The 144,179-nt window shown below is 39.0% G+C and overlaps 1 protein-coding gene and 1 long non-coding RNA gene across 4 annotated transcripts; both read left to right on the forward strand.

Annotated features, from left to right (window-relative positions):
- The first annotated feature begins 1,286 nt into the window (after positions 1 to 1,286).
- On the forward strand, positions 1,287 to 5,279 carry LOC130151996 (uncharacterized). Its single transcript, XR_008822837.1, has 3 exons — positions 1,287 to 1,543; positions 2,903 to 3,595; positions 4,492 to 5,279. It is a non-coding gene; the product is annotated as an uncharacterized LOC130151996 (long non-coding RNA).
- A 502-nt stretch (positions 5,280 to 5,781) lies between these two features.
- On the forward strand, positions 5,782 to 59,694 carry HACE1 (HECT domain and ankyrin repeat containing E3 ubiquitin protein ligase 1). 3 transcript variants are annotated; one of them, XM_056343090.1, is made up of 24 exons: positions 5,782 to 5,983; positions 10,509 to 10,563; positions 11,715 to 11,804; positions 13,599 to 13,703; positions 14,989 to 15,064; positions 15,334 to 15,465; positions 16,646 to 16,728; positions 19,139 to 19,235; positions 21,664 to 21,765; positions 24,177 to 24,283; positions 28,050 to 28,296; positions 34,599 to 34,936; positions 37,828 to 37,896; positions 38,593 to 38,680; positions 40,387 to 40,498; positions 40,590 to 40,687; positions 40,881 to 40,968; positions 42,082 to 42,231; positions 47,051 to 47,247; positions 51,931 to 52,062; positions 52,783 to 52,881; positions 53,169 to 53,239; positions 58,232 to 58,345; positions 58,777 to 59,694. In XM_056343090.1, the coding sequence occupies exons 1-24, from the start codon at positions 5,908 to 5,910 to the stop codon at positions 58,877 to 58,879; spliced, it is 2,829 nt and encodes a 942-aa protein (XP_056199065.1). In that variant the 5' UTR covers positions 5,782 to 5,907; the 3' UTR covers positions 58,880 to 59,694. The 3 variants fall into 3 exon arrangements, with proteins under 3 accessions (XP_056199065.1, XP_056199066.1, XP_056199067.1); XM_056343091.1 differs by having other exon boundaries at positions 28,050 to 28,200; XM_056343092.1 differs by lacking the exon at positions 5,782 to 5,983 and having other exon boundaries at positions 11,715 to 11,872.
- The last annotated feature ends 84,485 nt before the right edge of the window (positions 59,695 to 144,179 follow it).

The raw sequence follows: 144,179 nt of genomic DNA on the forward strand, positions 1-144,179 counted from the left end.
TACAGAAGACCAAGGAGGGGAGAATTACATTATACTGCTTATTTTAATTAAATAGAAGTTACAAATAATTTTTCTAAGGAACACTTAAGTATGGAGACATTCTGTAGCTGGTCCTTTTTCTTTCTTAATACCAATGAAATAAGAAAGAGAAAAAGACAGCTATAGAATATTTTGGACCAGTAGAGGTAGACTGTGACACGGGATGGATTTCAAAACCATGAATAATGTGATGACACCTCATTATCTGATTGCTTGTTCCATTATCTGCCAGAACACGTAATAAACTCAAATTTGGCTAACATTCTTGTTGTAAGGGCTCCTCTGCTCCATCAAGCATTTGCAGCAAAATAAATCACATTTTTCACATAGTATTTTAAAAAGTATTTAATTTTTATGCTCTAAAAGGTGTGTATAGGACCCATTTTTCATCTTACACCCAAGCCTCCACACTTAGACAAAGTGTCCTGTACAAGTGCTGCCGGTAAATATTGTCCTGGCAACAATATCATGCTGGTCTGGAAAGGAAGGAAGAAAATGTGGCAAGATCCAGGTAGCAGAACCCTGTGAACAAGGGAAGGAGAAAGCATTGTTTTGGTGACACAGGGATAGGCACATTTGCTCTTCTGTGGAGATCAGCAAAGGCATCTGCATGGATTTAAAAATGCCAGGACAGAGCACATGCTGTTCCAGGTAAGAACTGTCATACCACATAAGGCCAGTCTGGCTTCTTGTGTCTGACCATGATGGGTGATGAATACGTCCTCTTACATCTCTTGGATACTTAAGAGTTTACAGAACAAAGTGTGCACAGTGTGATTCTTTACCTGGTTTCCACACCTGGTTGTGGAAGTCTGAAGTTCAGCAACTGCGTCATGTTGCACCTACACCCATCATGCTTAAAATCTGCTGATGACCCAGTGCTCCATGAACTGTTTAATTTGCATTGGAACATATCTTGCACCCTGGCCTCCGGCAACACATTTATTCTAAGCTTGTTGCCTGTTAAGTTCATTTCCTAGTCACCTTCTCCATATTCATAATATTTTAAGATTTTATAAATCTTTATAATGTCCACTTGTATCCACCCTTTTCATATGCAAGAGTCCTAGTCTTGTCTCATTATCTCACAGACAAGCCATTCCACATCATTGACCATTGTTCTTGCTTCTCTTTGTAACTTTTTGGAGGTAATAAAACCTTATTGACCAGATGTGTGCCCATCATATTCAAATTTTTTTTTCTGCTTTTAATTCGTTTTATGTGTTACAGAGCTATAAAACCAACAGCTGTAAATAACTGTAATTTTTCGAGGAATGAAGCTGGGTTAATTAGCATTGATAATATACAGCTGTGGGCTGGCTTCAGAGGCAGAGGGTTGGCTGATGTAGATAAGGTGCAGGTGTGGCTGGTTCTGTGAAGTGGTTGAGAGCCAGTGAAGAGAGAGCAGCTGAGGAAGAAGCAGGGAGAGGAAGAAGCAAGAGAAGAGAGAGTGGGCCTTGGATGAGGAGAAGGCAGCAGAGGGACTGGCATGAAGAGTATGTTGGTATGTGGTGGTAAAAGACCTTGTTGCAGCTTGATAGTTTGGAGAGTGCTGCAACAGTCATTCATAATTAAAACTAAATAATACTCTTCAATCACTAATCAAACAAAAGCTTGAGAAGACAGAAGGACTTTGCAAAGTTCTTGAAAGTTGCTATTTAGGGTATCGGATCAATGGAGACAATGAATTCCAGTGCCAAAGGTCCTCCACTGTGTATGGCCTCTCAGCATTCTCCAGATATTTTAATTGACTGACTTGTAGATGGAATATCTCAACCGCTATCATCGACCATGGGACTTCAGGCTGTCATCTGAGTACCTAGGAGCTTTCTGAAGATCAGGCAGTTTTATTATATGGTTGTGTTTGTTGTTTTTTGTTTTTTTTTTTTTAAAAATGATATGTAGGCAGGTTAGCAACTGTTTTCCTCCTCTGAACCTCCCTTTGATTTCTGTTCTTCTTTTTCCCTTGTTAAAGGCTGTCTTAGTATTTAAACACCTACTCTGATTTTTATCTGCTATCTGTAAACTAAGTCTGATACCTAGGAAGCGCAATGTCTTTTCATTTATCATCAGGGTGTGTTAAATTCACCTCTTGTCTGCATAATCAACATCTCAATTACCTTTTAAAAAACACTGAAAAATAAATTTGATACAAGGACTGGAAGCTATCAGATGGTTTCTTAGAGAAGACTGGAGTCTAGCCACCACATGCCTCATAGGTATTAGTTCAAGACAGGATCTTACTGACGCAGGATGCTAATCTTTCTTTTTCTTCTTTTTTGACAGATCAAAAAAGTAAACTTTAAGCAGTCAGCTATTTAAATTTGTTACATGGAACTAGGTATTGCAGTACACCAGGTTATTTCTAGTATCTTACAATATTCCATGAAATGCTAACCAGTAGAATCGTACTTCTAGCAAACCAAGAGTTACTAAAACTGCATTCAAGTAATTAATTTTGCTGAGAAAAGACAGTTGTTGGCTGGTACCCTCCTTTATATATTAAAGGTAAAGCTTAATTTTTGTTAAAACGTTAACATTTTCAGAATAGAAAATTTGCACATCACCAATTAACACAGAGTTCTTTTTTACAATGGTGTGGGTATTTGGCACGTTTATTTTTGAACTATGGAATAGTTCTTTTTACATTTTCACAGTATTCCATCACCCTTTGCTATAATATTAAAACTCCTGTATAATTTTATTCTTCAACAATTCCGTATTTTCACTTAAAATTACCCTCCTCACGTGCTGAATATTTTTATCTTACGTATATTGCCTATTATTGGGATTGGGGATTCTCTTTCAAAGACTGTTCAGTAGTATTGTGATATAAGTAATGAATATCTAGTATTTTCCACAGATTTTTAGGAGGGGACTCCAAGGTGGTCATCCAGTCATTTCTTCATCCCAAAGCAACGTCAAAGGATCTACATCACTCCTCTCACATGCTTCTCTTGCAAATTATCGAATCATATGTCTTCTCAGACAAGCTACTCTACTACTGCAATGGCTATCAGGAAATATCTTTCTAGTATCAAAGCTAAGTCTAACCTCCAAACAATTTAAGGACAACTAGGAGCTTCCTGAGACAGATAATACAACTACATTGTTGTATCTTGGGTTTCCATAGCTGGGGGGGGGGCACGCTACAGAGAGGGGCTTCTGTGAGAAGCTCCTAGAAGCTTCCCCTATGTCCGGTGGAGCCAACGTCAGCCGGCTTCAAGATGCACCCGCCACTGGCCAAGGCCGAGCCCAGCAGTGACAGTGGTAGCGCCTCTGGGATGGTGTATTTAAGATGGGGGGTGGGGAACCCTGTGCAAGAGCAACTGCAGCCAGAGAGAGGAGTGTGACTGTGTGAGAGAAACAACTCTGCAGGCACAGAGGTCAGTGAAGAAGCAGAGGGAGAAGGTGTTCCAGGTGCCAGAACAGAGATTCCCCTGCAGCCTGTGGTGAAGACCAAGGTGTGAGGCAGGCTGTCCCCCTGCAGCCCATGGAGGTTAACGCTGGATCAGATTTCCACGTGCAGCCTGTGGAGGACCACACTCCAGAGCAGGTGGATGCCTGAAGGACTTTCTGACCCCAAGGGAAGCCCGTGCTGGAGGAGGTTCCTGGCAGGACCTGTGAATAGAAAGGAGCCCAGGCTGGAGCAGGTTTGCTGGCAAAAGTTGTGAACCTATGGGGGACCCACGCTGGAGCAGTTTGTGAAGAACCGCAGCCCATGGGAAAGACTCATAGAGAAATTCATGGAGAACTGTCTCCTGTGGGAGGGACCCCACACTGGAGCAGGGAAAGAGTGTGAGGAGCCCACCCTGAGGAGGAAGGAGTGGCAGAGAAAATGTGTGATGAACTGACTGCAAGTCCCATTCCCCATCCTCCTGTGCTGCCTGGGGGGAGGAGGTAGAGAATTTGGGAATGAAGTTGAATCCAGGAAGAAGAGAGGGGTGGAGGGAAGCTGTTTTTTAAAATTTCATTTTTGTTTTTCATTATCCTACTCTGATTTGGTTGGTAGTAAACCAATACCCCCCCCCCCCCCCCCCAAGTTGAGTCTGTTTTTCCCAAGACAGTAATTGGTGAGTGATCTCCCTGTCCTTATCTTGACCCAAGAGCCTTTTGTCATATTTTCTGTCCCCTGACCAGCTGAGGACAGGAGTGATGGAGTGGCTTTGGTGGGCACCTGTTGTCTGACCAGGGTCAAACTGTCACAGATGTCTTCTGTGGATGTTCGTTCTATGATCTTTACTAGTGTTACCACGGCAGTTTTCAGCAATCACCAGAGTTTGGCAAGAACTGCAGGACATACACCCTTTCCTGTGTTTCTCTTCCAGATAGCACAGTTCTAACTCAGTTCCCACTTATATGGAATCTGACCCATATCTCTTGATTGTCCTTGTTGTCCTTTCTGAACCTTTTCCAATTTTTATATCACTTTTCTCTGATTTATGCTTCCAGGTTGGAGTCATTGGAACATGTTATGGTATTATCTCACTGAAACGTCTTGCAGAATGAAACAGTTACACAGGATCAGATTACGACAGACCCTTGTGGACACATAGGTCCTTGCATTTGGAAGCAGATCATTAATTAACAGCTTGTTGGGGTATGATTATTTCACCATTTTTACATTCTCACTGTACAGAATTTTAATGTAACCCATATTTCCTGGGCTTGCCAAGATTACATTAAGTACACCTGAAGCATTAAAGCCATAATACCTGACACAGGGTATTTCTTCGTACTTGACAACATGTATTATCCTGCCAGAGGAAGAAATTAATTGATAGACTCACACTGGCAGTTGTTCCCTTGCACAATGCTATGTGTCTACAGGTTTTGTTCTGGCGATTTCACTGGAATTTAAGTTACACAGACTTGCTGATAAATCCCCTGGTTTTCTTCCCCCCCCCCCCCCACTGGCAGGTACTACACCTGCTTTTTATGAACCCAACCAGTCCTCCAGGATTCCATTTCAGCTCAGTGTTGACAAGTCTTCGGAGGGAGATCACATGGCACAGCTAGCTTGAGAGCACCCAACTGATATTTCCCTAGGTTGTTCTCAGAGTACAGCAACTTCTCTTTGGATTCAAAAGCTTTATCTGCTTTTTGTAGCTGGGAGTGACAATTGAAACAAAAAATCTCAACAGATAACTTATGAACATTTGTTCTTTGCTTCTTGTGTCATACTCTGTGTTATTTCTATTATGAAGTCCTGCTTCGGTTTTTTTTTAAGGTTATAGCTCCTAAATCCTCCTTTTCCTGTGTTTACTTTGAAAGTGCTAGTAAAGTCAATCACACTTTTCATCTTTGCTCTGTGTTTCCTACTTCATTTTCAGTCACCCCTCAAGTTTAAAGCTCCCGGAGCTTGACGGGTGAGCCCTCTTCAGGGCAGAGATGGTAGCAGAGCTGCCCTCTCCCGCTCAGGTGCATTTGCCGGGCGCCATTGCCACCTGTAGCTCTGAGGAAACTAAGGCCCCGAGCCACCACTGACAAGATCAGTCAATCGACATGATTTCAAAAGGCATTATTTTCTTCAAAAACTGATACAAGCTGTTAAATAAGATGTTCAAATACCCGTATTCCATAAGTTTTGGAAATTTATCCCTATCTCCCCGTTCCTATCCCTTTTCCTTTGCCCCCAAGGAAAAAAGTCAACTGAGGTAAACGGGCGCGGACTACTGACAGCGCGCGGCTCCTGCCCGCGGCCCCGCCCACCGCGCCTGCGCGCAGCCGGCCGGCCGCGGAGCATGTGCAGAGGCTCGGGGCTGGCGGCGGCCTGGGCAGCCTCGGCGCCGCCACCGCCGCGATGGGCTGAGGGGAGAGGCGGCGGCAGCGGGGGGTGTTAGCGGCTCCGGGCTGGGCGCCCCGAGGATGGAGAGAGCTATGGAGCAGCTCAACCGGCTGACGAGGTCCCTGCGCCGCGCCCGCACCGTGGAGCTGCCGGACGGTAGGAGAGGGGACGCAGCCGGCGGGGCGGTGGCGCGGCGGTTTGTCCCGGCGCCGCGGCGGCCTCCCCGGCCCGGCCCGGCGGGTGAGCTGAGCCGGAGGCCATTGCGTGCCCCTCCGCCCGCGCCGGGCGAGGAGATTCAGGAGAATGGAAGCCGGTCCCTCCATCCGCCTGCGAGGAGCCGTTCTTGTTTGTGGTGGCGATAACCACAGCGGCTGCTTCCCCCGTCCGCTTCCTTCCCCCGCTGCCCCCGCCGCCGGGGGACGGCGGTGACTGTCACGGGGCGCGGGTGCCCCAGCTCGCTGCTGCCGCCGGGCCTGGGGTGATGAACCCTCGTGTTGTCCCGTGTTAAAGCCTTCGTTAGATGCTTCGTCGATGACGCACTAGTGATGGCAGTTCTTTTGTGGTTTTTTTTTTTTTTAATTTGTTTCTTATAGTGCTGAATTTTGTTTGAAAAGGTGTCACTGGCCATAGCCTAATTTTTTTTTTTTCTTCTCTAAACTACTACACTTGGGCTAGCCACTCCATATCGGGATGGATTTGAAAATACAGTTTCAGGCTCTTAGGCAAGCAGTTTAGTGTTCCAGCCAGATCCAGCTTTTGGGAGGGCTACCTCTGCAAAAGCTTTTGAGATATGCAGAAGTTTCTGTTCTTGTGAGTCACATGCTGTCGTTGTGCTTTCTTCAGGGTTTATTTTTACAGATGAGTCACTTTGGCTGTCTGCCTGCCAGCTTTCATCTCTGACGGTGGAGAAAAGGGAATAATCTATTTTCTCTGTGTGTTCCCTGTTGGGACTTCCTGGCAGCTGCTTATGGACTTCCCCCAACGCTGAGCTGCTGCACCCTTTCCTTCTTGTCATCTGTCAACAGTTTCAATATCTGCCGGTGCAGTTGCTCATAAATTTCAAAAGATTGACAGATGAGTTTCATTCGGATTTTGCTGCTTCTTGTAAGTCTTTGAATGGCAGCAGTGAAAACTGATGTACTACATTGTTAATGTGAGCTCAGACTTACAGAAATATTGTAATAGCACCAGTTCAACTAATTGATGATGGTAATATGAATAATGCTTAGCACAATGTGCCAGTTGGAGCTGCTTTAAATTTACTCCAGTATTAGTGTGGGCAGATTAATTCTGAATTTGAGTTTAGCCGTTTTCTTCCTATCTTGGATGTTACTATCTTAACACTTCAGAGGTAATTATGTCTGTGGTAGTGCAAGCCCTGTGACCTCCAGAACAAGTACTTTTCTTGCCTTATAGTGCAGAAGGAATGTCAGTCCTATGTATTCTCTAAGAATTACATGAAACAAATCACAGCTGGACTGAAATAAAGAGATAAATGGTCTTCAGGCGCTGGAGTCTCAAATTACGTTCCAAGAAAACCTCCATTTGATGGCCACCTAACTTTGGGTCCCTCTTAGCTCATTACGTGCCTTCTTACTTGACCTTGGTGTTCCCTAGGTTCATGCAGGCCTGCCCAAACTCTTCTTGAGAAGCAGGTTTGGGTTGTAGTGTTTTGCTCCAAACATGTACTGACAGGATCAGCTTAGAAAATACCACAACCAGCCGAGTATGTCATGCAGTTTGGTAGCTTCTTGTGTGCTGTGTCTGGCTTCTTGAATTACAATTCCCGCGCCCCCAGCCCCAACATTTAAATAGCTTTGATTTGAAAGATGTGTAGTTTAACTCTCCATCTTTAAACTGAGAGTTACAGTACTTAGGAAATGGGAGATGTATGTTTGAGCTTCCTTATGCTGAAGAAGGCACTAAATCCAAGTATTTAACTTCCTCTGCACGTGCTGTAGTCATTAGGGTACTATATGGATGGTGCTGACATTTCTTTAAAATTTCTAAAGATCTCTGCCAAATCCAAGCCAATATCTCTTATGAAATAGAATAATCAGTGTATCTTGTCAGGGCAGGATTCTAGATGATGAATTTTAAGTGTGTTCTTTTTTTTCTAAAGCAAGCATTAACACCTCTGTCCAGTGCCAATGAATACCCTGAGCTGACCTTGCCAATAGGAAATAGTATTGTTCTTTTCATCACTCTTCTGAAGTATCCTTCAGCAGGAATTTTCTGGGAACTGAAGAGCTTGACACAGATTTCTGGATTCTACTGTTAAGGCTCGGTGCCTGAAAACTAGGTCGTAGAGCCCAGAGGCTGTAAGTTTTAGGCCCTTTGTTGTCTCTGACTCTGCATTTTGGGTGTGCTTTTTGTCTTTAGATATTCATGACTTGAAATGCAAGCAAGTTAGATAACAAATAAGTTTTGTAAGTGCATGAGGCATATAATGCTTTTTCTTTCCCTGGTGTCATGTACTTTTACATCAGTAGGAGCTTGTTTATGAATGGGGTAACATTTACCAAAAATAGGCACAAAGCCTCTGTAGTCACATACTCTTTTAATTATTTATGTACAGAAAAACTCTGGGAAAATCTGCATATGGTCCGCAGTGTAAATTTTGTAACTAGAATAGCAAAAGGCTTATTTTTATAACTGTACCATAAACACCTTTTGTGGTCCAGCTACACTCATATTTAAGTGTCTTTCTAGATAACTGCACTTGCAATATAGTTACATTTAATTAGGCAGAGTATTAAGCATTTCAGTTAAGTGTGTTGGAGTATTTAAATTTTCGTGGTTTTTTTATTTGGCCTTTTCTCTTTAATAGGGCATGATTGTGCAAATACATAAAAATGTTATGCTTAGATTTAGTTGGTGCTCTCATGTTCTGGTTTTTTTTTTTTCAATTGGAGAGCTTTATCTTCCTGCCAAGAGATCTGTGGAACAGAGCTCAAGCAAGAGATTTATTTTTTTTTTCATTTGTACATACTGGGAGCTAATAATGGATACATTTTTAAAAAGTGATCAAATCTTTTCCACTGTTGATATCTTTATTTAGCATCTATTTAATTTTATTTCCAGGACTCTCCCTCCATGTGTATCATTCCTGCTTCTGCCCCCCCACTACTTTCCCACCCAGCAATGAAAATTCTAGTAGTGCATGTTGGGGATGGAATTATCTGGTACTTACAGTGCTCTGATGTAAGGAGCAATCTATAGACAGTTCAAACTCTTGATCTTGGGGATGGTTAGAGTGACTCTTTGCAGCTTTGAAACATCATTTGGTGTTTTGAGAAGCTTGTGTATCTTCTACCATGTGTTCACTGTAAGCAGCTTTATTTTTTTAAAATTTTTATAAATAGTAGAATTAATGTGATTTGAATTTGAATATGAATATGACTTACCTCTTTTTATTGTTCAAAGGTAATAATAGATTAGCATTGCTTCTTCCTTTTGTTAGCTATAGACTGCTTCAAATAGTGGGTTGGAACACTGGAAGAATAATGAGTAGCATAGCTGCAGCATGATAGGTAGGGGTTTCTCTGACTCCACTTGATAACTGAGGAATTGTTTGTTTAATATTTGGTAAGTGTCAGCTTGCCTATCTAATGAATATATAGAAGCATGGTACGTAAAAGGTATGAGAAGCTGTACTTGCGTGTCTGTTTTAATTCTTCCTGTTCTGATGGCTTTGTAACTTTGATATTGGGATCAATTAAGATGATGAGGGAAAGGTTCAAAATAAAAGTTTTATGAAAACAGTCCTATATTTCCATATCCTGAAACCATATTCTTGGGTTCCTAGGAAGTATAGTCCCTCCTGTCATAAGCTGGCATCTACATGAAGAGTCTGTAGGGACTGTACTCTCAACAGTGGGTAGTTTGCTTCAAGCTAGAAAGTATAATCATTATACATCACTAATTAATAATTATTGTACACTAATATTTTTAATAATTATACATTAAAACCTTTTAAGTTTTAACAAATTTATCTTTTCAAAATAATATTTTACTTCAGAAAGTCTGTAAATGACCAAGCAGGCATGTCATACCCGTACAGTGTGCTGGTGTGTGCAGCAGGAGTACTGACAGGGACTGTGTAGCTGAATGTCAGTTTGTTCCCACCGTTGACTTGGATCTTTCGAGTTCTGGTCTGTCTTCATTGCCTTCACATGTGGAATACGAAACTGATTAGAAATTGAAATGAAATTTATTCCATTCAGGTATTCAAGTTTAGGGACAAAAATGAATAGTTATGGAGTAACTTCACAGAAATCACTTTTACAAACTCATAGTTATCAGGACTATGGAAGTCACCTTGGAACACAGATTTCCTTCTTTTTAAAATAAGCTATTTACCTTTTTTGTTAATGTGCATTTCTTAAATACTTTGGCTTAATCAATAGAGCTGTCAATTTAAATAAACTGATGCTCCATTGAAAATTCTGCAATTACTTTGTAAAAGAGCCACACTGAAATTTCATGTGTTGCAATCCTGTTAATTACCTCTTTTGAGTGGTTTTTTCTTTATAATGAAACTTCAGGTATGTATAACCTGTGTAAAAAGAATGATCTATTGAGCATTGGACACTTTAAAAGGTAAATAAGTGTCTCTAGAGGAATTTATTTTACATGAAAGATTTCTTTATGATAATGGAGTAATTTAATTCCTTCACAGATAATGAAACTGCTGTCTACACGCTTATGCCGATGGTTATGGCTGACCAGCACAGGTGGGAACTTCTTTAAATTCCTTTTTTTTTTTTAAGATCCAAAAAAGCATGTTTGCTAGAGCTGTAGCTGCTAGAGTACTCTCAGAAATTCTGCTGCTGAATTGCTGAGACCTTCTGTAGCTGAAGTTAGTAATTGCTTCTGCACATCCCAGCATATTTTTACCTGAAAACCTGTTTTGTTTTACGCCATAGACTGGAGCTGGGATTTATTCTGCTGATGCACAGATAAATTTGTCTTAGGATAAGAACAAAATCGTTGTTCTGTAACTGGGTTGTGGTTCTGATTGTGCATGTATTGATGACATAGAAGCTCTTAGTCTTGTTAGACATCTCAGAAAGACATAGAATTAGAGCTGGACAATGAAATTGATACTTCTGGGATTCCTCGGATGAGCAGCAGTTTCTCTTACCTATTTGTCAAAGTGGTTGGGACCTGGGGCTGTATAGTGCCAGCTAAGCGGTGCTATCTTCCGAGTCTTGTAGGCAAGCAGGTAGTAACTCTTACTGATGTTGTAAACTGTGTATCTAATCAGGATAAACATTTGTTCTGCTACATAATACTTTGTTGAGATTTTATGCAAGGGTTTTAAATTATGTGATCAGCTCATTACTGGAGGTTGAAATGTTAGTAGTTCACTTGTTGTTTCACCTATTTTGAAATATTTTCTCTTAACTAATACTTTAGCTTTACTAATTCGTTAGGGCTCGAAGGGCCTTACCCTCTTGGCGTATCATGTGTCCAACTACTTCATCATGATGATTTCACATACCAGTCTCCCTTCTGAACTTTGCCTGTTGTTTGGGAAAGCTGTTGGATATGTGGTTAGGGTGTCTGTGTTGAGGTAAGGAGGAAAATAGGAATTTATAGTGTTTCAAACCAAAGCTATTAATATGCTTTTTTTCCATATTTGTAAAGAAGTGATTTGGTAGTGTCACAGTTAATTTTTTATGTACAAGTAAGAAGTGAAAGATTAAAAGCACTGTTAACATGCGCATGCTTGAAAGCTGTTGGATCTCTTGTTCAGAAATTAGTTGGAGGGAAAAGAAATAGTGATCAAGTGAAAACCAGAGTAATTGTGTACATCTTACAGTATATACTTTGCTTGGATATTGTGAGCTTTTCTAAATTAAAATTATATTTCTGTTTGAAGGTCTGTCTCAGAGCTGCTATCAAATTCAAAATTTGATGTGAATTATGCATTTGGACGTGTGAAGAGAAGTTTGCTTCATATTGCAGCAAAGTAAGACTTACTTGAGTCCGGTCCTGAAGTTAACAATGAAAGTATTACCACAAATCTAAGGCACCAATGTAAGCTGGAAAACTCTGTAGTATGAGTTAAAATTTTGTTTTTACATTTTTTTTATATTTCATTTTTTCTTTTAGCAGTGTGCCTGCCTCATTGAGAGGACAGGTTTTATATGTGATAGCAAATGGCTTTCCAAATTCTAGTGAAGGAAGTCTTGACAGATTCATTTTTTCCTTTCTGTGAAAACTCAGTCTGTGAAGACATGTAGCCATTATGTGCATCCTGTAGACTTGCCTTTGTAGATTTAGAGAAATCTTGTCTGCAGATGCTGCTTGTTTATGAAATACTCTTAAATGGTGGGAAGCCCTTGGGTGTTCATTAGGAAGCAGCTGTTCCAAAGCAGTTCTGTGACAAAGTACTGTGACTGTAGCTGTAGGGTATATGACTTGGCCACTCACTTTTACTAAATTTTTGTATCCTGGATTAAGTATTAAAGTGCAAATTTCAAATCCATGGCCTAGATTGTTCATTATTTATGCACCTTTTCAATGGGGATAAATCTATATTGCCAAGAAACAACCAGATTAACATAACCTTAATAGAAATGAACCAGTTTTTGAAATGGCTTTTCAGCAAACTAAACTTTAAACTAATGATTAAATGTTCTATATTTGGGTCCCATTATAAACACTCTGAAAGTTACTACATTTAAACTGTTAAAAAAAAATGAAATTACAATAAACAGTAGTAGTAGTATTGCATATAAATAGCACAAATACCTGGTAGAAAAACGGGTGGAAGTTCCAGATGTCAAAGCAGGCTGTTTTACAAAAGTTTGCCAAACTTTCTATCTCAGAATCACATGCTGCTTATATAAATTTATAATTAAGAACTTAAAAAATAAATGCATGCAGATTTTTAGCATACTTTCTAGATGTATCTTTGAAAAGCTGTATTTATTGATACGAAACCCCAGGAAATTGTTCCACTTAAATTTCTGGATTCTCTTTTATTTTGGCTAGTTGTTGGGTTGTTAAGAGGTTACGGAGATGCACTTTTTGTAACTTATTGTACAGCTAATCTTCAGTTTCTTTGGGTTGTTGTGTAGCAGTTCTGTCATTGGGAAGACTAGTAACAATGGATAAGTCAGTCATGACAGATATAAAAATACTGTATGTTTAGCCTCCCAATCAGCATTTCCTCTTCAAGAGTTCAGGAGTAAGATAAACATATGATGCAAAGTTTCTGTGTTCTTGGTGATGTTGATTATCCTGAAGAGCTGCTGTACTATGAAAAGTGAAAGGGAGTTATAGGTTCAAAACAAGTAGCAAAGAAATATTTATATGAGTTTTAAAGAATCTTTTTTATATTTAAACTTTCAAATGTAACTTCCAGACAGTGAAGTGTAACAAAAAAAGAAATTATATTGGAATTTAATGGAAAATTTAGTCCTGTGAGTAGGTTAAAGATGAGGAAGGTGAGAGGAAATAGTAAGCAAAACATTTTAAACAATTGGCAGTCTTAAAGATTCACTGTTGGGTTTTAAAGTCACGAAAATCACACAGAAGGCTAGCATCTCTTCATTAGTACGAGTTATGTTCAGTCAGCTCTCACTGCATTGAAGTGTATTTCCTTTAGCTTTAACTTGAACTATGAGGGTGTAAAAAGTTTTGTGTAAAGAGTTTCTACGGAATATAATCTATACGTAGTATTGCTGTTGTCTTTATGTCAATATAGATTTGATCTGTAAGTATCCTTGTTACAGTTTTTCCCTTATTTTGTTCTTAGCTGTGGATCAGTTGAATGTCTCGTTCTATTATTAAAAAAAGGAGCAAATCCAAATTATCAGGACATTTCAGGATGTACACCTCTCCATTTAGCAGCAAGGAATGGGTAAGAAAAGTTTTTAAAACTCTTAAAAATGCATAATGTGCTTGAGCTGACATGTTCTGTAATATTTTTGCATGGTTCGAAAACAGTACTTTCGTTTTGGCACGCAGGGAATGTGGAGGCTAAAATCCGTAATTAATACTCATAAAATATTTTTTTATAAACAGGAAGTTTCTGAAATTCCAGTTTCAGTGCCAGTCATATTAATGTTTTCTGTTAAACACGAGCTTTAATGGTTTTTACAACAGTAATCGAGCAAGGGATGCATTCACCTTCCAGTTAGCTAAGAAAGAAAAGGTTTCCAAGAGGACACTGAAGGGTTTGGAAGGTTCAGAGATTTCGAATTTTCCTCCGATGGTGTCTCCAAGGAAGATTTTACTATGAAGGAAGGAATACAAATTTTGCCTGCACAGTATTAGCAGAAGGGAAAAACAAAACTGTGAGCAAGCACCTTTTATAAGATCTTTTAAGGTCTTATTTCTTGAATTGTAGTATGTGGACACACACAACTGATAATAGTAATGTCTTTTTAGAGCATATATGTCTTACAGTAACTGAACTGTATCACAGCTAGTATTTCAAATGAGGAAGAGGTAGTGTTTAGTGGCTTTTAGGTACGTGGGAGGAGTATTCGTAGGAGAAAGGAGAAAGAAGCAGCCAAGTGTGGTACATGATGAAATACAGAAATACACAGAGGAAACAGTTATGTGGAAAGGAGGCATGAGAAAGGTGCGAGTGGTACCAAATAGAAAGAAGTAAGTTTAAGGGTAAAGCGCTTCAAGCATTAGAGAGCATTAAAAGACCAAACAAAACAAGTATGAAAAACACCCCTACTTTCATTAAGGCTTTGTACTTGCCAAAAATTAACATAGTGTTATGAGTGTCTCATTAAATGATTTAGTGCTGTACTGTAAATGTGTTTACTGAAGTGTACAGACCGTGAGCTTCATAGATTTCCATTAGTTGAACCCTAGCTTCTTGTCTTGAGAGTGTAGTTCATGCTGAGCTGAAGCTGTTAAGAGTGGTGGTGAAGTACTTCTACACTTGACAAAAACATTCAGCTACACAACTGTGGTTTAGCCCTGTCCTGTCACACGCTACACTTGTGTTGTATGAGTGGTGCTACTGATGATCGCTTCTTTTTCACCTACTTACTCCTTACAAAGTGAAACTACCTGCTGTAGTTTGTACAATGATGAATTAGAGTGAATGGAGCTCTAAGAAGATACTTGGTCATATCATAAATTATTTTCCCTGGCTGGATTTTAATGTATTCTTTTGTTTATAGCCAGAAGAAATGTATGAGCAAGCTGCTGGAATACAGTGCAGATGTCAACATTTGTAATAATGAAGGCTTAACTGCAGTAAGTACTATTATCATGGTGCTCATAAAATGAATGAAGAATTTGAAGGTTCTAATTTCTTAAGCTTCTGGTGTCTCACATGAAAATAAACTGCTGTGTGTCCACTGCCCTTAAGAATCAGGGGATGTGATCAAAGTACCTAAGCATATGATATTGTTCAAAGCTTCTCTGTGTGAAAATGTTGACAATAGTACAGTGAGGTTTAAAACCATTATGAAATACTTACATCATTGCTAAAGGAAACATACATATTATCATTTTGTACTTAGATTCATTGGTTGGCTGTCAATGGACGAACAGAATTGCTTCATGATCTTGTTCAGCATGTCAGTAATGTAGATGTTGAAGATGCAATGGGACAGACAGCCCTTCATGTAGCTTGTCAAAACGGACATAAGACGGTAAGTTTTTACATTTTATTAACACAGTGGATTTGTGAAGTATTGAGTAATGCCTCAATGTTGTTGTGTGCGGGTTTTTTGTAAACTTCAGGCTAGTTATGCACATGATAATGGTTAGAAGTATGAAGAACTCTGTTGTTTGTCTTAGTACTGACTGCATACACTTCCATGGGAGCAACTTGTTTATTCTTGTGTGGGTGATTGATCTTGGTGTTAATGGGAGTTTAAGTGGCGTACTGTATACTATTCAGATGTTCTGTAGTGCTGTTACTGTTTTGTTGATAACAGGTTTTGATGTAACGTTAAACATTTGACAATGTTCTTTCTTACTTTTTAGGATGTGTTTGATTTGTAATTATACCAGCTATTATGTGCTTTTGAAATCTGAAATGATTTTACTTTACTGTGAATAAAAAATGAATGTGGAGTTTGGTCAGTAGAACATCTAACAGAAATAAAAAAGTTCACAGGCTCTTCTGTGTTGATCTGTGTGAATAATTTTTAGGCCTGGCCTTGCATTAGGGCTGACTATTTACTCTCAGAGTGCAGGTCTAGGTGCTTTACTTGAACTGTGTTACAGCCATGTGGAGTTATACAGATTGTCTCCAGGACTATTTACTGTTCAAAAAAATTTATCTTTCTTCCCAGATCCTTTCTGTTGTCATTGTCAGAACTTGACTTTTGAAGACCGAATTCTGAGAAACTATCTATAGACTTACCTACTTTGTGACTGGAATATAACAAAAGTTGTTTGAGAGCCTGCTCAATATTTCCATATTTTAGAATTTGCTTACTTATTTCTTCTAGTGTGTGTTTAAAACTTCAACTTGTGATAAGGCTGTTTATGGCTGTCAATAAAAAAATGTCATTTTCCTGTTTAAATGGCTTACTTCTATAAAAAAATGTCATTTTCCTGTTTAAATGGCTTGTAGTTCCAGGGGTCTTTGGGGTTAGCTAAAGTTCAATAAAAGGCTTTGTTATTAAAATGGGAAGTTCAAAGGAGGCTTTATGAGCTCTGACAGCCCTGTTTTTTCCATATAATGTTTAGAAATTTTGGTTTTGAGATTCATTACTGAAAATTAAATCTTTCAGTGTAATTAGACATGCATGATACGAAATCATTGCAAGCCAATAGACTTTTCTGTTGTTTTTCTAATGCTGGTGTTTTCTTGTGTTCTAGACGGTGCAGTGTTTGCTAGACAGTGGTGCAGATATAAACAGGCCGAACGTGTCAGGGGCAACTCCGCTCTATTTTGCCTGCAGGTTGTATGTTCTTAACTTTTGATTACTGTGCTAAAAATGAAATATATTTTTTAAAATTATTTTTTTAGAAAGCACAAAATTTAGAAAACATAAAAGCTGACTGGTATTTAATCTTGTCTCATGTTTGAATGTAGTTGGTGTCTTATCTAAATGCTTACATTAGTACCGCAGGCTTATATACCTCTTCCTAACGGACATGTTGAACACATAGCCATGCATGCTCTAGCATGAGTCATAGATAATGACTGCAGAACTTTTTTCTGAAAAAATGAGATACACCAACTTAGATTACTTTTGAGTAAACTAAAAATGCAGCCTTTTATAAGGCAAGTGTGATTAGTTTTTAATGTGCATAATGGTATTACAGTGTATGTGAAATGTGCATATATGCCTTAAAGTTGCGATGTTGAATCGAAATCATATTCTTGCTTTGATCTGTTTTGTTTTCTTCACAGTTTAGTTGTATTTCAAAACAAATCACATATGATAAATGGCCTTTTGTTTTAATTGGAGCATTTCTGCTGTTTGATAGAACATTTATAACTTTATAATCCAGTGCTTTGGTTAAAGGTTAAATAGTTCACCTGTGATTAAATGTTAGTATAAACAAAAGGAGAAATGGACTGGCCTGCCAAGACTTATGTTGCGAGAGCCCTGGTCTCTGCAGCTAGTGTATGCTGACTCTTGGCAGTTGAGAAGAAGGGAAGTGGAGAATAAATAGCTGCTAGTTAATTGAATGCCTTGGTTCTTGATTTAGGGATTGTTATTGGCCCACTTTAAAAAAAGTAAGCGACTTGCCTCATCCTGGAGGTTTTCCATGAGAAAGGAATGTGTTCCAAGTACAGCAGTGATAATTCTTTTAGAAATTAACAATTGGAGCAGCTGGCAAGGTAGATTGAAAAAGGTGTGTAGTGGAAGACATTGCCACCTTGTCAGAAGTGCTAACTGGTGGTGCTGCCATCTGGGAAGAAAGGTCACTGATGGCATGGAGACCAGGATGAGGTAGCAGTGGCTGGTGACGGCTGGAGAAGGGGTATTGGTGCTCAAAGTCTGACTCTGAAATACCTGTTTTTTCAAGGTGTTGAGTTGTGCACTTAGTCTAGAGAATTGCAATGAAGAGGTGCTTCTAGTAGGCTGTTACAGTCTTAGCTCCTTTCTGGTATCTGGAAGCTGACTCTGAATGTTTGCTGACATTGGGGCAAAGTCCGATTATATTAACCTGTTGGTTTCTTGGGCTGGAAGGACATGAATGAGGAGAACTCAGTGGGGAACTATTGAGAGACCAGTGAAGCCACCTCTTCCCCTCATCTGTTAATGGTCACTCTTCTTGTGCCCTTCCTGAACTGTTAGTGCAGACAGCCTTGGTGTGTTCCAGGACAGCAAATACTCATATACATTTGTGTAAAGGGTGAACTGCACGCTAACTTGTGATGTAAAACTTTATTGAAAAACTTGTATCTGTAACTTTAATTGCTATGTCTTTTGTATCGTTTCATTTCACCCATTAGATACTTCTGTATTACATTTGTCAGTATATGCCGTTACCAATGAAGGCAATAGTCAGCTGGTCTTACAATGTGTTTTCCATGAAGTCAACATCTAGTCACTGGTACCCAGTTTCTCATTTTCTTCAGAGGAAAGGGTTTTGGAAAGTATATGCTCTAGATGTTGAGGGATATAAATAATCTTTGGTCTTATTATTTTCTAGGCAATGATGGCATGTAGAATAGTTTGTGAAATTATTGACTCGAGGAAATACAAGCATCCTATACAACCTATAAACAGATGAATGAGACTGTGAAATAGACTCTGAATGGAAAAGTAAAACTCATTACTCTTCACATTTAAAGGCTAGGCAAAACATTCACATATATTGGTTAAAAGAAATTAAGAGTCAAGAGTGATGCACTTATTTTGCACTCGTGCAAAAAAAATGTTTTATCAAGAAAAAGTCTTATTGATGGTTAAAGCACAGACACATACACCCCAATCTGGTAGGAATGAGCAGAGAACTCAGTGAAGGAAACTTTCTCTGTGAAGTATATTAGGATGTGAATTGAAAAAGAGCTCTTTTGTTTTATTTTCATGAAATACAGCTCCTACATATTTATCAGGCTAGGCTAAGACGAATAATTTCTGAATGAGGTTGACTGTGGCTTAATAAATGGGCCATACCTAATTTTGCACTGTGCTTCAGCAGTGGCCTTGAAAGCTAGTGGAAGAATATAAGTGGCATTATCTTCCATCCTGTGTTTCTGCTTAGTTTCATACCATAGCTATTTGTTTTCTTCTAGATTATGTTGTTTTATTAGATGCAATGAAGTCAGATATATCACGTATTGTACTATAGTATTGTACTATAGTAGAACATAAGTGCTGTATTAACTTTTTCTTATTTTCTTTTGAATAGCCACGGTCAGAGAGACACTGCACAAATTCTTTTGATGAGAGGAGCCAAATATTTACCAGACAAAAATGGTATTACTCCACTGGATCTCTGTGTGCAGGTACTGTTAACAACACTGGTGTTTGTGGTTTTTTTAATGACCTTCTCCCACTTACTACAGTGTCGCTTGATGAGCGTTGCCTTTTCTTATTTTTAAGGCCTATGAAAGATGATAGTTCTTTGGTGAAACAGAAATATAAAAATAATTTTTTTGCAAATAAATTGCTCCTACAGGCAGGCTCCCAATTTGTACCCTTTGCAGAAGCTTTTAACATGTTTAAAGACTGCAAGGTTAGAGCTCATCAGAAACAGAGTTTGCAGAACTCCATTTGACTAGAAAGTTTGGGAATCCTTGGTATAATGGTAATAGAATGTTTAGATGATTAACTGTTAACAACTAAGCGGTAAAGGCATGCATTAATGGGTTGTTTTTATTTAAATTAACAGATTTTCTTAATCTTGGAGAGAGATTACTAATGAAAACAAACAAAACTTACATGGTGCTGACTCTGTTACTTTTCAGAGGTATTCCCAATACTATATCTGGATGAGGAACAAAAGTCTTAAGCATTTTTAACTACTGTGCAAAACAGTGTCTTTCTTGTTTGATACCAAAAATTGTTTGTGCTCCTTGCTAGGGTGAACAATTCCACATATTTCTGTAGGATCGGTTTAAAGTTAGTATGTAAATAACACATAATGAATGAATGGAGGCTTTTGAACCTTTGCAGGTAGTCAGACTAGAAAACTGAACTGGAGGCTAAAAAAAAATAAACCACTGCATTTGGTGGACATCACATTACCTCAGTGCATGTCATTAGTTTGGCAGGATAAAGTTAAAATGTTCTAGTCTTTTCCTGTACTAGCAGATTATTTCAATCTCAAATTACTTAATTTCTGAAGACTCTTCGTGGGCCTGAGATCTGCTGTTGAAGGTAGCTGTGTGCATGTGGTAGATACGACTGTCTCCAATACTTGTGGGATATTTTTTGAATGTTTAACTCTGAAAATTTTATTTCATAGAATGTCTGTGGAAGATCTGCATCAAGTAATGTTGCTTACAGCATTTTTTCTTTGATATAAGAAATCCTAAGAAGTCTTTAGCTCCAGTTGCACAGAAGTACCAGACGTCTATACTGTCTCACTACTGATTCATTTGTGAAGAGTTAGATTTTTTTTCTCTTTATTATGGCAAAATCACTTACCATTACCATAAACCCACATGAAATCTAGTCAATTTTGATGCTTTCTGCAGCCACAGACCTGTAAGACAGTATACCATTGTATACTTAATGGTGCTATTCTTAGTTTTTATGATTAGTGTTTCAAATGTCTGCTTCAGTCTCCAGTTTTACAGTCCCTAGGGCACCGCTTTATATGTCAAAATTTTGTCAACTTTTTTTAGGTGTGAGTAGTGACACCTGGTGTTTGCTATTTTGTAGTGATGATCTTACTGTGTCTGAGATAACCTAGTTTACAAATTCATGATACTAAATAAAAAAGGAGAAACCAAAATATTTTCTTTCCATTTACATCAAGTGTTTTAATCTATGCTTACAGAGCAGATACATGTTTTTAGAAGACTGAAATTATGGATTCATATATTTCTTGCCAACATGTTATTACCTTGTTTTTGAAGAGCTGACTGCAATTCTTGTGGATTCTGGGTGGTTTTAATTTTAGTACTTAATTTCTTGGTGCCAGGAATAATTAAATGAATCTGTTATCACTGAAGCAAGATATAAACTGTCCTGATACGAGTTGCAGCATGTTGTTAATACATTACATGGTCATCTTTCCAGTGTAGAATTTGATGTGTATGCAGTGTTAGATGCCAGCTTAAAAATGCAGCTGTGTTAAATAAGAGTTGATAGAAATAAACCACAAATTCAAGTTTTGTTCTTTCCAAAAACCGCTTTTCTCAAAAGGTTGTGAAGTTGGTCTGAGCTGAAGATTAAAGGCACAAGCAGAATCATACTTGTGTATTGATTTTAAAGTTAAATAACTGTCATGGGTTTATCTTATTTCTTCCTTCAACAAGTCAGATTTGTGCCTTATGAATCTTTAGGTAAATACTTGTTTTGAAGGATTAGATTCTGGGTGTAATTAGGTAGACATGTTTCATCCGTCAGCAATGGGAAGAGGAGCTAAATACTGCACTATTCCTGATTTCTGGTAAATTGTTATGTGAAGAGTTGTTCTAATGTAACTTGGCTTTCTAAGTAGGAAAGTGTTTCAAAACACCGAAGAAAGGGAGCGGCTATATGTGAGCCACTATACTGAAAGAATTTGATTCTGTCTTCTCCCAAGTTTTGTGATAATCCAATTTTGATACATTATTTCAGTTTATTTTAGGATTGAATTTCTCTATACAGTATTAAAAAAAAAAAGTATTTGTAATCCTCAGTAGGTTTTAATGACTATAATAGTATAAACCCAATTGTAATGCTTCTTTTAATTAAAACATTTTTTGAACTATTGCTTTTTAGGGTGGTTATGGAGAGACTTGTGAAGTCTTAATACAATACCATCCTCGACTTTTCCAGACGATAATTCAAATGACGCAGAATGAAGATCTGCGAGAAAACATGGTAATACAGTGTTATGTGGTTTATAGTTACTGATCTCTCTGTGTTGAGGAGATCTGATTGCTCAATGTTAAGTGCCCTGATTAGAAGACAATATTGGCAGCTGCCTGTTAGTGCCGCAGTAGTTCAGCACTATGTATTTTTCTTCCCCCCATGGAAAATGTACTGTCTTCACATAGTTTTAAACACAAGAATTTTGGATTAAGTGTAGGATCTATTTTAATTTAGTGTTTTAACTTCGCATATTTGGCAAAGTGATCTAGACAATGTAAGAATTGAAAGAGCAGACTTCTTGCAAGCTTCAATAAAAGGTGCCATAGAGCATTCTGTATATACAATTGCTTTGTGCAATGGGGCCTGTTTTCCTTCATTTAGTGGTTCTCTGCAGATACCCATTTTAGGATATTTCTTAGGCCTTGAATCATCTAGAATGAACTTGAACGTTCGGAGTATGAACACTCCTCTGTATGAAGTTGCCTTATATAATTAGAGTTTGAAAGATTGCAGCAGCAATTTTATTTTATTATTATTGATGTAGATGAAACTATTGTTCCTCTTACAGTGGTTCTTGTATACCTTGATTCTTCTGTTGTTGTGGGCTAGTGCAATCTAAAGCAAAGAAAAAGCAAGGAAAAGAATTTTTTCTTGATTTTGTAGGAAGAAGGAACCATAGGGTGCTTTTTTTCCCCTTCCAAATCTAGCTAGCTGTGGGTTTTTATATTTTTTCTTTGCAAATAACTGCAAACAATTTTACAGACTGCAAATTAAAAAAAAAAAGAAAAGAAGGAAAAATAGATTTAGTAAGGTACTGGCTGCCACTTCACTGCACTTGGTTATGTAGATTTTTGAAGTTTTTTATTTTCTCTGTAATCCCATTATTTCCACTACAAGACTGAGGATTTATAAGTCTATATAGAAACAGTGTTTAAATTTCTGATACAGGGTTGAGTTTTACAAAGTAAAATGACAGAGAGGTGAGAATTCTCAAAGTGTATGTTAGAAGCATGGGGAGATGGTATAGATGATTTCAAATAAAAGAGAAAATTTAAGAACTGAAACCATGGAACAAAAAAGATTTTCTACAGAAAGGTAAATGGCAAAGTGTATTATTGTATATTGTAGAAGTAAAGACAGTAAGCAGGAAAAATTAATTTCATCTGTCTGAGTAATAATGGTGGAGGTACGTGCAAACCCAAGATCTGAATGAGAGAATATACAAAATATATTAGAGATACATATATACCACGTATATATATAGATATATATGTGGTATAGTTATGCTTCATTGCTAAAATAGAAGCATATTTTAAGTGTGGTTTTCTGTGGCCAAGTCTTTTCTGCCCAAAGTCTTGGCTAATTACCAGTTCATGTGATCTGAAAGGACTGCTGTGAAGAGACTGAATGTGCCTTAGAAGTCAGGACTCACATTTTAAATGTTGACAAAATGGAAAAGTTATCAACAGACTGCAGGGAGAAAGATACTGCCTTAGCCATTTCTAGCCAGAGGTTCAGCTGAACCTTGAGAAGAACTTTCACATAGTCAAGGACAGTGAAGTATTAAAGAGATCAGTTAGTGAAGCTGCAGGGCTTCCAGAGTAGAAGGCATCTGAAAGTGAGTCAGGCAAACTGGACAAGCCAGTCTGGATCACAGATAGAAGTCCTGCTTTGGGGCAGAGTGTTGGACTAGATGACCTTATTTCAGTTTCCTTTTCATTCCACCTTTCTAAGGGGAAGGTGAGAGGAATTACTGAACTTTGTGAAAGTGAGAGAGAAGGGAGTAAAGGAGGATGCAGTAGGAGTGTGTGAAGAGCAGTGTCACAGAAGAGTGAGTTTATCTGCAAGAAAAAATGTTTAGGCTAGAGAGAGGTGTAGAACAAAAAAGTTGAAGACAGGGCAGTGTCTGGGTGATTGCAGCATCCAGTCTTCATGGGCCAAGTGGTGGTATTAGCAATAAAAAGGACAATTTTGGGAAGAGGACAATCATAATGGTTATTGCTTAGCAGGGTATGACTTCTTATCCAAGGAAGAACATTCAGTATTTTGAGCAAAAACGAAGGTAGTGAGAGCAAACTCCATGATCCGAGGTTCATTTATGCTGTGTCATAAACTAACAGTACACTAGTTTTTCAGATGAAAATAAGTTGTTCTTAGGAGTTAATGATACATGGTTAAGCATTCATTGTTCATAGCATTCTATAATACTGTATATCCTGTGGTACATACACTAGAACATATACCTTTTCAGTAATCTTTGTAAATTATAATGAAATGCCAACTGAGGTTAAATTAGATTTGGACAATATAGATGTATGTTAATATTGCTAGATATTAATGCTTGGGTGATAATGTTCTAAATTAAATGTTGATCTGACGCTCCATGACACTATGTCATTTCTTTTGTTCTAATTTATCAGTTGCGGCAAGTTCTGGAACACTTGTCTCAGCAGAGCGAAAGCCAGTATCTTAAAATCCTAACAAGTCTTGCTGAAGTTGCTACAACAAATGGTCACAAACTACTTAGGTAAGTGAGAGGATCATAAGTAGGTTGACAAGCTACCTGGTGGTTAGTGCCACTTAGTAGTTTTAATAATCTAAACTATCTGGTGCTGGACACATGCTGGAGTAGATGGATCTTGAATCTGATTCTGTATGACAGTACCTGTTTAGATCACTGTCTTTACAAGGACTTCAGGAGCGAAGTTTGGTGTCCTTGTATAGCTGCTGCCACCTAGAAGCTTGAGTTGCAAAGTGTATTTTTTGTTTGGTTAGTTTGGCTATGGTCAGCTTTAGGAAGCAAAGCTTTTTAAAAGCCTGACTTGTCAGTCATTCCTTACCGCCCCCCCCCCCCCCCCCCCCTTTTTTTTTTGCTTCTCTTCCACATCTTTACTTCTCTGCGTGCTTTCTTAGTATGTTTCAGGAGAATTTTGTTACTTCAGATGCTTGTCTCATGTTTGCTGGCTGTCATTGCCTTCCCTGGCTATTAATATATGTAAGACAAAATTTCATGTACTAATGCACTGTCTCAGCAACACAAGAAGTGATTACTTGGGGAAACACATATAATAGGCAGGAATATTTTCCTAGTATGCTTTCCAAGTTTTTGTGGCATGTGTTTGAAGGAGTTTGTGCAAAAGGCCTCATCTGTGATCTCTTGGAACACCATTAACATTTTACTGTTTCCAAAAGCTAGCAGAATTTGCTCTAACCTTTATGCTTTACTAGCAGCTAAGCAAATCTTTACTGAAAGAGGTCAAGAGCCTGTAAGTGTGAGTGGAAGTTCCTTAGTAACTTGTTCTAGATGGCTTTTTGGAAAAGAGGTTTAAGAGTGTTCTGTGATATGAGGTGCCTGGCAGCATAGGATGTAGAGGAATACGACTTTGAAAGCCTTTTCTCAACTGGGGCTGGGGTGCGAGGAGCCCGTCAATTAGAGACTAAATATATTCTTAGTTCTAGTTGTTGCTTTTTTTTTCTTCCCCATCAGTCATACTAAATTTGATTGGAGCTTGTAGATAGCAGGCCAGAACTCCTAGACAATGCTAGGAAATTCTTGTTCTGATGGGTGTTCATCTTGATGAGCAAGTGTAGAAGACTGAAACACTTCAGGTGTTTGGGGTTAAAGTGCATAGACACATTAATGACATTTTGTTGCTGCAAAGATAGCTTTTTCGAAGAACTTTAGCTGTTGATGGGCTTCATTGTGCAATCAGCTTAACTTGTAACACATTCCTTTTGTCTCTAGACTTCACTAGAGCCAATAGATCTTCCACAAATAAACAATGATGAAGTGTAAAACCATTCTGCAGGAAAGGGTTTCAAATTTGCTTTATTTGGGGACATTTATCAGAAGTCATGGCAGCAGTATTAGATCATATAAGGCAGTATTTGTTTCTATTTAAGTATCTTCAGAGATAAATTAAAGAGATTGTGTGTTTAATTTGATTTATTACTGTTATTGCTCCTCTGTACTGAGCAATGCTTCCTCAGTATGGGTGTGGAAACAGTATCTGTGTGCCTGTACTGTCTCTGAATTTAAGCCAGTATGTACTCCTCTGCGGCTGCTTGTGGGTTGACTAGTGGAGGCTGAAGACAAGGTGGGAAGCTTTGCATTGTGTTGGATGAGCAGGCATTTCCAGAGATGTCTGTGCTTTGGGTGTCCTGTGGACCCTAACTGTCCCACTTCTCTTTGGTTCTTTGTACTTTGTAATATATCACAAGGGAAATGGAATTATTTTCTTTTTCTGTTGCAAGCTACAGTTTCACAAAACTGTTTCTCTGTTCTCTCCGATTCTGTTCCCTGTCAGAGGCTTCAATATCTGCTTCAACTAAGTATTTCTGAGTTCCTTTATTACTAAAACCAAGGATGAATATAGACCCTCTGACCTTGGGCCTCTTTCCTCTCTTCTCCTTCCAACAAATAATGTGTAAAATGCACTCTGTACATGAAATCCTCCAATAACTGTACTCTTACATAGCTGAATTAGTATTATCACTGTTAGTTTTCTGGGTGCTAACCCGCAGCCGGTTGCTGTTGGGTTTGTTTGGTTGGTTCAAGGGTGTCTAAAGTTGTTTTTTGTAATGCTTCTAGCAGGTAGCCAGGATTGCCACCAAGTTTCTGCCTGAGGACTTGCCTTGAATACCAACAAGGAGCTTGTTCAGTTAGCATTACCTCCATCATCTATTTCCTCTTTCCAAGAAATAATTGTAGTGTGATGTGACTTGGTCTTGCTGGTGCAGATTGGGCCTAGCTGAATGTTTACAAATGTGCTAGTAAAAGCTTCAGTAAACTATTAAAAGCACCTGAAGGTGTTCCTTTGTATGTGGGTCCTCTTCCTGGAGACCAGGAGATTTAAACTGAATTTCACCAGGAAAACACTGCTGCTGAGGGATGATAAACCTCAAATCAAAATGTTTGGGTTTTCAATACTTAAGTTAACTTACTGTATTCATAGATTCTTTTGATATATAAGCAAAGATTTTACAAATGCTAATTTGTGGCTGTGACCAGAGCATCTGGTAATATAATTACAGCATTTTAGTCAGGGGATTTTCTTTTACATGGTTTAAAAACTTAATGTTGTTAATGTTGCACTGTTTAACTCTGTGTTTCTTTCATATCTCCATTTACTGAAAACCTCTCTGGTTTGTCTGTTTAGATTGTGACAAGAAATTCATACATTGTGTATCAGTTTGGTAAAATTCTTAGTATGTGGCTTTTAAAAATTAACATTACATTGGCAGCCATTAAAATGTAGTGCTGAAAACAAACAGGTCTTTTGTTTTTACCCATACCATTCACAGAGAGAGTGAGGTCATGATAAAGGTACTATGATGTTACAACTAGTTATGTTACAGATTTGTGAATTAACAGACTCTTAATTGTATCAGAGGTTTACAGCATCCTCTAAGACGCCAGTTCTCTGGGCTATACCAATCATAGTTAGAAAGTGTGCTTTTAAGTTGGCAAGTACTTTAAGGATAGAAATATGTGCTTGCTTGCATTTATGAGTAGAGTTCTGTAGAAAAAGTTTTAATTTGCAGTTTTTGTTATGTGTTCAAGACAGAAGAATTCTTACTACTTGAGTTTTAAGGAAAGAAGACAAAGTTGAATTCAGTGAAGATGTTTTGCTTGTACATGAACTCACTAATATCTCATATTCCACACTGACCAGTTCAGTTAAGAAGACATAAAACTTTTATTTATTGGATAAATAAATAACATAGTGGTGCTTTTGTGTAGATGCTTTTAGATGATGTTCCTCCCTAGTAGAAAAAGTGGCATCTTTATCCTGATCCCTTGTCTGTTTGAGGTAGTTAGTGGGCATTTAGGATAATAGCTAGGTGGGGATGCGCTGTGGCAGCATATCTCATGATCATGCACTTTTACCATTAGAATGCTATCTTTTCTGGATTGAAAAGCATTTTCATCTGGATATCCCAGTTTGTTTTATATGTTTAGGTCCTTACTGTAGTAAGCTGAACTTCTTACCAGCAGGTCATAAGAAGTGTACATGTGTGTAAAACCAAATGAAGTATTTTACAAGACCTGGAATTTGCTGTTCTTAACTTCGCTTCTTGTTAAAATTATGAGTACATGTTAGTAAAATTATAGTGCTCATATTTGACTTTTGGTGCTGGTGCAGGAGATGAAAGTTAAAATTCATTAGGGTTTAAAGCTTAGGGTTTTTTCGGCATTGTGTGTCAGACCCTGCCATTAGATTGCTTACTCCTTAATATAGTAAATTGTTTCATCTAGGAAAGAAACTTAAATATTCCATTTTTTCCCCCAGCTTGTCAAGTAATTATGAAGCTCAAATGAAGAGTCTCTTAAGGATCGTGAGGATATTTTGCCATGTCTTTCGCATTGGCCCATCCTCTCCCAGTAATGGAAATGACATGGGCTACAATGGAAATAAAACTCCAAGAAGTCAGGTGTTCAAGGTCAGAAAAGTATATGATGTTGTTAGGAAGATAGACGTTAAAGAGGTGAATTTCACAAAGCATGCATTCATTAATCAGACATCTCATGAACAGGAAGTAAGTTTGGTTGATGTCCCTATCCCTTCTTAAGTTAAGCCTACTTCTTTCCTCGTCCTTATTTTTTTCCCACTGGATTCATTTAACCACTGATGTACATATCATCTTATGATTTCTGTTTATTTCTTATTTAATGTATGGTTTATTAGATGTTGAAAGTTTAGTTACCCAATTGATTTTCATAAACTTTGGTTTTATTTCTACTATGTTATTTAAGAGTGTAGTAGTCTCAAAATGTGGTAATATAATAGATTGTGTTAATGTAATTTCAGAATTATATTTGGAGATTCATTGGGAGTTATGATCATTCAGTTTTACCTAGCTTTACAAGATAAATGGAAATAATTTAATTTTTAATCTGTTCATTGCTTTCACTGTGACCATGGCGTGTTTTCCCTGAGTTGTTCTTGAATTTTATTATTACATGCTTTGAAACATACTAGCTTACTACTGCCCTTGCAAGGTTATTGATTTATAGCTGTTTTCAAACACTTGCTTTAGGTGCTTGCCATTTAGATGTTTTATTTCTGAAGGCTTTTTTTATATTTGTTGGGTGAAGAATCCCTCTGTAGAAAATTATAGCTTACCTTTGTGTGGAGCAGTCCCGGTTTCGTACACACCACTTAATGTGCAGTGGGTATATAATTGACATACTATTCAGAGCACCTAAACAAAAACTGAATGACTTTTTAAGACAGAGCTTTATCAACAATGTCATGAAAGACGATACCCTTAATTCCAGATATATTTAGTTAAGTAGCTCAGTTTTTGTTTATATTTCTTCTCTTGGAAAGAAGGAAAGCATTAGACTATTTAGAAAACAAGCACAAATGTTTGTTTTTCTGATAGCAATACAGTTTTAATAATGAAATGATTTATATAATGACTATAAACTAGTGCTTGAGAATGAAAAACACTGTGGTTAAAATATTGTACAGTGTGCAGTGTAATAACTGTCTTTTAGTTGCTCACTAAAATATATTAGATTGGCACATTGTGAGTTTAACCAAATTTCCATTTTCAAAAAACAAAGCCCTCCACAAATCACAAGAATAGTTTTATTAAAGACAGCATTTTCTAACAGTTTTAATGAAAAATGATTTAAACTTACAAGGCCAAATAACAAGCAGATGTTAAAAATACAGGAACTATCTGCAGTGAGATATTCTGCTACCTTATTTTCTTTAAGGTTTTAGGAGTAGCTGCTCTCATCTCCTTGCATTTTGTGTTTGCTCATAGCCCCAAAAGGAAACCAAAAAAAGTGTTCAATGCTTTTCAACTCCAGATCATTTCAGAATTCAATATAAAACAAACAAAACCATTCAATTGCAAATTTTGAAGGAAGTTGTATTTCAGCAGAATCACTTATCTGTGTGCCCCAACTACTCTGTATGCTGAAAGAATTGTTTCTCATGTAAGTATGGAGTTAATTCTTGTGCAATAGACATACATTACACAACTGGCATGGTTGTTCCAGAAAATACCAGTAATTCTTAATTGTGTAAAACCAACATTTATGTTTTCTAATAAATGAGCAAAATACATACTACTGTTACATTAGCTAACAAAACAACAATTTCAGGGTTATTTAAAAATATTTATCGCTATTATTTTAATTTATTTTAAAATTATTAAAAAGGAGGTAGGTCTTCATTAGGGCCGCTGCCGACTCTGTGATTCTTTTAAAGAGTGATTTAAATTTCAAACTCAAAAATACAAAACTGCTGATGAGATCTTACTCTCATTTGGGAATGATGCACACAGGTCTGGCAATGCTAAGTAAGTCTTCAGTCTTCAGTTGTGGTTGTTAGCCTGTGCTTTGTTGAATTTATCGTAACTGGATAGTGGGAGATCAGACACAGTGCTGAGTCAGTTGGGTGACTTCCTGTTCTCTCTTATTTCTGCTTTCCCTTTCCTTTTCTTTTTTGTCCTTTCCTTGAAAACATGGTTGTGATGGTCCCTTTTGCCTTTTGGGAGGAGGGAAGAGAAGTTCCCTATATCTAGATTATTACAGTGGTATGGAGGCTACTTGAAGACCTGGCAGTTGTACATCTTCATTGGTACCAGTACTTGTGTGTGGGACATGCAGGTCAGTGCCAAAGAACTCCTCTTCTGGTTTTTGTTTTATTTGAGTTTTGTTGAATATAGGCTGTGTAAATGTTTAGTACAGGCTATTAAGGAAACCACAGAGGTTGGTGCTCCAAAATGATAGTTAAATCTGTATTAAAAAAGTCAACATAGAACTTAAAGATTTTAAATTTGAGGTCTGTATTGAAGTTGGAATTTGCTGCTGATCTTACAATTCAGTTGTGGGAATAAATGTTGTAGATAATTTGAATTTTGATAGAGGTTTTATGGGGAAAACAAGTCTCCCAGGCTGCTGGTTCATGTCCCATGTGAGGAGATCTTGAATACTTTCCAAAGCACAAGAAAATCGTACAGGTCACCCCCACTTCTCTGAATGCTGTTTATTTGAGTGAGTGAAGACCTCTAGATACTGTCTTTCTTTTACTATATGGGAGGCTAATGTCTTGTTCAATACTGCCTTTTTTTTTTTTCTTTTTTTTCCCAAGAATGGAACTAGAAACTTATCTGGAGAGGAATGAGGGTAGCAGTGATAGGAGTTCTGTCTTGCAGTACACTTGTGCGTTAGGTGGAGGAACATTGTCAGGCCTTATCGCATGGTATAAGGCATTGTTTCCTTTCTGTCTGAACACACTCCTGTTAGGTCCAAATAGATAATTTGCATGACAACCTTTAAAGATGTACTTAGTAACTCCTTTTAAGAAGCTGGTGTAAAAACATTGTTTATCCAATATAAGAAATGAAGAAAAACTTTCTTCTGACTTTTTTTCTTAATGTTGTATGTTGAAGTTTTCTGTTTTTGTGTACTGATTGAACTCATTGTGAAGAGTTGTCACTGTAATCTAGCTTGGAAGGGATTGAAAATATGAGTGTATCTTGATCTAAGGCTACTGAGGAATGTTATTGCTTGACAAGGACAAGAAAGTCATAGGGCCATCTTTGCTTTACTCAGTTTTCTGTATGTAATTAATTAGGCCTGGTCAGTTGAGGCCTATCCGAATGTTTTAAAAGTGGAAACACTAGCTAATCAAGATGTGCAGTAGTACTGATCTTGCAAGGAACAAAATAGTCACCAAATTTCAACACCCACTCTTGAAACAAGTTACTACTAACTTAAATGAGATCTTACCAATGAGGAACTGTATCAATAGTAATTTTAACCAGGTTTACATTCATCACTTTTCCATGTATCCCTCTACCAGTTGCTGTTCAGTGTGATCACGTAGTAGGTAAACTTGCTGCAAAATCTCTCTGTCTAGTTGAGCAAAGTTCAGAAGCCTGTAACATTTTTCCTTTCTTTGAGATACTTTTCTAAATGGAATTGACTTTTCTGCTGTGACACAGTCACATCCTGGATTAGCAGTCTTATGCGCTCTGTGTCTTAAAAGATTAGCTATCTCTCACCCGGCCAAAGATTTTGCTCCAATGTTGCAGTTTGAGTATGGGTTTGGTTTCTAGTGTCTTTCTTTCTAGATGCTGAAGAAGGGATCTAGAAAGCATGCTAAATCCTTGCATTTTGGAGATGAGGTGTGCAGCTGTAAAAAGCTTGGTACTCAATCAAGATTCAGGTGTGTGATTCCAGAGAAACTTTTCTGAAGTGTGAGATATGAAAACTGAAGGTTGAGTGGAGGTTTCTGTTTAATATGTTGTTCATGGTAAGAAATGACTGAAGAAAGCTGACTTGTAGATTGAAAAAATGTTGCTAATGGTTTGATTGAGTATGTCCATATTACACTTGAAAAGGTCTGATCATGGATGCTAACTTAAAATGCTGATAGCCATGGATAGATACAGAGGTAGTGGGCAATATTTAGAGGAGTGCTTTATATTCTGAAATTAAACTAGAAAGCAAGTGAAATGTTGAAGTCTGTATGCTTATCTATACTTTTGTAAGAGTTTGTGATCAGAATCTGTGGAAAATTAGCTTTGGAAAAACTAGTTGCAAAAGTTCTGAAAGGCATGCTAAGTCTGTGGGGAATAAAAGATAAAACACAAGGTATCAGTGGAAAAATGGTGTCTGGCAAGGTAATAATTGAAAAGTTTGGGAGAAGAAAACTATGTGTTAGTATTCTAGTAAGTGACTACCTAGTTTCTTGTAACTTACATGTTGAGAACACAACTGCATTTTAATTCTTCCATATATTCAGTGAATCATATTTTCCATTAACCAGTTTTTCTACATTATGTTTTGTGGTGAAAGTCTGCCAGGTAGGTCTTGGAAAGAAGCTAACTTGATCCTGGATGGCAGACATTTATGTAGAAAATGGTACCTACACTGGAGGTATTCAGATCACCATTTAGAGAAACGTGGTCACTAGTAGTACAAGAATTAAGTGAGTGTCATACAGTACATTGAGAAAAGCTTACCACTCTTAGAGATCAGGTTGTCTTTGCCCAGAATTCTTACTGGGGAAGAATGGGAGCATGGTGGTAAATTTTTTAATGGTAAATTTCAAGAATTTTTTTTATATACACAGCTTTTACGGGAAGTAATTTATTGTGTATTGAGAGTGTGTCACTGTGAGATGCGCTGACAGCACTCTAGATAGCGTAGACTTCTGGTAGTGTGCTGTGAATAGCTGTTAATTTTTAAAGGCAACTTCAGAAGATAAGAGCATAATTTTCTGTCTGCTAAGTCTTTGAATGCTTAATTGGTGAAAAATGTTGATGCAACAGTAATATATGGGAAAAGGAGTGCATTTAGAAGTTCAGTCTTTGGGAATGCTATGAAGGACTTGAGTCAGAATTGCCTCTCCATAGGATGCATATACTCACTAGACGGTAGTCCCCTTAAACACCATTAAGGGATAGCACAGTCAACCCTTGCATTTTTTTGAAATGCTCATAAGAAAGCCACAGGTATCTCAGCCCGTTCTCTCCTCTGTAGTAGGTCAGCACCTCAGAGCAAATGCATAATGATGGAATTGTACCAGGTTTCAATTATATTGGTTTTAAGCTGGTGGTAGTGAATAAAGAGCAACTTTGTGTCCTGGTTTCAGCTGGGATAGAATTAATTTTCTTCTTAATAGCTGATACAGTGCTATGTTTTGGATGTAGTATGAGAATAATGTTGATAACACACTAATGTTTTAGTTGTTGCTCAGTAGTGCTTACCTAAAGTCAAGGACTTTTAGGTTTCCCATGCTCTTTGCCAGTAAGCGAGTGCACAAGAAGCTGGGAGGGAGCAGGGCCAGGACAGCTGACCCAGACTAGCCAAAGGGATATTCCATACCATAGAACGTCATGCTGAGTATATAAACCAGGAGAATTGGCCGGGAGGGGCCGATTGCCGCTTAGGGGACTGTCTGGGCATTGGTCTGCAGATTGTGAGCAATTGTATTGTGCATCACTTGTGTTGGTTTTTTTTTTTTTTTCCACTTGGGTTTTGTTCTTCTCTCTCCTTCTCCTCTTCACTACACTTGTTTTTATTACTATGATTTACTTTATTTCAATTATTAAGCTGTTCTTACTTCAACCCATGAGTTTCAGCTTTTTCTGATTCTCCTTCCCGTCCCGCTGGGGGTAGGGGAGAGTGAGTGTCTGTGTGGTACTTAGTTGCTGGCTGGGGTTAAACCACAACATTTTGTTAAATAAATGTACAGCTGTAAAAAATGGATATGTGATTCTGCTGATATTTTTTTCTGTTTCATAAAGCTAGATATTAGTGACCCTTACCCTGAGACATCTGGGGTACTATCAAAATGAGCTATATGAGCTTACACTATGCATAAAGCACATCTTACTAGTATCTGCATGATTCTGAGTCTCAGTGGTGTTGTCTGGAGTATACTCCATGTACCTCATAGAGGGACCTTCTTTGATCAGTGCCTTAAAGAACTACACGTTCTTACTCTGGAAACTCAGTGTGCGTAGTATTGTTTCTCTGCCTGACTGCTACAGTCAGGTAGTAGTGTGTTATGTAACAACCTTGAGGTCAGACTCTGTTAAATAGTTCAGTGTTTTACTCTTTCTAAATTATTTTATCTTTATTCAGTCTGCTGCTTGATTGTTTTCCTTCTATATGAAATTTTCTTTGTGCTCTGTGTCTACAAGTACATAATTTTTTGAGTGTTTGACTCATTGCTAACATAACTTCTAAAGGATCATTTAAAGATTGTAAATGTGCATTTTTATTTGCCTTAAGAGGATTATCACGTTATTAATATCTAATGTCAACATGTTCCTTTTTGGTCTGTTTTTGCATGTGTTTATTGCAGCCGCTGGAACTGCTCTGGCATTCTCTAGATGAATGGCTTGTTCTTATAGCCACAGAGCTGATGAAAAACAAAAGGGACTCTGCCAACATTACTTCTATTTTACTAAAGCAAAAAGGACCAGATCACCAGGATACTGCTCCTACGCCTTCCTTTGCCGCTGTAGGAACTGAAGGCAGAAAAGAGCTATCTGCTGATGCTGGCGAGTTGAAAACGTATGATGTTGCTGGGAAGCAGGAAGCTTGCACTGATTGCCAGGATGTTATCTCCATGACAGCAAACAGGCTAAGTGCTGTCATTCAAGCCTTTTATATGTGCTGCTCCTGTCAGATGCCTCAGGGGTAAGGAGAAGATCCTGTTTGGTACTTAAAACTTACCATTGTGAAATCATACATGCTTTCTTGGAAGAATGTTGGTACTGACCAGGTGATGCTAGTAACAGTCAAGGGTATGCTTTTTACTGCTTTCACTAGTTCAATTATTTGAATGCTTTTTTTCCTGGCTTTAATGGCACCAAACAGCACAACAAATTTTCCGTAGTGCTGCTGCCTGTGAACATAGATGTGTTGGCACATATTTTGTATTGAGTGTCTGAGGGCCTTTTGTAATCATGTGGGATACTTGCAGGTAATGTAATTTTGATCTCTTGAAACTTAGCTGTTCTTGCTGTTGGTTCTTCTTAATGTGAAATTATCTCTGAATTTAATGTGATTATCCAACAAGAAGAGCTGTAAGCTCAGAAAAAAAATGTGACTTATCTTGTGTATGAAAATGACAGCTGTGGCAAAACTTGTTTGGCTATATTACAGAAATTTATAACAAGGAGAATTAAATCTCAAATTAATACTCACTTGGAATGTCCCAGGTTGGCAAACATAATTTTGTGTGGAACAGGTACTACAGCTTAGGTAAAATGTAATACCATTAGTGTCTGATTTAAAAAGAAAAAAAGTGCATCCACTGTAAATGAGGTCTTTGTCCAAGATTATTATGGATAGTTGTGAACTTGCAAGAAAAGGATCCTTTGACCCTCTTGAATGAACAATTAGGCAAGTATGGTGTATTACAAGCTTCCTGAGGAGCCTAGAGGCAAGGTTCCCACTACATGACAACTCTTGGTTATTCCCAGCCACTGTATGGGTTTTTCTTTCTCTGTCAAACAGAGTGGAATAAAAACTTTCAAGTTGGCCAGTACTGTTTGTCTGGGGCACAATCCTCTGTGGACATTCTGGAAGATGATTTGGGGATCAGCATGTTCCACAAGCACCTCAATACTTTCACTTTTAATTTTACTGTACCTTGAAAAAGGAACTGCTGTTTAGCCATTTCCCTCTATCTCCATCAAACCTTACTAATATAAAATGCCAGTAAAGTACTATTTACAGCAGCCAAATGAATAGCAGAAATATATATATATAAACTGAAGTACATTTTCCCTTCCATCAATCGCTGTACAAAAACTCAGTTGGAGAGGTGACTGTCTCCCTGTGTCCAGGTGACTTGCTGATGGGCCCTTGCCCAGTGGGGTCTGTCCCTATGCATAGTTTACATTAAAGGTTAGGGACAACTCCCATGGATACTACATTAAGTTTAACAGAGTTGTTACCATAGAAGACAGGAGAGTAAGAACTGCTTTGATAGTGACTGGGAGAACTCCCTGGGATGCAGAACAGTAATGCAGAACACACCTGAATTCTGTGTTGCTGTAGGGCTTTTCAGAACTGTGTTGAAGTACAAAGACTTACTTTTTTAGATGAAGTTTTCATATTAATAGGAGTAAATGGCACAACAGTGTAACTCAATACTGCTGTCATCTTCAAATAACATTTGAAATGATAACAAATGACATTTTCAGACAAAATAATTTAAAATGGCTCAAACTTTAGATTTGAGTGTCTTTATGTTTAATGGAGGAGAGTAAACTGAGCTCATAGTTTTCCATGGTTCCTAATATTCATACAATAGATGGCATTTCATGCTGGTTAACATCTGAAATACTGAGGTTATTTTCTTTCACTTGCTGTCATTGATTTTCTTCTGCAAATGCTGGTATTTAATCTAGACATTCTTTGTTAGTATAGTGAAATACAATGTTCCAAGATTTCAGCATCAAAACTGATGAGTGGTTTAGGTTTTTTTTCTTTTTTTTTTCTTTCTTTCTGCTATTCACCATATGTTGCAATTTACAGGTAGAGAGAGTTAATTTCTTTTCAGGTTAGCCTCTTTTAATTGTTTAATACTTTTAGATCATCTCTCAGACCAGAAGTGTGTTTAAAATGTTCATATTTGGTCTCTGAAAGATTTTGTTTGTTTTTTGTGGGGCTGAGGAGAAGGATATGGTAAGACTTTTTCCTTCAAAACAGTAAGGGAGAGAAGGAAAATAGCTTAGATTTTATATAAAATGAGCAGCTCTTGTCTAAATTGTGGGGAACAGGAACAGTTCTAGGATTGCTATCCTGGACTTTTTAAAGTACTATTTTTCACAGCCTCTCAAGGCACCTGATGAGAGGATTTTATTCTTGTTTGCAAGTATTCATTAGCTTTTGCTGAAGCTAAAAGACCTAATTAAAAATTTCTCTTTTTTAAAATGTGGAACATAAATGTAAATAAATGGAGTAAAACTTACACCCGTGTTAATCCTTCCCTTGTTGTCCAGATATGTATGGGAGAGAAAATAAAATTTCATACTAATGTATGAGACACTTGCTCGGCAGGTAATTTTGTTATTTTGCACAGCTGTTAAATATCACCTTGCCCTCCATTATTAAGTTTGCCAAGTCTGTAATGTTATTTCTTCCTGGCTCTTTTCCTCACCACAATTTACAAGGTGCATGGTGGGAATTTTATACAATGAACAAGAATATAGAACAATGAGAATATTGTGTATATTGTGCATATAATATCAGTCCTTCCATGTATGTGCTTCCAGTGTATTGAAAGCTGGAAGGATTCAATAGAGAAATGTGTATGTCCATTAGTTTAAGCTTTTCGTGTTCATATAGTTAATAACATGTAGTGGTCAGGTTGCTTGGACTTCGTAATTATTGACATTTTTGCCTTGTTTTAGTTTATTGTGAAATCTTAATGCTGCTGAGTATTTAATTTCATGATTGAGTAGTTAAACATCAGTTTCTATTTGCATAGTATTTTATTAAAAAAACCCACAACAATTTATGTAATTCACATTCCTTTTAATTTCATTAACCAAAAGCATCTTATGATTTTTGAACAGGATGACATCGCCTCGTTTTATAGAATTTGTCTGTAAACACGATGATGTCCTTAAGTGTTTTGTTAACCGGTAAGCTTCAAGAAACACAGTATTTCTCATTTCTCCGCTCCCCCCCCTCCCAAAAAAAAATAATAAAAAATTAACACTCCTATTTTTTTGTACTGAGTTGCATTTTAAGGTTATTGTTGTGACATATGTGCCATATGCACTTTAACGGTCCTGCCAAATTCAAAGGAATGTATATTAATGATTCAGAGCTCTGGCTTAAATGAGCTCTTCTGCATATGTAAGTGATCCTTTTGTAAGATTCTGATATTTCATGAACAAAATCTCTTTCACAGAGCAACAGAATAATTTCCTTAATGGATTCTTTCCTCATCTTTGTTCCAAATAAGGCCTTCCTTTTTGAGGCAGATGAAAACTTTCAGTCTTCCTCAAAAGTGTTATACTTAATGACTTCTTAAAGGAGTCTAAACCATCTTTGTACATTTGACTGTTTTCTAGAGTTTCTCTGGGACTACCTAGTTTATAATCTTGCTTCTGCCTGCATTGCTGCTTGTAATCCTCCATGTTCAAAGGTAATATAATATAATTTGGAAACAAGAGTTGGGAAAACATTATGAAATAGAAGAGTCTGTTCGTACTTTTCTGTTTGACTAATAGCATTGTCTCTTTATGAAGGCTTTGTGTATCATGAAACATTGTTAGATCTCTGACTAACAGGCCTCTAACCTAATTTTTTTCTTTCTTATATTTTTTTTTCAGAAATCCCAAAATAATTTTTGATCACTTTCATTTTCTTCTTGAGTGTCCTGAACTAATGTCCAGATTTATGCACATCATAAAAGCTCAGGTAAGTGTCTGGAGATGCTAAGTTACAACTTCAATGAATATAAAGAGGGTGTTTTGTTTAAAAATAATATTTTTTAAAAAATCCATTTGTGGAAGATGTGGCCTCCAGTGCTTCTGAATCTGGGATGTTGAAAGATCAGATTAAATGGACATGGCAGCCATCTTTCTCTACTTGTAATTCCTTAAAATACATGTGTAAGTCTTATTTGCGATGACCAATGTTAAATGTCTTACAATCCAACTTTCAGTTAAACAGACTTAACTTTCTGTTACTAAATCTGTTTGTGCACTTCTAATAGACTGAGCTTTAAAATGCTGTGCTCTTTTCCTTAATTGACTTACGTTTTGAGACAAACATATATACACCACTATTAGTTGATTTGGCTATAGTTAAATACCAGCAGTTCCTTCAGTGAAACATCGTGTTGTCTTGTTGCCCTTTGCTCTGTTCCTGTTGTTGGTTTGGATTTTTTTTGTTTTGAATAAAATCCTGATGTCTTGCATAACCTAAACTCACTTCTCAGTTTAGCATGTGACATGAATTCAAGACTAAAGAGTTACTCTAGGGAAGACTAGTGTAGTTAAGTGGAAAAATTAGCGAGCAAACCCCCGTGTGAAAGTCCGCTGCCTCACCTAACACTCTGTTGAGCGTTTGCCATGTTTTCATTACTTATCTTTAAAAGCTTATGATTGTCTACATGTAACTCTGGGATAGAGCTGTGGTTTTGTTCTATTACAAATGAAGATGGTCTTTGGGCAATAATGAGTTATTTGGAACTCATTTGTTTAGTGCACACTGGTTTACTTTATTCTCTATTAGAAAGGTTCCTTACATTGAACTATTTTAGTCAGAGACAGAATTTGCTGAAAACAAAGGTAAAAATCCTGTAACCAACCAGAACACTTCCCCCGCCTAGTATTTGTGGAGGGTCTGTTCCAAAAGCTTTATTTAGCTGTGGACATTACTGTGCCTTTGTGTTTTAGATATACATTGTTTTTCGTAATCCATTTTCATTTTTAGGGCATGGTGTAGGTGTGTTGTGTACTTACTCTTTGGTTGAAATGTGTGTTTTTGAAATTCATTATGTATAAATAATGAAGAGACTCTGAGAACTGACATTGTTAGATAACTAAAACTACGTGCTGCGAATCATGAGATGTGAGAGAAGCCATACTTGTGTCAGATCTGTCTCAGAAGAACTGCAAAATGTCAGTCTAAATACTGAGTCAAGCAAGCTATGACTTTCTCACCTAGGAATTGTTTTGGCAAGCTTTTGGATCCTTTGGGCTGTTTTTTATTGCCGATGAACTTTACTACAAATAGGACTTGCTTTTATAACTTGTGCTTCTGTGTTCAGTTGATAATAAGTAGTGTTACAGAAGCCAGTGACTTCTAATCTAGATCCCCCCTGCCCTGGGAGAAGTTTTGTGCTATTTTTCTCCTGTGTGGTGAGCTCCCAATAGCTATTTCTGGAAAACTGGTGGTCCAGCCTTTCTGCATACCAGACTTCAGCAAGTACTCAAGGGCATGTCTAGTCCTTTCCTCTTCCCAAAATACTGTGTAGTGTATTGAGGTAGCACCAAGTAGGTCTCTGCACATCTCAAAACTTGAGAAGTACGCGTAACCATTTTCCAGTCATGCTTATTAGAGAAGAATTGTTCAGTTGAATTTTATCTGTATGATACAGTTTACCCCTTGTTTTGTAGCCATTTAAAGATCGCTGTGAATGGTTCTATGAACATCTGCATGCTGGGCAGCCAGATTCGGACATGGTGCACAGGCCTGTCAATGAAAATGACATACTTTTGGTTCACAGAGGTATTGTGTTAAAAATGGAGTTAGTATATCTTTGAAGTACATTGAAATATAATGAATTAAGGTAAAAAATTAATTGGTGGTTTGTATTTAGATTCTATTTTTAGGAGCAGCTGTGAAGTTGTGTCTAAAGCAAATTGTGCAAAACTAAAGCAGGGGATTGCTGTGAGATTTCATGGAGAAGAAGGCATGGTGGGTAAAACTGCATGGTTTTCCTTTACAGTATTTATATATGGAAATATTCTCTTTCACAAGTATTGTTTTGAACTAAATCCTAATTTAAAATAACTTTTGTACTTTATTAAGAAATATGTGATAACCCAGCATAACTGTTTGTGCAGTAAAAGTTCTATGTGCTAATATGTTTTATTCTTTTGACGTGCAGGGACAGGGTGTGGTGCGTGAGTGGTTTGATATCTTATCCAGTGAAATAGTTAACCCAGATTATGCATTATTTACTCAGTCAGCTGATGGTATGTCTTTGCCTTTTCTTTCCTAATTTTTAGGGTGTCTTCTTTTATAAAAGCATTTTTGTAATCTGAGAAAAGTCTCTTGGTTTCAGAATATAAGATTGTTACTTTTTAAAAGCAACACTAATAGAACTTACCTTTTATATATATATATATAAAAGCGATCTATTAGTTGTATGGTTTTTATAACTATAGATGAAATATTTTTCTTATTTTTAAGTTTCCTTGATTTTGTTCTCTCTTTTGTAAGAGGAGGGTGAGATGTTTGTTTTAATGAATCCATGCTATTTCTGCCTGGTTGTAGAGGGACATAACTTGCTGGGAGCAGTACAGAAAGTGTTTTTCTTCTGCATATGTAAGGGAACTGTGGTTGTATTCCTTTATTTCCTTTTAGAAACCTACAAATTCAGTCAGTTAATTTTTGTGGGAAAACCAGATGTTGATCTCCACAGATCTATCTTGTATTTGACTACATGTCTTTTGGGTGCTTCATATAAAGCAAATCTTTATCAATAAAAGATCTGACATCATCCTCAGTGATAAATGTTTTGCTTTCTACCTTACAAAGCTGTGGGAAGTGGCAAGGAATTCAGTCAACAGTAGAGGCATAGGTTAGTCCCTGAAAGTTAAAAGGGAAAGTTCAGGGCTGTCTGTTTGAGGCGGTCTTTTCCAAGGAGACCAGGCCTGGACTGTCTCCTTTCTGCATCTGGCTGGAACCAGATGAAAGGAAGTAGATGCATTCTGATCCTTTCTTTGAGCGTGTTCACAAAGTTGACAGCAGCGTGGCCCGTTACAGTGAGCAAAAAGTGCACGTAGCGATATAGTAAGATGGATGGCCAAGTTTAGCAGATCCTGGTTGCCCTTATGTTGATGATGATTATTTCAGAGTGCTTAGAGAATGGCTAAGCAGTATGGTTGCAATAATAGGATGTCATTACATTCTAGTAGTTTATTTCCGATATCTTTTTTGTGCAAATAGATATCCCCAAACAATCTTCTAGAACCCCAAAATAAACTCTTTCACTGTTGTCAATGCTTAGTGTATATCATAAATACAAACTTCACTTGAAGAGAAAAAAAAAAGTCGTGAAATGTGATAATATTTTTGTTTTATAGGAACAACTTTCCAGCCCAACAGCAACTCTTCTGTAAATCCAGACCACTTGAACTACTTCCGTTTTGCAGGCCAAATCCTGGGGTTAGCTCTCAATCACAGGCAGCTGGTGAACATCTACTTCACAAGGTCATTCTACAAACATATTCTTGGTATGATTTTATTAAAATCCTGTTTGAGTCATAACAGTCATCAGAGCAGTAAACTTTCTCCTTTTTTACCTTGTGTGATAAAAGTGAGCAAGTCTTGGAAATTAATGTCTTGCTAATCTTTTATGTACATCAGAGTCACAACATAATATGGCAGTAATTGCTAGTCCAGTCTGAGCCTTTCTTAGGAACTGTTATAGTTGCAAAATATAGAAATACATTAGCAAAACTACGTGGGAATTTTATATAGTTAGCAACTTTTAATCAAATAGTTAGTCTTCGAATGAATCTTACATTAAAACCAAGAAAAACAAGGGAGGCATCATTAATCTGTCTAAAACATAATAATATAATTTAGTTGTCTTTAATGTTGCTGACTAGGAATGTCTGAAAGGCAGACTAGTGCGACCAATCGTTTTTGTGGTATATGCAGTTCTTTGCATCACAGTTGTGAAGTTCATCTGTCTTGCCACATAATGTCATTATTGAGAAATGAAAATAATCATACCATACATAATTTAGGATGGACTTAGAAAGTTGATAATGTTTATGAATTCCGGCAAAAATCTATCAGGCATTCTTTATTATGCCTGCAGTTCTTCAGTTGTGTAATGTTTTAACAAGGTGAATCCATATTGTTGTGAAAGCTCCCTGTCTACTCACTCCAGCAAATACTACCTATTTCCTGAAATAGTGTTTCAGAACTAATGCAGGTTCATCCTGTCTCTTTCCTGAAGAGTGTTGATTCATACGTTTACTGTAGCATTGAAGAGGATTGGTCAGAAGTCTTTACGAAAATGTACCTTTTCTTTTTAATAGAGAAGGACTGCTGTTACCTGGTGGTATCTGTGGTCTAGGGCTCTTCTCTGCTCCTCTTTGAGAACCTTTGTGCTTCTTGGTTGCTGAACATGATGCCCCTGTTCTGCATTGTCATGAAAAGCTTTTTCTCTTGCATGACGGATGTGATGGAATGGTAGATTCCCTTTGCATTCCTGTTACTCCTCCACGTATATAAATACCTTTGCTGTTGCATGCAAAATTTCCTTTGAGTTTAAGCACTGTTCTTTAATCCTCTTTGGAAATATAAGATAGCGTAGTATCAGAGGTTTTATTTTCCTCAAGAACCACTCCTTACTTTGAGACTTAGCAAGGTTTTCAAGGAATTGTTTGCACCTCGTTCTGTTTTTCTGTAATTATTCTGTCTTTCTGTGATGTTTGCTGAGTTCAGGACATAACAACTCTTCACTTCAGATTTACTGTTTCTCTTCCCTGACTGTTCAGGGAAGACTGTTGCCATTTGGTGGAGGCTTGATCATCTTAGTCAAGGTCATCTTGACAAAGAGATGCATTTTACGTCTCTCCCTCAATACTGCTTTCTGCTGCAAGAGAGTGACTCTTCACTGGGCAAGAGGACAGGCAGTCTGAAGCAGCACCATGTTGGCAATGCCTCATCAGGCTTCCCTAATTATTGATCTTCACATAGGAAAGCAGTTCCAAAGTAGACATATCTTTGTGTGGTACAACTTGGTGCTGATTTAAGAGTTGGCCTCTGGCATCAAGAGATTCCTCTGTGAGCAGAATGATGTTCACAGGCTAATCTCCATGTGATGTATTCACAAATGAGAAAAACTTATTTTTCTGCTGTTCAGTGACACCTTGAGAATAGTCAAGTGTTGCTCTTGTCACCTTTTTTTGAAATGACTACTGATGAATTTGGGTTCTTTTCTAGTTTGACTTATGATTATGTACTGGATTTATTTGTTTCTGAATTGACAAGATGACCTATTGTTTCCTTCTTTTTTTTTCCATTTTGCTAGCTTAACTATTGCGAATCAAACAGCAGTGAGAGTAGTCTGTTAATAAGATCTCATCAGTCCCTTTTAGTAAAGTAATTCTGTTGAACAGGCATCCTGGAACTCTCCAGAGGTTTGTGTATGCTTAAGTTCTTTAAGTTCAAAAGGTTAACAGGTTTTTATCACTTCTTGTTATTTATCAGACACAGAGAACTGGAAAAGTTACACTTCTGCTTCCCAAAGCAGTTGCTTTTTCTGCCTCACAGTGTATTTATTTAAACCTTTCCAAGGCTTTTTCCCTTGGCTGTGTGCATCTCCTCCTTTCTTGTCTAAGGAACCAGAGTTGCACAGCAGCAGATGTTCCTGAGGGGTTTTTATTTTATTTTTGTTTTGGGTTCAGCTGTCGGTTATGCCAACTGTTGTTCATGCCAAATACAAGTTACTAAGTTACAGACATTAAGATTCCCTTCAGCTACTTGTCAGGCCTTAAGTAATGGAGTATGAAACTTTTGGAAGCCTGAGACCGTTTCCATTCCTTTGGTTTCTCACCGTGCACTCAGATCCTTGTTTTCTGTAGCCTTTCATGTTGATCGCACTGAATCCACCAGTTCTGTGGTAAGACTTCCTGTATCTGAGGAACAGTGTGAGCCTCTTTCAAAGGAGCTCTTCTCTTTAGTCAACAGACATGATGTTGAAGTGTGTTAATTAGAAGCTGAAACCTGTATGAAAAAATGTGGCTATTCTTTTGAGACTCAGGTGGGTGCATCACCTTTTTTCACTGTGATGAATTGAGATCTTTCTGCAGTATCTGGTAGGCAAGGAAAGATCACCAACTTGTGTGTTAGCTGGGTCATCACTTAACTAATGTGCTTTATAATATGTTAGATATGTAGCTTGCATGATTATTTTGGTTTGCCGTGATATCAAATATACCATAGGTTTTCATGTTTATTAGGGCTGCACTTTACTACAGATGTAGAACTGAGGCAGAAATATAGTCAGAAATTAATAAGGTCTCTTAGGTTTGTTTTTTTCGAACTTCCTGTCTGCCTGTTGCTTATACAGGGGAGAAGATACTTTCACTAGTACTGTTGTCCAGTTACTGTGTATTTTTTCGAAGGAGCCACTTTGTTTGGAAAAGGAAACTTCTACCTCCAGCCCACAAATACACATAGCAGATAAATTCCTCACTGTGCTATCTGCTGTTAAGCCTCCTCTTTCTCAGTATAATAGAAAATATTCCTTGAAATGGCATAAATAAAAGCGAAAATTAATTTCTGGGTCAGTGTGTGTTGAGGTTGAAGCCTTAAATCCTTGAATACGTACTGAATTTTTCTTTTTCTCAGAGCTTACCTGTAGTATCTTTTTGAAGTTGTGTTGCACAGAAATACCTGTTTATCACAATTATACTAGGTTAGATTTCTCTTCCTTTTCAAACTACAGGTGCCTTAAGGATATAGCAAGAGAAAGATATGTAGTATTTAATGGGATTCAAATTTTGTCTTGATAAATCTGACAGAGTTTCTTTATAACTGCCTGGCTTGAATCTGTTGACTAGTATCTGTCAAGCAAATGAGTGAGCTTAGTGCTTTGGTCTCACAACATGGTGACTACGAGTGTAGTCTCATCATAATGCTCCAGGTCAGTTTCTTCTCTGAAGGAGTCTCTGATTCCTACTTTTCGTTCTTCTTTTCCCGCATGTTTTGCTTATGTCCCTCAGAGACATCATTATTTCCACATCTCTTATCTGAAATGCCCATATGCTTACTAGTTGTCAAAAGTGAAAGTTCTCTAGAAACTACTGGAGAGCTGTTAGATTTTCTTTGTTGTATTTTTTGAGAGATGACGGTGGAAATTCATTAGTAAATTATCTGTCCCTCTCGAACTGGAGTGTTCCTTTATTTTATTAGAAAAACAATGCCTTACGGTTTGTGTACACACCGTTTCAGTGCTGGTCAGCCCTTCCAGGGAAATGCTGTAACATGTTTGCACTGGCTGCTGACCTATGAATTCTGTGTTACTCTCTGGGGTACTGCAGTTCATAGTATGCTAAGACTTCTACTAATGGGCACCCTTGTGACACATCACAATGCACAGAAGAGGAAGCAAAGAGAGTACTTCTTGATAACTTACTGTTCTCCAAACCTGCTACCATCCTCACCCCCTGCCCCTTCTCTCAGGTATTTATGTGTCTTGGTAGAGGTAAAGAATCTGTCATGACAGTTAAAGTAATTGTAATTTGCTTTCTTGTGTAGTGAATAGGGTAGTTCTCTTGTGCAAACTCAGGGTCACCTTGTTCTCGACACATTTGCTGAAATTTGCTTTGAGCGCCATGTCTGTGAAGGGACTGTAAATAAACAGTTTCTATATTGGATAGAAGTCAGACTTATAGCAGCTCTCTTCTTCATGCTTCTAAATGACTTGTAAGTTCAGTTTGAAAATGTAAAATTCCTAGAAATAATTTTTTCAGCCATATAGTAGGTCTCATAGCAAACATGATTAAAAAGAAGAAAACTGAAAAGCAGAAGTTAAGTACAGAAAGGTTATGTGTGGTTTTTTTTTTCTCTACACTATCACCTCTAACACCCCCCCCCCCCCCCCCCCCTTCCAAATAATTTTATGGGGGAAAAGATATTATTATAGAGAGATATGATATTTGGGTTTCTAAAAGTTACGTAGAAGATGCCAAGATTTTTTTAGGAAATTCCTTTAACATTGTGTGTTCTGTATGGTTAGAAGCTTTTACTGAAATCTATTAGTGAGCTAAAATTGTGCAAATTCTTGTTGCTCAAGTGGTATGCCATTTGCTTCACTGTGAAGAAACATAAAGAAGCTTGATTCTTTAATACTTTTAAAATGTAGTAAGTACAGGTCTGCTCTAGAGAGTAATGGTGAATCCCTTTTTCCCTTTTCCTATTAGTGCATTATTCTGGTTTCTCTCTAGAGGGCAATCTTCTACCATATATTGATTTGGAGTGCTTTTTGCTTTATCCTATTCATTTGAGGGGTTTTGTCTCTATTTTTTCTAGGTATACCTGTAAATTATCAGGATGTAGCATCTATTGATCCAGAGTATGCAAAGAATTTGCAGTGGATTTTAGATAATGATATCAGTGATCTGGGTTTAGAGCTGACCTTCTCTGTTGAGACTGATGTGTTTGGAGCAATGGAAGAAGTGCCATTGAAGCCAGGGGGTGCAAGTATACTTGTTACACAGGAAAACAAGGTGAGTATACAGGTTTATTTAGAAGTTGATAGTATAAGAAAAGCAATTGGACTGACTTTCTGGATAACTGGAAGCATAAATGGTATACCTGTTTTGAAGGAAATACACAAAAGAGTTGCCAACACTCTTCTTTCTTATTCTAGCTTAGCATGTTATAGTACTATTTAAAGTCTTTGTAAGTGTTCAGGTTTGAGGTTCTTCTTTCTGTGACAGAACTTTTGGAAGGAAAATAGGATCAACTTTAACCAGGAAGGTTAAACAGTAGCAATTGCTAAAAGTAAAATTGTAGGTAATGTTGCAAAGTGTGCTGCCTGCTAGTGCAGTCTATGGCACAGGACTGCTCTACTTTATCATACAAATAATTGACAGAGCGAAAGGCTGCAGGAAGCTTTTTCAGCCATTTGCAAGTCATGTGGTGAGTATGGAAATAATCTACCTTTTAAAATGTAATATAACAGCTTGGAAGGTCCCTGAATTCTGTGCAGCATTAGTTCAAAGGCAAATATGGAAAAATGCAGCCAGACTTCGAAACTGATCGAGAAATTAAGGTAGTTATCAGTCTGATTGAATTCTGCAGTTTCCAACTAGATAGTTTTGAGTAACTGCAGGAGTGTCATGAGTAGACCTGCAAATTTTTGTATCATTGACTCTTTCGATCCTTATATCTGCTTTGTTTCGTGATGTTCATTTGTGTTGAGCTAGCCTAAGTTGTTCTGTGCAGTGTTTATTCAGCTTTACCAGTTGTGTAGACAGCTGCTGTACTGGTAAGTGACCACGTGGTGTCAGCATTTGTTCTAACAATTCTAGTTTGTGTTGGAGCAATTGGCACTGGATTTTTGCATGCTTAATCCTTATTTTCGTTAAGGCAGAGTGTCATTTCAGTAACGTGTATGCATATTAGCCTGATTCTGCACTGTTTCCTGCAATACAGTAATTCATGAAAGAATACAGATATAAAGTCTAATAGCGAAGGCAGTGGATGATTAATTTCTTTATCAGGGAAAGCAAGGGTGGTGATTCTTGTTTCTGGGTAGGCTCAGCTTCTCAATATATAAAATAGATGTGCTTGTTGTAAATTGTGGTTTCATAAAACCATTTAAAAACTATTACCAGTTAACATGAAATTAGAAGTTTGCCCACATTGCTACCTGTTAGTCGCTTAAATCGCTCTGTTGACTTCTGACTTGGAGCACACTGAAAAGAGTGGTTGGACGTGTGTACAACAGAGGCATCTATTCTAGCTCTTCAGCCCTCCTCAACTGTGGCAGGAGGGGATGAGAGTTTGTATAGCTTTTATTTGAAAGGTGGTAAGAATCAGATGACAGTTGTGGTAGCTTTGAAACTGTTAAATTGATTTTTGAATTTGAAACTGCAAAATGTGAAGTCAGAAAACATCTGTAACATGGCACTGTCTCTTGTTCACCAATTTTGACAGTGGCAAACCAAATTGTTGAAAATTGTAGATCTGTGTTTTAGTGGTGTTTGGGGATTTTTCCCAATTTCTTTAACATGATGTGGTTTTGCAGTATGTTTTAGCTTGGAAGTTCTAGCAGATTAAACAGGAAAGTGACTGCTTTACTTTATAGAGTATCTTTTTTTTTCCCTGCAAGAGTTATCTCCCGCCCCCCCCACCCCCGGCCTTTACCTGAGGAATAAAAGATTTAAAACTGTTTAAAACTCATTGTATTTTCTATACCTCCGGAAGAAGAAAATTCAGCATCTAAAGGGATTTGCTGTGTATGCACACTAGCAGATTACCTGTTTAAAGGATAGTATTTTTTAAAAAATGAAATGAGTGAATCTTTATTCCTTAAAAAACCCAACCAAACAAACCAAAAAACCTACAAAACCCCCCACCCGTGTAAAAACCGAAACACAGCCCCACAGAAACCACCCAAAGAATCTGTCTCCCTCTTATTGAAAACCAAAATTAAAGAGTAAATGCTCCGTTGAAGAGCAGTAGTAGTAGCTATTTGTAAAATTGTTTTCTTTGAACAAGGGCATGTTTGTTTTTTTTTCTTTTTTTTTTATATCAGCTGTTAATGGTGAATGGCTGTGGGGCCATACAATGAAAGTGGTCTGGTCTTGCAAATGGAGCATCTGTGTAGTGCCAACTGAAGTATCAGTAACAGTAGTGGTTCAGCTGTCTTTTGTCAGGGTAATGACAAAGGGAAAAAGTCAGGCTTTGTCCAGTGTCCATGCTACGCATTTATCTTTGGTTTTTGCTGTCTATATTTTGCAGGTTTTTATTTAGTTTTTAGGAAAAAAATAAAATTAGAACTAGGCAAAGTTTGACTGTATGTTATTTTAAAAACATGATACAAATCTTCACAATCCAGTGGCTTTCTCTGTCCCCCAAGGACTTGTCTGTCTGAACTGGCTATGCTGTTTGGCTGTAAAAAAATTATGTATTTTTTTCAAACAGCTTTAGAACGGAGCTGCTCTTTGAATCTGAACATCATAATGAACATTGATCTTTGTCTCAACAGTATACGGGATTGTGAAATCGGGGAAGCATGATCACTACTTTGTCTACCTCAAAGGAAAATATAGAACAACCCCTCATCCAGACTAGACCTTGTCATTATATTTGTGATGCCCATCTTGTGTGTTCAGTCAAATCTCCCCTCTTAAAAGAAAGCTGCATTGTACCGTTTATGCACTATGTAGAAATGCATATGTACATCTGAAGCTATGTAGATATTTCTGTTTGTAACGTGCTCCTAAAGCTTCTGAGAGGGAATAAAATGTAAACGAAGTGAATGGAGAGAAAAACAAATTGACCAGTTTTTTTACTGACATGTATTATGTACAGTCTGTGGTACAGGTCTTTCAGCATGTGCCAGTGCCAGGATGCTCAGCTGTTCCAGGCTTTTTAAAGCATTTATTGTTACACCTAAAGCACAGCAACTACTCCTTCTCATAATGAAAGTATTCAACGTAAATATTTTTGTAATGCAGAAAATAAGTGTTTGTCTTATTGTTTATAATGGAGTTTTTTAGACTTGATGTGAATTTTTTTTTTTCCTCTACAACCTTGTTTTCTGAATAGCCTAATTTATGTCACAGCAACTTTGAGAGTTGCAGAACAAGTGTTTCCGATCATCGAAGACCGGTGTTAATGCTACTTCTAATCCTGGTATTGGTGAAGTTTCTGATTTCTTCCTAGAGGTTATAAGATCTATTCACAGAGGCTGGCTTTTGTCTAGTTTGGGTAATCTCCTTTGGCTGCCCCTCTAATTCCTTAGAGAAGAAAGGTGTCTTCAGTTCCATTGACAGTAGAAACAACCTAGGGAGATTACTAGATTGAAACTAGATTTTTGCGAATAGCTCTGCAGTTGAAGGTATGATTAGGTAATGTTCCTCCTCTTCAGAGCAGTTCACAAATGAGTTGTCTTCTCACTCTAATGAAATGGTGGTAATGCATTTAAAAATATCTTCCAACTGCAAAGCACATGACAACCCCTCTATACTTCTGTGAATGTAAAGAACTGCCTTTGAAAAATACTCTTCTATTTTGAAATGTTTCATATTTCATTCTGTATGGGAGGAAAGAAAGAATGCTTTGTTGCTTTTGTGCAGGTTCAGAACCTAAAAGTTAAAGGTAATTTATTTTAGAGTTAAAAATGTAGTACTTTTGTAAGATTATTGTCTTGAAAAGAAAGTGGTAGTTGAGATGGTTTCATTGGGAAATATATTTCATTATTAAGAATCATGATTAGGAAGTCAAAGTGTTACTTTAAAACTGAATACCTTAAGTTATCTAGAGATAAATTTTTGTTCTCAAGTAGGAATCTCTTAAGTAAAGAAACTTTATTAGACTTTTGTAGTTTTGACAGGGTAGATGAAACATGTTTATATGCTTTTACTGTAGGCACTTCTGTTGGCCTCATTCAAAACCCTTCCTCAGTTAACCACTTCCTAGGATTTTGTGTTTTCAACAAAAGCGAAGTTCTGGCAGATTCCTTTTCTAACTGGCATCTTTTAAAGGGGAAGGAGCCCCGAAAATTCTAAAGCATGCAAACTATGATATTGTCTGTTCACATGGTTATGATGTGAATGCTTTTCTGTTTCTTTTTTCCTTTTTAAAAACTGAGGAGACTTTCAAGACTTTCTTTTAAAAAATTGAAATTGTTACTGTCATTAAGATAACAAAGCTTGCAAGCATAAGTCATATATTCTGTTAGATGTCCAGAGTTAGGCGGAAAGCAAGAAAGCTTTTTGGCTCACAAATATTCTTTCAGAATTAACTTTTTCCTGAGTTATGTCAGATTGCTTGATAGAATACTTTTCTCTATAAATATTGCCTTGTTTATGTGCTTAGATGATCACAGTGGCAGTTGTATATAGATGCAGGCACGGCAAACCAAGTTTTATTCACTTCCTTTATCTTAATCCAAGTCCCTGTTTTTTGACTGGTTTGTGTTTTGATTTAAACACTTCTGTTTGGGAATTACCTTTGGAAGGAAGGAAGGGGAAAGAACAGAAGGGGCTCTGAACTCTGAGGGGTCTTCTAAATTACTTTGGGTTGCTTCTGTGGATGGGAAGTGCATAGGGACTCTTAACAGAGTAGATGAGATTTGTAATGTATTGAGGATTGCATTTGTGTGTGTGTGTGTGAGTCTGCGTGAGCACTGTGAATTTTTGCTATTGTGTATCTTAGTGTTCTTTTCTATATTGCAGGCTGAGTATGTCCAACTTGTCACAGAGCTTAGAATGACAAGAGCCATTCAGCCTCAGATAAATGCCTTTTTACAAGGCTTCCATATGTTCATTCCACCATCTTTGATCCAGCTTTTTGATGAATATGAACTGGTAAGCAGAAATGCCTATACTTTTAAAAATACTTTGTTCAACATACTTCATCAGTAGCGTAGAAGTAAAGCTCAATACCCACAAAATAAACATTTTGTGTCTTTCACTTTGGTTTTTCTTCCAGGGAATCTGTCAGTGAGGATCTCAAGACTGTATTTCTGCTTATCCTAATTACGTAGAATTACCGTCTTTCTGGAATGTGGTAACTTCACATACCAGAGATGTCTTAAATTATAGTTTCAAAATGGGATCAGGATGTTTTGGCCTTTTAAGCCTTTTCATATTTTCTTTCAGGAGGACAGAAGTCCTTTAAAAGTAAGGAGATGCTATTGTCTTTACTTTTTCTGAGTCACAGAATCAAATTCCAGTAAATTTTTTTTAAGTGGTGGTTTGATCTTCTGTAACCAACACATCTCAAATTTTGTTTCAAGTTATAGCAGAAATCAGAGCTTTTTTCTTACATGTTCTTTGGCAATAATTTCTCTTGATGCTGTGTTCTTAAAAAGATCATATAAAGTTACCTGAATTCAAGGATCTTCTTGTGTAAAATTAATTATAGGTTCTTTAAGGCTGCAACTAAGCAGAAAAAGCATTGTAATTTTTATATTTCTTAAAGCATTACTTTTTAAAATAGCAGAAACATTTGAAATCAATGATTATAATAATTTATAATAATAATATTCAGGAGGATTAATTGCAGTCTGTATGCTTCCTCTGAAGGAGCTTTTGTTGTCTGGTATGCCAGAAATTGATGTGAATGACTGGTTAAAAAATACAGAATACACCAGTGGCTATGAGAGAGGAGACCAAGTTATTCAGGTAAAATTATTTTTTAAATAATGTAGACTATTGCGTTTTATTAAAAAAAAAAGGTGCTTTTGTTGTCATTTTCTGTATGTGTTTATGGAAGCTTATTTGGCTGGAATTTGTGGAATTCTTTTTATACTATATTCCTACATTAAGTGACTTATGTGTGAATTTGATATGAAAAATTCCATGATTTAAGTAGCAAACACACAGACATTCTGTTTACTGTTTTACCATTACTTTTTGAAGTACTATAAGTATTTACTGCAAAATACAAACTAACTTTTTTTTTTACTTAGTGGTTCTGGGATGTTGTGGAAGAACTAACTCAGGAAGAAAGAGTATTACTATTACAGTTTGTTACTGGCAGGTGAGAAACTCTTCTGTAGCAATAAATATATTGTCTGGGTACCCTGAAATTAGTCAAGAGGCTTTGTATTACAAGATCACCTAATTAGAAACTTTTGCATACTTCAGTGTTCTATATGTTGATCAAAGTAGACAAAGTATGTGTTAATACTTTTGCTGCCTGTACTGCCAGCAAAATGATTGATTACGTATTTATTAAACTTTGCAAGAGGCCTTTGTTGTTGTCCGAGGCAATTTTTAATGAGGCAGTGGTAAATTTAAGTATGCTTTATATTCTTCTTTCTGTTGCATATTTATGTGGCTCTTGGCTGCTCCAGTAATCAATACGGGCTTTAATATATGAGATGACTAGGTATCACTTCACTGAGTGTAAACAGAACATCCTTCTCCTAAAGCTGAGGTGAATTTAACATTAGTGCAGTGTGTTAAGATCAAGTGAAGACATAACCTTATGCAAGACTGTTTGCTTTGTATAGGATTTCTGTCCTAAATTCTAGTTGTTCTTCAGGGAAAGCTACTTTTATTTCCTTTATTAGTTTGGGGGCCATGGGGAAGGTTTTGAGCAATAAATGCCCGTGAGCTGAGTGAGCTGACGAGTTTGTGTGTACAGACATTTTGCAACATGAATCCATAGACATGTGTGACACCTGAGCTGTGTAATCCATGTCTTTTTCTGGTGGCAGGTAGAGATCGCACTGTTGTTTTAATGTGATGTTCCCTTCATACTCTCACACTGTAGGATTAGTAGAGTAGTTGACCATTTGTGAGTTTTGTGGTTAAGCAATGGTAAAATACAAATTAAGATCATCAAACCTTGTCTTTTATACCAAGGAATCTCAAGAGTCACAGCTGTCTCATCAAATGGCACGGTCTTCAAATTCTAGTAGTTTCACTTGATTTATTATGAATTTCATTGTTTCCAGGGATCACAGACAATTTAAGAAGCTGGTTCTGTGAACATCAGTCTTTTCTTTTTGTCCTCTGCAGAAATGAGTCCTGCAGTTCTAACTGCACATATGTTGCATGCCAGCTGCTGGTCTTTCATTTTTAGTGGACTAGTCCATTTCTAAATTTAGATGGCAGATAAGGATCTTTAAGATGTGAGATCATGTTTCAAATGCTTCTTAAAACATTCCAAATGATAGCGAAGGGGCATTCACTATTTTCATGGCATTTGGGATAACCTGGATTCAAAGGGATGCTTTCTATCAAATAAACAATTATGTTGTGTGATTAATATGTGCTTGAGCACTGTTCATTTCAGTCACAAATCACATACTGACTTGTTCTTACTCATTCTGTGTAAGTAGGAAAGAAATTTTTGGTATGTCTTTAGAACTCTGGGCTGGAATTTAAAACCAAATTGCTTAGGTTTTTTTCTGTATCAATATAGGAGGAACCCATTGTGCCTTTTCTTCAGTGATTGAAATGTAATAAGTATATTTTTCCATAAAAAATTAACTTATGAAAGCTATTTCTAATAGTGGTATGCAGCTGGTGTTTTTACACAGAAATCCCCAGACAGTTCTAGTTTCTGGGCACGGGAGGATTTAGATGCTGGATTGTCTATGAGCTAAAATGCGAGTAAGTAAAGGCCAGTATCTTGAGTAAAATTTTACACTAAAAGTATACCTGATGTCAAACTGTGATCTTTTTCTGGCATCACATCTCCTTAGTGAAGAATTTGTTTCTGTGTGTACTGGTGAGAAGGCTGCCTTAAAAATTGTCATTGTTTTTTCCGTTTCCCTTTAATTTATTCTGCATATTCATTTGATTTTTATTGTGTGTGTGAAGTGGTACTATTCTTTCTTTCCAATCAAAGACTATGAAATTAATTTAGCAATTTAAATGAAAGTAACTTTTATGATTACATCTTCAGCATTCCTCTGACATCTCTAAGTATTTCTTAAACTTTGCCTTTTATTGTCTTCCCTTGTTTTTACACCTTTTTCTCTTCAATGTAATGTCTTGCTTTGGTAGTTTCAGTGGAGATATCATGCATTCATTGTTAATACCAATTTTGAGACATCTTTTAACAGAAAAGTAATTTGAGCAATGTTTCAGTAGCAGAATCTGTGTGTTTGGAGGGCTTAGCACACTCAAGAAAAAGCCTAAATATTCTTGTGCCTCATGTTGAGGATCTAAAACATGTATTTGTGCACTATCTACTTTTTCCTCTGCTGACAGCTGGTTAAAATGGCAATTCTGCATGCTTTACACACACACAGAGAAACACACATACCACCCCCCCCCCCCACCCCCCCCCATTAGTTTGGTTTTTATAATAGTATTTGGCTAAATTATTGGTAATTATCCACTGGCAACTTTTGATCTTTTTTTTTTTTTCTTTAGTTAACAGTTGGAGGGAAGCGTTGACAGCTTGTCATGATAAATTTTACTTTATTGGTATTCTGCATGTATTGGGATTGCTGTTTGACTTAGGGGACCATAGTTTCTGTTGAGTAATAAGCTATATGCTGTTTTAAGGGAAATTCAGCATATTTGATAAATGTGATAGATATATGTGACTACTTTTAAAAGTAAAAGATAAGGAAACTGGCTTAAAGTATCTCTTCTACACTCTTTTCATTTCAAGTGAATTTATGTGAAATCTGTAAGTGGGAAAAACAGCTAGAAAAGTTAGGATTCAGATGTAAACTTAAACATTTTAATAGTGTTGAAGTTTCCAAAGCTATGAAATCATATTGTTGCTCTCGCTGAAGGCTATTGCAGACGCAGTAGGAGAGGTAAGATACTGTGATCTTACTCGCACATACTTGGAAGGCTTTCTTTTCTATATTCTCAGTGTTTTGCTTGGAAAGAAACCTGATTCTTGGAGGCATGAGTTGGCAGCCATCTGTTGCTTTTAAATGTTTAAAGCTCTGATCATACTATACAGTTTTGACCTGAAAAACATTGTATTAAGGTTTAGTAAGTTAGATCGTAAAAATTTTTAGCTAATTGTGGACTGAATGAGAAATGTTCAACAGTTAGGCCTGTGTTTTATTGCTGATTTGAATGTGCAATTGAGGGGGGAAAAAAAGGGTCACTGCAGGAGAAATGGCGCTGTATTAGAAATGCGAGCCAAAACCATGGTATGAAAGAGTATCACTGTAAAATCTTTTACAATTGCTCTGAACTGTGGAATTGTGAGCACATTTCCAATTGTATGTCAGAAATAGTATGCTGCAAATAATCAGTGCTTCCCTCCGTAGTAGTTGCCTTATATACCAGTGCTAAAACTACATGCCCAACTTTGCTGTCATTACGTTACGTGATAACGGATCACTACAATGGATACTATAACTGGCCTTTAAATGTATGTCTGAAAAGTAGTATTTTGAGCTCTGTCGCAGGTCCTTAAAATTTGTCAGTAGCACCCCCTACTCCTTTGCGTTTTTGCCAAGTAGTTTTACTGTGAGCTGAGGCATTCATTTTTCTTTTCTATTCTTGCTCCTGGTTTTTACAGTCACTTTGATTTTGTGAATGTGGGAGCATTGTTTTTAATGTAAGTACCTGTAATCTAGCATTTAACAGCTGTTATATATTTTTATGGAAGGTTTATTTTGTTTTATCAGATTCTTTCTTTGCTAGTTACAAAATCACAGAATAGCTGAGGTTGGAAGGGACATCTGGAGATTGTCTAGTCCAACCCATGCTCAGAGCAGGGTCAGCTAGAGCTCGGATGCTCAAAGTCTTGTCCAGACAGATTTTGACTGTGTCTGTGAGTGCTGACCCCTCAGCTTCTCAGGGCAACTTGTTCCAGGTTTGACCACCTTACAGTAAAAAAGTTTTTATCATGTTCAAATGAAACTTTCTGGATTTAAATTTGTGCCTGTTGCCTCCTGTCCTGTCGCTGGGCACCACTGGATCCTCCATTTTACCTGTTCTTCTTTTCAGGTATTTATATACATATACATCAGATTCTGCTGAGCCTTCTCTTCTCCAGGCTGAACAGTCCCAGCTCGCTCTCCTCTTGTGTCGGGTGCTTCAATCCCTTACCGTCTTTGTGGCCCTTTGCTTAAGTTGCTGCAGTGTGTCCCTGTCCCTGCTATAGTGGGGAGCTTGGAGCTGGACTCCAGGTGTTTCTCACAGAGTACAGGGAAAGGGTCACCTCCCCTGACCTACTGTTGACCTTCTTTCTGATGCAGTTCAAGAGTCTGCTGGCCGCCTTTGATGCAAGGATGCATTGCTGGCTCACATTCAACTTCTTTAGTCCTTATTCTTTCATTATAGTTTTATGATTTTTTTTTTTTCTCTGAGAGCTTGTTAAATTGTGACACACATACCAGCTTAAGTTGATGTTATAAAAATATCTGAATTTGTTCTCTTTGCCTCTGTTAGTTCAAAATTATAGGGAGGGACTCTGAAAACTTCAGGGCTATTATCCATTTACATCTTGAGTAATCTTTGAATAATACATTGATAAAAGGAAAAAAAAAAAGAGTTAACATGATTAAGTGAGAATACATTCCTGAAGAAGCTAGTGACTTGTTTTTAGTGTGTTCTGATTTTGCTATGGGTCACGTGACTGATGTAATGGTTTTATTAGTTAATTGAAATACTGATTTGAAGTAGTAAATGAAAAGACTTGTCAAGGACACTGGCCAGTTGTGCCATGGATAATAATCAGAGAATGAACTTTTTTGTGATGTAGCATTTCTTAAACTGTAAATATAAATAACCGTAGACGTTTGCCTAAACTGAGATAATGTTCTGTTATAAAAACTGGTGGTTGAAATGAATTCTTCTTGCAAATGGAATTATTATCATTCAAACAATTTGATGCCTAATGTTAATGGACGAATGTGTTGTTCAATATTGTAATTAAAAGCATTTAAAAATGAGAATTTTGATAAGGGTAAGAACAGGGGAGCTTGATAAAAGTATTGGTAACTAATTACTAGCAGTGAGAGAGATTTGCAGTGTAAAGATTATATTTTTTTGGCTTATGACATTCTTGTAATGGTCTAATTTCTGTGAATTTTCTCAGTTCCAGGGTGCCTCATGGTGGCTTTGCCCATATAATGGGTGGCAGCGGACTACAAAATTTTACAATTGCTGCTGTGCCATATACTGCAAATCTTTTGCCAACATCAAGCACATGGTATGCAAACTAGTCTCTTTGAAGTATCTTAAAAATGGGGGCTATCTCATGTCAGTTGCATTCAAAAGATTTGTACTTTTGACCATGTTCATTAAAAGGCCAAAAAAAATTTCAGTTAGTTTGTGGAGTATTTGCTATACAATAGATGATGTTACATTGTTTGCTTATTGTTTACTCCTTTGTTTTGCTTATTTAAAGGCAGTAGGATTAATTAAGGAATATTCAAGTTAAATAATTGTATTACAATTTAGTGAAGCGAAAAAACCCCTAAATTTCCTACAGTATATTTGAATGTTCAATGGTATTGTAATGCAGCACAGGTTTGTTTTCTTCCATAACTGTGAAATCTTCTGGGCTTTCAATCAGAAGTCTTTACTGTTGGGTTTCTTGCTGAGCTGTGATGTGGTGCTTTTTTTGTTTTTTTTTTTCAGTATCAACATGCTCAAGTTACCTGAATACCCAAGTAAGGAAATCCTCAAGGACAGGCTGCTTGTGGCATTGCACTGCGGAAGCTACGGTTACACAATGGCATGATGAAGTCTAGAAAACTCATCTGACTACTGATGTGCAATTCCGAGTGGCAGAAGTAATTTTGGAAACTGTCAATAGAAAAACAACTTAGATGCTGCAGCCCATTCGCAGGGCTGGGCTTCAGAATTCATACAGGATCATCAACTTTTCCTCCATTCTGTGTTGTCAAAGTAACTTTGATACTGTCATGCCAAACCTCTTGGTATGCTGTACTTTCATTTTTTAAAATTACAGATCTATGTGGGAAATTAGTTTACATGCTTTTCATTATTACTTCAGTCTGAATCAGAAAGTTTGTCAGAATCTGTTTCCACAGTTTACTTTTGATTTTGAACTATGTGGTTGAATGACATTTGTGTTTTAGTTTACTTTGCACTCAGATGGCATACTGCTAATGGACAGGCTTGTACTTTATGCCTTGTTGCATGTGAAAGTGCCATTTATTTTTGCAGAGAACAATATAGAAAGTTCAATTGGGATATTGTACAGTAAGACAGAGGTGAAGTATTTTCCATTTCTTTGCATAGCAACAGAAATGAAATTTTATAACTTTTTAGTATTTGAATGTATATAGTATATAAAGATTAGACTGTTACCACTGGAAAAAATAACTGATGAAGTTGATATCTAATTTATATTAGAATTTACACTATATTCTACTAAATATTTAAAGTATTTGTGACTTTATAGTCAACTTGCAGTTTAGAATTTGTAAATATTATTTAAGATCTATAGCTATTGTTTGAATGCCTTTACTCTTTCCTTGACATAATTGTATGTTCAAAAGGTATTACTAAATTTTAATATTTTAACCAGAATCTGAATGTGACAAGTTTGTGTGTCTTTGTGAGTGGTTTATTCTTTCATCCCCAGGATTTTATTCATCTTACTGTAATTAAATTGTCATGGAAGCAGCATTTGAGAAGGCATTGTCAAAGTGGTATGGATAGTCATAAGCAAATGCACAAGGAAAGAACTTGAGCTTATTGAGGTGAACTGACAAGACTATAATAATTAGAATTTCATGTCTAAATTTTTATAACATTATTATATGTTACTCAATATGTAGAAATACACAGCAGTGGCTCATCAGCATGTGTTCTTGATAAGTTGCTGCACATGTTGTGGTATACAATGGACTAAGAGCCCTAGGGTAGTTTTACATTACTATTTTGGTTCAGACTAGGAGTGTTTTTTTGGTTGTAGGTGGGGTTTTTTTGTTTGGTTTTTTTTTTTTTTTTTAATTCATCTGGTTATCCCTGCTTGTCATGCTTTTGCTTTAATGAATAAGCAAACTGGATTCTCTCCAGGTGAAACTAAACAGAAAAATATGATCAAAAAAAGTGCCAGATATTAATGGATGAACATCTAATTAAGTCTGCAAGACCTAAATGAAGTGGTGATCTGAAGTGTTAGTAAATGAGTTCAGACATGGCAAACCCCCCAAATATGAGTTTTAAGGTTCAGATCCTCAGCAGAAACTGTTTGCTAATGATCCGTTCATGTTTTACTACACTAAGTGCTAGTACTTGTGTAGCCTGAGTTCACCAGCTAATCTGTCTAGGCTGCTTACTTAGTGCTGTTTTTTTCAGATGTTAGTTATTTTAATCTAAAGTATACATAACGTCTCTGGGGGGGTGAGAGAGAAATCTGTGGACCATGTGATTCAGTGGGGCCGCAGTAATTTTCCTTTGGTTTAAGCTTTACACATAAGGCACATTATTTCCTTACTGGTTCTGCTTGTGTACATGTATGCATAAATGTTGGTTTAAATTCTTTTGCGGTCTCTGTGACTGCAGTGGAAGGAGAATACCAGCAGGGCAATCCAGTGAAAGCTGGTTAGACTGTTCCTTAGTCAGTGGAGAGATGCTGTTCCTTTCTGGCATGCTCTGGGAAGCTTAGACTATTTAGATAGGTTAGATTTTGAGATGGGGTGTGTGTTGTTAGCATTGAATCCCAGTTATCTTGCATCCTTCAGTTAGCAAAAGTACTTTGCTTTTCTGTGCGGTTGGGCTGTGCGTGGTTTCCTGGCTATATAGTTTATTTCTTTATGTGCCTCTGTAAGGTGGATGGATAGCAGGACACTGTTTTGAGCAATGCAAGTTGTTTGTCAGGAATTCTGTGTTTGTTTTCTTCATGTAAACTGGGTTTTTTGTCTTTTATCTGAGGGTTTTACTATAAATACTGTTGTTTATTGACTACTACGCAGTCTGTAACCTGTTTTTTCATTTCACTTGTTCTGTTTCACTGTAATACACAGCAGTTTGCAGGAGGCTGAAACCTTGTGTACTCCTGCATAGTGTCCAAAACATGTCATGCTGTGAGGCTGAATGAAGGGAAATAAGAGTCATATTTTTTGTCTCTGCACTCCTGTACTATATTGTGACGTAAGTATCAACAAGCTGAATTTGGTCTCAAACACCGTTCCTAAAATGCTCAGCAACTGGTTTTGAAATGTGACAAGGGTGCAGAGTTTAATGTTCTCAACAGTTTCCTATGACAGATCTGCCTGTTACAGCTTCACAAATGGTGAAGTAGATTACTCCTTCCTCCCCTATGCCACTGTTAGTCATGTCTCATATCAAGTATCTTACAGTATTTCTTGTAATATTTGTACTAAATACTCCCACCATTGTGTCAGAATTGTCAGAATGAAATCCTTTTAAAATACTCCTGTAATAAAAACCAAGATGAAAATATGTAGAAGACGGGAATAGGGCTCTTGGTACTGGACTCTTGGTATAACAGCAACCTTATTACTGCTTGTTTTGAACAGGTTTTTTTCCCCCTGCTGAAACACTAAACAGTACTGCCTGCTGCGGCTGACCATGTGAAGTTAGCAGAATTTAGTTATTGCATTGAAAGACCGTTTTTAGGACACCTGTGCCCTATTAGCAACGGGGTGTGAAAAGCCTGTTGAGAACCTATAACTTAATATAGCTTATAGTTTAGAATGATTAATTGGCTTATATCTGTTCTCTCCCACTGTGCCAGAACAAGGCAGGGTGAGTGTTTTATCTCGGAAAGAACAGAACAGATGTCTTGTCAGATCATAGATCATGAGCGCTCATTAACTTTTATTATCTTTATGAAATGTTAGGTAGCAAAGCCTAGTTTTTGGTGCTTGAAAATATGTTGTGCATCTAATGTTGCAAAACCATTAAAACTGTAAACTGTAAAATGTAGCTTAATGATTTCTACTGTATGTTTCGTAGTCAGTAAGATTGAAAATGGAATGAGAGAGAGAAGGTGGTTGGCCTGAATTTTCTGGGGTCTTGGAGACTTCCACATGTATAGTGGAGAAAATATTAGGACCACCTCTGCTTTGGAAGGATGTGAACTCTTTATGTAGGAGTATAAACTCAAAGTTGTAGTTTGGACTGCTCTTGAAGTCTCATGAGCTGATTCAGCTCTGCAAGTACAGCTCAATAGTGCCTCAGAAAAGCCTTGCTCCTTCCCCTTCCGGACCTGAGCAGGAGTGGAAGCTCTCTTCATGGCATCCAACCTGGATGTATGATGCATAGAGCAAGGGAGGAGGAGAAGATTGCTCAGACTGCTTTTCTAAACCTTTTGAATAAATAAAAAACTTTATTTGTCCCTCATGAAATGCAGACAAGCAACACTTGGTAGGTGTTCCTTCAAGCCTTAACGTGTGGGGGATTTCCCAGTAATACTGTTCCTGCACGAATTGGGTATAGAAATTGAACCAAGCAATTGTCGTTCCTTTTGTACCTGTAGTGGGTTGATGTTTCCCTCTGAAGGAAAGTAGTCTTAGCAGCTCTGCTCCCTAGACACAAAGAGGTCCATTGATGTTCAGGCAGTGCTAGTCTTTTGGTGGCACTGGCCTCTTCCTCCCAGTGCCCTCTGCCAGCCAGGTGTCCGTGGCTGAAAAGCAGAATCCAGAGTTCCTTCAATGATCAAGGCTCATTTATTTTTTTTTTTTTTATTCAATCTAAAGAATGCAGCTGCTGAATGCTCCCAACAGGATTAACTGGTTTTGTAATAAAGCTATTTTAGTTTTTTGTGTGAGTTATTCCTGGTATTATTTAAATACAGTTACCGAGTTCTGGCGTCTTGGATCCCGGGTTTGGTTAAGTTTGGTTGTTTAGAGTAACCCTGAATTCCTCATGCTGTACCATTGCTGATTGTGTGTCAGCAAATCTTGACAAAAGACAAATGTCTCAATCGATACATTTTTCATGTTTTTTCTAGAATTAAAAAAAAAAGCCCATCATAATCAGAAGTCTCACTAAGAGCACCCAGTCACTGTTTTTAAAGACCTTGTCAATAACTGCTTATTATAAAATATTCTATTAAAATACGTGTTTCAAGCAGTTATTAAAATACTAAAGGATACTGCAGAAGTACTCAAACATCTCACTTTCCAATACAACTTTTGTGTTGATAATTTCAAAAGAGTCCAGGGAATTCACAAATGAGATTTTTTTAGGCACCTTTATAAGGAAGAAGACAGCTAGTGAATTAAAGAATGCCTTATCTTAATAGCTTGTTCCTGTTACAACATCACCACAGTCTCCAGAGCAGAGACAATCTTTACCTTAAATGGCTTATAGCCTGTAAAAATAACAGTGTTTTCCACGAGTCTTTTTTTCCCCCTTCCCAAGCTGCTATTCTGCTTCTGTATCTTAGCTTTTGGGGAGTGGTTTTCATCTGGGGGAAAAGGCAGAAGAGGAGGAGTGTCTCCTGGTCTACTCACGGGAGAAGCAGAGGAGGAAGGTGAGATAAGTACTGTCATGCTGGTAGTTTAAGAAAGGGGTATTCCCTGAAATCAGGTGTCTGATGTCTGCCTAACGCTTGCAAGCCAGAGTGGAAAGCAGGACTTCAAGATTTGTTTTCTCTTTTTCTCTCTATATTGCATCTCTTTTTATTGATGTGAAACAGAAGTTGTTGGTTCATGATTGATGTCAGCCTCAAGTCTCTTGATTAATCAACAGAGATGTAAGGAGAAAAAGAATATAGGATAGCTTCTAGCAGAAATCTGGGATGGTGTCAGTATATTGTGCAGGAGCAGCTGTTTGCCTGGGAACCCTCACACCAGTTGATGCCTACAAACTCTTCTGATGCAAGGTGGTTTTCTAGGAGCCGCTCTTTCTACAAAAGGTCTTTATGGAGAGGGTAGTTTAGGAAGCCAAATAGCTGCAGTACTCAATTGAACATAACTGCTTTATTGCCTGTCATTCTGGTATCCTCTATTACAGGTAGTAAGTAACCAGTTCCCTTTGCAGAAGTTAGAAAACAAGGGTACTGCTATCTCTATGGGAAGTCTTCTTGCATGTTAGACAGAATGCTTGAAGAAAAGCAGCTGATTAATTAACAACCTGATAAATATGAACTGTGGGAAGAGGAAATGGATGACCTTGGCTTAATTCTTACCAGGCAGCCATAGTGATTTGTGTTGAACACCTTTTATCTGTACCACAAGCTGTTGGACTGTGATGCAGATGTTGAAGAGTGCAGAGCAAGAAGCTGTTTTCCCAAGATAGCTTTTCATAGTTGGAAGGCTGGTTTCTTTTTCTCTGTAGTTTCCATGCTATGTTATATATAATATATAACAATAAATATTTTTTAAAAATATAAAACAGCAATATATATAAATTACAGAAACCCAAAGCATTTCAATTATATATATTTAAAATAAATGTATAATATTTTTAGTAGTACTGTAGTAAAATGCTATGTACTGGAGTGTCCTAGGCTGTGGAGAATTTGTTTTCCTCTATTGATTCTACTGACTGAGTGATTTTTGTATAGATTAAATAAAATAGGCTTTCCATTTTAGCCTTGTAGTTGAGGATTTTGCATGTATGTTTGTGTTTTCTTTACCTTCATTTTGAAATAGTGGATGGGTTTTCAATTAGACTGTTGAAATTATGGGAAAATCAGTAGTTTGTATATGCAGCTATTGTTACTAAGAATTTTTAGCATGTCTGTAGAAGAGTATTTTGTCAGTTAAAAAGTAAAATTGGCCAACTACTAAACTGATGCTAAGAACCAAAGCTTTAAATCAACTAGATTAAACTTCCTCAGGGGTTCTTGAGTTGTAAAAACAAGTGCTTCAGAACATCTGTTTATACCCAGACTTACTATAGATAATCATACAGCTGATAGACTAGAGACTGTGATACGTGTTTTATAGACGCACTTGTCAATTCAATAATTTTTTTTACTCTCTAAGGATAATAACAGAGTTAATATATTGCTTTGGGACTACTGCGTGTAGCTTAGAGGCAGTAGGAATCAAACCAGATAAGGAAACCTAGTATAAGGTTACTGGCTTACTCTTATACATAGTTTCATTTGAAAATAATAGCTCTGTGCAGTCAGGTAGACTGAAACATTTCTAGTTATGTGTATAAAGCAGTATTTCTAGTTGCAGTTATAAAAATCTGCGTGTAATCCGAACGAATAGCATCAATTAATAAAACCTGAATTAAAATAAAATGGGTTTTTGATGCACCTTTAATTTGAGTTTAAAAATGTCGTTATTGCATGCCATTCTATACATGGCATATAATTTAGTTGGAACACATTATTTTTAAAATGCTCACTTAGTATATTTGAAATGTTACAGATCAGCTCAAAACATCAATGAGAGGGGCTGCAATGGTCCATTAAAATATTTCCTCTGAAATCAGTGTCTTCCATCCATTATGGTCTCCTCATGTCATTGACTACTGTATATTGCTAGATTTTCTCTTAGAACAGAGCCCTTCCGATTTCCCACCCAGATTTTGCTGGACCGTTTTCTCTGAACGTAACATGTACCCATTTAGCAGATAATATCCTTAAAAGTGTGTTAATTTTTTTCCATGAGAAATTAAAAAAAAACTCTAAACTGATTAATGCCAAAAGGTGTAGAAATCCAGCAGGAGTGCAGACACTGTGAAGGCATGCATCCCCGAGCCTGCTGTTTGCAGCTGTATATACTTGCTGTGTTAAGTGCTTGTGACATTCAGTGCCAAGAGTTCGACTATTGAGTTTCATATAGTGCCGAGTGATTCACTGGGATTATTAGGACTCTCCTGGGATAGCTTCACCGTACTGATTGCCTCTGACACATCAGTTTGCTTAGATTAAAAAGCAATTGTTGCTGTCTAGTCAAATTTATAACCTCTGGTAAAAGGAAACTGAACCCTAGTACTGTCCAGTATATAAAAACATCTTGGTCTACAAATTACATGGATTGGAAAGAAACCCGAATACTTGGAGTGATACTAGTTCACATGCACATGGGCAAAGATTTCGCAGGTACCTAATACACAGCTTGTTTGTGCTATTAAGTTTATTCTGACCTATTTAGGTGAGTCTATAAGCATTATTTCAGATTAATTCTTCTAATTGCTGTCTTTGTGGAAATAAAGTGATGCAGCTATTGACTGGTATTGTGGACACCTGTGGATGTTATGGCAGTATGGCTTTTAGGTGTATGTCACCTAAAGGATGGGATTGTACTGTAGGGAATCTGAATTCCATAATAGATTGGGGCTGGTGAGGTGGCCCGGGGACAACTGCTGCGCTTTACCCCTGATCTGCGGCACATACTAGTGATGCTCTAGGTGTAAGACGTAAGCAAGAGAAAAGAGAAAAGAAATGGTAGAAGCACACTTCTGAAAGTGAAGAGTTATCCTCAGGGAAGAGGTGAGTTGCGTCCTGAGTGTAAATGTGGAATAACAGGTGTGTTTTTGATGCCATTCAGCTGGCGGGTGGGAGAAGTGCTCAGGCCTCCTGGAGATGTGATCCCTTTTCCTCCCCACTGGCTCTGGAGGCTGCGGTTTGCTGCTACAGAAGCCGGGAAGCCTGGCTGGGCTCAGCAGGTCTAAAGGAGGGTTAGCTGACATGGTAAATTTCCTCTCACATTTGATGCTAGCTCAGAATGAGTCTTCTGCTGACTCATAATTTTAGTATTTCCCCTTGCCCCATGCTTTAAGGTAGATTTTCTGGGCAGTATTTGCTGAAGCAAATTAAGCTTCTGCTGAAAGGGCACCACTTTAGATTGCTAATGCTCCCCACTAAGCACAGTAGCATGCATAACTGCTCAAATGCGTCTCTAATTTAAGAAAACTCCAAATGTAAATTCCCTGGGCAGGACACATGTGGGTTAATTGTCATATCTGTGCTTTTGGGCCTTAGCTTGTTGACATAATTTTGAAATGCACCTTATTTATGTTGCCTGTTTGTCTTGGAAATGGCTTCTGTGTGTCCTTTTTTTTTTTTGAAAAAAGTTCTGAATGTTAGTATTCCCTTTCTTGCTAGCAAAGAGCCGTTATGCTGACTTTACTTGGAAGTACTTCACACACAAAGGCTGACATTCCAGTTGGATTAAATTGAAGTAGTGTTGCTTTATTTAGGTTTGGGGTTCTTGTGGAAGTGTTTTTATAATCTCCATCTCCAGTCTTGACTGGATTGTTGCGGAGTGGCTGGAAGACAACGGACATATTACGAGCAATCCAGACCAAGTAACTTTGCTGTAATAGCAGGCCGAGTAGGCCGCAGCTCTAACAAGCTGCAGGTGTTGTGAAGGTCATATGCAAGGCCAAGGGAGACAAAGAAACTGTGTATTCACAGAGAGATAAGAGAGTTGGACAGAAAGATGAGAAAAACCAGGATGCCTGCACAAGGGGGGAGCAGCGTGTGGGCACCACACCGGGACCAATCATAAGGGAGGTGGAAGCGTGTGAATGAGTAGTTTTAACCTCTCACCTTTTACATAACAAAGCCTGCGTAGCGGCTGTATTTTTAGCTGGGGGTATAAATTGGTGTGGGTCTATTTTAATAGCACCTGTAGAGTATAAATTACTGTGTATCCCTTAATAAAGTGGCACTAACTTAACAGCATTGGTCATATAAGTTGTGTCCGAGCCTTCTGCATCAACAGATTGTGGCAATTTAAGAACTGTCTTAGACCAGACAAACATGCTTCCAGTCTTTTCTGTTCATTACAGTTTCGTTCTGTGTATTTGGGGATGATTTCCTGTGTCTTCACTAATAGCATTACCAGAGAAATGAACAAAAATAATTGAAATGTATGAGTAACTGATAGCCTTTAATGTAAAGCTATGCATTCTCCAAGTTGTATTAATACTTGGATTAAAACTGTTCAGGAGACCAGCTGTGTGTTAATTACAGCTCATAACTATGTGTACTTTACTTGTGCATATGTGGAAAAGCCTGGAGAAAATCTTTTCCTTACTGTCTTTCACAGAAAACGTTCACCTTTGGCCGTGACTTGCACTGCTGGACTGTAGGTTTTGTTTCTGCTTCTGCATCTGTCTGTCTCCAGTACCAAGATTTTCTGTTACTCAGTCTTGACTGGTTTGATGTGAGTTCACCAGGGGCTTTTGCTCTGTCGTGGATCTTTGTGCTTAACAGCCAGGAAAGTTCAATGGACAGACAGATTACACAGAGACTGCTGAGGCTCATGTTTGATGCCTGCCTCTGCCACTGACCTCCTTTTTAACCTTAGTAAATCACTTAATGTCTCTTTATGTAGGCCCATGATATTACAGTTAGGCTGTAAGCTTCTGAGGGAGAGAAGCACCCTTTGTGTAGCTGTGTGGTGCCTCACAGAACAGATGAGTTTGCTAGGAACATCTGGAAGGATCTGGATGTCGTGTCTGTATTTTTGTCCAGGGTTTAATTCTGGTGACCCTTCCCTGGAGACAGCCCCTACGTGAGACCTTGACAGTTCAATTGCTCTTCTGTCTCACCATCCTGCTGAGCTCTTCTGTCAGCTGGAGCAAACCAGAGTGGGTGGCTGTCATAAACATGCAGTTAGGAGACCTCTGTCTTGGAAATGCTTTTCAGTGCTTACTTGTCACAAATTCTGAAAATGGTAATGAAGTTGTGCAGAAGGACTCAGGATCAGCCAAACACTCTCCAAGGCTTGTGTCTGCTTCAGTGTTTTGTCCCCCCATCACCTTGACTATATGCTTGCTGAAGTGTGGGGCAATAGGTTCATTCCTGTGATCTGTCTGGAAAGCAATCATGTTCAGGAACTCGTGAATTGGTTGGGATGCCCCCTAAGAGTGTGACTCAAGTGCTTTAACTTGCTCTAGAGGCATCGTCATCTTCATCTTCTCAAAAGCCTTCATTGCTTTGTGGCTGGAGGCTTTTACGTCCAGAAACTTTATGGCCTGAATGGAGAAGTGCATTTAATAAAGACGGAAAATTTCCATGGTTTAATGTTGATTCCTTAACTTTCAGATAAATAAGTTTCTACTTGTTGCTTTCCAACTTCTGACAAAATTGGGAAGTTGCTTTTAAGCGGTAGGGGTTATCTTACGGGGAACTTTACTTTTTCTTCCCAGCAGAAATTAAATTAAATTTCAGAGGCCTTAATGACAGTGTTATGCTCCTCTTGTTTAGGTCTTTTTCTGTATCCATTCAACATCATCTGACAACTTCTATACCAAGACTAACTACCTGAAGTTGAACCCACAGTCCATCTTGTGTTGGTGCTACCTTATTTTCTATACATACAAGCTCTCACTAGTACAATCTATACTAAGAAAGTCTGTATTTTTTCTTTATGTTGAGAATTTGACACTAAATCTACTACATGCCTTCAATATATATTGACTACAAATAATGGTTTTTTGTTTAATAAAATAATGTCCAATGTTTGTATTTTAGCATGTTTTGTCTAACTCAAACTCCTGAGCTATTTTTATCCAGTGTTGTATTGGCATCATGCTTTAAAACCTACTGTTAGTGTCATTGGTGTACGTACCTGCCTCCTTCTGTACAAATTTTCCTGGAAGGGATAAGCGAGTTGGGTGGTGATGTTTTCTGCAAAGTGGAAAGCAGTTTCTGGACAGTGTAAACGTAATTAAGTGGTGTTCTGTTTTGCTCTGTCTTTGCAGAGCAAAGATGATCAGTTTAAGATGAACAGTTACATACATGAAAAAAACTTTAAATCTGTATTTGAAGCAGGCAGCACTTGAAAGAAAGAAAAAAAGTGTTTCTGAGCCAGGGTGGGGAGTTTCTTAGTTTTGCAAGAAATGTGCCAGAGTCCTCATCCAGGGTGCTATTCTGTGGCACTACAGAGACACTGTGGGGTTTTTGTGTGTGGTGTTCTTTTTTTCTTTTTCTAAATGTACCTTATTTTTCTGTGACTGTGGAATATCAGATCTTTAAATTTCATGCCATCCTCCCCTTCAGACAAAACAAACTTAACATCATCAGGAGGGCTTCTGAGCATGTCTTGATGAAGGTAAGGTTAGAAAGCAGTAAACTAGCAAAGAATCTTCAGGGTCTGAAGGTCTCTAATTTTGAAGATGATATATAACCAGGTGGTGATATATACCAAACACCGACTCCTAACAGCCCCCCAAAAAGGAGTGCCAAGTATAAATCAAAAATATTTCCATTGCTTTTGCTGCCTTAGGATAACTATCTACTCTGATCCTGGACCATAAAGCTGTGCTAGTTCAGTACGTCTGAACCTGCTTAAGTAAGGTAACTTAACTATTTGAGATTTCTGTCACATTTGTATTTCCCTGGGTGTAACACATAGATCAGCATCACCAGAAGCGAGAAATCACAGATGAAAATTATTTCATAATGAAAGGTAGGAGCCATGGTTGTAGGTGGCATAACCTCTCTATCTCTGTACAGTCTCGGAGTACCAGATCTCAAAGCGTACAGGGCTACTTGCAGAACACCCACTTTCGCTGACACTTGTGTTTCCTTTTTAACTTAAGGAGAGTTGAGATACTGGTTGCACCCAGCATTACAAGTGAGATCACCCTGCCAGCCATTCCATTAAATATTATAAGACATTGTTACTTCAGGGCTTTAAGCTGGTTTTTTGGCTTATAAAGTTACATCAGAAGGTAAACATCTGGTTTTGTTTTGCTGTGTGCTTCATGCAAAGAATTCATGCAAAGAATGAATCAGTATCATCAAGCAACAGGAATGCATTTAAGTGTAATTATCTTCACTTATTTGCTGCCAGTGGTGGAATGTTCTGATTTCTATCTTTGCAGGATTCCAGGCCTTAAATCTGTCAAAGGCCAAACTAAAGGCAGAGTTACCCAATGCCTTCTCTGCTTTGGTCCTCACTGCCAAGGCTGGCCCTCTGGTTTCCCAGACCCTGGAGGCAAGAGAGGAAGTCTGGAGAAAGGAAGACACTCCCTTGGTCAAGGAGGATCATGTTAGAGATCGCTTAAGCAAACTTGACACCCACAAATCCATGGGGCCTGGTGGGATGCACCCCTGAATGCTGAGGGGTGTTATTGCTGGCAGATGTTGTTGCCAAACCACTCTCCATCATCTTTGAAAGTCATGGAGAACTGGAGAGATGCCTGAGTACTGGAGGGTAGCCAATGTCACACCAGTCTTCAAAAAGGGCAAGAAGAAAGACCTAGGAAACTACAGGCCAGTTGTCTCACCTCCATCTCTGGAAAGGTGATGGAACAGCTCATCCTGAAGGTCATCTCTAAGGATGTGGAGGAAAAGAAGGTCATCAGGAACAGACAACATGGATTCAGCATGGGAAAGTCATGCCTGACCAACCTAATAGCCTTCTGTGATGGAATGACTCCTGGGTAGATGAGGAGAGAGTGGTGGCTGTTGTCCACTTTGACTTCGGTAAGGCTTTTGACACTGTCTCATGTAATATCCTCATATGCAAGTTTAGGAAGCGTGGGTTAGATGGGTGGACAGTGAGGCGGGCTGAGAACTGGCTGAATGGCAGAGCTCAGAGGGTTCTGATCAGCAGCACAGCCTGGCTGGAGGCCTGTTGCCAGCGGTGTGCCCCAGGGTGAGTACTGGGACCAGTTCTGTTCAACTTACTCAGCAATGACCTGGATGAAGGGACAGAGTGTGCCCTCAGCAAGTTCACTGATGATACAAAATGAGGAGTGGCTGATACCCCAGAAGGCCATTCAGCCAGACCTGGACAGGCTGGAGGGTTGGACAGAGAGGAACCCAATGAAGTTCAGCCAAGGCAAGTGTAGGGTCCTGCACCTGGGGAGGAATAACCCCACACACCAGTACAGGCTGGGGGCTGACCTGCTGGAAGGCAGCTCTGTGGGGAAGGACCTGGGAGTTCTGGTGGACAGCAAGTTGCCCATGAGCCAGCAGTGTGCCCTGGTGGCCGAGAAGGCCAATGGAATCACCCTGGGGTGCATCAGGAGGAGCACGGCCAGCAGGTCGAGGAAGGTGATCTTCCCCCTCTGCTCTGCCCTGGTGAGGCTGCATCTGGAGTACTGTGTCCAGTTCTGGGCTCCCCAGATCAAGAGAAACGGGGAACCACTGGAGATGGTCCAGCAGAGATGATGAGGGGACAGGAACATCTCCCTGATGAGGAAAGGCTGCAAGAGCTGGGGCTGTTTAGCCTGGAGCGGAGAAGACTGAGAGGAGATCTTATCAATGTCTACAAATATCTGAAGGGCGAGTGCCAAGAGGACGGGGCCAGGCTCTTTTCAGTGGTGCCCAGGGACAGGACAAGGGGCCACCGGCACAAACTGCAGCACAGGAGGTTCCATCTCAATACAAGGAAGAAATCCTTTACTTTGAGGGTGACACAGCACAGGAACTGGCTGCCCAGAGAGTCTGTGGAGTCTCCTTCTCTGGAGGCATTCAAAACCCACCTGGACATGATCCTGTGCAACCTGCTCTGGGAGAACCTGCTTTAGCAGGGGGTTGGACCAGATGCTCTCCAGAGGTCCCTTCCAGCCCTGACCATTCTGTGATTCTGTGTAAATGTCAGCTATCCTGTCCACCAGGCTCATGTAACTTGGTGCATAAAGGGAGGTTGTTATTCAGAAAACTTTGCTCATCTTCCAGAGGTGCTTGGCTTTTAACTTGGGAAAAGACATCATTTTTACCAACAGCTTGTTTAAGAAAATGTTCTCTTGCTTGTAAATTGGTATAAGAAGTTGCTGGAATGGGAGGATCATACAATATTCCTCTAATGAACAGTATTATGTAATAATTGGTCCAATTCCTCTTTCCTCTAATGAGTTTAGTGTTTGTATGCTAGCCCTTTTTTAATAGACTGCTGCCTGTGGGTGGTGTGGGTTTGACCTTTGAATAGCTCGCTTTGTCTTTTCTTTCCATTTTTGGTTACTGGCCTTTCTTTTTATTGCCGAACTGCTATATTTATGTTCTGAGCAGAGACTTATCTAAATCTTGACTGAATTCAGGTAATACAAATGAAGACACTTATCTTAAAGGAGCCTTTTACTCTCTTTTGATTCTCTTTCTCCACGTAGAAGAGCACCTTGACATAAGAGAGGTCATCTCATATGCCCTACAGTACACATTTTTACATGTACTCTTGAAGAGTTCTTAAAATCCTGAATTTTAGGGGTGCATGTGTTTCTGCTTACATTGTCCTAAGACCATATTTCTTCTTTATTGCTGGATCTTTGTTATGGTAGGAAAAAAGACCTTGATCAGCAGTCTCCAGGGAAAACATCAGTGTGTTGGGAAGAGATTTCTTCTGCTGCTTGTCAGAGGAGTACCTAGGGCAAACTGGGGAAGAAGTTTCTGCAGAGCTGTGGTGTGTGCAGGCTGCTGGATGTGGCAGCATGCACCATCCATTTGCTTTGGAGCTGAGGCTACAAACGGCTCCCAAATGTGTGCAGTAAAACAGCTTTACTTGAAAGAGGATAAAACTAAGTAGCCCAATGGGCAAACAAAGGAACTATAAAAACTGTTGAGGCCCCTTTGGGTGCATCGATAGGAACAGGCTCCTTTCATTACTAATCATTTGCAGAAACTGCAGGACAGCTGCTGCAATGCTAACCTGAGGCTTGCTAGCTCTTGGATGTGTTCCTCCCTTCTCCCCAGCCCCAGTGGCTGCAGCCACCCTTCTCTCTTTCTCTGCTGCTTGTTGCTTTTTCTTGTCTTTTTCTCTCTCTCCCCCTTCTCTCCTGTCCCTGTTTTTCTACTGAATGGGAGAGTGATCCTTCCCATTGTCACGAAGAAAACAGGCCAAAAATCAAGAGTTCTGTTTTTTGGAGTGGAAATACTTCAGTTATGTTTTTGCTCTGTATCAAATCTTAATTAATTCCTGTCACCAAAAGTAGCCAGTAGTCTGAGAGACGTTTCACCATAGCCTCCTCAGCTTGCCGCTACTAGTTGTTTTGGGTGTGTATGAGACTTCTCTACTTGCAAATAAATCATGCATGTGCCCATATTAGTCTTGAGAAATGTTTATAATAAATTTTCCTTATGGACAAAACGTTCACAACTATTTCACATTTTCATGATCAGCTCTAATTATGAGGATAGATATATTAAAGTTTGGGATATATTAGAAAATGCAATGAGGAAGGTGATGGTGATGCCAGAGGGGGCTCTCTGGGACCATTGTCATGGAAGTGAAAACAAGAATGTTTAAGGCAAAGCAGTTCTGAACAGTTAATGGTGAGCTAAAAATGAAAGTTGAGGCAACAGTCACTTATAATGCTTCTTGCTCCATTGCTGTGCTCTTGGTTGCATTCAGCCGTTACACCATGTTTCTCAGCGCCACCCCTCCCACCCCAGTGCCTCTCCCAAAGTGAAGGTTTCGTGGCAAAGATTCTGACTTTCACTTTGTGAGAAAAGTCTGATTACAATAGAGAGGGAATACATCTATAGCAAACACAGGGTTAGGGTTTTTTAAATGTAAATTGCACCTGAATGAAATTGAATTTTACTCATTCAAAGCCTGATGAATTAAGATGATTCCTTACTTTTGTAACACCTGGATTTGGGTTTGGCTGCAAAGCTGATGTGGATTGAGTGGTGATGCCCAGGCATGTGGCTTTGAATGCTCTGCTTAATGCAAATCCAAATATATTGATCTATGAATCTTCTGTACTTACTGCTGTGTGACCATGTAGGTGACATCTCTGATCTAAGTCCCTGACCAATGCAGGTTATTGCACTTAGTGAGATGGTAATGGTCAGCAATAGATAAGATCTAAAGAAGTTGGTGGGACAAGTCTGCCTAAACATTACTGAGACTGTGATATTATTGTTCTTGAAAAGCAAAAGCCATAAAATTTGCCAGTGCTGCAGTAGATTCGACTACTTCCTATCCCTATCCACCCTGCAGCTCTATTGCTGGCCATAAAATTAAGTTGTTTTTTCACCTGTGGTTATTAATTTTAATTTTAGCATAGTAAATTTAATGCCGAGACATTTACTCACGGTTAATCTGTCTCCCATGAAACAAAGAGGTACTAACTTTGTAGACTTGTGTAAAGAGTATCTGTTTCCATTAAAAATAGCAGTGGCTGCAGGTTAGGACATCTTGTAGAGTAAGTACATACACTAAGAATCAATAAGTGTTTATTAGTGCCTGGAGATTATTTGACTATAAAGGTTTTTTTTTTTTTTTTAAATCCAATTGTTATAAAAAGGTAAATAAAAAAGTTAACCATCTGTTGCCTCACTTTCATTTAAAATATTGTTTTTAATTTCCTCTTTCTAGGTAACCAATTTTTGTTGTTTTGCTCCAGTATTGGGGTTTGGAAGGAAGGGGCTTTAAATTGTAGCTTTTATTTTTTTTTAATGTATTATCGGTGTCATAAGTTTTACAATTCCTAGTAGATGTTTGGCAAAAATTTCTTGCCATGGTGAAAGAGAACAAAATTCAATTCAGAAATATAATTTCCTTCACGAAGACACTTGATAACATGGGAGAGATTAATGAAGCCTTATGACAGAAACTTGATTTAAAGCAGGAGATTAATGCTGCTTTATCAGCCCATATGAGTGAATTAGCTCAAAAAATGTTTGAAGTTGCTGAGTTTTCTGTTAGAAAAAGATCTCTGGACATTTATTTGATCATTGCTGAGTACTTGCTATAGGCTTGTCTATCTGACAACACAGGAACAAACTTCACACCAGTCTTGTTTATTTTACAGTAGCGTGTTACTTACTATTCCTTGTTATTCTGCGGGAAGCTGGGATGCTTTGGAGGTCAGCTGATGGCTCAGGGGGATTATTCCTAGTAAACCAAGCTAAAATAAACAAAAAGAATGACACACATTCCAGTTTCATTGATATTGAGGACAAAAAAATGTTTAAGCAGTGTTTTTAATTGGAAAGGTTCTGTCCCAATGCCTGTTATGAATCATATTTTTTATCAGCAAAACAAGTCTCTCATTTCCTTCCTAAATATAGAAGTGTTTGTCTTTGGAGAACATTAAAGCAGTTCAGAAGCTGGGCCTGACAGGTTGATAGATCTACAGATGTGCACAACTAACAGAGGAAACTGGGAGCTTATGTGCTAGGGCCACAGCTGGCCACTGGTCCGGGCTGGCATTCCAGCTCTGCTCCTGATATAAATTACATCAGTATAAAAATAATAATAAAAATAAATAATCTGTGGTGAACAGTCCATTTATGTCATTTGGCAGTTGTGTTTTATGTCTGAAGATACAGCCACCAAATTAACTGGTAGTTCTTAGGATCCTGTGTGCTTTATTCAGTGTAAAGGAGAAATTGCACCATGTGCATTCATAAATATCATGTATGTGTCTGTGTATGCACAAGATATGCGTACATACACAAAAATTCCTTTTCCTCCAGCGGCTTTCAATTCTCTTGGGGGAAAATGTCTGAAGCAACTGTACTTGTAAGTTCAGCTAGTTCAGAATGAAGTCTGCATGATTTTGGAACTTTTATTTTTTTATTTCTCCTAGAACTGTAGCATCCAGCGTTATATTTCTAAATCTTTCTTTTAAACATTTTTGCTATGCTGCCTATGCAGATGAGTCTGCAGAGCTGACCTTCTAGCTTACAAATTCAATGATTCTGAAAAAGATATGTTGTTACACTAAGCTTAGATTTGTGTCCTATGATACAGTAATAGGTAAAGGTACATTCTCAAATGCTGCACTGCAGAGGTATGCACAAATAATAGCATTTTGTATGCACTGTGTATACAATGACAAGTGCTTCGAGAGTGCCTCCACTGGGTATCTCAAAGAGCATCCTGTTTCTCTGGTACAGATGGGAATTAATGGTGAAGAGCCTGATAAGTAGATTTTTGCTGATGAGAATAGTTGAATTTCATAAAGCAGAAAAAGTGTGTCTGCAACGTGACGACAGAAGACTAGCATGGAACTGCAGACAATGTAAAGCCCACTTGTGAGAGTTGAACAGGACATGGGAGTTGTCTCAGGGAAGAGGGAACGCAAAAGACCTCTCTTCTTCCCGACCTCTCTGGCTGGGGTGGCTGGACTCTGCTCCATGCCTGTAGCCTGGGCATGAGGTTCTGCTCATAGCAGTGGGGTACCAGACCACTATCAAAATCTGCAGCTTGGGTGGCAGGACACCAAGCTGTTTAAAAGGGACTGGTTCAGGTAGCAAAAGAAGAAAACTAAAAAAAGATTGCCAGATGTGTGCAAATAATTAGAGACCTGAACAAAAAAGGACAGTTACCTGCAAAAATGTTGTCCTTGTTTGTTCTTGCTTTAGGATTTCTCCAAACATTCTGATACACTTTAACATAGGCTTGAACTACCTTCCTAAGTTCATTCAAGAAGGCCCCAGTCTCTGAAGAATTCAAGGAGCAGGTGAAAGCTATGTCAGTCTTGACAAGATTGCCACATCTGCTCCGCTTGATGAGCTCATACCCAGCTGGGCTTACCCCCATGTAAAGGGCAAACAGAAAAAGCCCTGTTGCTCTGCGAAAGCTACAGTGGAGGCATTACCTTGTGAACTGTCGAGATTTCCTTCGTGCTGGGTTCCTAGGGGCTGTCCTTCCCCTGTGTGCCATCAAGGAGACCATCCACCATCTGGTCCAAAGTGTTTGTAAAGTTCATCCTTGCGATAAATGTCATTCTACAGAACATAAACAAGCTTTTGCCCTACTGCATTATCGGTGTATTTACATCAGTAAATAAAGTAAAACTTTGACTGAAATTTTAATGCAAGTAAAAGGAAAATGAATCTTTTCCATCAGAAAGCACCTTAGCAGTGACTCTGACTGTGGTGCTGTTTGGGACACCTCTGACTTGCTATGGCGCTTGCTGGGTATTTTGCTTGCTGTGTCAGCAGAACCAAGAAACTACATGCTTTATGCTGATTTCAGTCTGAACATTCAGGTCTATGAGTATGTTCCTATCTGACCTTTTGTATAAGAGGCCATAGATCTGTTTATTTTCAGCAGCTAATTGTTTTTGATCTATTAAAATACATTTTCCAGAAAGACTGCCAGCAAAGAGAATTGAAGAGCTGGAGAGTCCATATTTTTCTTTACAAATATGTTTTAGTAGTCAACTGCCACGCTATTTTAAAAACTTATAACTTATGTATTACTTAAATTTACCTGGCTTCAACTGCCATTAGAACTTGACTTTTTCTGTTCCAGTTAATTAAATATTCCTTCTGCAAGGTGTGCTTTCCATGTCCATGATGCTTGGACACCATGGCCAAAATCTTTCTTGCCTCTAATTAATTCTCAAGACTTATCATTTGAACCCTGTTCTCAGTATTGGGGAGTAACAATATCCTAGAATACATCCTTTCTATCTGCCCTCTAACAGTCCCTTCAGACCCTATTTCACCCTCTCCAGTTTATCTGCTTTTTTGTGTGTTTTATTTTCAGACTATGAACATGGAAGTTATAGCTAGTGTTTGACTATTGACCTCATGAAATCCTTATATTGGCAAAAAGGAAAGCTTTTAACTTACTATTCCAGTTGTTAGATATCCAAGAACTGTGATAGCATTGATATGTGTATAGATAAACAGAACTTCTGATGAGAAGTATTAAAGAAGGAGAGCTTGTTTGCTTATTTTCTATAAAGGCAGACTATCAATCAATCAATCGTTTGTGCAGGTACCTATGCAGCATGGGAAGCAAACAGAAGGAACTTGAAGTCTATGTGCAGTTGCAGACTAATATCATTGGGGTTATAGAAATGTGCTAGGGTAGTTTGCATGACTGGAGTGGACATGGCTTTAATGAAGGGCAGCAAGAAGTGCTTCTACAAATACGTCAGCTACGCAAGGAAGACCAGGGAAACCGTAAAGCCATGGCTCAGCAGGGCATGGGACCTAAGGACAAAGGACATGAAAAAGGCTGAGATACTCAATACCTTTTATTTTGCTTCAGTTTTACTGCTAAGGTTTGTCCTGAGCCTCCCAGGTCTCTGTGTCTGGTGGTACAGACTGTGAGAGTGATGCTTGACTTAAAGGAAAGCTGGACTGAGTTAGGGACCAATTAAGTCAACAGGTAAAACACAAGACTGTGGAACCACATGGGCCGCATGCAAGGATGCTGGGTGTTGGCTGGTGCAATTGCAAGATGCCTCTCTATCATCTTGGAAAGGTCATGGCAGTCAGGGGAAAGAAAAAAGGTAAATGTTATGGCCATTTTAATGAAGGGCAAGAAGGAGGATCCAGGGATCCATTGGCCTATCAGCCTGACCTCAGTCCCCAGGAAGATTATAGAGCTTTTCTTCCTGGAAGCCATGTTCAAGGACAGGAAGATGACTGGAAACAGCCAGCCTGGAGGTACCGTGGGCAGATTGTGCCTGACCAGTCTGACTGACTTCTATGGTGAGCAGACGAACGGAGTGCAATAGGTGATGTTTACACTTTAATGTTGATCTCCAAGGTGCATAGGGAAAGAATGAGAGGCAACAGACAAGATGCAAGAAGGGAATTTTCAAGCAGGTATTAGGAATTTTTTTTCTACTACAAGAGTGGTCAAACACTGTAGTAGGCTACCCAGAGAGGTTTCAGTGTCTGTGTTCTTGGAGACATTCAGTTAGACTTGACATGGGCATGAGCAACCTGATCTGGCAGACCTACTTTGAAGTGAGGTCAGATGACTTGACCTTTTCAGGTCCTTTCCATACCTGGGATTTGAGAAAAACAAATTTAAGTCTCTGGTTTGTCTAACTGACAGTAACATCTCAAATGTGGATCTCCCACTTTTCAAGTGACTGTCCTAATTGATGGGTGGAAATGGTGATATTTTCTTAACAAGAAACACTGGAAAGACATTGCTTTGTTTTCATACTAGCAAACTTTGCAGGAGGTGGAAATGACTGTTCTTGGGGATTATCTTTTCCTATGCCCTGCTCCACCTAAAACCAACTTACTACTGAGCAGATAAACCAGATAAAACCAGATAAAATAATTATATAATTTATTCTTTGATGACATATTTTTGTACAATAGTGGAAGCCAATATATTTTAGGGGAGACTTTCTTTTACAACCTTTTATTTCACACATCTTTGACACTCAGAAGAAAAACAATTTTCACACACAACAAACAACAAACAAATAGGACCTGCTTTGTGATTAAGGAGTCTGTGATTTTACTATTTATGTCATAAACTGCATGAAAATACTTCTGATAGAAAGAAATAATCTTCAAGGTTAAATGTCATAAGAAGGCATCATTTTGTTTAAGCTATTCTGCTTTCCTTTGCTTCAGAGAATATATTTTCAGTAAGAGGTCCAAGTCTGCTGGTTCCTGCAGTTGTGCCGATGTGTCCCTATGGCTATCCAACAGAAAAAAATCTGCTTTTCCTCCTGAAAGCATATTTCAGTTGGAGGAACAAGATGTGGTAATAGTTGCCACCCTCTTCCTCCCATGTTCCTTTTACCCCAAGACAAGCTGTTCTTCTGGCAAGAGCTGTCCTTCCTACCGCAAAGGACTAAGAGAGGATCCTTGAGCAGGAGTGAGTGGGCTGCAGCTGTCAGTGTCAGGCAGGCAGCTGCTGTGCCTCCAGGTCTGGCAGTGGGCAAAACCATCACTTTGTTGCTCCTCCTGCTGAAATACACTTTTTTTCCTTAAAGTTCAGAGAGATGTGGTAAGGTCCAGGTAGTTGAAATTTTGCTTGCTGAGTATTTTGCAGACGATTCTTGGTGTGTATCTGCTGCCTCTCACTCTCTGTCTGGGATTTGGAAGGGATGTGCAATACCTCTGGATGAGAAGGGAAGAAAACCTTCTCCTGAGTTCCTGGGAAACAGCACAGGCTTTCTTGACCAGGAACCAGAGACACTGGCCCTGCACACCGAACCAGTTGTCAGAGCCTTTATGTTGAGCACAGCCAGAAATTGGAAAAAGGGGCAAGTGGATGGCAGAGCTTCAGAACTAGGTAAAGGTGTTTCATATTTGCAGATATTAAATAGTTGAGCTATGGATGCGGGTTTTTGTCACTTACCATCACTTTTATTTAATTTGAAAACCAAATGGCAGGTGCCAAGGTTTATTTGGGTTTGTCATACATCCATGAGGTCAGCAGACAGTTCCCTTGAACAGGGGCTGCCTACATGAAGCTGAGTGCTTGAGGGTTCAGAGGCTTCTGAAATAGGATGCTTCAATATGAGTTGCTCACTCAAATGGGGGTATTCAAAACTGGGAGTGAATCTCTTAATTCTGGAGGCAAAGTAATTTCCTTAAGGGTCATGAAGCTGATCTGAACCTTCAGAGAAAAACTTCAGGGATCAAAAATTGTTTCTTCCTACTACAAAAAGGGGCTGTAGTTCAGCACAAGGAGCAGGTTTATACGGGTTGTGTTTGAACTGTTCTTTTTATCATTTTGTACTGAGGTCTCTGAGCCATCTGTAAGAATAGGAAAGTTATTGCTAGAGAGATTGGACACTGGTAGCTGATAAATAGCGCTGCATCACTCTGCAAAGAACAGTTGATGAATGCTACCATTTATCATGGTTTAACGTGGTAGACAGCTAAACACCACACAGCTACTGGCTCCCCCCCAGCCCCCCACGCCCCCCCACCTAGCCCCATGGGATGGGGGGGAGAATTGGGGAAAAAAAGGTACAATTCTGGGGTTGAGATAAAGACAGCTTAATGGGACAGAAAAGGAAGAGAAAATAATACTAGTACTAATACTACTAACAACAACAACAACAACAAAAGAATTAGAATGTACAAACCAAGTGATAACACAATGCAGTTGCTCACCACCCGCCAGCTGATGCCCAAAGAGTTCCTGAGCAGTGGCCCCTGGCCAGCTTTCCCCACAGTTTATATACCAAGCATGATGTCATATGATATGGAATATCCCTTTGGCCAGTTGGGGTCAGCTGTCCTGGCTGTGTCCCTCCCAGCTTCTTCTGCCCCCCAGCCTACTCACTGTGGGGTGGGGTGAGAAGCTGGAAAGTCCTTGACTTAATGTGAACACTGCTTAGCAACATCAGTGTGTTATCAACATTATTCTCATCCTAAATCCAGAACACAGCACTGTACTTTCTACTAGGAAGAGAATTAGTTCTATCCCAGCCAAAACCAGGATACCATTGTATGTGAAGTGTTTCTTCCCCCGCCCCCCTTTAATGGCAATGTTTTAAACTACATCGTCCCACACAGGGGACTGCTAAGTAAACCAGAGCTGACATATGATAAATGTTAACCTGTGGTTATAGCTCCAGAAATCAATGAATTGGATGCTTCACATGTAGAAGGGCAGTCATGCTGTTTCTGATTGCAGACTGATAAATGTAAATCAGTCTATAAGCCAGTAAAACATGAGTGTAACTTGCTAACGCAAGTGCATGCTTCCAAGAGGAAAGAAAAGTATGTGAGAAGCTATACTGTTCTGCTTTGAAACCACCGGTAAAATAATCAGTTCTAAAATTTGCAAGGAATATGTGAAGGAGAGAACTGTGTTAAAGTCAATGACCAGGGTATGTTTCTGTAATAAATGTGATTTGGTACTTGTGAGTATTATTACTTCACCTCAGACACAGGAGCACCCAACAAAATGTCACTTTGAGAAATACTAAAATAGGGAAGCTAATGCCATAAATTAAGGCCATTATTTAATGGCCTTCATGAATGCAAAAATGGACTACTACGAGTGACCCCCTACAACTCAGCAAGCTAGAAAGCATGTTTTAAATGTTGCTCTGTAGTGAGCGATTAAACAAATTCTAGAATAAAGTGAAAAATACAGGTTAAAGTATACTTCAGGGACTGGAAATAAAGGTGACACAATTTAGTTCTTGCTGGGCACCCTGATTTTGACATTAGCCCGTTGGACAGCTAATCATGGTTGGTTTCTGAATGAACTAAAGAACACAGAGCAGCTTCCTGCCAAAAGCTACTTCATTTTGTTTTTAATTCCATCCTGAATTCATATTTAATGAAGATTATTTTATTCTCAGAGGAATTCAAGTAAACTCAGTTCAGTGAGCTTGTAATGGGATGTTGTAGTGTTTCTGTAAGATTCAAAGAGAAATTTTTTTTTAATGTTAAGATGCTGTTAACCAAGGCAACCCTAGCTGTCAGCTCTGCCATGGCAAGACCTTATCAGAAGGCTGTTGTCAACAGGCCAGCAGACCACGCCATTGTTGAATGGGCATGCAGAAGCTGATATATTCCTTATGTGGTTCTAACAGATGGAGAGTTTAATAGCAGCAATGTCTTAAAGTGTATGGAAGTGCTCTAGGAAAAGTTGAACCCTTCTATCCCATGAGAAGGAGCTTGGGATGATTGTTTCAGCAGTCGGTTTTCTTACAAGTTAAGATAATGATATGAGATATATTGATTTTGAACAGAGGAAGTTAAAAGTGTTTAATTTGGAAATGCAGCTCCCCTGTTTTTTGTATTTGAACTGAAATCCCTTCCTACCCACAGAACTTTTTCCTAGGCTCTAGTTTTAGGCAGGGCAAAAGCATAGACAAGTATGTGGGACTCCTTTTCATAGTTTCTAGAGTTTACTCCAAATTTGACATTGTTTTGACAAACTGAAAGGCAGACATAAGACAAAACAGATCATAAAACTGAACGGAAAAACTGCAGTAGATTTGTGGGCTTGGTGGTTTTTGGTTGGGTTTTTTTTTTTCACTATCCATTTTAGTTTAACACACTCCACCTTAATGCTTTATATGGGAAATCTTCCTTTGCCTTTTGGCACTGAACATAGTGTACTGTTGATCTCAACAGAATGCAATGCTGCTTTGATGCTGCACATCAAGACATACTGTCTATGCAAGTAAGGTGCAGCTGATTATTGCAAATAATGATAGCTTGTAATGCAGAAGTGCTTAGAGATCCAGGTAGAATAGGCAGGTGGGGATCAGAAGAGCGAGCTGCCCAACCATACTGCTTGCTAATGGTGTAAAGGAAAAGCATTATCTGTATAGCTCCGAATGTGTAGGAAGTGTCAGGTGATAATTAAGTACAGTGCACCTAGCTGGCAGTATATTTTTGAGCTTTTTGAAAGAGAGAGAGGATTGGATGCAAATGAACAAGCAAAGGCTCATCTGGTTACTGCTGAGGAATAGAAAAATCAGAAATGAAAGATGCATTTGTGATAAACAAGATTGAAATTCCTTGGAAGAGTGTGTGTGTATTTAACATCTTAGCATGAATGTATTTGTTTTTTTGTCAGAATAAATTGCTAAAACCAGTCATGAGATACAGAAGCAAAGAAATATGAGGAAGATCTGGATTATGGTGTAAGGACATTCACAAATCCCAAAACTCTTTCTAAAAAGACTGATTAGAAGTAAACAGCATCAAACTATGATGAAGTCTCTTAATAGTGACTGAGGCTTTCCAAATAGATATTCTTATCAATAAATGAACTATGAATACCTCCCTAGCTTCTAGTAGATTGTTTTAAGAGGTGTTTTACTTAGAGGTTAATGTCTTTTATCTCTCTGTTTGTTTGTTTGTTTGTTTGTTTGTTTTTTTAATATTTTATAACAACATAAAACACTTCAGTATTTGATATCCAGGCATACTCACAGTAAACATCTTCTCTACATTTGCTATTTTCACAGATGCTTTTATGTTTTTCTATCAGTTGTGCAAAACCAGTCCATGTCCTTGGGAGAAAGCTGAGGCTCTGCTCTCAACATATGTGTGCTTGGGGGGTACATGGCAGAGGACCCATCTCTGGGGGTGACAGTGAACCCCTTCCCACTTTGCTGGCAGCCCAGTTTCTACTGGTTTCACCTCTCATCCAGTTTCACAACAGTCACAGGGTATGTCTGATGCCTTTCTAACCCTTCAAGGACAAGCTGTCTCAAAAGCTATTTCAAAAAATCCAAATACAATCCAGGTAAGTGTGCTGATGGTAGGTAGAAACCACACACTTCATTATGTTAAGTTGCATTCTCTTGTTTTTAAGAGCTCAAAACCGATCACTTTAAAGAAAAAACTAGATTAAATTATTTTGGGATTGTAAATAGAAGCACTTTTCTCTCAATTGTGTTTTAAAATCCAACTTCTAATGATGACAGTAAGTCAAGGAAGAAGTAGAAGCTGATTTCTGGCAGACACTTCAGTTTAGGCCGGGAAAGTGACAGACATCTCAGAGACTGAAAGAAAAAAAACCCCACACCCCAAGCCCTTATCGACTCAGTGAAAGAGGTCAGTAAGTTCTCCAAAACTAGGAGAACTTTAAACTTTTTTTCTGTGCCGTTTCTTTTCAGAACAACTAAACAATTGCTCATCCCCTGTGCCAGGCACCTTCCCTTCCTCTCTGCAGCAGGTTGAGGTGAGAACACTGGATGAAAAAAGCACCTGTGTATTTATTCCTCCCTATTCTGCTGGTACTAGACCCTTTGCTTGCAGTCTTCTTCCCCTAGCACAGCAGTAAGTAGACTTCAAGTCCCTAAACTGGCTGCTTTTTTTAGTTTGTGTCTTTTTACAGACACACTGTCTTGTTTTTGAAAAATGCTGGTAGACTATAGTGAGCTTGAAGAAAAATGTAGAGGAGCATTTCATGTGGCACTGCCTTCTGAATACCACTGGATATGCTGTTTGAAAGGTATTCAAGTGAAGTGTCCAGGTCTCTGTTTATCCCTCGGTCACATTTGATATGTTCAGACTGGAGAAAATATTCATGAATCTGAAAAACTAGTTTGCAGGATTTCAGGAGAAGAAAACTGAAAGTCTTGTTGAAAGGTCCTGGGTCTAATAACCTCTTGCACTTTACCCAGTAAGACATTATTGATGGCACTTGTTTATAATCTACCTTTTTCCTCCCTACAGGCCCCAAACCCTGTGGCACTGGAGTCGATGCTCTGCCCAGCAGGGGACTGCTGACAGTTTCTGACAGAAAGAACATGGTCATCCTTAGTGTCTGAGCCGCAAGTAGGCTTTTTGTCAAAATCCACTTGAGAAGGTTTTGCTCTGGAGTTCTTTTTTGTCAGATAAGTGAAACAAAATATTTCATGAGTGTGAAAGTTGTTTTGCTCTCATTGTGTTGGGATAAAGGTAGGGGAACAAATTTCCCTCCTCTCATCCAGGACAGACCTGTGAATACCACCACGAAGGTACCAATGACTTCCTTGTGGCCAGCCTGTGACTCCTAAGCCACGTGTGGTGTGTCACTACAGGGTGCCATCACTAGGTGATGTTTGGATGAATGTTGCTGGTGTGCCCTTGGATCCAGCTGGATATTTTGCTGAGTCCCATCCTGCAGCTGAGCCCTAGGTCTGAACAGCTGTTATCCCCTAGCCTTTCTTTTCACCTGCCTCCTCCTTTTCCCTTGGCTTTCTGACATAAGAAATGTTTTTATGGATCTTGGTCATAGGAATTTTCTATACTTGTTCACAGGGTCAGTGAACTGACCTGTTGTGAACAGCTGGTTGTCTAATTGGATAAGGAGGAAAAGAAATAATGTCCATATATGATACTATCATGATGCAGTTGGTGTCTACATAAAGGGTTATGCTGATAATTTATGAAAAGGCACATCTGTAACTGGCATAATTCTATTTTTTTAACAGAGTCTACTCTGGGACCGTAGAAGTGCTCAGAGAAGGTGTCGTAAGAGATGAAAGAGCTGAAAAATTCCCAAACAGCACCTAAATAATAGTCTGCATGGGCAGCAATGGGGTATGGAGGCTCCTTAGTTCTAATGGCTAAATGTTCAGCATATCAGTTTTGCAGCATCACTGAAGTGATGTAGACCTGTTTCTCTGACCTCTTTCAAGACAGCATTTTGCTTTCTGTATCTGAAATCATTCCTGGCTCACCTTCTGAAGACCTTTCTAGCCCAATCTATAAACCCTTTTGCAACTCACTGTTCCTCAGTGAAAAGCTATTTGGAAAGGCAATGAATCGTGAAGTGGTCTGATAAACACTTGGCAGAGGAAAGATCATAGAATCATAGAATGGTTTGGGCTGGAAGGGACCTTAAAGATGATCTAGTCCAACCCCCCTTCCATAGGCAGGGACACCTTCCACTAGACCAGGTTTCTCAAAAACCCAGCCAGCCTGGCCTTGAACTCTTCCAGGGATGGGGCATCCACTTCTCTGGGCAACGTGTTCCAGTGCCTCATCACTCTCATAGTGAAGAATTTCTTCCTTACATCTAATCTAAATCTACCCTTTTCCAGTTTAAAGCCATTACCCCTTGTCCGATGGTTACATGCCTTTGTAAAAAGTCCCTCTCCAACTTTCTTGTAGGCCCCCTTTAGGTACTGGCAGGCTGCTATACATTCTCTCTGGAGCCTTCTCTTCAGGCTGAACAACCCCAACTCTCTCAGCCTCTTCACAGGAGAGGTGCTCCAGCCCTCTGATCATCTTTGTGGTCCTGCTCTGGACTTGCTCCAACAGGTCCATGTCCTTTCTGTGTTGGAGGCCCAAGAGCTGAATGCAGGACTCCAGGTGAAATTTTACCAGAGCAGAGCAGAGGGGGAGAATCACCTCCTTCAACCTGCTGGCCATGCTTCTTTTGATGCAGCCCAGGATATGGTTGTTTTTCTGGCCTGCAAGCGCTGCCAGGTCATGTTGAGCTTCTTGTCAACCAACACCTCCAAGTCCTTCTCATCAGGGCTGTTATTAATCCATTCTCTGTCCAGACTGCATTCATTCTTGAGGTTGCCTTGACCCATGCACAGGACCTTGCACTTGGCCTTGCTGAACTTCATGAGGTTTGCATGGGCGCAGCTCTCAAGCCTATCAAGGTCCCTCTGGATGGCATCCCTTCCCTCCAGTGTGTCGATTGCACCACACAGCTTGGTGTCATCAGCAAACTTGCTGAGGGTGCTCAATCTCACTGTCCATGTTGGCAACAAAGTTGTTAAACAACACGGGTCCTAGTACTGACCCCTGAGGAATGCCATTTGTCACTGGTATTCAGTGCCTGGGAAGCTAGTCTGGGATCTGGATGATCAGGTTGACTCTTTTTTTCCTTTTTCTTCCCCCCCCCCCCGGCAACAGAATTCCTAAAGAAGCCTGGGCATGTTACTTAGCCTCACTTTGCAGCTCAAGATGGTGTTGGGGATATGGCCTATGAGGCAATTACTGATAACAGTAGGGCAGTATCAAAAGAAAAACTGGAACCTGCTCTATTGTTCTTTTCTTGTAATTTTTGTTAAATACATGGCCAATTTCAGTTGATTTCATATCCTTTCCTGAGATATATTAAAACAGACTCAACTTTAATGTGACAAGGCCTCATCTTGTAGTCCTGTTTTGACACCCAGAAGATGCAGCTGTACATTGCTACAAGATCTGGAATTGTCCTCTGAACATCTTCCTTACTGCCACAGCCATGTTAACTTTGCATGAGAAGGTTTTGCCAAGGACACGACTATATTAATCTTTGCAGAGTGATGGAACAGACCAATTATTTCTATTTATTAAACTCTGTTCACTTCAAAGACCATTTGAATTTATGAAAAATGATAATAATAAAGAAATGATGCTTGACAACTGTCTCCCTTCAGTGCTATAGATGGTGAATCATACAATCAGATATTATGCATGACAACTTGAAGGGGTCAGTTGTTGACAGAGAGTTTTCTGTGTAGCACATGTAATTGCAGAAATACTGTTTGTCTTCCTCCTGATTCATTGCTATCATTTTCTGTGCAATTTCAATGTCATTTTACTCGTCCTGAATTCATTTCATGATCCAGAAAGACATTTGTTATTAGCACAGGTAAGAGGATTTTTCATAGCACTTATTTGCTGAAGGTCACCCTGAGCAAATACACACCTAAAAGCAAACATACCTTCAGACAGCATTTAGCATAGACGGCCAGGTACCCATGGAGTGAAGAGTGGAATCTGTAGCCGATTGATGCGATCTTCAATAATGCACAAAACAGGGTAACTCCTTCCTTTCCAGTTCCCAAAGGGGATCTCCTTCCTTTATTTGTTTCCCAAGAAGCAGACACTTCTCCCAAGAGACGCTTCTCAGCAGAACTGAGAGCTTTGTAACAGCATCTGACCTCTGAGGCTGTTTGCGGATGTCCTGAGGTCCCTCTGTCTTGGCCTGTTCATGCTGGCTTCAGGAAGACTCTGACAGAGAGGTGTTGTCTTGTTGATGTTACTCTTCTTCCTCTTCTTTAACTGACCCTTCTATGGCACTCCTGAAACACAGTGAAACTTGAGGAGAACCAGCCAGATTATCGGGAAACAGGTAACCTGTTCGTACAAACTGTCTTGTGGCATCATGTGATTGAGACCTGGAGGATTGAAACAAAGTTGGTGATGTAAGAAACCAGCAATGCAGGCTGTGCATGGATATTTTTTAGTTGAGCTGGTGGAAGAGGTTACTTCCCATGTTGTGGCCAGACTATGGGGACTTCCATGCAAGCTTTCATTCTTATTCACTTCAGGAAAAAAAGACCTGTCGTGTTAGGCAGGCTAATTCACATGGCTTGGCTTGAAAGAAGATGAGAATGCTTGGACAGATTTATCCACTTAGAGATTAGCAGGGACAGTAGCCTCCAACAAAGGGGAAGGGTCACCAGCAGTTGTGATGGTTGCCCTTTTTTCTGGCATAGCTGAGTCTGGAAGAAGTTAACTATTTGAGGCTAACCAGAATTAACTTCACCCTGTGATTTTTAACCTAGTAGTGCTGCTAGAGAACAACTCAGGACACGAATAGAGGTGGAGCATTTCCACAGCTTCACAATGTGTGGGCACGTTAAGAGCCATCCTTGTCCTGTCTCAGCCTCACACTCACTCAACTCTGACCCTGACAGGCAGGCAATTCCGCATTTGTGCCCTTACCCCCCAGCAAAGCCGAAAGAAGGGCCTCGGAGAAGACGACTTTACAGTGTGACTTGACAACAGTAAGTCAGACTGGGGCCAATCACAGATTTGACACTCAATTAGAGACCACACAACAGTAACAGGTTCATAGCAGAACCACTTAGTGATTTCTTGGTGATGTTAATGGGTTATCCCCTTTTTGTCCCGGGAGATTTCAGTACCAGCATCACTAAAGCCACAGATGCTAAGCCCCACATCCCAAATGAGAATTGCTCACCAAGGTCATCTCTCCTTATGGATACAGTTGGGCACACTCTGGCCTTGCTGCTCAATCTTGCTCTCAGTATTGAAGGCAGAGGACTGAAGCAAGGGTCCTGGACATTTGCTTTAATAATGATTAAGGCAGCAGTCTCAGGCTTTCTTGAAAAAATCATCTAGTATCTTACAAATTAAACTCTTGTTAATATGTGCTGAAATAAGTTTTGGTTTAGGTGCTGCAGCTTCACGCTGGTGATATAACTCAGGCTGCTTTGCCTCTGCCCTTCTGAGCTCCCAACAAGCTCCACTGTCTAGGGTGGAAATGAATCAACATATTTATGACTTTAACTATTGCAATGGAGAACTGTTCACCAGTGAGATTCATCCACCTCTGATCACTGAAGCACAGTAACTCCAAGTATAATTATGAGGAAAGAATGAGACTAGAACAGCTAGTTTGTAGCTTACCCAAGTTAATTAAATGAAAGCCGTAATTAATCGGGTGCCCTTTAATGTAATTTGGCAAGCTCTTGAAAAACTGTCTTGCTGAGATCTGATCTTTACCACTTTACTTGTCTGATGAAGATGGCCATTTTTATGAAAGTCTTCAAAGAAATAGATTAGTACCTAATAGCATCAAAGCACTTGAAATCTTCTGGTTCAGATGTCAATCTTATTAGCTGTCTAAGCTTTTTCAAGTAGCACAAAAGCTATTTATTTACAGACTGACACATAGTAGCTTGCTTTATTCCTTCTCCCTCCCCTAAAAAGAGATACTGTTTACTCAAAATCATCTCTCTTTTTTTGGTATAAATACTAAAGAGCACTTTCTATCTTCAAAGCACTATAGACATTCTATTAAGCATTGACTGCTGTTATTAGCTATTACTTTAAGCTTAAATGGTATTGAATTAAAATAATCTCTTAATGATAACCCCTTCTCACAGCACTTAATGTTTTTTTAATTGGGTTTTGGCAAATATGAGACTAGGCAAGGTTACAAGCCTGAGTCTTATCCAAAGACCGTTTAAATCAATGAAGTCATCAGGTCATTTAAATGCATCATGCCACAGCATGACAACTAACATTTAGTGGAATGTTTGCAGAATATTACAAAGTCTATAAAATATAGATTAAATGTACCTGAGACACAGCCAGTTTCCTGAGAAACGGGAGATGAAAGCTTTTTTTTTTTCCCTTGATTGACTCTGCTGATCTAACTTGCTGCAAGCTGTAGAAAATGCCAGCTTCCAAGCAGTAACATTCATTACAGCAGGCAGTCCAACAAGTCTCTTAAAAATGGACTTTTCCATATGATTTTTTTTTAAAGGATGGGATTTGCTAGATAGAAGCTGTAAATTACTCCAGTGACTAAGATCCTCCTCTCCTCCATACCAGTGGAAGATGGTATGCACCTTCCTATTCATAATACTGTCCATCCCTGAATGTTCTGTAAACCGTTGCACCTTGCCAAGGAGTGATTTTTACGTGTTTTCTAAGTTTTGTAATTTGGAATGACTTTATATTTCTTTTCATGTTTCTTAAGATTTTGCAATTCAAACAAATAAGCTGTCTTCAGATGCCTAGGGCTCAAATCAAAATGTGGTCTTAACTACTAGGAGCTGGTGTTGTGTGGTCTTTGTTTCTCCTGCAGATATATGATTGTTGGGCGAAAAGGTACATTCCTTACTTGAATGAATGAATGAATGAGGCTGAAGATGTTTTGGATAATCTTAAAAGTAAATGAAAACAAAACCAATCAGCTCCTTCAAGTCCCATGTCCTTTGTTTTTAAGGTCTGAATTAATGCAAGAATTCAACATGTTGCTGGAAATAGAGTGCTAAGGGTAGTTTGATGACAGGATAGGAAGTCATCAGTGAAGACAGGAAGATCTAAGGTGATCTAGGGAGAAGGGAGTTGCTCTCAGAGAAGACAGAGTCATAAGATCACTAGTTTTAGAGGTAAATTCCAGACCTGTGCTTGCTCCTCTCATTTGCTGTATGCATCAGGCAGTCTTTGATATAGAAAAGTGTAGTTTTGCATAGGTAACGGAAATGTGGAAAACAATGTTGTTTTTGTTGATGGTGAGATTTGTTGACCCACTTTTCCTTAGTGCTCTGAAGCAGCCTTATTTTGTGGGAAAACATGAAACCTCATTCCAGAAGAAAGCAACTGTCCTCTGCAGGAGCCGATAACTAGAGGCAACAAAGGTGTACTGTGGAATCTGAGCAAGAAATGGCTGAGTATATCATGCTCATTTTTTCATGGGCCCTCAAGCTGTAGAGTGGGAGTCTCTAGGAGCTGCTTTGGGATCCTTTGTTTTGGAACAAAAGACACACTGTGAAATGCCAGTCCTGGATGTTCCTGGGATGCATTGTTGTTCTGCAAGCAAAGCCAGGGCTTCTGTTGGAGCCAGAGAATGAGGGAGGGCTGCCACTCAAAAAGGCTGTAAGTAGCATAGTTTCCCACAGGCAGTGTGAAGGAGATTGTTTTAGAAAAACTCCTTCTTTATCTTCCTTTCTCACTCTTTTTTTTCAGACCTAGTTAATTATATTTGCATATACAGTCAGTGTTTATTCCTGTGACCAGGCCATAGGGAGTGACGGTTTTGGCTGGAAAGGATGCAATATTTGTGGGGGAGGATGGTGGGATAGTTGGGCATAGCTGAGGTTCCCTCCTTCCTTGCTACCTGACCTTATGTTAAAGCTTGCTGTTGATTGCCCCTGTGTCGTCTGTAAATTTCACAGAGATTTTTCAGCTGCTTCAAGGCTAACTTTGCTAATCTTGTTTGTGCTTTGTCAATACTTGTAGTTACTGCCGTTTTGCAAACTTCCTCTACTTTAGCTCAGGCAATTACGTTCTGTCTATTGAAGGTTCCCATTGCTGGATCAATAGAAGAAGTTTATTCTTCATTTCCTTCATAACAGCTATTGTATAGTGCTGCAAAATGGCTGCTGTAGCCAGTTGCAATTCGTCAGTGGATGAGCAATCGTGCAGTCTGAAAAGGATCTAAAGATCTTATGGAATGAAAAGTGATATAATCGTTATTGGTAGCTGTATTGGTCCTTTGACATCTCCTTTAAGTATTAGTTGAGAATTGGAGGGTTATCTGGGCATAAATGTTGCTTCAATCAGTTATCTGTGCCTTTTCCCTATCCCATCTGATGATGGCTTCTATTGCAAACCACTGGTATCCCACAGGGTCCTTGGATTGAATGTATGTCTACAGAATTTTCTATCTGGTTCCCTGCTGCTTCCCAGTCATCTAATGACCCTGTACAGAACTGGGCCCTCGAGGTTAGGATTGCTGGTTTCCTTTCTCTCTCAAACAGCTGGCATGTCATTGCTGTTGTCTCTAGACATCGAGCAAGCTGGCCTCCTACAAGCCTGCTGGCAACGTCTGATGTGTAAAGTTATGTGCCTGATGGCAGACGAAGTGTTGAAGCAACCTAATAATTCAGCTGTGATGCTATCCACTTCTGCCTTTTGTCCCTGAAATAGGAGCCCTTCTCAGGGTCTTGGGTTACAGATTGCAACGTTTTGTAGTTAAGAATGTCTGGGTCAAATAACAGAAAAAATGCTTTATTGTTGCATGGCACTGTGAAGCCAAATGTGTACTTGATTTTCTATTAGCACGGTGCATTGAGCTGGCACCTATAATGGTTCTGTATGACAGACTGTAATCAGACCTTGAGCAGGGAACGATGCCTGTACCACTGCAAACAGTAGTGGAAATGCTACTGGGTTGTAACACTAATGTTTAATACCTGACTTTTAACGATTGAAATGGCTGTTATGTTTTGGGTAGTGACAGTAGCTGGGTCTTGTGATTTTAGTATTTTTAAACACCATCTCAAAAAAAAAAAAAAAAAAAAAAAAAAAAGAGGTGGTTTTATTATATTGTATGTTCCCTGGTAGAACCCAATATGATGCTACTAAGCAGTCTAGCTAATAGAAAATGAGAACTTACAGGACAGATAATGATAACGTTCCAAAGAAAAGCATAAAGGAATGTGTTGTTTTGGTTCATCTTTTGTGAGGGATATTAAAGAAATTAACCTTTACGTAGGAAACAGGCAAATTTCATATTGTGAAGAGACGTAAGGAAAGAGTAGGACCAAAATTTGGAAGCCTGAGTGAGGCATGCTCTCCACAGTCATTAAAAAACCTGAATTTATCTTGTACACATTTGTGATAATGAACAAAGAATTCTCCAGTCTTTAAATGGGCTACTGCACAGAAAGCATGCTTATAAAGCAGTCTTCTTATTGCATCTGCATCACCATAAAGCCTTTTGGCATAGCCTTTTTATAACTCCTGTCTACATAATGCATCTCGTGCAAACTATTTGCTTTTGAGTACGATAGTGAGGTCTATTGAAAAAATTAAATAATAAATTATGCAACTTTCTCATTCCCTTTTGGCTGAAATGCTTAATAGACAGAATTCAAACACAAGTTTAATTCACCTATAAAGTACTTGGGCATCTGAATTACAGTTTTAATCTGCAGCAGCTGAGTTATGTCCTACTGTTACAATATATTCAGGAAAGGAAGGCTGGACAGGTAGAATCTTATTTTATGGATTGTGGGGATAACTTATGCAGACAGCTAACAGCCTGTTCCTACTAGGTGAGGAGAATTTATTGGAAGGGCTCAGGATCTCACTCCTCCTGTCACTGGTGGGTTATTAGCTTGTTCTTCCCCCTGCAGAACTGATCCATTTGGGTTCAGCCTTGAGCTGACTGCAGGTACTGCCTTCTGGAGAAATGGACTTGAGATGTGAGAGGAGAGCTGTGCCTGCATGTGCTCCTGACCAGGATGGATGCTCAAGTGAGTTAGCTTGTTTTTTCATTATTGCAAGCTAAAAGAGACAAACTCTGCTATTGTCTGTGCTGGTGGCTAACATACAAAGTAGCTATACAGAGAGCTAGCAGAATACGTGTCAAATTGTATAAGCATGTACACTGTCATGGTCTGATATTAGTAAGGCTTGAATCTGCAGACCTTTCTTCTGAATACTCAAGAGGGTACTCAGCTGGAATGTAAGCTGGCACCTCAGGCTGCTGAGGGCAATAGGTATCTGCCCAGACTATTGGATGTTCTGATCTAAATGACTACGAACTGAGTGTGAATTAAACATATTGTTAATTTTAATGGGTGAATAACAACCCTTCTTTTTTCCTCGGGTCACCCAGAAAGACAAAAAGCTTGCTACTTGCTCTGATTCCCACATCAGCTCCTGTGAGTTTTATGGGTAAGTAGGTATCTCCCTTTGACCTCCACTTTCTATGTTGACTGCTTGCTCTCTGACAGACAGAAAACAGAGACTCGCAATGTCACCATCTACCAGGTAATTTTGCCAATGAGCTGTTCTCCAGCCCTTCCAAACTCCTGAGGGAAAGGACTGGGGGTGGAAATCAGAAAAGGCTTTGCTCTCTGCAAATATCAACATGTCATGAAGGTCATGATGTGTGCTAGCAGTTCAAAACAAGTCAGGGGGAACACTCCTTTTAACAGAGTTCTGTGGATGGCTTGGAAAAAACCTCCACATTTGGATTCTGGCCATACATGGAACAGAAACTCAAATGGATCAAGAACAGAGAAAAAAATATAATTTGGTAGCACATTAACCATTTTTGGTTAATACTTCAAAAGCCACTCAGATGCAAGACAACATGGAAAAAAGGTATTAATACACATTCTGTAGTGTGTAAGAGAGTCACATGGTTAAATCTTACTCTGAAAAACAGTTTTACTGAAACTTTTTTGCAATGTTTTGCAAGACATTCTGCAATGTCTGCTGGTAGCATGGAAGATGCAGCATCCGGATTTAGTGTTAGATCTGTGTTATTCTGTATATTATTTGCCTGCTAATCCGAAAGTCTGTGCACACTGCACTTATCTCATAGATACTAAAGATGAACTATATCATTACTAGTTGCTTTCCCAATTAAATTTAACCTTAGACTGGGCTGGCTGATTTTGATAAGACAAATTACAACTTGTCTCTAGGACAGGTGAACAAGATACTAACTGAGAAATATAAAGCTGGAAATAAATAAAATAGTTGTACGTAATGGAGCAATTTAAAAGGAGTGCATTTCAGAGTTTTTGAGAAACATTTTCAACTTGCAATGATTTATTTCTGCTGCTCACAGGAGCTACATGAATAACTAATATTCTCTGATAAAGGCTCTATCCTATTAAGGAGTCAACTTTGCAGTAAAGGCAAAGAAGAATATAAAAAGTTGCAAAGACAAGGTAAAGCTATTAGCAAATCTCCATTCCAAAGTTGTTTCCTACTTGCTGTAAACCATTTCTATCAAGGGAGCAATTTCCTGTGTGCTGCCATTAGTGGATAATATTTTCCTTCAAATAATGGGCTGTGGATGGTGACTAACCACAAATGGTAATATTCTCTCTTTTAAAAGCCTGCGCAGCACACTTTAATGTTCTGCCATGACGCATTAAAACATAAAGTAGACTATTTCCAATATGAAAACTCATTTGTTTAGAAAAATCTCTCTCCCTCTTTCATTGCCTCTCAACACAGCTGAATGATAGTTGAGGTTCTTATAAAGTTTCAGTTGTCCTGGAGTTCAAAGGTACACTTTGTAGTTAGCAAACCTTGGAAGAACATTTTATGTTGGGCTTAAAAAAATACAATAAAATCTGATGAACAAGGCAACAGCATGTGCGCATATGCCATGAGATTTGTTACTGCTTACATCTCTGGGCTGTGCAGACATGCACACAAGATAAACTGGGCTAGAATTAACCAGGTGCAGTATAACAGCATTCTGTTATCTGTCCCTAACAAATTACAGGCTGCTAGCTGGAATTACCGCTTGCAGATAGTAGTCATTTGGTAGTAAAGTGTGCTTGTTTTTTCTTCCTAAAAGCCTGATACAAGGGCATGTTTATATAAGTATGTTGAAATATGAAATGCTTTGACTGCATGTAAGGGAAATGAAAACCTTCCTAGCCTTTCATTTCCTATCAAACATTTACTGCATTGCAGGTCTCTCCAGCTCAGTAGCAATGTCAGTGTAGCATACCTCATACACACCGTGCTTTATAGTGTCAGGGTAATGTATTATCTGAGGCCTTCTTTAAACCTGTATTCTGCTTTTATAGAACTGATTTTGATTAAAGAGAATATAGAAACATTTTTTTGATGCTTTCTAGTGTGACAATTTATGAGGGAAAGTAAATGCTCCATGCTCATATGTTATTGCAGGATTCATTGCTCTGGAGGAAAAGTCCCTGCTCACAACTGAGCTTGCCCAGTGGAACAAGCACAGCAGAAAACACTGAGCTCCCTAACTTAGTTTTAAATGATACTGTTTTCAAGCAGTTTGGGTTTTATTTTTTGAAAAGTGAAACTGCAAAACAAAGGCTACTCTTTTGCACTGTGATACCATGACACTTTCTTTTCTAGAACTGTCTTAAACAAAACCCACTTAAACCTCATGTCCTACCATTGAAGCATATATTGGGGGATCATTTTACTCACCATCAAGTGAGAAACAACGAAGTCTTCACAGCTGCAGGAGACAGGTAGGGAGAATACTGCATCTGAAAGGCATTAACATGTAAATATAAAGAGAAAACATAACCAGAACATAAGAGCAAATGCATTTTTTAAATGTAGTGTAAGTTATCAGTTTCATGGATTATCAGAAAACTGCGCCTTTGTTAATATCTTGTTCCCATGTGCCCTACTCATTGCATTACATATCGGGGAAGTTTCATTCATAATGCTCTGAAGTTCATACTGAAGTATCTTCTTCAGCAGCTACCAAGACATTGGTTTATGAATGACCTTAAAAAGAAAATTGTGATTTCACTTCCATTTTTCCACCTCCTTGTGCACTTTTATGTCTCAATAAGCTAAATATTTTTTAGTATATATAAAAAAATAATACCAGGGGATATCTAAAATGTTCAATTACAATGTCCTTTTAAAATATGTCAGGTTTTTCATGCAATGTATCAAAAAGGACCATAATGAAACAGTCATTATTTTATCTCTTCTATTACTCAATTTACAAGAAAGAATTAATAAGGCCATAAACAGTGTCTTGGCCCTGCTGCTACTGAATTTTGGTTTGCTACTGGAATACCTTCAGTGATCTGACTTTTGAGCTTGCCTAATTTAAGTGTGAACTTCCTATTGTCTCATTACGATCACTTTCAAGTGTGAGGCAAAGTCTATGGTAGCAATATTACAGCACACAGCCGGAGTAAAATACCACATTATTGGCATGGCTCTTGAAATAGCTAAAAGACTGTTTCAATGCATGCATTATGGTGAAAGAGAAAAAGAACAAAGCTAAGGGGTCTCAGAGGTTGTGACGCTGGATGTGACACAGCCTCAGTTTCCCCTTGCATCTCAACACTTGGGATATCTTTGAAAGTACATGGAGACTAAATAGACACAAAGGGGCTCCCTCTGTTGTGAAGCAGCCGAAAAACTAGTCAGTTAGGTTTTCTACTTGGAAAGACAAGCAATGCATCTCCCAAGGAGCTAATGCAACTTTTTGAATGTTTGGCTTAGTCTCCAAACAGCGTGTCTGTCTGGACCAAGGAGTACGTGGGTTATTGCTTACAGAAAGCAGCAGCAAGACTGGGTTGCGGCAGCAGAGGTGTGATGGCACTGACTAGCAAACGAAATACATACTCAGCTCACTGGAGAGTTTAGGCTCTGCTAGCTTCTGGTGAGCTGAGGCATGAGATACAGTGCAGTGTTGTATACTTAGCTGTTCAAAAGGGAGACAGTAAATGAGACCAGTGGTCCATTCTGGTCTTGAACATCTGATCAGCAGGTCTCCTGTGTCACCCACTCTAACTTATCAGCAGGATGGTATAAAAGATGCTGCCACTAGCGGTTTCATTTGCTGCATACAGCAAGCACCATGCAGGTTATAAAATCATGCAAAACATTTCCAACAGCTAACGTAGGAACACCGCTTTTTAGGTCCTTTACCACCTGCATCTTGTTCCTTTTTGCAGTAAACTAAGCCTTTAAGACTTTATGCCTGTTCGTTTAAACAGTTAGGTGTGGACTCAGGCAATAATACAGGAAAGCAGAGGTGGACCCTTCTTTGCTTTGTGGCACCTACAGCCCCCTTTGGAGTGTCTTGGGTACAGGTGTGTAGCAGGTTTTACTTCTCAGCAAAATTGAGTTGGCTTTATTTGGGCTACCTGGAACACTACACAGGGCTCATACCACACACAGAAAACTGCCCTGTGTAGGTGTGTGGACAGCTTGTTAGCAGCTGTATTTCTAAGGGATCAATCACCATGTTCTTTACTTCTTGGAAGTTCTTACCTTTTGCATGCCATGTCAGCTTTCCTAGCATTTTACTGTCATCTGTGTCTGGTGACATGATGTTGGATCCTTTGGTCATGCTTTGTAACTTCTTGAGTCATAACTACAAATACTAGAATTGTTCCCTCATACCACAGGCATATTACAGGCAAAATTCTCTGTTCCTACTATATTACCCCCAAGCACCTTTATTGCAGGTGGAATCAATTTAGCCTTTGCTATATTTTAAAAAGGTAGATGCCCAGCAGATGAGGTCTGAGAAAAATATTTTGCCTTTCAAATAGATGATTCCAGGATTAAAATCTGGGATAGTTCATTTCCCCCCCAGTTTCAATCATTTCTGTTTTTCAGATACCCTTCCTAGCTCTTTAAAGTGTAAATCTTCCGGGTTTTATGTGTCTGTAAATCAAAAACTGCAGAACTCATTTTAGCCTCTTTAAAAAAAATACCACATCTGGACTAAGGAGTTTGTATGCCAAGCTACAGCATCATGCGCTACGGAAATGAGTTAAAATCTTTGAAAAAGGGAGGAGGTTTATAATGGGAATGCTTTTTGGAGTGGAAGTATGAGAGGGCACCACTACAATAAATCTAGAGAACAGAGATAAAATGAGGTCTTATGATGCTTTCATGCAGTTTGGCAAAAGCAGTTTTGCATCTGAGTGCAGCTGATTCTGCCCAGGACAAGCGATTAAAGGTGCACTTTTCAAATGTTTATGTCTCACCATGACCTTCTTTCGTTGTTTGTTGTTTTTTTTGTTTTGGTTTATTTATTTATTTATTTATTTATTTATTTTTCCCCAGTGTGGAGAAAGTCACAAGGTCAATGACCCAAAGGCAGAGCTGTGCTGGAGAGGTGCTAAAGATTAGCCCCCCCGGCACTCACTCCCCCCGCTACCTCTGGCTTTACTCTGACATGTGCTGGCTCCCCTTGGGGCTGCTGAGCTGCAGCTGACCCTGAGCCAGGCACATTTTGCAGATGGTTGGGTGGTTTGATAGCGAGGCAAAATGTTCTATGGCATTTCTCTGCCTTTTGGGAGCTCCCTTTAAATACATAAGGACTCAAAGAAAGCAGCTCTGTACTACTGTGTTGGGAATGTCTAGGCAAAATGATAGAGTTGTTTATGGAGGCTTTGTGCCCACTAGAAATGCCCAGGCAGCACTTTCCTCAGGTCTTGGGCCCCATTATGCCAGCAGAGGAGTTCAAAGTAGCCTTGCTGAGACAAAAAGACCCACCCTTGAGAGCTCCTGATTAGGAGCACAGCTGTTTTCAGAGGTCCTAATAAAGGCTGGAGCCCTGCTGAGTCTGGAGAAGCCTGGAATCTCCTGCAAGTGGGAGTCTAATTTTGTGGTAAATAGGTTTTTTAACCTTTGTGACAGCCTGAAAATGTTTGATTTAGGCTTTCATAGACTGGAGTAACCAAAATAGAAGGATTAGAACAGAATGAAAAGCAATATGCCCTGGAAAGTGCAATTATGCGGGAATCCATCTGAAAACAGCTGTTCAGGAACAGACCAGAGGAGGCATTTTTAATACATCACCAGGCAATGGGGGAGCTGCACCTGTAGCTCAGCAGTTTGAACCCTGATCACATCAACACTGTGTCACTGTCATTTTAGTTGCTTATTACTCTTCTGCATGAAAAGAATCGACTTGACTAGCAGGAGGCATAAGGAGCAGCAAGAAATCATTCTTCAGCCATACTTGCTGAAGGAGACGATGTCCAAGGAAAAGGTTGGTTTGTTGCTCAACAAGGCAGGAAAGTTGTGCACCAAAAATGTCATTGAAACAGAGTACATAAAACCTTTTGCTTTTTCATTTTCATTGCAGGTTCAGGTACATCCTGATTAAGTTTGGGAAGGTGGAGAACAGTTACCTGAAGTTCAAGCTTTTGAATTTGCTGCTCCTGCTGGACAGCAGGAAGTTTAGCACTAGGATGTTTAGAGCCAGAAATGATCCTGGAGCCATAGGCAGTTATCTCTGAAAGCTCAGGGAGTGTGGGTGAGGTTCTGGGAGAAGGTCAGGTAGTATCTTTTCATGAAGGACAAAATGGGTGGAAAAGCTGCTAGTCAACTTGAATTCAGCTGTAGGAAAATACAGGAGTAGATGAACTGCATACAGGTACCTACTGGAAAAAAAACAAAATGAAAAAAAATCCTTGGAGTTTGTGAGGCTTCTGAATCTGTCTTTCCAACATTCTTGAAAGCATGCTGGGAATTATGGACTGGATGAAATTACTGCAAAGCACATTAGAAAATATTTCACTGACAGAATGGAAGAGTATCTGCAGGCGTCGGTTCTTGCTCAGGTACAAGTCAATGCTGTCATTAACATCCTACTTGAAGTATAAGAAATACACTATTAAGTTTGAAGTTGAGATGAAATGAGGAGAGAAGAGAAGCCATGTGAAGGACAGGTTAAATGGCAACATGCAGAAACAGTCTAAACACAACAAGGATAATTGCAAAGGCAGGACTCCAGGCTCAGTGCAGCTGTTTACTGCTGCCAAAACCAGAAGAAAGAACCAACTGAGCTGGGAACCAGTTACGTGGTAAAAACCTATAGTGTTGTGGACCACAAGCTGAATGTTCTTCAGGCAGGTTATGGAGCCATAAAAAAATAGCAGGAAGACTTTATCCCCTGTTCTACTCTTATCTAGAAAGGTCTCAGTTAGAATAATGTGCTTATTTTGTGTGAAACCATGACATTTCTTGCCATAAGATTGTGTGTGGGCTTTTAATGTGAGTTTAAAGGATAAACTGACAAACTAAATGGAAACAAAGCATCCTGTTTGAACAACAGTGTTTTATTTTGGGGCTCAAAAATGTCCTGGGAAAATATTGCTACCTGTTTGTTCTGTGCTTAACCCCTTAGCAGGTCTGAGCTAAATGAACATTCGGTCTGCCACACTACGTCCATTCTTCTGTTCTGCCACATTCTTAGAGTCAGCAGTAAGGGTGAGGGATGGGACTGAAGGGGCATCAGGTTGCACCAGAAGATGCCAGTGGTTTCTAGGAGCTTCCCAGTCAGTACTGGAGGGCCTGTAGTGGGAGATGGCTGGGTAAACTAACTTGCTGGAGTGATGGGTTTCCTTTGCATATAGCTCTTGTATTATTTCCACACCAGACCTTTGTCAGCACAAGTCCTTCTCTCCTTCTGTCCAACCTCCTTCCTCCTTGCCACATCCCGGGGTCTGCTCACACCCCTTCAGAACATTGCTACATTGCAGGAATACCGCTTCTAAATTAGTTCCTGCACGTAAGTCTGAGGTCATCTGGTAATCCAGGCAGGCATCCAACACAGAATTTGGATTTATGCTTTAAAAATCTGCCTGACCTGAACAATAGATTACAGTGATTGTGAAGGAGATGTTGTCCTTTCTTGGCTAAGTTCTCATAAAGTTTTATACGAAAGATTAAAAAAATAATAAAAGGAAAAGAAATAATAAAAGAGGACATTATAGTCACAAAAGAGCAGAGCAGTCGAGAAGATTCAGATACGAGACAAAAGCCAAGCACAAAAATCCATCTTACTCTAGGAGGTTAGTGCTGCTTTTTTGGGTTTAATCCTTTTGCTTTGGTGCATTTCACTCCTACCCTTTGCAGGGTGTGGAAGCTGAACATTATACTCTGGTGGTTTAATAAAACCTATCATCTTGTTTATTTCACTCATTTCCTCACTGGGCTGAAAGCTTTAGGGATTTCTTTCACAATAATTCCCCAGATCTCATTCTTGGTCATTACAGTGCGGCTGATTGCCACTAAGCAGATAGTTCCTCCTTTTTATTCTCTGCTTTCAGTCTTGTAATTCTGTGCTTATCTGCACTGCACTTCATTTGCATTTATTAGCTGTGTTGGTATTTAAAATATCTACTCTAAGACTTTCTTTATCTGTCTGCATTGTTTCTTATTATTTGCTGTCTCTCCCAATTTAACGTTAAATGCAAACTCAAAATGTTTGTTCCAAATGGTTGTCAAAATTTGTTGCATAAACTGTTGAGTGGGCCTATAGGTCAGCCTAGCTGCCAAATTTTTCTAGCTGAGAAATTACCATTTCCAATTGCATTTCTTCCATGAATCTCTTTATAGCTCCAACTGGTTCCCCCCTCTTGCTCCTCCTTTCCCCCCTGTCTGGGAGATGCTGCCTCTTGTTCCTACCAACACACTCCCTCCCTATCCCTGAAAGTGCCCACCTCGTTCTCCCCTCACAGGTTCTCCCATGTTGGGATAAGTGTGTTATCTTAGCATCTACACTTGCGACACCACCCCAGGGCAACACTTGTTTTCTAGAGAAGGTGAGAACCACCATGATGGTGTTGATTTGAGGATTTTCATGTGATGCCATAGCTGCTCCTTATGTTTTCTCTGGTATTAGTGGTAATTTGATTAGTGACTGAAGGCACCCTGCAGTATGTGGGTAATACCTGAGGATAGGTTGGTTACAGTCAAAGCATGGAGCCTGGTTCCAGTTTTGGTTTGTGGCATAGACTTCTGCAATTTCAGGCAAACAAATCTCTGTGCCCTAGTTTCCCCTTGTGTGAAATAGAGACTATAATGCTTATTAGCAGAACTTTTCTTTTGTCGTTTTTGTTGGCCTTTTCTCACATTTTAGGAGATGTGTTGTTCTCAAATAGAGCAGAACTAAGAAACTGGAAGTCCCAGGATGGTCGTGGGACACGGTAGGGCTGCAGTGCTCACCAGCAAAAATACAGCAGCCGTTGCCTATAAGCTGTGATGGACAAGTGAGGACAGAATCTCTGGGATGATATCGGCTCCAGACTGAGGCTCCAAAATTCAGGTATTTATGGAGTAATAAAATAACACTTGCCTGTAGCCATAATTTCAGTATCTCTCCTCAATCCCATCAGAAATCCCTTATTTAGTGCTTGCCAGTGCTGTGGAATGTGACAGTCTTCCGAAAAAGTGGTGTCAGAGGCTGGAGCCTCAGGGGATGCAGAGTTTCTGCACTAATATCTAGACCTCATGGAAGGGCATATGGGTTCAACACTTCGGGCAACAGTTAGCAACATTGCCTTTCATCTGAGCCAATTAGTCAGAACTGAAACTAGACTTTTAGGGTCTGAGTGAAAGTCCAGAAAAATCAAAAGATCATTTCTGTTGACACTACAAGGCTACAGAAGTCACAAGGGCATAGCATTAGAGCAATCTAAAACTGTTCAAGTTTCTTCAATATTTTAAAGCTTGAAGGGTTTTTACTATACTAAACTATTTAAAGCGGAGTGTTATAGTGGTGGGAAAGTACAAAAATATTCTGTAGTCTGTGGAAATTTAAAAACAAATGAAGGAGCCTACCGTCTCTGCTGTCCCCATACAAAGCTCTGAAAACACAGGAAATCATAAAATACTATTTTCATTGCTGTTAGCTGTAACATCTGTTTCTTCTGGCTCACACAGAAGGTACACTCCCCCTTCAAGAAATTAAAACTCTCATAGTCTTTCCTTTTTTGTTCTCTTTGTTTTTAATTGTAAAAGAAAATTATAGTCCATCCAGAAGATAGATGTGGAAAGTATGAGGGTTTTGGTTTTGGAAAAGCAATTAGATACAAACTGTGGAAACAGTGCTGTAATTTCCATTGCAAACATTTTGAAAGCTACTTTCTCAAACCGTGAATTGTTTCTTTAACATTGGCTCTTTTAGGCCTTTTTCTCCAGATAGGCAAGCAACAAGTATATGTTGATGTATGCTAAAGCATACTGTCAGTGAGTCACAAAGACCAAATTTAAACTGCCAACTGAAAGAACTAAAACCAGCTACCATAAATTTTTTTATAAATAGTTTCCTAACATAATTTCTTCTGAACTTTCTCTGCCAGTGTGAATGCTTGCTTATTGTCCATTGTCCGAGATGAACAGGACTTTACCTGTCAATAATTCTGCTATTATGGGGACCTAAAAAACTGGTGATGCCTGCACTCTTTTCTTGCTTTGGAACCTTGTAGTTTATGGTTTAGTTCTGCCTTACCCCCGCTAGCACCCCTCCTCCCCCCCCCCCCCCCCCCTTTTATATTTTTTTTGGTAGTTTTTTCTTAGCAATGTTCTGTGACTTGTGGTGCAGTAAGAAGACCATCTGTTAACTGTTTAGGACTTTAATAGCTATTAAATGATTTGCTAAAGTTCCAGGGAGTTGGAGTTAAAAGAATAAAGATGGCATGCCTTAACTCTGATATCAAACAAGTCTTTACTAATCTGTTTAGATTAGGAGACTAGGCTGACCAAGTCTGCTTTCATTATTTCACTTAATGCAATCTGGATAATAATGGAAAATAAAAATTCCTACATAATTATAATGTTAATAATATTTCTTATGAAGTTTTTTGCCAGCTACTTTCTTTTTAGTTTTTTTTTTAATAAATCTGCTTATTAAACTATACCACTATGTGTAATTTTTCATGGCAGTTTATCTATTGTATAACATGTCAGTGTCTGTGAGTGTGTTTAGTTTATTTAACATTTTGCACAGTCCTTTTATTCTTTTACTGAAGATGTCCACAACCTTCTTAATGTTATAATTTGGTTTACTTCATTATTATTCTGGTTATAGTTGTGTGTTCATGGTTGCCTTAAGCTACTGATGAATGTGTCTACACACGAACAGATCTTCATGAAGATATAAATTAACTGTCAAGGGAAGTCTTTGGGAAAGACTTCTGGGGAAGGCTAGCACTTCATTTTTTGTGCTTTTCTCCTTAACATCCAGACTGAGCCATAGCAGAAAACCTTTTGTACCAGGGTTATCCCACATCCTTCTTTCATCCTTCAGACATACTTACGCTGCTGCCCCAGACCTATGCCTGCTCTCCTTGGCTGCTTGCAAGACTTGGGCCCATCTGCCTTGCCCTTACATGGTACCCAAGCTGGAGACCTACAAGGGTGCTGCAAAAGGCTGATATTTGCTTCCTGGCATGTTTGTCAACAGGGTAGAACAAAGGAAGGAACTGAAAAGAAGTAATTTCCTTGTATTTCATGAGCAGGGTAGGAGAGAGGTCTTTGAAGATCGGTAGATTCATTCTGGGGTTTTGTCAGGTAAAGTGGGGAGAAGAGGGGAAGGTGTGCATTATTTCTCCTCCTCCAGTAATGCAGCCCCAAAATACCCATGCTGCTTCTGCACCCAGGATTTCCAAAAGAAAAAGTTCACTTTCTGCATGAAATCATGATAACAAGGTAAAAGCAAATGTTTGGAAAAAAAAAAGTTAAACAGAAATACCTTCTTACAGAAAGTGTAAAGTCCACTAAAAAGTGATACCAAGTGTAGGAAAAAAAACCCATAAATCATCAACTTCAGGGCTTTTAAATATGATTTATAATTTAGTTGTCTTGATATGTGTTTCCTCTGCTCTCAGTTCTGCAACTAAATATCAGCAATATATTCATTACAGATCCTGGCTATGAAAACTGCATGACAGTTTGCACAAAATACTAGTAATTAACTTTCCTAGACACATCAAACTTTATGTAAGAAGACCCTTTAAATCTATAACATATCATAGTATTTGACAATTGTCCGTCTATTGCCTCAATTATAATTTGGTGAAGCAGGTTGGGTTTCTTGAGAATTTAAGTCAGAATGTAAAAAATTTCAATTCCTTTTGTTACTGGAACTTATTATATTCTAGATATATGGACGTCCAATTCTTGGTGCTAATGAACTTGAAAATGTTATTGAATTTAATTTGTGGAGTATTTGTATTTATGTCAAGGAGTTTTGAGGTCTGTGAAACTACTTTGGGTACCTCTGGTCTGTTTTAAATGATCTCACAGGGAGTCTACAATGGGAGAAGAATGATTGTTTCAATGTGCAAACTGAAGCAGCCCTGTATGCTCTGAATTTGCTTGAGGCTAGATTAACTCAGATGAAAGAGTATGTTTTTTCTAGGATTTCAGTAAGACTAATGGAGCTCCAAGTTGCTGCTCATCCTTTTCTGTGAAATTCAGGAGCTACAGGGAACATTATGATTATCTGATTATGCATCTAGAATACTATAGATACGGGATTTCCTGACATATATTATGCTCCAGTCCAATAACTTCTGGTGCGTTTGGAGCACTTGTGGCTCTAACAAAGTTTTCCTAAACTTTTCAAAAAGTCTATTCCAAAAACTGAAGCTCGAGAATCTGATTTTAAACTTCAAAACACAATTCTGTGAATGATGAGCATCTCACAAGAGGCATTAAAACATTTTATCTACTTCCTGATGATAAACAAGTACTTTGACACATGTTTAATTGTAGAAACCTGCTACAGGCTCCAGTAACAAGAAGCAATTGCACCCCTATGTGATACATGCATTGAGGGGACACAAGTAGAGCAAGTGACAACAGCAGAGCAAGTCTGGAGTCTTTTAATTACAAGCAGCTTCCTGAAGTGTTCCACAAGGACAGCTTTTTTTGGGGAACAGAGGAAAGTGACTGGGTAGAGCTGCTCACACCGACAGGGATGAAATACATTGACTAAACTTCTGTAATGAAACGTTGCTCTCATTAGTCTTGTGCCAGATAGTGGTTTCTTTTGGGTCCTTCCATTTGCTGTCAGTTAGCAGCAGGTCAGAGGTTTTGTCTCTTACTAAGAGGTAGAGGACTGAACTGAGGTGCAGGGTCTAGCTGATGGTGCTCTTCCTTTTTCTCCCAGGTCATGAATGTTTAAAGGATACCCTCTCCTCTTATTTTCAAACACAAGCTTCATTTTGTTTAGGTCTTTGTGGTGGTTTGACCCTGGCTGAATGCCAGGTGCCCACCAAAGCTGCTCCATCACTCCGCTCCTCAACCAGACAGGAGAGAGAAAATATAACAAAAGCTTGTGGGTGAAGATAAGGACAGGGGTATCACTCACCAATTACTGTCACAGGCAAAACAGACTCGATTTGGGGAAAATTTAAGTTGTTACCATTCAAATCAGACAAAACACCTTCCCCCCACCCTTCCCTTCCTCCTGGTCTTAACATAATCCCCAATTTCTCTACCTCCTCCCCACAAGCCGTGTAGGGGAATGGGGAAGGGGGGGCTGTGGTTAGCTCCTCACATGTTGTTTCTGCTGCTCCTCCCTCCTCACACTCTTCCCCTGCTCCAGTGTGGGGTCCCTCCCACAGGAAACAGATTTCCACGAATTCCTCCAATGTAAGTCCTTCCCACAGGCTACAGCTCTTCTGTATCAAGTCTAGTGTGGGTTCCTTCCACAGTGCTTCCACAGTGTGCAGTCCTTCAGGAACAGACTGCTCCAGCGTGGATCCCCTGTAGGGTCACAAGTCCTGCCAGCAAACCTGTTTCAGTGTGGGCTCCTCTCTCCGTGGATCCACAAGTCCTGCCAGCAAATCTGCTTCAGCGTGGGCTACCTGCAGGGTCACAGCCTCCTTCAGGCATCCACCTTCTCTGGTGTGCGCTCCTGCATGGACTGCAGGTGGATATCTGCTCCATGACTAATCTCTATGGGCTGCGGGGGGACAACCTGCCTCACCATGATCTTCACCACAGGCTGCAGGGGAATCTCTGCTGTGGCGCGTGAGGCACCTTCTCTCCCCCTCTTTCTTAACTGACCTCAGTGCCTGCAGGGTTGTTTCTCTATCATATTTTCACTCTTCTCTTCCTCTGCAGTTTTTTTGCACAGATTCCCCCCTCCCCCTTCTTAAATATGTTACCAAAGAGGTGCTATCTCTGTCACTGATGGGCTCAGCTGTGGCCAGTAGTGGGTCCATCTCGGAGCCAACTCTGGCAGTGGCTCCATTAGACACGGGGCAAGCTTCTGGCATCTTCTCACAGAAGCCACCTCTGTAACACCCCCCCCCCCCCCCCCCCCCCCCAATTCTTGCCATGCAAAGCCACTAAAGTCTTCATCCTTTTGGTCTTGACACAGTGACAGCAATATTTGCTTTATGTTCATGTGACTAAGGTGCATGTAACCGTGGAAACTTCCCACCATTAGAAGATAACAGGCAAAACCCTAAACTGTTATGAGTAAGATGTGTCCTCAGAGATCTGAGCAGGAGAAGATTTAAGCTCTTCATCATGGTTACAAGAGATTCTGGTTGAAAGGAAAAATCCCTTTTTTTGACAAAACAGAGACAGAATCATGAAAAAGACATCTCATTTTAAAAATAGCTTTATTCATCAGATATGGCTCATGAATCCTATTTGGATGAACTGGGAATCATATAACCACAGCATGAAATATATATTAGATGTGTTGTATAAATTTGCAGTGTGTCTTCATGATAGTTCAATAAATGAAAACAAGAGTAATGCACCTAAGGCACCCAGGAGCAGTTGAGTGAGCCTTCAGACCTTCTATAAGGACTCAGCATGCTTCTGGGGTGAAGAGTCAACTGGAGGCCTGGACTTGGGATCTGTTCCTCACTTTTCCCTGGCATGGTAGATGAGGTGGAGGCAAGACATTTCTCTGTGAGATGATCCTGCTAATCTACTCCTGCTTCTGAACAGAAGATCTCGGTAGGTCCCTGCTGCCTAAGCAGAACCCAGCACGGCACAGCCCTTGGTGAGCCAACTAACTAAGCACAAGGAGAGAATCAGTGGGTTTTGTTTTGTTTTTTTTTCACTCCCCTTCCATCTATTTAAGTGAAACCTCCATATTTTTCCTCTGTGCTTTTTCCAAGATAACCACTCTGTCTCAGCATCCTCATAAATTTCCGGTTTGGGAATTGTAAACTTTAAAATCATTAGTCAAGTTCAGGAATTTTGCCAACTTCTTTACTTTCTTCTGTAACAACAGGGCACACAGTTCTGCTTAAAAAACATATCTGCTCTCTTCCTGTAACCTAATTGTTAATCATGTTTTGGTGACTGACTTTTGGGCACAATCCCAAGAATTTTTAAGGCAGGTCTTTAATAACCACTAATATGTCTGCATACAAAACCAGATGATTATTATTCATGGGTGAGATTAGGCAGAATTAAACTTTCCGAAACTGCAACAAACATTCAGTTAGACATGAAAGTAAGCTGAATTTCCATTTGGTTTGCTTCTTGCTGAGCCTTCAAATTATAAAGTGAAGCAAAGCCAAAAGATTAATACAATGAAAACAAAGATTGGGAAATTAAATGACACGATGCAATTTTCTGCCTCATTGGGCTGGCACCAATAATATGCAAAGGAAAGCCTGCTTAGTGTTGGTTAGCTGCTGTATAAATGTGGGACAATCAGTCTCCTTCTCCAGGGAAGGTATTTTCTTGAATCATATAGCCATTGACTCTTCCAATTACCAGAGACCCTATGAACAGCTTGAGGCCTATTTTTTTTTCTTTTTCTGTTCTGCTTTGCTATATTACTGCTATTAGAGTTTACACAGGTACATGATTTCTCATTATCTCTAATATTTTAGTGACAGATAAGGAGAACACATGGAAAAGAAAGAAGGGAAACCCTGCAGCCTGCTGCCATCTCCATAATTAAATATTAATATTTCAGAAAATGTTACTTTAGGGAGCCCATAATGGACTGTCTGTTAATCATCTCTTTCAGTGTACTTTTAATCTATTACATATTCAGGCTGCCGTTAGGGTATTACTGGAAATACGTCATTGCTTATAACTGTCTGGGGAGAAGCATCATCCTCTACTCTGCTTCTTTGGATTATTTAGATATTAAAACCCCCTAAATCCTCATTATTTCAAAGATTTGAATAACATTTGGGTGTTTGCTATATAGCTATGAGCCCAAGGCCTGTTTACTACCAGCAGCTCTGGTTTACTTTACCACTGAGCCTGCAAGACTTGTGACCTTGGGAGGGAGGGCTCGTTGCCTATGAATACACTGGTATTCTTGCAGTCAAACTTGGAATCACATTGATGGCTTCACCCCATCCTACGGTGTGCCCAAGTTATTGGTCGATGGTTGACTTTTCTTATGATGCAACATCTAAAGAATGAACTCTGAACTGGGGTTCAGGAGGACTGGTGTTGGTCCCAGTTTGAGTATGGACATGGTGCATGACCCCAAGTTACTTTCTTCTGCCTTTGTTTTACATTCTGTTCTTGTTTGTTTGTTGTTAAACTCTAAACCCTTGAGAGTGGGACATGCCTTGCAACTGGATGGTTTATACAGCACCTCTGGGTCCAATCCCTTTCTGCATCCCTGCTTTTGCCACCTTTGTGTGGAATAAAATAAACAGTTAAATTTTTCTGGGACAGAATGAGGCATTCATGAATTAACATTGTTGTGGTATTCTCTAACTACCAAATGTTTGAATCTTAATGTACTTAACACTCTTAATAGTCACTACTGTGTTATTTTACATTTAATTTTCTATTAATCCCATAGTTATATGTGAAAGTACAGCATTTGCCTGGGGATATCAGCAGGCTTTGCAAAGCAGATCTGGTCAGATAACAGAAGACCATCAGCTGCTAGTGGGAAATATGTAACCTGAGGAAACGGTACAGATGCGTTAGCCAGAGTGACAACTGCTCACTGGTCAGCCAGGTCAGTGGATGTGGTAGATTCTTTGTGGGGTGTATCTGACTAAGAACTTCTATTTACTGCAGGTGAGATTGTATTCTATGTGATAGTGTGTGTATATATATATATATATATAAAAAACACAATAATCTATACTATAGAAGAACCTGAAATAGTCTTATCCTCCCATTACTGCACCTTATTGCCTGGATGTGATATAATGACACTGATGTTTCTTGTCAAAAGTTTTAGCAGCCTGACATTTCATTGTGAAATTTCCATTATCTTTTGGCCACCATGCTCTGTTGTACACAGTGATTCGCACCTCTGGGTGTTACACCTTTTCTTAGATAGGGTGCTTCTTGTACTTTTAGCTTCAGTGCTGATAAAACTCCACAACTTGGTTTGGGTAGTGTACTAAACTGAAGTATGGATTCCAATCCCTCTTCATTTGTTTTGAGTAATGTCTACTCAGTTACTCAAATATGTGTTTTCAGCCATTCCACTGGACTGCAGCTAATACAAACTGCTTGTTCTGTGTGTGAAATACTGTCCTTTGCAAATTTTTGGAATTCCTTGGGTATGTATTGCAAGCAATTATTCCAAATTGGTTTTCTGTAAATACTATGTCTGGTGAATATTACTGTGGTCTGACTCATTGCAGTGCTGTATAATGTGTTTCTAAGTTGAGTTACTTTGACAAAATGACTGTAATAATCAAGTATCAGCAGGTAGTGGTTTTGCCTATGTTCCTATAAATCAGGCACCAATTTCTGCCAAGCCTCTACTAGGTGCATCATGAACTGTCATTGCTTCCTTACTGTTTTTTCTGATACTTTACATAAATAAAACAGTCCAGGAGAATTTACATTACTTGTGAAGCCTTTCTGGAAAGGTCCTGTGCACTTGTTTTCTTTTGTACAGTGCCACATTTTAGTGTCCCTTACAGACTTTCTCCTGAAGGTCTAGAGGAAATATTCTCTGGAATCCCTGGTTGGTTTTTTTTTGGTTTTGTTTTTGGTTTGTTTTTTTTTTTTTTCTTTCTTTAAACCACTTTTGGACTTTTTCAAATCCCACATGCAGTGCCTGAATTTTTTTAAATCCAGACCTCTCTGATGGCCATGCTGTGTGCCTGACATCCAGGTCTTGCTGGCTGTATTAAAAATAAATCAATGGTATCTACACACTGTGCTTCCCTTCCCATTTCCCCATTTCTATTGGCAGATCATAGGTGTAAGTGAACATCTGTCCCTTCTCTTTTGTATGCCATGATCCTGCTGCATGAGAAGACAGCTGCTACAGGATTTTCTCTCTTTTTTTTGATTTTGATTCAAGTTATTTGAGTGTGATTGTCATCCTTTGTATTTTGGATGCTCTTGTCCATCTCCTTCACTACCAGTTGCTCTCTTCTATCCCCCAGACCTCACGGAAGTGCTGACATTTCTCTTAATCTTTGTGTAAATACTAACAGGGAGTCCACAGCTTCAGTGTGGTTCTGTTCTTTTGCAGAGATTTGTGCTTTAAATCCTTGCAAGTTTTCTCCTTTGAGGATTAGATCAGATCACTTCCCCTCTCCTAATCTCATTGCCTTTTCTAAGATATGAAGTGCTTCTAATGTACAGAAGTGCTTCCCTCCTAACATAGTAGTGGAAGTAATGACCTCTCTGCTTCCCCGGCAGATGAGAGTAGACTGTATCTGTTCCTATGCACTGAACCCAATCCTTGTGGAGTCCTTGTAAGTTACATCTGGGAGGGTGGCTGTGGTACAATTTTCCCTGTTTTAGCTGTGTGTGGATCCCAAGGGTCTTTGCACATACAGATTGGTCCAGCATGTGTTTGCTTTTTTTATTACTTGCAGCAATCAAGCTAACCTACTCTGAGGATTCCTCCACCTTTCCAATTACACTTAATTATATTGTATGCTGGAGCTGCTCTCCCACTTTGGCCATAATGCTACTGATGTGTGTTGCTCTGCATGCACCGCTGACACTGCACTCAGTGATAGGTTGAATTCTTCATTGTCTTAGCAGACATCCCATGCCCTGCAACATGTCACTAAATTTCTCAATTTCCTCTGTGTGTCCTTATGGGGACTCCACTGTATTTTGCCAAGATTAACGATTTTTGCAGCTTTCAGTCCCACTGCTAAATGTTTTAGGGTTTTTTTTCCTCTTTTTTTCTGTTGTGCTAAGCAGAATGAAATCTAGATATCTGACAGTTTTTCTTTAACACTGTATTCCCCTGCTATGTGTAACAAATGTCTCCTTTATCCTGCTGTTGTCATTCACATTCATGCAGTGCTTGGGTCTAGAGGCTGGCTTGGCCCTTCTTTCATTCTTTTTCCAGGATACAGTTTACTCATGCCTTTCTGGAAGTTCTGAGGGTTGGTAGCACCTTTCCTGGATCTATTAAGATGCCTGTTTAGCTGTAGCTCCTTATTATCTCTTTCCTTACTCTGTTTCATAGCTTTGTAGCCACCCAGCTTTGAAGACAAGAGTGGGCATGCACAGACTGGTTTTGATGAGCTTTGCCCATCCCCAGGCTGCCTTCAGGGTTGCAGGCAGATGATATTGCCCCTTGAATGGAAAGCCCATCAACTTTCCACAGAAAAAATAAATACAGCCCTCTCTTTCTGCAGTCCGAGCCCTCTCTCTACTTCCGCTTCCTCAAACTAAGTGAACACTGTTCTTGCAATGGTCTCAAGAGCAGGTTGTCTTGTACTAGGTTTCCTTTGAAGAGAGGTTTTTTTTTTTCATTTAGTACCAGAGCCTGCTGTGGGTTAGCAGTTCCTGGTCATTCTTATTCTGCCAGACCTTATATTGTTATATGGAAAACTACCTGTTTGTGCCGTGGGCACTGCCATGGCTGTCCCAGAGACAAGGATCTACAACCAACCCAGCAGATCAGTCCCAGAGACAAAGTAAGCATGGGCATTTTCAGTTCCTGTGCCTCATGGATACAATGTTAAATGCTTTTCAGATTCCATAAAATCCCTCTGTAAGTTTAGATTACACGGATGATGTGAGGATCTGAATCTACTTATGTCCAAGTAAGTCCAATGCTTAAATAAGTTTTTTCTGCTGTTGCTTGTATCAGGGTTTCTTAGATAGCATAAGACCGAGATGGAGAATGTTTGCTCATGTACCCTAACTGTAAATATATTTTCCCAGCCTAGAAAATCTTCACATTTACCTTATGACTCCTTATAACTGCTCTTCACTTGCGTTGCACTTCAGAACCCCTGAAATTTGGTGTCTTGGGTAAGCAGATAATTCCTTTTGTTAAAGGAGCTGTTAAAGTGGGTGGGTACAGCAAAGACAGGAGTTTTTTATGTTTAAATCTCTGAATTCCTAGCCACTGCAACCCTGATCAGTAGGATTGCAAGCAAATAAAAAATCACTTTTCATTAAATAAATTGACACATAATTAAGTGATAAATTGATTTAGTTCCACCAATTAAAATAGTAGCCCTGAAATTTTATAGGAGGTCGGTGGCAAGGCACTGTGGCTGTTTTAAGTCATTAGCTTTCCTACAGCTGTAATAAGTAACTAGTTTGTCATGTTTTCCATTAGTGACTACAATAAAGGCTTTATATGGGCACAGCATAAAGTGACCAGTAGAAATGACTTGCAGCCAGCTCTGTAACAGTGGGTAGGGCTTAGCTTTACAAGGACTAGTCTTGTTAACTTAGCGACTAGAAAGTTTCTGTGGCAAAATCAGGCTAGACAGACTCTGCTGTAGTGCATGCAGAGGCACAAGTGCTGGCAACTGAGCATCAAAAAAGTTGAGTGAAGAGGTACCTAAGCTCCTTCATATACGGTTCTGAAAAACTTTCTGTTTTCTACCATGGGTAGGTAAGTACCCTTGACTAGAAAAAAAAATGCTTTGCTTTTCCATTTGCATGAGCAGTCATGAACCTGTTTCAGAAGCTAGTGGACTTTGGTCCTTAAAACAATTGATTTGTTCTTGCTCTTGGGTTTCCTTCCTCTACATCCAAGATCCCAGCGATGAGATCCCATATTTACTTGGGACCAGAAATGTGCAATGTTGTGTTGGGTCTGAATTCCCTAATGGCTGTGGTATGGTGCTTACTCATCATACACTCAGAGAATGGGGATCTGAACTTGATCTCTGATATCTGAACACACTTAGAGGATGTGGCCTCCCGGGAAGACTTGAGACTCTTACTGGACAAGAGATTTTGATGAATTCTGTTACAGTGTAATAGAAATATTTGTGCACTTGGAATGGTACAGTCAGCATCTGACAACATCTTGAAGATCTAAATTTTGGATTAGGTCACCTGAAACTTCAGTAAGGTCACTCAGCTGGATCTGTAAACATAACCTTTTATCTTGCCTTTCCTGCAAGCGTCCCAGGCAAACGTATGCCTACTAGCGTTTCAGACCCCCAAAGCCTCTGTCTTGATGTGCCACTTTGTTGTACTGTAGCTGTTTGCTCACCATTCAGCTGTGCATGCTCAAATTACCTGTTGAGTGGAGCAAGAACTGTTCCAGCCTCCTGCAATCAGACTTTATTAAAAGGTTAGAGCAAGCCCGACTGATTAAGAAGTACTGGCACCAGCTAGAACAACTGACTTCTTTGAAACCAGCTGGGAGCTGTTGTTATTTACTCTTCTTTGTAGATTTTTTTAGATGTCTTCTGTTTTCTCTGTCCCTCTCCTTTAAAATGAATTTATAATCTGATACTTTCTTCTGAACCATAATTGGTTACCTTCTATTATTGGCAAATGTCATTCCTACTGATAGAAGCAATTGTTACTTAAATTAATAACACCCAGGTGGTACCTGAAAGTTTTACATGAATTCCCTGGCAGCTATTAATTCTACCCTTACCTATTAAATGGTTACACATAACTTGCATGAAAAAGAAATTCTTCATAGTCTTAATATTATCTTCTCAATTCCTCAGGGGAAGCGTGCATCAGTAGTTTTCCAAAGTGTAAACTCCTTGTGTCAGAAATATTGGTCAGCTGAGAAGCGTAACTGAAGATTTGTATCGCTCCTTATACCATGTCCTGCAGGATGCCACTAAAAGTAAAGAAATAAACATATGGAACAAGATGTTTCTATAAAATAGGTTTTGTTTTATTCTGGTGCTGATCCTAAGATAGTTTGCTTTGTCTATAGCAGATGCTCAGTGCTTATTAGCAACCATTTCAGCTATACATGTTTAGCTTTGCATTCCAAATGTCTGAACTCAGCGTCTTAGTCTGACATCATCATGATTTTTACAAATTTGTTTGCCCGAGGAGAAGGTGGAAAAAACTTCCATATGGAGATGTTTTTGGGTTTTGTCTTCTGCCTTGGAATATATATAGAGGGGAAACCTGCAAGCATGAGGGCTGGATAATAATTTTCCCTCATTAATTCTGTCATTTGAACCATCATTGCATCTGTATAGCTGGTATTGATACCTTGCGGTGAGTGTGAGTGTGGTGAAGATGTACATCTTCAGTGACATCATTTAACTGCTATGCAGGTGTAATTCCCTAGTTGCAATGTCTGAATGTACTTTCCTGAAGTTGAAGAAGTTGAACTAGAACTCAGTCAGTGTCAGACATTTGTGAAAACAACAGTGAAAAGCAGATAAAGGTTTCCGATTGCATGATAGGAGTGTTGAGGAATTTCAAAATTATCTTCATTGTAGCTGGGAAGCAATAAAGAAATCATTTAGGAGGTTGTGCCCATTTTGAGTATAGACATGGCTTTATCTTCAAGGACCAAATCAGTGTTGATTTATATGCAAAGATATTCTGCAGTTACTCTGGATGTAAATGTGTTATGGAGCTTATGACAAATGGTGACACTGGCTTGTGCATATTCTCCCTTTTCATGGGACAACTATAATAATTCTTTTTCTAGCATAAAATCTTGTATCACTCTCTTTTCCCAAAGCTTTATAAAAAAACAGAAAGAAGGTGAAAACATAATGAACAGGGCAACCTTGTCCTGAATCCTAATGGCTTTCTGATGAGGTAAACAATGACTCTTAATTAGAAGCTAAAATTTTTAATTAAGATGATTCTTCAGTAATTATCTCAGTTGTCTGCTTCACTGGATTTTAATGAAAAAGATTGATTAGGTATAAAACCAGTAGCATAATTAAACATTCAGGGTCTGCATTGGTTACTGAGGTGAAAGCAATGTGATTAACTTCAAAGTGCATTTTTCAACAAATGGTGTGAGACACTGAAGCCCACTTCAGACGCCATGCTGCCCTATCCCAGCTCCCTCCCTCTTTCCCTGCCTGCCCGTGATTCACAAAGTGAATATGCAGGAACACCATTTTTTGGATAAAAGTTATGCTGAGTGACAGATTCCAGTGGCACACTTAACTAAGGCCGTTGGAGTGGTTATGAATTCCATATGACAAGGGGTTTTAGTAAATGGACTGGAACTTGTCACACAAGACTTCAGACCCAAGAGTAGATTTGTTTTTCGTTCTTATGAGAAGTGTGGAATAATTGGTTCAGCAGTTCTGTTTTTACATGCGCTCAGAACACCCCATAGGACCTGACCAGAGAGACATGCCTTTCTGTGGTTGATATGACTACAAGGACAAATTTAATTTCTGCTACCTTTATTCTCACTAAGCAGTCCCTCACTTCATGAGCAGAGTTGTTGAAACATAAGTAAAAGATTATCAAAGTGCAAAATTTGTTCTGAAGAATAAATGGCTGCTGTGCTTCTGACTGATTTTATAGCTTTACTACACCAGGAGGAACTGTGTTCAACAACCTGTTAGCTAATCATGATTAATCCTTGTAGCTCAGTGTCACTCTGAGGCAAACTGGGGATGGCTTTTTTTTCTGGAATTTGTTGCCATTACAGCTGGAAATATAGATGTCTGTACCGAGAAACTGATTAAGAAAAATCTGAAATCAGACTTTCATTCAGCCATAGTTGTAATCTCAGTGAGGAAGCAGCAAATATGTGTATGTATGTAAGGAAGCCGGTTGCCTGCTTTCCTTTTTGCTTTAAAATACAGAATTAAGGAACCCTATCTAGGATTCAGGGAATTTCTCAAAGCCTTTGTTATGGAAGACTCTGCTGGGAGTTACCCAATAGTATTACACTTCTTGCCAGTTACCAGAAGGAGGAAATGTAGTAGAAGCACCAAGAAAGGTCTCTACGTACTCTGGTGAAAGGCTGCCCCGTGTTGGTTCATATTCTGGTTCATTTTCCCAGCACAAAGGCAAAAGATGTTTTTCTATGATTGTGCTGATGCATCAGAGAACAAGACTTTGAACCATAGGATTAATTTTCCCGTCTTTTTACTTTATCAACCCACATCAGTTATGGTTAAACTCAATTCTTTTCTCAAATTTTGCAGCTAACAAAAAGCCAGCAGATTACGTTTCAAATTTTCCCCATTAATTGTTGGAATATTTCCCTCTGTGCTAGACAGTCTTAGTTAATCATTAGTCACATTAGCAAAACGGGTAACACTTCCCTTTCTGTTGATTGCCCTGACCATCAGAGTTAATGTGAAAGCAGCATGATGAAGCAGTTTGTGTTTTTTATGAGTTCTTGCACTTAGTCTTCCAAAACATACAGTAACATTCTAAGCCATCTCCCCAATCACATGGCTCTAACCAGATAGGCAATAGCCCGCATAGAAGAAATTCTTCTTTGTCCCCTCCCTTCTCTACCCTTGAAAATGTATTTTTAAGAGACCTTTTTTAAAACAAAAAAAAGATTCTGTGTCTCTGTGGCATCCTGAGTGGGAAACACCTGGAAAAATGTCTGGCTATCTTACCCATATGGAAAGAAAAGGAATTCCTGAAAGGACAATTCTTTGTCTTAATCACCAGATAATGTAACAACTACATCTAGCCGACTTCTGTGGCTTTCCCTGTTGTAATGGGACCCTTTGTAAGGAATCATGTATGCTGGTAACCCCTGTATAAGTACTCTGTGTTTGGGGAGTGTTGGATTTGAACACTCTGTTTTTACTCTGTGTTTCCTTCATGTTTGGATGGTCAATAGCTCTTCTGAGTTTACTTGACAAACAAATCTGGGAACACAGAAGACATGTGAAAACCTCCATGTTTTTTCTGGAGAGCACTACACACCAGGTTTCACTACTAGTGTCCACACTAAGTAAAAAATAACTCAATGAAGATGTTTCTTTGACAAACAGGTCTGCTTATTGAGGGGCACCCCTCTACAGAACCTGGTACCCCTCAGAGCAGCTGGAGGCAGCAGGCTGTGCAATGCATTGCCGTGGGTAACATTCCCTTTCCACCATGTTTGGCCTATAGCCTGACTGATTGTATTACTTTCTCCTATGTAACACAACTGACTTTGGCGGTCCCCCGATGTTTTGGGTCATTTTCTCAAAGACACTGTTTTACTTCTTACTTATGGTGACAATATAACAAATGAGTAGAAGTCCACATTTTTAATGAATACTGCAACCACTACCTCTTGGAGAGCTGAACAGACTAATGTGCTGGTCAGCTTGAGCCTACAAATACAAGAATCAAGTGAAAGACGAAAGAAAATAATTCAGTGTTTGGTCATGTAGCTGCTCAAATTTTCTGTTGAAGAGTGTGTTGTGTGCTTAAAAAAGGCTAAGGGATACAGTTTTGTGTATACCAGATTAATCGGGATCTGAAATCTGTTGCTACCCAGCTCCTGGAAAGCATTTGTCATGGCGATCTTTTGAAATCAATTGAAATGTATCTTTTCCTCCTGCTAACTGACATGATAGATTGGTAATAATCAAACACTATTTGTGCAATGTCAGTCTAGCTTTTCTGTTGTGAGTGATTGAATATCCTTTAAACACCATTGTGGCATTGCTCCTGAATTGAAACCTAATGAGAAAACTTTATAAATGGACTAAAGTCATGTTTCCAGTTCCCAGTTGTGCACTCAGTACAGACACCTTGCTTTATCTCTGCAGTTAGCAGGAATGGTTTAACAGGCTGCTGCTGTAAACTGTCAAGGCAAATACAGAGTGCACATGCAGTATTTTAATTAATGCTTAATGATTCTTTTCTGATCAGGCTTAAAATCCTCTCTGTGCAAGTGATTATAGGTAATTCTTTAGCTGTAACAAGATCATTTGATAATAAGGCTGATGAAGGAAAGCAATTATTTAAATATCAGCAGCTTAATATCAGTAATGACTATCTCATTCTTGTTCAGGCTTTGTGAAAATGTGTTAATACAGTGTAATTTTAATATTAATTTTCATGGCACTGGAATAGAACATAAACACAAGTAGAGTGGAGGTTTCCCAAGGGAGAGGGATTTTCAACATTTGGTTCCTCTTACTGCCTTACTCCAGTTGATGGTAAGAAAAGGGTAGCACATGCATATTCATAATTTACCTGGTCACTATAATTGTTAGTAAAGAGTTTTTTTTCTTGCCTCAATCTGGATGGATCAACTCATAAGGCTCTGTGATATGTTTTGCCATGGGTTCTGGCTCATGGGGTGAAATAGTTTATTTGTGGAGCTTCTTTGCTGTAAGGCTTGTCCAGGACTACATCTTGTGTATGCAATAGGGAGCAGCTTCAATAACTTTGATGGATAAAGTACTGTAAGTTGGGGTTTTTTTTTTCTGAAACCACATAAGTTAGAGTCTACTTACAATTGATTAGTCCTCTGGTAAGAGCTATGCTCATTTAAGAAAAAAAATTCTATAATTTTATAAGGCAAGTGGAGGAATCACCTTGTCTCTTGGGAGATTTGAACCCAATTCACGTGCATTTAAACTCTTTGTGCCAGGATCAATGCCTTGTGCTAATGCTACAGAATTTGATCTTGCAATGTAGATGTAACTGAGAAGTAACTACTTTTCCTCCACACTAACAAAATATGAATCTTCATATAATGACTAATGATCTGAATTACTGTGATATTTGGGAACATGAAAGTGGCAAAATGCTGCTCTGGTTTTGACTGGGATAGAGTTTTCTTCATAGTAGCTCATATGGTGCTATGTTCTGGATTTGGGCTGGAAACAGTGTTGATAATTTGGGATTTGTTCTTGCTGAGCAGTGCTGACACAGAGCCAAGGGCAGAAAAGGCACCCCACCGCACCAGTGAGGGGGCTCGGGATGTACACAGAAGTGGGAGGGGACACAGCTGGGACAGCTGAACCCAGCTGGCCAAAGGGATATTCCATACCGTATGACATGGTGCTCAGCAATAGAATCTCCAGGCCAAGTTTGGCAGGGCTGCTGTTGCTCAAGGACTGTCTGGGCATTGGTTGGCTGGTGGTAAGCAATTGGGTGGTTTTGTATCACTTCCATCTCCTTACCCCTGCACCCCTCATGTGTTCCCCCTCCCCCCCTTCTATTTCTTATTAAATTGTCTTTTTATCAACTCTTAAGTTTTCTACCTTCTTCTTTTTTGATTCTCTCCCTCATCCTACTGGGGAGGAGTGAGCAAGGGTTGTGTGTGGCTTAACTCCCTACTGGGGTTAAACCAGAACAGCTATAAAGAAACAAAATCCCTTTATATTTTTTTTTCTTGCTTGTTCCAAATTATGGCCGACCTGACTGGCCTGGTTTTGGCACAAAATGCTATTCACTGGTGACCCTGGGACTAAGCAATAACTTGCTCGACATGGCCGTATTTCTGAAAACTCAAGGACGTCTTAGTCAACAACCATAAGGTCAAATCTCAGTTACCAAAGGTAGTGAAGGAGCAAAGGAGAGGAAACAACCCCTCCTTTATTTGCAAAATAAAACAGAACTGGAGATGACACATAGTGCATACACCTTAGACCAGAAGACCATGCAGTGGAAGCGTGACAGGGAGCAGAAAGGGGAATGATGGCTGAGGTGCTCTGTGTGAGGGTGCAGAGCAGCGCTCTGAGGCATGACGTCCTTCCCATGTACCTGTGAATGCAGGCATCCTCCCTGCCCCACTGGGCATCATGGCTCACGCAAAGGTAGCAGTGGTGCTTTTGCAGGCAGGGTTGTCAATCTTCACCTGGGTCAGTGGTCCATGGGAGATGAAGAGAAGGTGACATGGATTTCAGCTCTGCTTCCACTGACTTGAAGCAGAGCAGGTGAAATGATTTTCAGTCATGCTTTTAGCTGTGGAACATAATGCTCTCGTTTTTAAAAGGCAAACAGTCAGATGTTTTTCCTCCTTTTATCCAGTTGTATATTGGCATATATGTAACCATAGCAACTATGGCTGGAAAAACTGAGATCTAGTAGTTTTTAAATTGCCTTCAGAATAAGCTTAATGATGAAGCCTGAAAGGAGATGAGATAGTTCATGGAAAGGTAGATGACAAAAGTGAAAGGAAATTTTATTGCTAAACTTACTCAAGCCAAAAAAAGTTCTAATAAGTGAAGTAATAACTTATCTCACTCAACAGGCACTTTTACAACTCATTAACATTTCAGCTTTACCTCCAGGCAAACTGTCATGTTTTTCTGACTCAGTTGATATCTACTATCATTCATTGATAGTAACTATTTTTAGATACGAGCTCCTAACTCTGCATGAGTTAACATGACCTCAGTTGAGCTTGGTTAAAGCGAGTGTTGGCTGTGTGGCATAAGGGTTTGAACAAGGACTCCTTCAGTTGTATTATCTGTCCTGCTTTGAATCCACTGCCTGTGCCTGAACAAGTCTCTGAGTCCACATTACAGAGCAACTTACAAACGAGATCCTCTGGTTTTGTGTACCTGACCTAGAGCCAGGGAGAGATGTTCAAAGTGATGAACACCCACACAAGAAGTAGATGTGGACAGGTTTCTGCTACACATGACAAAATAGCAGATGGGTGTTGTTAAGGACCCCTAATAACCTGTAGTTTCTTGCTTTTGGAAATATAAAGTCAAGGCACCTTAAATCACTTGGATGTTTTTGGGAATTCAGGCCGAACCCTTCAAAATGCAGCAGGGAGTTTGTTGCACAGGTAATATTCATACAATGTGTCTTGAAAATGAAGTGGTAGGAAGCTAAAGTGTTATGCCTTTCTGTGCCAACAGCTGGAGAAGATTGTTGAGATAATGAGTAGATGAATTAAACTTGAAAAAGGTTGACTGTATGCAATGCTTTCCTACTCCTTATTTAGAAGACTTTTTTTTTCAGGAGAACAAATGAATCTGTCTATCTCCACGGAGGATCTTTGCACATAAATAAGAATGTAGCTGTTTAAAACTTCCATCTGTCAGAAACCTGGCTTTTAAAAATCAGTCAGTGCAGAGGAATGCCACATGTATATGCATACACTGGAAATGAAATACGTTTTTAAAGGCTTTGTTAGCTTGGTGTGCAAGTTCATTACTTTAGCAGAAGCAGCATCCAGGTCTCTAGAAATACAGTTCTGGGGCCTGATGTTGGTGGGAGGAGAGACACACATCAATGTAATGATTTTCAGGCAGTGAGAGAGGCCTCTTTGGCATGATACCTGCAGAATCAGTTTGGGGATGTTGGGATGCTGGATACAGGCAGATTGAAATTTGGTCATCTCTGTATCATGGCTGAAGGACTGGAGTGTCCTGGGAGAGGGGAAGTGTTATGATAATGGTATAGCTATTGTGGCTGAAGAGTAGAAAAAAGGCAGAGTTTGTAGGCAGAGATATCATCTTCTTTTTTAACGAAGAACTGATACTAGTAAGAAGCAGAGGAGAGAAACTCATTTATTCAAATGTAAATTAGGGTTTCAGAAAACAGAACGATCAGAAGTGAAGCACTAGGTCTGGGGCTGGATAGAATATCAGTCTGAAAGGGCCTTCACAGGTTTCAGCTGACTCAACCGTCCAGCCTTTGTGTCATGGCTTGGCAGAAAAGGGTGGATTTGTTGGTAAAGGCATCCAGGGAAGGTGTTTAGCTTTTTGTCCTCTCTGGATGAGGAATTTGCATGTTGGTGACAAGAAGACCATGTTAATTTACACTTAATCAACCATAATTTTGACAGTTGTTTAAAGTTCTTTAATCAGGTAGAACTGTAGTAATAAATAAAAAAATTGTAATCAGATGTTAAATATGATCATTTTAGAATTTTGTGGTGGTTGCAGCTGTGAACTAAAATTAACTTTGTGAATAGACTATCCTAAAATTCTTTTTAAAGTGATACAAGTATTTTTAAATAGTATTTTTAATTCTTGGATGGCTAAAGTTAAAGGCTATTTCTTTCTCTGCGTTAAGAACTGCAGTGTGGTAACCTAGTCAGTGTTAAGTTATATTTAGGCTTTGATGTCATGAATACTAATGCATATAAAAAACTTGAATAATGTTGAGTCCATGCAGGTAGAATGACTGGCAGGGCTAGCTGCCTCCCTTAATAGGCCATTTCATGCTGAAGTCTCTGATTTCAGTAGGTCTCAAAGAGTAAGGTGATTTTCAGTTGGCACAAGCATTCTATAGTTTGCCATGAATGCTTCGATTTACCTCAGCTTTTCAAGATGTTTAGCCAAAGGTCTTAATGTAAGAGCGTAATCCCCCACAATCCCTTTAAAACTGGCAGTGTTACAGAGGTACCAGTGTGGGTGCCAGCTATCTCATTCCAACCATCTAACGGTTCCAACCTCCCTCATCTTCTGCAATTGCCTATTATTATCCATTTGTTAGAGAGTTAAGTGGTGGTGCTCCTCAGATTAGATGCAAAAAGAATAATTGATCTGTTTCTAAATGTATATACTGTCTTGCATAGAGAATTAGATACTTCTACTGGATTTCTGTTGTCAACTTCTTAGTGCATTCACTATTTGTACATTCACCTGAGGTGGTGGCAGGAACATTGGCACACATTTTTTCAAGTGGATAGAGAAACCATTGCAAAACCTGGAGCCCATTGTGTTCTTTTACAACTCAAGAGCATGGTAGTGCTGAATTTCATGTATAAAACTAGAATAATTATGTGAAAGCAGTAAGTTGTGCCATCAAAAGATATTTTTATAGTAGCCTTAAGTGCTGTGCCATGATGGTGGTGTGAAAGCACCTGTTCAAACAAAATTCACCAATTAGGTTTAAACGGCTTTAAGGTTAATTGTCTAGTGGTGACGATAGGAAATAGATTGCACTCTTTTCTGTTATGACAGTACCATAATGCCTTTTATGTAAAGGAAGCAAGCCTAAAATTAACCTAAGGTAATGAGAGAGAGAGAAAGCTTTATGATTTTTACAGGGTGCTTTGTATTGTTTAATATTTTCATCAGTGACATAGACAGTGGGGTTGAGTGCACCCTCAGCAATTTTGCAGATGGCACCAAGCTGAGTGGTGCAGTTGACATGCCTTAGGGATGGGATGCCATCCAGAGGGACCTGGAAAAGCTCAGAAAGTGGGCCTGTGTGAACAAGGCCAAGCACAAGGACTTGCACCTGGGTTGGGGCAACCCATGATAGCAGTATAGGCTGGGAGTTGAAGGAATTGAGAGCAGCCCGGGGGAGAACGACCTGGCTGTACTTGTGGATGAAAAGCTGGACATGAGCTGACGCAGTGTGGTCACAGTTGAGAAAGCCAACCGTATTCTGGGCTGCCTCAAAAGAAGTGCAGCCAGCAGGTTGACTGGAAGTGATTCTGCCCCTCCACTCTGGTGAGACTCTACCTGGAGTACTCCATCTGGCTCCGGAGCCCTCAGCACAGGAAAGACACAGGCCTGTGGAGTAGGGCCAGGGGAGGGCCACAAAAAATGACCAGGGTGGTGGAACCCATGAGGAAAGGCTGAGAGAGTTGGGGTGGTTCAGCCTAGAGAAGAGAAGGCTCTGGGGAGATCTTATTGCAGCCTTCTGGTACTTAAAGCGGGCTTATAAGAAAGATGGGGACAGACTTTTTAGTAGGGCCTGTTGCAATAGGACAAGGGGTAACGGTTTTGAACTAAAAGAGGGTAGATTTACACTAGATGTAAGGAAGTATTTTTTAATGATGAGGGTGGTAAAACACTGGAACAGGTTGCCCAGAGATGTGGTAGATGCCCCATCCCTGGAAACATTCAGGGCCAGGCTGGATGGGGCTCTGAGCAACCTGATCTGGTTGAAGATGTCCCTGCTCATTGCAGGGGGGTTGGACTAGATGACCTTTAAAAGTCCCTTCCAACCCCAACTATTCTCTGATTCTCAGGTTCTATTCCCTACAGATACAGAGCAGAAATCATGACCAGTAGTTAGATTTCATGTGCAAGAATAATTTTAATTACAGCAAAGCACCCAAATGTGAAACATTAAGTTCCTTACTCTGCCTTTTGTGCCAGTCTTGTTCAAGGGCACAGGGGAACCATGAGGTTAGTACGAACTGTTTAATTTGGCACCAAGGTAATTCTCAAGGAAATGTAGAAGGTGCAGACGGAGCAGCGCAGTGCTGGGTCGCTGGAGCTGAGCAGCAGCTGTTTTAATTTTGGAGCATAAAATCTTCTAGATCTGAAAAACAACCAGTATGGTTCCAAAAGAAATGGAAAACCTCCTCAGTTAAATGATATATTTCAGGTGGGAGGGGAAGATGGTAAATCTTTGGTGTACTGTACCTCATCTGTGATACTCGAACACTTTATCTGGATACTTTTAAAAATGGATCTGGGTGCTGAATTTTAGACATCTGTCTTTGATGTTTGCCTTTTAACATTTATTCTTGCATTATGCAGACAGATTAGTTAAAATTTGGTCATATATTGTCTCCTGTTCACTTTTTGGTTGTGACTCAGGATGACATAAGGCAGCATGGGACCTGCATGGGTCTTGTTCCACTTCTGTGCTGACCACAGCCCCTCGGGAGCATCTTGCTCCAGTTTGACCTACTGGGGCTTTGCTGCTGCTCTCCCTGGGCAGCAGAAGACAGCAGAAAGAGAATATACGGGAGGAACTGAATGCACACAGTATGAGATGCATGGCAAAAGCAGGCAACATGATGCTGGCTTAGTGGAAAGCCATTCTTCATTGGGTATTTAAGGAAAAATTATTCTCTGATGGATAGGAGGAGTTCTATGTCACTGGACTTTTAACTCTTGTTTTATGCAGCACCTTACAGCTGCCTAAGCTGTTTAAGAAATGCTCAGTACCTGACAAAATATGCCAATAATAAATATATTAGTTGATTTTTGAAGAGAACCAAAAGTTATCCATTTTGAAACAATGAATGAAGAAAAACATGATGACATGATTTCATAAGGTTTAATCCTGTTCTTTTACCACAGTCTTTCCATTAGTGACTGTAATATTTTGACGTGAATCATTCTCTTTCTTCACAGACAATCTGTGCTGATATGTTTTGAATAATATGCCTTGGGAGTGGAAAAGAATACCAGATAGGAAATCAATAGGAACATTTACTTTTATTGTTCATGTCAGCTATTGTTTAGGAGACATAAAAATGACTGTAGTGTTTATACAGCAACACTTGCTCTCAGACCATTTCCAGTAGTGTCATATTTTCATGAGTTATGCTTACTAATATTTTCTTTTTCATTCCTCAAGAGAATGAATGAGAAAGAGTAAACATTGATTCATAATTTGGGTAACCGAGTAAATAGCTGTAGCGGGATGAGTGTTGTCAGAACTGATTATTCCAAGGCCTCATTCCAAAAGGTTTTAGTTTTTAAAACAAAAGGATCCTAAAACATCAATTCATCAAAGCTGTAAAAGGCTCCTGGGTTTCCTCTAAGATGATCCAGGTAGCTGAAGTCTCTATACGCACTTTACATTATGGATTTCCAAAAGGCTGTGCTAGCCAAGCAGTAATTCCCAGGGAATATTCTTGCTTCTGAAATGTCCAGCTGGGTAGCGGCATTGCTAATGCAAATGCAGGAAAAGTCATGTCAATGACTTATGGCGTGATTGCTGGCTGAGTGATGAAAAGTGCCAAACTGATGACCTGTCCAAAAATGTCAGACTGTGTAGGTGTTTCTTGTGCTGATCAAGGGCACATGCCAGAAAGAACTAGCTCTGCTGTTGGCTACATCCCTGGAGGTGCTGAGTGGTGGAGGCACTTACCATGCCAAGCCTTGAACTGGATGGTCCCCAAATCGCCTCTATCCTAAGAGGGCTATCAGAGAGAGGATTTTAGGCAAGGTAGTCTGTCACTGGCGGCACATTTGCATGAGGAGCCAATGACTGAACCATAAAAAGTAATGAGAAAAATAGCTGCCACTGTGTGATTTAAAACTCCCTAAGCAGAACAGAAGGAGATAAAGGAAGCCAAGGAAAGTGTCCTTGGAAAGAAAACGAAAAGGATGCTGCAGCTGAGGTAGAAAAAGCAACTTTTGAGGTATGTGGAGGTGTTACTAGAGTCAAAGATCTGGATACTGTAAAAGGTGACAACAATAAAGACCCCGTGATAATTTTGAATGTAAAGAAACTAAATCTGCATGGATTTCCAGGTTCCCAAAACTCCCCAGATACTTGGCCAAAAGATTGGTGAGATCTTGTTAATGTGGACCACAAAGCTTCTTATTTTTACATAATTATATATGATCTGAATAAAGCTCTTCTGTTAGAGGGTGGACTATCTGTTTCAATGATGGCTTCACTGGCCTGATTTATCACTTGGCCGACCATGGTTATAGAGGTGTAATTCCTGCTGAATAATGTTTCTTGAAAGCTGGGTATTAGCATGAAATGACAACAAGTCTTATAGCTGAATTGCAAGGTTTTAGTATGTTTAGAATGACATTTATTATTGTGTTATTTACTCCTATTATCCATTGAGAAATTTGGCATAGTGAGAGTTGTGTAAGACTCTTACTGTGACTGATTTATAGACTGAATGCATTTGATTAGGGAGCTGTAAAGCTTCTCAATATTTTTGAATTATATGAATATATAAAAATCAGGAGCCTGAAGTCCAAATGATGGTGAATTTTGAGAGTGAGCAGGTTTTCAAAAACCTCTCCATACCTGCCTGACTAAAGCTATCTCTTTCCATCAGACATAAGTGTATAGAAAACCAGGACTTCCACTGCTTAACCATATAGGTTCAAATCATGACACTAACTGCTGTGGAGGTCTATCATGCAGCCTTGTTCTCAGGAGTTATATGTACATTATAGTATTCATGTGGATATTTTGGATGTTGCTTCTAGATGAAAGACCAAGATTATGTCATTAAAATCAGTATAATCGTTTCCAGTAAAAAGATCCACCAAAATTTGTCCTTTCTCTACCACATAGACCTTTTTTACTTTTAAGAATAGGTTAGATGAATGAATTTCCAGAGGCTTTGCTGATGATTAGTTTGACTGGCTTCCTTTTCTTGTGTTGTTTTTTTTAAAGCAATTGATTCTCACGGCATGCAACAATTTTTTTCTGGGATAATTCCAAACTTCAAAACTCTTTGTTTAACATTTTCCATTTCACAGATGACACACAACTGCATTGCTTTATTCTCTTCCCTCAGTGACTGTAATCACAGAGCAACCATACCATAATTTCTGAAATACTGACAAACCTTATCTTGGGACAGAGTTGTTCTGAATGGGAAAAAATCGAATTGGTGATTTACTCTGGTTAAGAACTCTTTCTAAAATAAATAACTTCTTTCTTTTGCCTCCCAGCTGTCAGCACTTGGAGGAGAAGAAGAGACAGAAACCTGATGGTGTAAACACAATTCCCTTCCCCTGCCTGAATTCATATTTCTATGGTGATAGTGGAAATAGGAGATTTTGCAAGGTCTTTAAAATCCTGCTCAGCTCCTTGTGATACAGAGCTCTGAATAATATTGTATCATTAGTATAATAGCCAGAGATTTTAGGGTTGACTCCCTTAGGAGCTGAAAAAATAGTGGTGATGACAAGTAATATGCAGATACAAACCCATGTACTTACAGACTCTTTTGCTGAAAGTTCAGTTTCTCTGTTTAGACAGGGCAGAAGATGGATCCCTTGCTTACAGTCCAGCCTCCTACCTGTCCTTTGTCTTAAACACCCTAGTTAAGTTTATATAACCTTAAGATTATATAGCCAATATTACTAGACTGGCAGCTCATAAAACTTGCACAAGGTGCTTGAAGGTTAGTGCTCATGTCAGCTGTCTTCTATTGAGACCAAGTGGAAGCAAAATCACACGCTGCTTTAACCACCAGGGAAGGGCTGCACTTGTTTGAATCCCTGGCCCTTGCATTTGTTACAAACTCTGTATGGTTAAAGTTTGCTTGTGATCTTACCCACAGGCAGTTTTCTGTTTCAGTGGAAGCTAAAGTCATGTTTGTCTCTTCTTTCAATTAGCCTGAATTGGAGATGGCATGATCCAGAATTCAAAATCAATCTATTTACCTGAATTTCAGCCTATAAAATGAATATAAAGCATTTGAAAATGCTAATGTGTGAAAGCCCACACTTTTTGGACAGCTAATTTTAATGGTGGTTAGAAACTTGGAGATTAGTGGTATACATCCAAATCTAATCTTTATATTGATGGAATGTAGGAAAATACCAAAAGTATACTTTGGAGTTTGTAAGGGTGTAATCTATTTGACACCATTGTGTATATTTCATGGTGATTTTCCCTCCAAACCTAATACAATGCACTAAAAAGACAACCCTTCTTAGATGTAAACATGGTATAGTCAACTCAAGAGTTGTGTCAGACTTAGGCACTGGAAGAACCAGGGCTGAGAAAGTGGCTGAGAGGCAAAAATACTGTTTTTCTCTCTCAAGCTGTATAGTAACTGTGCTACTCACAGGCAGACAAAAGTGGCAGATTTTCTTCAGTATTCCACTGACTCTGATCTATCCAAGCAGAACTATACATTTTCCCCCAATATTTTTCTCAATTTGCTTACAACAACGATTCAGATGAACGGTGATGGAGATGATAATTAGGGGCTAACAGAATTAGCAGATGCACTTGAAAGATGCTGGCAGCACCGCTCCCTTCAACAGTTTGCAAAGCGCTTACCCTGCGAGTGGCCGTGGCTGAGAGTTGCTGTGCAAGCAGCTGTATTGACCCAGGCCTGTGCTCTGCTGTGGGCTTTGGGAAAAAATGGAGCAACCATACCTGTGATGGTCCCTTTTCCCAGATACCTTTCAACAGACATAAGTAACCTGTCAGCGTTTCTGAGGTTGGAGCTGCACAGCCTGATATTCCCTCCCATGAACTACACAACTCTGATGGAAATAAAATGGTGTGTGCCACCTCATTAGCCTAATTATGATCTACAGAGCATAGTCTAGGTCAAGAGGTGCAACCCTAATCTGAGAGAAGTCAGTGGGTTTACACAATACTTGGCTCCTTTCAGTGACCAAAGTCCAGCTCTTCAAACATGTTGTTACTCTGCGTGTTAAGACAACATGGTTTTCAGCACCACGAGACAAGGGTGGAAAATTACTTTTGATAATAAGGCAAGGTGATTGGATGAGATCAGACCAACTTATTTTTATTAAAATTGATCTTTGTTTGCATGAAACAGTAAAGCAGCTATGAATGAACATTGTCCCAGATATCAGTCTGCTAATAAACTATCAAAAGACACTGAAATTAAACTATCCATCTTCTATTAATAGCATCTCATAACCAGGCACAGTTACTCTCCCTCCCTTCCTTGTGAATATTTACTGATACCAATTTTGACACTTTCCATCTTTGTTCTTTATAGGCCATTTAAAAATCAAGACTTTAAATTGGATCAGTTGTGGTGGCTTACATGGACAGGTACTCAGAGGCACACAGGTTTTATGCCTTGATACATATACATCATGTACTTCTCTGAAGGTCTGGAACGCCTAGAAGGTAATAGAGACCATCAGATAGTGAGGTCTTCAGGTTTACATAGTGTTTGTGGATATGCAGTATCATCTTTTTTTTTTTTTCATAATAATCTGGTATTTCCCTCTCTTGCTTGCCTGCCAAGAGAAATTGGATTGGATGTCTGTTTTTCTGTTATTTGAATTATTTTATTATCCACCAAAGAGGTATTTGGCAAGGTGGGTAAGCAGAAAAATAATGAAATGATTTGGGAAAGTTTAATAAACATAAATAAAACATAAAACAACTGCTTAAGGTTTTTGATCCTTGGATGACCCTTTGATTGCTTCCATTTTTCACTCCTGTGTGAAAGTATGGATTGCAGCAAATAGAGTGGCATAAGGGAATAAAAAATGGCATAAATAAAAAGGGATAACCAGAAAGAGGTAAAACTGGACTTGGCCACTCAAATGAGGAAACACTTTTTTGCTGTAACTCATATTTGGCAAATGTATCTGTTGAAGAACAGGCAATTGGCTGCACTATTTCCTCCTACTTTTAAAAGCTTGCTGGATTTGAAGTTGAGTAAAAAGTACTGTCCAGATCTGTTTTTCATGGGTGTTCCCTCCCCTGTGAGACTTGACATACTGCTCCCCGAGGTGGAAGCTGTGGCTGTAGAGGGGTCTCTGGCTGCTGAACTCCACAGACATGTACTAGCTACATTTTGGAAAGGTTTGGCCACCTAATTAGATTTTAGAGTGGAGAAGTTACCCTTAAGTGGAAAATTCACTGCGTTACCCTGGAAAGATAATATTTGTGAGGGGAGAACGCATTATAAGGCCACACCAAAGCCAAGTTGTGCTCGCAATGTGACAAGGAAGAAAGTAGGAGAAAATGAGTAGTGTTACCAGGAAATCGTAGCCCAAGAGATAGACTGTTGGTAGCAATGGATTCAGGAGCCTCCTTTTTTCCAGCAGAAAGCTTTTGGGAAACATTTATTATAATGTCTCCTATTTCTGTTGGAAACATCTGCCTTGTATGTATTAGCTTAAGGGTAGAAATATGGGTGTATTTCTATAGTGGCTGGGATTCTGTTAATAGCTTTCATAATTTCATAATTTCTCTTGAACAAGCAAAAAACCTCTTAGAAAATTCCCATTACTTGTAACTGTGGTTAGAAACCCAAATCTCTTGACATGAGGGTTGTCATATAGTCTTTTTGCTTGTCACTTACGGTCTGCTTTCAGATATATGCTAATGCTTCCACTGTTTGCCTGCCAGAAGAAAAAAACAGATGCCTCAGGTTTTCCAGTTTGCTGTACCCCTGTCCCTTCCCTCCAACAGAGTCATTGCCATTGCTCAGATGCCAGCAAATATTTGTTTTTCACCAAGCTTTTGTTGTTGATTATATTCGCATTACTGAAACTGCGCATTTTTTTTTTCTTTCAGAAGACTGGCCTATCTTTTGCTTTTCCAGTTTTGCACTACAAAAACAATCCTTACTTTTGTGGGAACACAGGTGAATCCAGAGTTCTGACTGCAACATTCAAATCATTACAATTTAATAATTACCATACTGAGGATGACCTTCAAACAGAAAGTGCAAAAGTTTAAGTTTTCTAGCATAATGCTTTTAGAGACTTGAAACTAAGAGTACCCACAGGCAAATGCTTTTCACTCCCTCCATCCTCAAAGAAAAGCTGATTTGATATTTTGTGAGAGCAACACATATTGACAGAGACCACAGCCTTCTTTATTAATGACTTCAGGGTGGTGGTGTGAAAATTTGTCTCAGTCTTCAATGCACTACAAATGTATTCCTGCATGGCAAGCCTGAAATTGTAGTAATTCTGTTTTCTATTATGCAGTAAATTGACCTTCTACAGTACAAAGGCAGCAGAAGAGGACAGCTGGGATAATACCGCAGTTGCTTCTTGGATTTCTCAGGGACTTGATGCTTCCCACCTTTGGACCTTGTGAATTTTGCAGCTAATAAAGAAATAATAAATACTTTGTGCAGCTAAAGTTCAGGGTAGTTTAGATCAAAACTAAAAGGGGACTGTGACAAACTGTAGCTGAATTTTAAATGAATATAAGACTATTATAACCACTGATGTCTTGAATCCTAAGTTCTATATTAAGGTCATGATAATGGCTTAGTGTTTTATGAGCCTTTGTAGTCTTAGCAGCACCATCTCTTTAATCTTAACTTCGCCTCAAGTCAAAGTAAGTCTCTATGTTGTAAACTGTATTGTAACATAACTGCCTTGTTCGGGAATGATCATTTTTTCTAAATGTCACTAATGTCTTGCTAGGGCAAAACAGGAAAGGAAATCTTACTCTTTCTCTTGAAATGGCAAATCTGAAACTATTGTAGCATTTCTGTGTGAAATGAATGTTTATTTTTGAGCATTTTATCCCCAGCATTTTGAGCTGGTTCAGTTATTTTCATCACCACCTATCTCAGGTTAAAATGACTAAGAAAACTGAGTGCCACCTTTGAACGTGCACAGCTTATTTGTTTAAGCATCTGTCATACCCCCAAATGTATTTAAATAAATCAAGTTTGGACCTTATGAATGTCTGCCTGAACGTTTGAAAAAGTACTGCCTTGATCAGGTGGAGGGAGAGAAAGTAGCAAGTAGGGTATGGATTTTATTCAGTAAATATCATAGTTCTGTAGTTTTGTTGCCTGAGTCAAGAAGAGGTAAGATAGTGCCTATGCATGAGACATAGTACAGAGGATTTATAAAAGAAGCCCTTCTACAGGTGGTGCCTCTCTAATTTTACTTGGCCTTGTGCTGCTACAGTTCTCTTCCACTTTGGGTTTTTGTACTTTGATGCTAGGGTTTTTGCATTGGCATGTGCATATTCAGCATTAGTTCCTTGTCTTCAGGATCTTAAAAACTGGGATAGCATTTAGAAATTCAGATAAACTCCTTCACAGTTAACTGTGACTGAATTTGTAGTCTAATGCAGCATCCTTTGAAGAGACATAAGGTACATCCTGGATTACTTTGCACATCAGATGATTTCCATGTTGACCCCCATCCCTGGAAAAAGCTGGTAACAAAATGCATGGATGGATAGGTATGTTAATTCTTTGCCAAAGTCAAACAAACAAGAGGCAATGTTTAATAGCCAATTTAGTGTTTGGGACTGTCACAGAGGAATACCACGGGGACAATGCATCTTTGGAGTCTGTTTTTTTAATATATTATAATTTGGTATTCAGTCACTTTCATATTCTGGATGCTTTATTGAGCCAGTAAAATTACAAGGTTGGCAATAAAATTATGTCATGCGGTACTGAATTTCTTCCCATTTTAACCATACAGGCACAAAGAACGTGAACATGAACAAACAAGGCAAAAATGGTAACTTCCTTCTGATGTGGTTTGTGTTGTGTTATCCTGGGGGATGACTGGGAGACGTGTTTATGTCATCTGCAAGTCTGCAGGTATGAGTGGCAGTGAAGAAAGGGCCCATGTGCACCACCTGGGGCTGCCCAGAGAAAGCAGATGCTTGTTTGGCTAGTGAGCCTGGTAAGCTCGTGTCCCCATGTTCACAGTGTTAGAAAGATTAAAGTGAGAGTGTGTTTGCCTTAACATGTCCCACCCACATGTCTTTGTACTATTACATTAATATAATATGCAAATAAAATGGCATCCAGGGCTATATCTGCTTCCTTGGAACCCCAAAATTTCTGTGTGACTCCCATACCATGCAGCATTTTACTGCTTTGATGACTTGCATATGCCTGAAGGATGCTGGTGGTCAGTAACAGTAGCACAGGCCCTGAATATCTGCCTGTAATGGACTGTTAAGAACAACTCAGTAAGATGGGATTGCTTCTACTTTGACTTTAGCCATCTAGAAGTTATGTGGAGAAGGACTTGGGGGTACTGGTGGCTGAAAAATTGGACATTAGCTGTCAAAGTACACCTGCAGCCCCGAAATCCAATTGTATCCCAGGGTACATAAAAAGAAGCAAATCAAGGGAGGTGATCCTGCCTCCCTCTCTGCTGTCTCGACACCCCACCTGCTGTTCTGCATCCAGCTCGGGATTCCCCAGTACAAGAAGGACATGGATGTGTTAGAGTGGATCCAGAGGAAGGCCATGAAAATCATCAGAGGGTTGGAACACTTGTCTTGCAAGGAAAGGCTAAGACAGTTGGGATTCAGTCTGGAGAAGAGAATGCTCTGGGGAGACCTTATTGTGGCCTTTCAATACTTAAAGAGGGCTTACAAGAAAGATGGGGACAGACTAAAAGTCTGTAAAATGCAAGGACCTGTATTGACGGGACAAGGGCAACAGTTTTGTACTGGAAGAGGGTAGATTTAGACTGGGCATAAGGAAGAACTTTATTACATGAGGGAAGTGAGACACTGGGACAAGCTGCTCAGAGAAGTTATGGATCCCCTGTTTCTGGATGTATGCAAGGCCAGGTTGCATGGGGCTTTGAGCAACCTGATCTAGTTGAAGATGTCCCTGCCCAAGGCAGGGTCCCTTCCAACCCAAACCATTCTATGATTCTGTTTAGTCTTAATCATTCAGGCTCCCTTCATAACAATGGAGAGAGACACTTCCAGAGGTGATTCGTTGTATCCCAAGTTAGTCTATGTGAGATAGATGAGAATATTTGGTCCTCCAGGGGCATCTGTCACTTTTCATTTCATGGAGGGAAACCTGTTTGGGTAAAAGGTGGGTCTCATAATAAGAAACACAACTGGGCTCTTAGACACCCCAGACTGAAAGGACAATTGCTTTTGTAAAGCATTTGTTACAGGAACATTCACAGGGGGAAGATGTGTTGGTGTAACTTTAGCACAAAATAACTCTGAACCAATTCACCTTTTTTTAACCCTGGAGGAAGTTCTTACCTCTCAAGATAACCTTCCTTGGTACATGGTAAACAAAGGTTGCCGTGTTTTTTAACTGTTGACCATTGCAATTGAGATAAGTAGTCCTTGCTAATTAACTTTCAAAACCTAAATGGGGACAGTGTGTATCCACCTCATTTCTTTTTCTTTTTTTTTTTTACCTAAAACTGCATTGCAAATTGCTGTCTTTTATGACCACTTATCTGAAACCCAAATCTGCTCTCTAAATATGACAAAATGTTATGTAATACTCTCTCTGATGTATATTTTTATCTCCAGGATCTCTGTAGGCAGGTGTTGGTCATCCATGGCAGACAGGAGTTTTTCCTTCAACTCATTCACCTTGCATCAAGGAGGGTGTTAGGATAAATTGCTCCTTTTCTGTTGCCATGTTTTGCTATCATTCAACAGTCTTGTGTAAAGGCAAAAGTGCCTATCAGTTTTGAATCATGTATGCTGGTAAAAATTATTCATTAGAAGCGAAAAATTATTCGGTTATGACATACAGGAAAAAGTTCTTCCCTTCACAAAGATACTGCTTAGTAAATTTAAAGACAACCTGTGTTTCCTAATACAGTTAATTCTGTTAAAGCAATGATATTATGAAAGGCTATTTGATATGTGCATTGTAAAGATAAAGAGTTAGGGGTTTTATTGCAACAATAGGATCTTAAGGAACAAAGTTTAAAAAACCAAGAAAAACCAGGTAGTGTAAAATATTACCTTGTGGTCCAGAATGCAAAAAATTGTGCTTAGGAACACTCAACCTCAGACACTGTTCTGAGTGAGTGAATTTTATTTTATTGTGATTTTTTTTTTTCTGTTTAAGTGAAAACTTAAGTGCTTTCAGACATAGATCTGGAATTCTGCCACCTTCCTCTCGTCTTTCTGACCAATTTATGGCATAAGAGCTTCTGGTTTTTTTGTACAGTGTTAGGACAGTAAGATTCCAGCCCTATTTGAGATCTGCTGGAGTCACTGCATTGCTAATGATAATGCTTTGAAAAAGCACTGTTAAAGCTTAAAGCCCTGGGGACTTCACATTAGCAATGTCATGTACACAGGCTTACTAGCTTACCTCTGCAGAGATTCTGATTCATGCTCTTAAGGCAGTCAGAAGTCTTGCTGCCTTAGACATTTAAGCTGTGTAACTTAAACCAAACTAATTTATGGTGATGGAGCTAAATCTCTGCCCTGGGGAACAGCTACTGTCAGGACACTGACCCAGATGGGCCACTGCCTTAACTGGTTGTGACAGCTGCTGTACTCCTATCTGTCAGGTATTCTTCCCAATCCAATTGCAAAGGGAACAGTTTCTAGGAAAACCTTGTTTAAAAGTGTGTCTGGTGGCAGAACTTAATCACTGATGACATAACCAAATAAGTTGGTAGTAGCTCACAGTGACTAATGCATGTGACAAAACTAGCTACCATGGCTGAGCACAGCTGCTGGCTTCTGCCAGGCAGAGCTGCTGCATACCGTTTTGTGAGCGTTAGTTTCTGTTATGTTATGACTGGAAAACATTTTTCAGTGGCCATTGAAAACCAGGCCCCCTAAATACTCTTACGTATTTGTGACTGGTGACAAATTTACAGGAAACATTTCTCTTTCCTGCTTGGCTGGGTGCAGAGAAAGGACCTGAAAGAATAAGAATTGTGAAGCCTGTGGTACGCCAGTGTGAACACTTGCGAAAGCGAGTGTAAAATAGCTTTCTGCCAATGCCTGTGCAATTAAAACATGATTGTTCCAGTCTTGAAATAAAGGAAATGTCAAAGGAACACAGACATTCTGTCTCTTTCCCCTGTGCAAAGTAAAATGTCTGTACTGGTTTTTATCTCTGCTGTTTATCACTGTGCCCACTGGTGACTTCTATATATATATACTTTGTGAGGTTTCTCATTTCACTATAAATATTGGAAGAAGGATATAACTTATGTTTCTCTACCATGTGAGGCATGGAACTAATTAAATAGCTACTTCATATTTTTAAATCAGAGAAATCGTTCATTTCTTCTGTGTCTAATCATTAAGGGTAACAATTTGGACAACTTTTTTTTTTTCCTTACATGTAACAAAAGTTTTGATTGAAGTAATTTGATTTTAAACAGCTTGAATTTTTTAAAAGATTGGGTCCCAGTAAGTAGGTAAGTAAGTCTATTTCTTTTACTGTGGCTATTTTTATATTAAAGAGTACATGGAATTTATTAACAAATGCAAGCATTTTTCTAGTAATTAAATAATTACTTTAGAACAATTACTAGTGTATGTATTAGAGTTCTTGTAATTGCTACCACAAGGTTATAAGGATGGAAGCCAGCCATTTTATGAAAGAGTATTATTTATATGTATATGTTATTAGTATATACATATTAGTATGTACATACTAGTATATGTCATCAGTATATGACAGCCTAAGCATAGAGACACTGCTGTTAAATTGACTGAGCGATAACTGCATTATTCCCTGGGGAGTCTTTAAATGTTCAAGATCCAATGACATAATAGTTGCTAAGAGTTATCCTAGTTGCTTTTTTTTTTTAAGGCTGAACAAGTCAATGGAAGAACAACCCAACATGAGCCAATAAAAACAAAAATATCAACAGTGGTATTAGAGACACTGCATAAAATTTTGTGTAAGAACAATGTTGTACTTACCTTTGTTTTTTATTGCCTTTCTAGTAATTCCTAATATTTGCTCATTTTTTGTGCTACTATTTAACATGTCAACAGTAGTTTTATGGAGCTGTCTGTCACAGGCTGGAGAACTAACTTCTGAAGGCATCCTAGAGCCTGTCATTGCGTGTGTGAAGTTATGAAGTATTTGTCCATAAATTCATAGCTTTGTGTTTTTCTCTGTTGAATTTCACCTGCCATTTTATTGCATAGTGCATAGTGCTTTGCATAGCCTCATAATAGCAGCAAACTCTTTCACTGCACCGCTACTGCCTTTCTCATACAATTTATAAATATGCCTAATACCACCATAAATAGTAATAAGAAGGGCTGCAGTTACCTCTGGAGAAGAAAACAAGCAGCAAAACCCATTTAGCATCTTTATGATTTGTCTCCCTGTACCGGTTTCTTTGCAGCTGAAATCCAAACAAATTTAGCCTGTTTTTTAAATAGGACTGAAACATAAGAAGCAGAAGGTTAGGAAATACAAAGAGTATTTTTTCTGCTGCTTGCAGGATCAGAGCAGTCCAAACCAGGCGGCTTGCTAACTTCAGTTAAGGTTAGTAACATGTTTGGATTCAATCAAGGTGGCAGGAAGAAGATGCATAGTCATATGATGAAAGGCTATTACTGTAGAAATCAAATGATGGATTTAAAAGCTTTTAGGTTGACAAAATAATCTTTCCTCTAATCGTTGCCCCTCTTCTGACCTCCAAGGAGAATCAAGCTATATATTAGTTCAGTGCTGTTGTATTTCAGGGAAAGAGAAACGTCTGAGTTTAACATAACATGATACACTTTAGACAAAACTTTACGTGTAACACTTTGTGAGTGGGCAGTGATTGTCACCATTTTAGAGCCAGGGAATAGCATAACTCTTCCAAACAGATCCTGCTTTAGTGTCATGGTTTCAGAGACAGGACTTAACTAACTCTACAAGTGGAGTTTAACTTAATGTTAAGACAAAGGTAGCAGGAGAAGTTAAAGGTAAGGCTGAAAACACAACAGGGAAGGAGAAGAGAGGTACTTTACTGGATAGTTACGCTCCATGAAATGAGAAGCTCCCACCTGGGCTATTGCATACTGAGAGAGGGAACAAGTCCTGTTGTGCCTGAGGAGAAACAGCTCATTTCTGATGCTACAGAAGAACACAAAGATGGAAGATACAGTTTATATATGTAAATCTGCAGTGGGTGGGTTTGGGGGAGAATGATGACATGCCCAGCCCCTAGACTGGCATTTTTCTTGTATCTACAGAAATCATAAGTGAGTGCAGGACTTCAGCCAACCTCTTTACAACTGGTCCCTCAGGCAGGGAGGTGAGGGAGGGGAGCTTTGCCTCTCCAGCCCTGTGGAAACCTTCACGGTGGCTGGCAAATCAGCCTTAATCACAGAAAACTTCTTAATTAAATATTTCACCATAGAGTTGTTTGTCTGTATTGTAAGGTACAATAAAAGACCTGAATTTTATGGTTCAGTTTATGATTCAGTATAATGAAAGACTATCTAAATAAAAAAACTTAATAGTCAATGATGAAACATGAGTTAATCAAAATAATCCAAAACATTTCCAAAAGTCATAGGTTTTATTGTTTGCTTCGAAAGAAAATCTGGATTTGAATGTTTTATGTTTTGTCATGTAGCATTTATGTCTCAAATAAAATTTCTCTCTAGATCTCTGCCTATCATACTGTTTACCAAAGTGACTATATTGCTTTGCACATGCTTATATTTAGGACAAGTTGCTGGCCTCTTCTCTCACTCTTCAAACTAAGAGATTACTTAATTATTTTCACAGTGGTCTCTATACTTTGACTAATCTGCCTTTTAAAGATAACAAAAATAATAATTTGCCAGCCAAGAAAATAGAGATATACTTATGGCAAAATCATGCATGTATTTATGCAAGTTGTATTGTGGGATTTTTTTGTTTGTTTTCTGGGGGTTCTTTACTACCATGGCTCATCTACTTGTGTTTGTGTGTGCATGTGTATGCAAGGGCAGGGAGAGAGACAGAAAGGTGAATAGAGAATATAACCCTCTGAATGTACTGTGCACACATATATGCATTTGAGAGAAAACTGTATCTTGCAAGGGCGTACACGAACCCTCAGTGCCTATAACTGAGGCAGGGAGATGAAGACACAGGACTCACTTTACCAATGTAAATCTCGGGGATGTTTATGCCAATATGTGTCCCAGACTTGTTACACTCTCTTTTTAATCATAGTCATTTAAAGATGTAATTAATCTTATTTATTTTAACTGTCTGTGTTAGAAAGGGATGATCCAGGCCCCTTCGCTGACCTTAAAGAGGGAGGAGAATGAGCAGTCCCGTGGGCAGACCATGGCACTGTACACCTCGCACCTGCTTCTCATGACTGAGCCCTCTCCCAGTGCTCATCTCTGTTCTTTCTGAGGCATAATACTATGAAACAGATAATTTATTTTCTGAGTTATCACAACTGATCAGGCATGTTGCTCTCCTCCTTAGAGGTTGCAGGTGGAAAAGAAATGCCCTGTTTCCTTGGAGCTAGTGAGTACTGCTTGCAAAATGAGCTGTAAAACCTTGTTTGCTTTGTCTTACAGGATGTTTAGGGGTTCTGGAATTTGTGAAAGAGAGTATGGAAATGATTTCAGAATAATATACAAAGTGCTTTATAGAATTATTTTGGTCCATACAAATAAAATAGGAGATTGTAAACAGTTTTTATAATAGTACAATGCTTAGAAGCAGTTGTTTATACTGGCAGCTGACAATACTCATATTTCTACCCAAGTATTTGACTGAGCAGCCCTGCTCCACGTGTGATGGTTAGCAAACACTTTCCTTGGGGAATATTAAATCTGAAGTTACAATCAAGGACACTCACAGCTCGCAATCTCTATTCCTTTCTCTTAAAGTAAACCTATGCAAGATACAGCATGCACAGCACCCTCAGTCTGTGCATTCTGCTGTGGGAAACAAAAGCTAAGCTCCCTGTACAGCTTCATATTAAGGAGTGTAGCACCCAGGCTGTAAGTGACAGTGCTAGTAATAGCCCAGGTAAGATTAATGACAGAAGGCTGGGAAAATTTTCTGTGAAACTGAACCACTTTGTCTAGTGGTACTAATCATTGTAATTCATTACAGGATAGTCCTAGCAGCACAACAAACACTGTTGTCAAGCTTACTAATTCCCTGAGCTTGTTTACCAACTTGTTTAAGAAGATTGCATACTTAGTGCTGTTTATTCATGTTCCCCTCTATCATTTTCTAGGGCTGGTTTTGATTTTCATATATTCTCCAGAGCAAGCGGGTATGTTACTGCTTTGCAGCTCTTGGCATGGCAAAACCTGTTAAGGAGATAGAGTAACAAATTTTAGAAAGACAAAAGGAACCCTGCTGCCTCATGAACAACGGAGCAATGCTGTAAGGTTGGAAATACCTTTTCAGCGATTAACAACAGGCAGTTATGCTCTGCTTAGCTTGCAAAGGCACAGTTTTGTTTTGTTTTTTTTAAAAAAAAGGTTTGTGCTTCTTTTCCCCCCTAACAAGCACATTTTTAGCAAATGAGTTTTAATAGGTCCGTATACACTGGAAAACTCATGTCAGCACTGAAAGAAAAACGGTTGCCTTATGACAACTTAGTACATTTATAATATAGTTTCTGGGTTTTATTTTCCTTTTATTTTAATTTTTTTAGTGATACCTGAAATTATAGTAGTTTTATGAAAAACATTATCTGAAAAATTAAGTTGTGTCTAATTCCTCTGACTTCTACACATACTAAGTTTTTAGGACAACCATGATGCTGCTTCTTCATCACTTCCCCTCTGGTTCTCTTTTAATGTCTCCATATCATATTGCTATTCATGTTTTCTGTTAACAGAAGAAGAATACCATTAGAAAAAGGTCATAATGTGCAAGGAGGATGCTTGTTTGCTTATACTACTATAGCATCCAGAAAGCCTAACCAGAGTTTGGTAAATAATTTTTTTTTAATTTTGCATTGATTTTTCAGAATTCAAGAATATGTGATTTCAAGTCAATAAAAAATCAACAAAACAAAAAGAAGTTATTTGAAAGGCTGTAAAAAAGTAATTCTTTGAATGAGGTCTGTTTGATCTGAAATTAGCTATTTCACTTATGACTCAATCAATTTATGAGGATAAAAAATGCTTAGGGAATGAAATTTTGAAGCATTAACAT

This window comes from Falco biarmicus, chromosome 6 (genome assembly GCF_023638135.1).
Source record: "Falco biarmicus isolate bFalBia1 chromosome 6, bFalBia1.pri, whole genome shotgun sequence".
Taxonomy (NCBI): domain Eukaryota; kingdom Metazoa; phylum Chordata; class Aves; order Falconiformes; family Falconidae; genus Falco; species Falco biarmicus.

Bases quoted from the DNA above. Each gene is read 5' to 3' on its own strand.
- HACE1 (XM_056343090.1), top strand. From the start codon at position 5,908: ATGGAGAGAGCTATGGAGCAGCTCAACCGGCTGACGAGGTCCCTGCGC. The intron at 5,984-10,508 runs GTAGGAGAGGGG...ATTCCTTCACAG, and splicing joins CACCGTGGAGCTGCCGGACG to ATAATGAAACTGCTGTCTAC. The intron at 15,466-16,645 runs GTAAGTTTTTAC...CTTGTGTTCTAG, and splicing joins GTCAAAACGGACATAAGACG to ACGGTGCAGTGTTTGCTAGA.